We start from the raw sequence: 136,113 nt of genomic DNA on the forward strand, positions 1-136,113 counted from the left end.
GGGAAGCAAAAAGCGAACTGACAGGCCAGGGACTCAGCACAGACTCGGGAGCTGAACTGCGACAGTGAAAAGCGGGCTGACCTGCGAGGGACACAGGGCAGACTCGGGAGCTGCCACCGTGACCCCGAGCAGTCCTCAAATTGGGGTTCATAAAGGTGAAAGCATAGCACAGATGTCGGGGCTTGATGCAGGGGGTAGAGCAAACAAGAAACGAGTTAATCAAGTCATTTACAGAATGTTGGGGTCAGCTCTACCCCACCCAACATTTCCCACCATGTTTCCCTAATCAAGATGGAGTCAGCTGGACAGCAGGTCACAGGCCTGGATTGTCTTTAAAGAACTGAGTTCTACCCCTGTGTAGGGAAGACACCCCGGAGGTCACCCAGGCCTCGGCAAGCTGTGGGCAATGACTGGTCCATGCTGAGTTCCAGGACTGACCCCCCCCCCCCCCACTTCCACGGGGGAGGAGGCCGGAGGCTGGTCCAGCTTTGAAGTTCTGGCTGGGGCGGGCTGAGGCCTGTCTGCAGCCCCGTGGCAGCTTAACCCCCCCCCCCCCACGCTGCTCCTCCCAGTTATACGAGGGGTAGGAGTGAGAGCGACAGCCACCCGCTGCAGGTTTTCCACTGAAGTTCTCCCACAAAATAATGAGACGAGCAAGAGAAAACCCAGCCATTTATTAACATGCACAGCGCACAGAAGGCTGAATAACCCACCATGAAAAGTAACCCAGAGTGGGCATCGAGATCTACCTCTGGCTGACACCGTGCCCACCGTATTCATGACTTTATTACATACAGATTTGACCAAGAGCGGTTTAAAAAATTACAATAATTAAAAGACAAAGTCAAGCCAGGTCCCAAGGGCTGGTGCTTGTCTTTGGAGCTCTTTTTTTTTTTTTTTTTTTCCAGTCCTGGGCCTTGGACTCAGGGCCTGAGCACTGTCCCTGGCTTGGTGCTGAGGAATCGAACCTAGGGCTTCATGTATATGAGGCAAGCACTCTTGCCACTAGGCCATATTCCCAGCCCTCTTACCTGGCTTTTTCTTTCTTTCTTTTTTTTTTTTTTTTGGCCAGTCCTGGGGCTTGGACTCAGGGCCTGAGCACTGTCCCTGGCTTCTTTGTGCTCTACCACTTGAGTCACAGCGCCCCTTCTGGCCATTTTCTATATATGTGGTGCTGGGGAATCGAACCCAGGGCTTCATGTATACGGGGCAAGCGCTCTTGCCACTAGGCCACATCCCCAGCCCCTTTGGAGCTCTTTGTGAGGCTGAGACCGGGAGGATCACAAGACCCCACCTCAGCTGGACTGCTGGGCATCGGGTCACCTGGGAAGGGACAGGACAGAGTTTCTCCTGCACGGGCTGCTGCTTACACGCCTTCAGCAAAAAGTAGTTTTGATGCCACAGCGGCATGATGTGGATGGCATCGTTCCGCCGCGCACACCTGCAGTGTCACACCTGAGAGCACCTCCGCAAACGGCGCCTGGCCCGTCGCCATCTCGGGACGCAGGCCCCAGATTCCAGTGGGATGTGGGGAAATTAATAAAAAAATAAATAAATAGCCAGGCACAGGTAGCTCACACCTGAAACCCATCTCCTCAGGAGGCCGAGAGCTGAGGATCAATGGAACCTAGTGAACCCAGTACTGGTCGTACACCAGGCTCCAAAGCACTTTTGGTTTTTCCTGGGTATGAGGGGACAGACACGGAAGATGATGTCATCCATTGGTGTGGAGCATTTTGTATGGCCGATGAACAAGGTTATAAATAGGTGACCGCGGCTGGGGATATGGCCTAGTGGTAGAGTGTTTGCCTCGTATACATGAAGCCCTGGGTTCGATTCCTCAGCACCACATATATAGAAAAGGCCAGAAGTGGTGCTGTGGCTCAAGTGGCAGAGTGCCAGCCTTGAGCAAAAAAGAAGCCTGGGACAGTGCTCAGGCCTTGAGTTCAAGCCCCAGGACTGGCAAAAAAAAAAAATGTAGATACATAAATATGTCACTGGCCCTGGGCCACCCTCTTATTTTTGTGATGGCATTGGGGATTGAACCCAGGGCCTTGTGAGCTTTGCCCCAGCTTTCCATGTGTTGAGGTGAGTGTTGGTTGGCCGTCCAGGCTGGCTTTGTCCCGCTGCCCCTGCCGCCACCTTCTGAGCAGCCAGCACCGCCACCCCTAGCTCTGGGCTCCTCTTGTCAACTGGATTGTCTCCGTGGCTTCTGAGCCCTGTCCTCTCCCGTGAAAGGAGGCTGACACCCTTGTAAGGCCGTGAAGGTGACTGGGTGCGCCTGCGGTTAGAGAGCAGCCAGCGGGCACAAAGCCTCACCCCGCCTCAAAGCTTCCTCGCGCGTTGCTCAGTCAGGGGCCGCGCTCGGGCTCCGGAACGTCTGGAGGGCTGAAAGGGCCAATTCACGCCACTCAGGCTTCCATCGTGAATTCCGCGGGCTCGGCCCTCTCCCATGGGCTCTTTTCTTCCTGGAACAAGCTTCCTAATTTCCGTCGCCCTGCCAGCTGCTTCCTCCCTTGAAATCTGCCTTGTGGCAGGAAACCAGACAGCACTTCACGATTCTCAAGTGAATGTTAGGAAACATTCGAGGAGCTAAGCGGCTGACAGCCTGTCAGCACAAACTGGCCCACTTCGGAGCGTGCCACAAAGGAGAAAAGTCCTTAAAGGAATGAGAAAAATGCCTTTTTCTCCCTCCAGAAACGCTGACTGCAAAATGAGTTATTTCATGGAGCTCAGTGACCTTGCTAAGGCCTTTCGCCCATAGAGAACCTAAGCCACCACCAGACCCGAGGACGCCAGGCTGCTGGGGCCGGTGGTGGGCCCACCCAGGGGACGCGGCCCTCGTGGGGACCTGGCACTGCTCTGGGGGGACACCCGGGCACACATCCCCGCCACATCCTGGCTGCATCCCAGGTTTGTGCATGTGCACCTGGCTGTGTCTCTTCTGTTGACAGGAGAGGATGCTGGAGGACCGGGTGGCTGGACCCCCCCACTAGGCCTCACCCCCTAATCTCCCACCAAGGCCTCCAGCCCAGGCCCCCCATGGGCGAGACTGCCAGGCGCTGCTCCTCATTGGTTAATAATATCCCTTGTCAATCACAGAGGAAACTAGCCCTTGAGCCTGGCCCATCCAGATACAAGGCTGGCTAGAGAGGGCGATGGATGGATGGATGGATGGATGGATGGATGGATGGATGGGTAGATGGATGGATGGGTGGATGGATGCATGGATGGATGGATGGATGGGTGGATGGGTGGATGGATGGATGGATGGGTGGATGGATGGATGGGTAGATGGGTGGGTGGATGGATGGATGGATGGGTGGATGGATGGATGGATGGGTGGATGGATGGATGGATGGGTAGATGGATGGATGGATGGATGGATGGATGGGTGGGTGGATGGGTGGATGGATGGATGGATGGATGGATGGATGGGCGGATGGGTGGATGGGTGGATGGGTGGATGGATGGATGGATGGGTGGATGGATGGATGGGTAGATGGGTGGGTGGATGGATGGATGCCGTATCCAATGGTGGTTGAAGCTGTTACCTTTACGGTGGATTGGCAGATACCTGAACCACTGTGCTGATTGGACAAACCCGTGGGTAGGTTGGCTTCATTAAACACAGTTCCTTGTGGCATATAAAACAGGAGGCTAATTGAAAGGACAACCTTTGTCTTCAGGAGAATATTTTGGCTTTTGCTAAAGTTTTTGGATTTAGTAGGCTTCTTTCAGCACTATCTAGATTATTTCTATCAGGGCTGGATAAGAGTAAATGTGTACTGTTTTGGGAATCCAGAGCTAGTATTAAATAGTTGCCTGGTAGGAAATGAGATGGGAAGGGTGTGTGTGTGTGTGTGTGTGTGTGTGTGTGTGTGTGTGTGTGTGTGTGCTGATACTAGGTCTTGAATGTAGGGGCTAGGCATTGACCCTTTAACTTTTTTACTCAAGGCTGGCACTCTACCACTTGAGCCACAGCTCTACTTTGGGCTTTCGGGTGGTTAATTGGAGATGAGAGTCTCATGGACTTTCCTGCTACGAATGGCTTTGAACCAGGATCCTCAAATCTCAGCCTCCTGATCTCAGCTAGGGTTACATGCATGAGTCACTGACACCTAGCAGAGAAGATAGTATCTTCTAGACATGATCAATCTCCCCTACCTGTAACAAAAAAGAAATGCTGTGGGCGGGGGATATAGCCTAGTGGCAAGAGTGCCTGCCTCGGATACACGAGGCCCTAGGTTCGATTCCCCAGCACCACATATACAGAAAATGGCCAGAAGCGGCGCTGTGGCTCAAGTGGCAGAGTGCTAGCCTTGAGCAGGAAGAAGCCAGGGACAGTGCTCAGGCCCTGAGTCCAAGGCCCAAGACTGGCCAAAAAAAAAAAAAAAAAAAAAGAAATGCTGTAAGGATAAAGCTCAAGCTGATGCAATGGTTTGTCATGAACGACAAAGGAAGGTTGGAGCCTCAGAGGGAAAATTGGAAAAAATGAAAAAGATGGAGGTAATAATAATAAACAGTTGGGGCTGGGTAGGTGGCCTAGTGGTAGAGTGCTTGCCTTGTATACATGAAGCCCTGGGTTCAATTCCTCAGCACCACATATATAGAAAATGGCCAGAAGTGGCGCTGTGGCTCAAGTGGCAGAGTGCTAGCCTTGAGCAAAAAGAAGCCAGGGACAGTGCTCAGGCCCTGAGTTCAAGGCCCAGGACTGGCAAAAAAAAAAAAAAAGTGCTTGCCTTGTATTAGGGATGCTGGAATGATACTGGAATGTGGCAACATCTAAATGTGCAGATCGTGTGTGATTGAGCTCGCAGTGAGAGTCGACCATGGGTATTTGTGAACTCTGATGCCTCCATAAGTTGGAAGGTAAAGGAACTCAAGTCCAATTCAGTTACGGTCCTGTGGCAGCTGAGTTGCGTGTGTACTTTGAGGTTACAGGTTATGCACTGTAGGAGTTGGGATGCAGAAGTTACAGCGATGTCGGCAAGACCAGAGCCCTCCTAACATGCCAGCCATTTTCCTCATTGCTGCAAGCCTCAACCCAAGGTATCACAGGAAGCGAAAGCCCAGAAGATGCATTTATCTCTCTCTCTCTCTCTCTCTCTCTCTCTCTCTCTCTCTCTCTCTCTCTCTCTCTCTGCGCCTGTCCTGGACATGAACTTGGGGCCTGGGTGCCGTCCCTTAGCTTTTCCCCTCAAGCTTCGCACTCCCCCTCACCAGCCACAGCTCCGCTTCCGGCCTTTGGGTGGTTATTGGAGAGAAGCGTCTCAGGGGCGCTCCTGCCGGGCTGGCTTCAGACTTGAGTCCTCAGCTCGGATGACAAGCGGAGCCAGCGGAGCCCGGCCAGTTGGGTGTCTCTATTGCCAGTTCCTTCAGTTTGTTTTCCCCACAGCCATGAGGATTTTGAGCGAGTGCACCAAGCTATTTTTGTCTGGTGTGACCAGAACACAAGGACCCAGGGACTGAGGAGGGGACACAGAGATCTCTGTGAGCGGGCCAGCACAGCCCAAGGGGGGAGGGGGAGGGCAAGGCCGACACCCTGCCACTCACGCATGTCCAAGGACACGGAGGGAAGACACGCCAGTGGTTCCTGGTGCCTGAGGAGAGGAACAGACAGTTCTCAAGCCACAAGGAGGGGACGAAGCCTTCCCACCAAGAGTTAATCCCTCCCTCCCTCCTTCTTCCCTCCTTGATTCCTTCTCCCCTCCCTCTCTCCCTCCTTCCTTCCTTCCTTTCCTTCCTTCCTTCCTTCCTTCCTCTCCCCCTCTCTTTCTTCTTTCTTTCAGAAAAAAGCAACAGGAAGAGAGCAAGGGAAGGGGTGATATTGTCCAAAAAGAAATATATTCATAGCTGGACACTGGTGGCTCACACCTGTAATCCTAGCTACTCAGGAGGCTGAGATCTGAGGATCACAGTTCAAAGCCAGCCCAGGCAGGAAAGTCTGTAAGACTCTTATCTCCAATAAACTACCACCCCCCAAACAAAACAAAACAAAACAAAAAACAACCCACCCCAGAAGTGGCGCTGTGGCTCAAGTGGCAGAGTACTAGCCTTGAGCAAAATAAGCTCATGGACGATGTCCAGGCTCTGAGTTCAAGCCCCAGGATGTGAGTTTTACTTTAGCAATGAAGAGTACTTCTAAGAGCTTTCAAAGTGCCTCTCGACCCAAGGCCAAGGCACTGTGAGTCCCGGCCTGTGGGCGGCCAGCAGCAGGCCCTGCGGCCATGAAAAGCCCTGGCCAATCCCCACCGCCACCACCACCACGGCCCCCAGTCCCCTCTGGTGTCCCACACTGTCGAATGGGACCCTTTGCACACAGGCCTGACTTCTCTTTAAAGGTAGGGACCCCCCGGCCTTGTCTCCAGTACTGGGGTGGAAGGCAGGGCCTTGAGCACGCTCCCCCCAGGAGTCCCCCCACCCCGGGGGCCACGTTCCTAGCGCCTAGCACAGGTCCAGAGCACATCCGTACTCAAGCCAGCCTGTCTTCCTTTTTTTTTTTGGCCAGTCCTGGGGCTTGAACTCAGGGCCTGAGCACTGTCCCTGGCTTCCTTTTGCTCAAGGCTAGCACTCTACCTCTTGAGCCACAGCGCCACTTCTGGCCTTTTCTGTTCATTTAGTGCAGAGGAATCGAACCCAGGGCTTCATGCATGCTAGGCAAGCGCTCTACTGCTAAGCCACGTTCCCAGTTCTTCCTTCCTTCCTTCCATCCTTCCTTTCTTCCCTCCCTCCCTTCCTGTCTTTTCTGCTGGTACTGGGGCTTGAACTCAGGGCCTGGGCCCTATCGCTTAGCTTTTTCACTCAAGGCTGGTGCCACTTTCAGCTTTTGTTGTTGTTCTTGTTGTTGTAGATTTATGGGAGGTAAGAGTCTCAAGGACTTTTCTGTTCAGGCTGACTTTGAACTGTGATCCTCAGGTCTCAACCTGCCAAGTAGCTAGGACAGGTATGAGCCACCGGCGCCCTACCTTAATTATATTTAAGGCAAGTATCAGCTTCAGTGATAGAAACTCCTAGAGGATGTGAATTTTTTTTCTTTTTTTTTGGCCAGTCCTGGTGCTTGGACTCAGGGCCTGAGCACTGTCCCTGGCTTCTTTTTGCTCAAGGCTAGCACTCTGCCACTTGAGCCACAGCGCCACTTCTGGCCGTTTTCTGTATATGTGGTGCTGGGGAATCGAACCCAGGGCCTCATGTATACAAGGCAAGCACTCTTGCCACTAGGCCATATCCCCAGCCCCAAGGGGATGTGAATTCTGATACTACTTTGTGTCCTAGGGTGGAGGGTGAGTGTTTTGAAGTAAGACTCTTTAGTAAAAGAATGATACAATGTAAAATGGTATGTACAAATAGTACAAGAAATGTATCCAAAGTCTAACGTATGAAACTGTAACCTCTCTGTACATCAGTTTGATAATAAAAATTTGAAAAAAAAAAAAAGAATGATTTCTTGCTGTTTATTTCCCTGCTGGGATAGAAGCTTCCAGAAATCCTTTGAAGGCAGAATAAAAGTATAATGTAACTAGACACAGCAGTATCAAGACCTGCTAACAGCCTTCCCCAAAGCCCCCTCAACTCCCTCCACGTGCGGGGGGTCCGGCACCAAACCCTTAAGTCAGCCCTACTAGGCACCAGCCACGGGTCTGCAGAGAGACAGGGTCTGGGTCAGCTGACCTCAGCCTGCGGCCCAGCCAGAGCCTCACCAGCAAGCCCAAGCCGACCTGCCCGGCGTGGGGGGCCCAAGCGTGAGGAGCGCAGCGTGGACCCCTCTAAAATGACACATCTATTGCGCGCTGGGCGAACCCCTCTATCACACACGCCTGCATCTGTGTGGGTGAGGGGTGAGGCCCGCGGACGTCTGGGACGTCCCAAGGGCGGGGGTCGCGGGCCGTGGCGGCGTGGGGGCGGGGGCAGGGCGGCCAGTGTCCAGTCTTGCCGGGCGACGGAGCTACATGTCATAGAGCCGGAGCTGCTCCTGCACGTCACCGTCGGCCATCTCGCCGAACGTCTCCTTGTGGTCCTTCATGAGCTTGAAGATGGCAGCCAGCTGCTCCTTCTGGACTCTGTCGAGAAGAAAGGAGAAGAGGAGGAAGGTGCTTCTCACCGGGGGGCCGGGGGGGGGCTTCTCTTGTTTGCCACTGCCTTTGCTTTCCGGAATGAGAGGAACCCTAAAACCAAGCAAACCTCACCCACCATACAGGAGCAGTTTGCCCACACGCACTGGACCCTGAGGTTCCAACTCTTAGGTGGACAGTGGATCAACTCAGCGTGCCTCAGTTTCCCCCTCGGCCACACTCTATTGTTGACTGCAACTCTCACAGCTACGAGACGAGGAGGAAAAGAGCATGCTCCGTGACTGCCTTGTTGGCCTAGGGAGACCTGGATTAGAAATGGGTTCAAGGAGCCAAGGATGGAGGAAGGAAACCATCTTACTGGCTGTGGGAGGAGAGGACCGTGCAGATGTGAGCGCGTCCAGATGTGCAGGCAAGAGTGCTTGGCCAGGGTCAGGCCCGGCGGAGACCCAGCCCGAGGGAGTTCCCTGCTCAGAAAGAAGGGGCGCCTTTTCTGTTTAGCACAAAGGTGTCCTAAGGTGACGGCATTGTAGCCTCAAACCAGTGGGAAGGTCGGCTAGGCGGGAACTAGGCTTAGTTCAAGTCCAACTCCGTCATCTTTACGAGGGTCAGCCACACCATCCAACTAGCACAGGACAACACCCCTAGCAAACAGGAAGGAGCGGAGAGCAGGGGCGGGAGCAGCCAAAGCCGGCGGAGAGTATGGTTTGGCTTTGTTTGTGCCACCCTGTATGGGCCATCGAGACCGACCGCTGCATCTGGCTCTGGCCCGTGGCTCCGCTTCTTTGCTTCTGAAGTTCCTGCTCTCCACACCGTACCTCGGGGCACCTTGAGCAAACCGAAGCCGCACCGCGAGCTCCGAGCTCCCGGCAAGCTTTGGCAAAGCTGCTGGCTGCCGACATCCCCCACGCCAGGGGGGCTTTTGCTCATCCTAACACATTTCTCTGCTGTAAGCCCTCCCCTCTGGAACCCCAAATCTTCCATGCAGCAAGCAGTGGGCTTTCTGTCTGTCTGTAGGATCAAGAAGCTGAAATGCGGAGACTCTGGTGGGAAGAGGGGCTGGGGTAAAGACTTGGTCCTCGGTGTATGAGGAGAGGCACCGTGGGCCCCTCAATGGAGCCACGGTCAGGCAGGTGTCTTGGCGTCTCTTTTCGTGTGTGTTTTCTGGCTGCAGCATTGTATTTTAAACACAGCGAGCACACAGCTTCATAGTCGACTGGGGAGTAAAAGCCATCAATGAAAAAGAAGAGCTTCAGGTTAATGGTTTGCAAAGAGAATATTTTTAAACCCAAGGCAAACTGAAAAAACACACAGTAATCGAGGTCATCTACGAAAAGTTTATTGGACTGAACAGAGGCTGGAAACAGACAGCCAAGCATCAGGGGGTGTGAGGCTTGCTGTACAGGCCAAGTTCAGAAAGCTCCCGGACAAACCTACCTAACTACATTTACAGGAAGTCACTACTTTCTAGAAGGTTCCAGCCTGGATAGAGGCGTTGGTATTGCTATTCAAGAACATGTAAGTGACGTGTGTTCATCTTGTGGCTCTGTGTCAAGAGTTGGTTGCCTGCTTTTTCTAATCTCTGAACCTAAGACCTTGGGCCCAGGAGTGCTTCTTGCCCTAAGAGCTGGCCTTTCGCTGAAGGCCATTTTCTGAAAACTGACTGCTCTAGAAAATATATTTTCACCAAGGAAGTCTAAGAACTACAAGTTCATTTTTGGTATAGTATAAATACTGTCAAATACAAAATTCCAACACGCTAACCTAGAACTGATCTGCTGAAGTTCTAACGAATCTACCAATCTCTCTAGGAAAAATAAAATAATGCATAGTCTGGAAATCTATTTCTTTTACGCGAACACGGTTTTATGGCTTCTGCAAAGCAAAAGCGGAGATGTGGCTGAGCCCGTCAGAACTTCAGTTAAAAAAAAAAAAAAAAAAAGGCCTCTTTGTCATCAGAGGGCTGGACCCAAGCCGCCTCCCACGAAAGAAGAAGGCACCAGCCCCAGAACAGCACCGAGCAACCCACATGGCGCCCAACACCCCGGCCACAGAGCAAGCGGGGGACGGGGGGGCGCCAGGCCACCCTTGATAGAGCTGTGCCCACAGGCCCGCCCAACCTCAATCATCAGCCAGTCCCTAAACTCTGTGGCTTGGCCTCAGCGAGGGCCAAAGGAGGGGTGCTGGGTTCAACTCTACTGTGACTGAACGTGTTGGCGCTGATGACATGGGAGGTATCTCAGGTGTGAGGGAAGGGTGTGCGGGGGGGGGGGGGGGGTGGTGGTGGAAATCCCACTTCCAGGTCTGAGCTGGCGCGCCTTAACACGCCACGTAAGTGGAGCGACTGTCTCCAGAGAGCAGCGCCAAAGGCATCCCCAACGGTTCTGCTACCCAGGGGGGAGTCCTGACAGGGGTCCCGGGTGGGGGGGGGGTGGAGGGCTGGGCTGGTGGGGCGGGGTGGGGCGGGGGGGCTTGATGGGCTCCTCTCTCAAGCGTTTAAGATGCCCAAAGGAAAGAGCTTTCGGGAGGAGGCTAAAGACAACTTCATTATTCTTCAGTTCTGCAGAGAGAAACAGGAAGAAAAAGAGAAGGCGTTTTACTCGATCCCCAGGGTGAGGAGGGGGGCGGCGGGGAGGAGGGAGGAGGATGGTTGGGATTGCAGAAGCCTGCCCCCCGGTGCTCCCCCCGCCCCGGCCTCTGAGGCCTGGACCGTAGCTGGACGGCCCAGCGGCCCTCTGCTGTGGAGCTGCACCAGCCTGCACCAGCCTGCACCAGCCGCGCTTCCCCTGGCTGCGAGGGCGCCCGGCTCCGGGGGGCCCGGCACGCGCAGGGGACCTGGCACACGCAGGGGGCCCGGCACGCGCAGGGGACCTGGTTTTGTGCCTCCGGCGCCCTCTGCTGGACACCGCCGTCAACGCGCGTTTGCAGGCTGCCCGCAAATGGACGGGAGCACGGGAGACCCAGGCTCCGCGCGGCTCCGCAGCTGCCCCTCTCCTTCCTCGCGTCCGCGTACCCAACCCCGGGTCCACTTCTCTAGGGTCTTGCCCATTTCCAGACGAGCGGGCAGAGCCCCGTGGGCCTTCAGATGGAGGGGCGAGGGCTGCCCCCCGCCCGGCAGTGCCCGCCTCGCCTCCAAGCTGGGTTCCACTTTCTCTCTGATGGAGGGGAGCTGGCGGCTGTGCTTGTATTTCTTTCCCGGCCAGGCCAGCCCTGGGGGGGGGGGGGGAGGGGGGCCCGCTGGCCCTGGGCGCTGTCACCAGCCTGCGAGTGGGCCGTCCCAGCGGTGCTGAGCTGGAGGTGATGGGTGCCCCCCCCCCCGGAAAGGCCTGGGAGATGCGCCCCGAGGCGGTGCCAGCGTGGGGAAGCGCGGGACCCCGCACCCAGGGCGGCCGAGCCGGAGCCAAGCAGCCGTCCCACCCCTGGCCTGCAGACCCGCAAACCTCGGGCCCCTGGCCCCCCCCCCCCCAAGGTTGGGGATGTGCAGTCGAGCTCTGGGGGGCCTTCTGCTTCCGGTCCTGCCTCCCCAACCCCTGGCCCAAGCGAACGCCGCCAGAGGGCCTCCTGAACACGGCGGCGAGGGGCCGTGCAGCCACCGGGGCCGGCGTTTGACCAGGACCCTGTGCAGTTTCCAGAGGAGAGTTCTGGGGCGGCTCCCACCCGTGTCTGGCAGCCCTGAGCACACGATCATGAAAGACAGAGGCGACCCGGGCAGCCTCTGCAACCCCAAGCATCACCGTGTGGGGGACAGGAGGGGCCCCCAGGCAGCCGCGGGGGGGCCACGTGCAGGAGGGAGCAAGCAGAGGATGCAGGCATGCGCACGCAGGACGGGGGATGAACACGAACCCCGGCCCACTCCTGACCTCCCCCAACCCCTCCTCAAGTCCGGGTGCACGGGGGGGGAGGGGAGGGCTCAGGCGAGGTGTCGGGGAAGCCCTCCTCACCCCAGAGCGCCTCCCGAGGAGGCCTGTACCCCAGGGGAACGGAGCGTGCGTGGTCCTGAGAACGGCAGAGGGCAAAGGAATGGCCCAGAGACCCCCCCACCTCCCCATCCCCCACCCCAGGCCCATGGGCCATGTGGCCTGCAGTCTGCAAATGACAGCGCGGGCTCCCGCCCCCCCCCAGACTGTGTCCTGGCGCTAGCCCCCGGCTGGGGTCCGGCCTGCCGTCCACTCACTGGTCTCTCCTGGTCTAATGGCCCCTCCATGGTCACCCCGGGGAGACAGAATGAGGCCACGGCACCCACAGTCCCTGTGCACAGGGACCCCGGAGGAGGGTGGGTGTGCTGAGCCCTCTCTGTCCTCCCATCCCGGGAGCTGCGAGCCTCCCTGCATCCGCTGCCCTTTTCAGCTCTGCCACGGAGCCACGGAGCCACGGAGCCCAGGACGAGTGGAACGGCTGCGCACGGCAGCGGGGGGGGGGGGCGGGGGGCCCCTGCCTCGGGCTGCAACCCCAGTTCTGATGACCAATCCTGTCTATCCTGCCACGCGGAAGCACAGCGCAGAGCTGCCCTCCTGGGGGGCAGCGGGGGCCGCACGGTGATGCCGCCCACAGCTCTGGGGACACCCCAGCCTCACGGGGCGGGGGGGGGGGCTAGCCCCCCACCAGCTGGCCCGGTAGGCCTGCCAGGGAATGAGCGGAACCTCTGGAACCTGTCCCTTGGTGCCCAGATCTCTCATGCAGGAAAAGGAGGTGGCGATGCATTCCTCGGTTATGGAGGCGATGAAGGGGAGGCCGAGCCCATGTGGGTGGTGTTGGGGACACATCAGCGCACGTGAGGGAGGCACCGCTAGTCTAACAAACCCATCTCCTTACCAAAGGTGTGCAAGAGCGCTTGTGGCTCAGGACCTAGGGAACTTGCTAGAGGGAAGTGAGGTCAGAGGTCAGCTCAATCCTGAAATATAAAGGCAGCAGGTTGGGGGGGGGGTCATACCAAGAGGCAGCGTCCTCCGCGTGGAGAGGCCGAGGCCCCCCACAGCCCCGCCGGCCTCGCTCCGGGGTGAGGAACCCTCCCGCCAAGCCGGGGCTAGGAGCGCAGCGTGGGGGGGTTGTGCCGTGGAAGGGGTGCAGCCACAAGCGGGTGGGTGAGCTGCGCATTGCACTTGTGGGTACACTGGGGGGGTCCCCACCAACTGGTGCAGACATGGCCGGAACCAAAGGCTCCAGACCCCACTGCCCACGGGCAGCGCATGCGCACGTGGAGGGCAGTGCGTGCGTGCGTGTGTGTGCACGCGTGTGTGCCACGGAGCAGAACAGACAGAAAATAACACCCGGCCAGCACAGCGTGGGGGGGGCTGCCAGATGGGCGAGCACCGGGGATCCACGTGATGAGTCAGGGTAAGTGAACAGCTGGGTCTGTTCCTGGCATCTCATTCTAGAAACTGGCCCTAGCGCCCTCCCTCCCCGCACCTGCCCCCGCCACACGCTGCCCCTGCCCCGAAGAGCCTGGAAAGAACCCCAAACCCAGAGGGACGGACTTGCCCCCCGTGGGGGCGGGGCCTGCAGGAGCCCCGCCCCCGCCCCACCCTAGCGCTCCCAAAGCCCCGCCCACCGCCATCCGGGGTACCGGGTGGGGCGGGACCTGCCGGGCCCTGGCCCCACCCCCTCCTGGAGGGATACGTGGCAGGGCGGGGCTTGCAGGAGCCCCGCCCCCCGCCCAAGCCCCGCCTACCTCTGCTCCTCCTCCAGTTCTTCTTTGGTCATCATCTTCTTGTACTGGTTTCCTCTCAGCTGGCCCGGGCTGTACTTAAAGGAGAAGGCCTCTCCTGCGGAGGGAGGGAGACGGGGTTAGCCATGGCAATGTAGAGGTCCCCCCCTCCCCGACGACCCCCCCCACACACACACCTAATTCTCTTCACCACTTGGACTCAGCTTCTTGAAGTGCTGGGGCGCAAACTCAGGGCTATAGCAAGTGCTCTACCACCGAGCTACATCCCAGCTCTGTGACAGGGACGGGGCAGGCCGGCCCCATGCCTAGCCCCTGTGCCAGCTTGGGGACACCCCAGTCCATGAGCTCCCCTCAGTGCCTGCACCCAAGCAGGTGTCTGCGGGGCTCTCCTTCCCTCCGCTCCCCACGCTGCCATGCACCGTGCGGCTGGCTCCTTCCCCAGGGGCAATATTCTAGAAATAGCCCACACGAATTTCCTGCCGCCCCTGGAGGGTCAGGACCAGCCTGGCCACACTGGCCTCCCGCGGGTTCTCTCTGGGCTGCGAGGAAGGTTCTAGCCATCGATTCTGAACAGGTTGTTTCCCTGTCGTCCACCTCGCTCGGGAGAGGGCTGGCGGCTTCCTGCGACCCAGCCAGCTGCCCAGGGACCAGGTCCTTGGGAAGCGGTCGCTACCCCTGGCCTTTACCTCTCACCCACTCCACCACACTCGGTGAGTGCTGGGGACACAGAAGGAAGTTACTAGAGCGCCCGGAAGCGGATCCCTCCGGGCTCCGCTGTAGAAGCTCCGTTCTTCCTGGCCTGTGGCAACCGGGAGCTTCTCCTGGTTTGGACAGATAAGGCCCGGGCCCTGACAGCTACCCTGAGCAAAGTGACTGCTGGGGGAGCAGGGAGCCAGGCAGGGTGGGCTATCTCTGGGCATCCCCCCAAACTAGCGATCACACTCCTGGCCACAGCCGTTGCTCACTGAACTACAATCCCCCCTCGGTGTGGACCCGGAAACGACAACTGACAAGGGAAACCAGTGATCTCTGTCGGGGGTCACTGTGTGGCTGTGTGCCAGCACAGTGAAGCCTAAAGACTACGGGCAGCTCGGTGCCAGCCCGGCTTCCGGTGCACGGGGCAGCTCCGATGAGCCGCACGCGACAGACCCACGGGGCTTTCAGTGGACCACAGGCAGGGGACCAGGTGACTGCGGCCACATCCAATCCCGCTGGCCTGAGAGCCCCCGGGGAGCGGAGGAGGCCCCCCCTTCCAGTCTGCCACCCCGCCCCACCGCTTGGCATAGCTTAGGGAAGTCATTTTAGCGACACTAATCAATTAGCCTGGGAGGCTGAGCTGCTCCCTTCCGAGTTGGGGGGGGGCTGGGGGCCCTCAGGCTGCTTTCTGACAGCTGCACCGGCCGCCACCCTCCCTCCCTCCGCCCTGTGAGAGGCGGCAGAAGGCTGGGGGCGGGGAGCAGCTCGATGTGGGGCTGTGCATCTGTGAAGATGAGAACCCCTCAGCTAGGACGGCCGATGGGGGGGGGTCACCCCGTCTCCTCTCTTCAGCTCTGCTCAGCCTGTCTATGCGCCTGCCAGTAGCTAGCTTAGTGCCACCGTCTTGCTTTAAATCTCTGTGTGTACGTGCGCGTTGGTACTGGGGCTTGAACTCAGGGCCTGAGGGCTTGTCCCCGGAGCTTCTTTGTTCAAGGCTAGAGCTCTACCGCACCACCACTTCCAGCTGTTTTGGAGCTTAATTGGAGCTAAGAGTGTCACAGACTTGCCTGCCCAAGATGGCTGCCAACTGCGTGCCACCCTCAGATCTCAGCTTTCTGAGCAGCTAGGATGACAGGTGCCAGCCACTGGTGCCGGCTGCTAAACTTTATTTTCAATGAATTAGCTCATTTTTTGGCGGGTATGAACTCAGGATCTTGTACTTTCCGGGCAGGCATTCGGCACTTAAGTCATGCCCCCCCCCAGCCTTTTAAGGTTTATTTATGTAGAAGATAGCGCCTTGCACTTTTGCCTGGACAGTCTAAGACTGCCATCCTCCCTCACAACTGAGATGATAGATTCACGCCACACGCAGCGCTCGGGGCTTGGTTGGGACGGGCTCCATCTTTTGGCCCAGGCTAGCCTGGACGCTGGATCTTCCAGATCTCCGCCTCCTCAGTAGCTGGGACGAGGGGTGTGACCTGCCCCGCCTGGCAGGATTCTTTTTTTCTCAACTGGAAATATGTCGAACATCCCCCCCAAATACAGAAGGGAAAAGCACCTGAGCACTTGCTGTGCAGATCTAAGACGTGTGCACATGCGGCTCTTTTCTGCTCCAGTTTCTTTTGGAAGGAAATAAAACCTGACAGTTCAGTGGAAGGCCCAGCCACTGTTTTGTTCTGTCTGCCTGTCTGTCTGTCTGTCTGTCTGTCTGTCTAGGGCTACTTGCAGCCAGAAGACGGGCCTTTCACAGGCAGGGAAGGGAGGACAGGGAGGGCAGAGGAGGTGGGTGGCAGGCCAAGCCCTTGGCTTCAGCACCCCCAGTCCCCCCACAACCACCAGCTCGGGGCGGATCCAGCCGGGCCCCTCAAGAGGCCGCGAGGACAGCAGCCCGGCCCCACTCACCGTCCTCCTCCTCCGGCCCCGCGGGCGGCGGGTCCTTCTCGCTGTCCGAGTCCTGCTCCTCTTCCTGCAAGGCAACGGCAGGGTCAGCGCGGGCGGAGAGCAGAGGGGAAGCCATTGTCGGGAGATGTGAGCCGCCTTCCGGGACGGGGAAGTGGGGTGGGGTGGGCCTCGGGGGTCCACTGAGGCAGTGGCCGTCCTGCAGGAGGCTGTGGTGTCAGAGCAAACTGGGGTTGGGGGGGCTGCTAACGGAGGCTCCCCGTTCAAGAGAGATGCGGCACCACTGCTATACTCCTAGGACTTCCACCCCGGCCCTTGCCAGACAGAGCTGTCTGGGAGCCGGGGTGCGGTGGGGGGCAGGGCTGGGAGTCCCCGTGCTCTGTGATTAGTGAAGCGAGCACTGAGGGCCCCACTGTAGGCTGCCAAAGAGCAGCTTTTGTTGCTCCCCCCTTCTCTCTCCCTGGGGGTGGAGGCCTTGAACCGGAGGTCCTCCTGCCTGCCCTCTGGGAGTGCTGGAACTACAGGCAGGCGTCCGCGCGCTTGGGCCCCCACGCCCGGCTGGGGTCGTTTGCTATCGCTAACCATCTGCGTCCATTTTCCCAACACTAGAACTCCACTTGTGCAGCCCGGAGGAGCGGGCTGTCCCGGGGTGGCCCGGGCAGAGGAAGGAGTGACTTCAGCCGGCAGGAATGAGGGGGACGGGGACGGGGATGGGGAGCAGGGCAGAGGAGGACGGGCTGAAGGAAGAGACTTGGAATTCCAGCTGGCGCATGTGGACAGGAGGGCAGACTGGAGCGGGAACACACAGGGCGGAGAGCAATGCAATCGCTGCTGGGGCCTTGAGTGCCTCAAAGGGGCTTCCTGCACCCCACAAAATGTTTCCCGGAGGATCTGCACCGGTAACAGGGTGGCCCAATTTTGTACATGGCTGGCGGGGGCCAGGCAGGTGTCCCCCGGTGCTCTGTGATCAAGCCAATCCACCCCTAAGGATCTGGCTCCAGGCTGGAAAAATGTCTGTTAGGATGTACACAGGGGCCGGGCACCGGTGGCTCCCGCCTGTCATCCTAGCTGCCCGGGAGGCTGAGATCTGAGGATCGTGGTTCAAAGCCAGCCCAGGCAGGAAAGCCCGTGAGACTCTTATCTCCAGTGAACCACCAGGAACCTGGAAGTGGCTCTGCGGCAGCGGTATGCAGTGTGCTGTATGGTCTTCTTCGTGCAGGTGTGAAGACGGGAGGCAGCCATGTTTGGAAGTGCAGGCAGAAGTCTGCCCACCATGGCCACCTGTGGGGAGAGGGCATGGGGAAGGCAGATCTTGAGGAAAGCTGGCCTTTCGTTACAGTTTCTTTTTTTTTTTTTTTTGCCAGTCCTGGGGCTTGAACTCAGGGCCTGAGCACTGTCCCTGGCTTCTTTTTGCTCAAGGCTAGCACTCTGCCACTTGAGCCACAGCGCCCCTTCTGGCCATTTTCTGTATATGTGGTGCTGAGGAATCGAACCCAGGGCCTCATGTATACGAGGTGAGCACTCTTGCCACTAGGCCATATCCCCAGCCCCCCAGGGTGGGTTTGAACTATGATTCTCAGGTCTCCTGAATAGCTAGGGTTATGGGCATGAGCCCCAGCACCTGGCACTGCTGACCTCCTAAGAGGAGCTTTGGAGGTACACAGGGCCGCGGGGGGGCGGGGAGGGGGCAAAGACAAAAGGGTCCTTGAGGGCTTTGGACTTGCTGCAGGGCGTCTGGAAAATAAATGTCTGCTGTAGGAGCGGCCGGGCTGTGGTATTTTGCCACCGCAGCCCTGCCAAATGCTACAGCCTGCTTCCAGGAAAGTGAGCCATGTTCATGAAAACTGTGAATCAACCCCCGAGACACAGAGCTGCCGGCCCCCCCCAAGGCAGGCTGGGCCTGGAAAACTGTGAATCCATCCAGAGACACAGAGCTGCCCGCCCCCGTGGCGGGGGTGGGGGCGGGGAGCGAGATCCACAGTCAGTTCCTGCGCACGCCAGAGACCCAGCACTTCCTTAGGGAATGGAGACATTTTGTGTTCGTCTGGTGCTGATCGGGGGCCTGCGTGCGTGTCGTCCTTGAACTCCTTTTGGAGATAAATGCCTCGCGGGCTGGCTTGGAGCTGCAGTGCTCGGCCCCGGGGCCTCTTGAGGAGCTGGATGGCAGGCCTGAGCAGCCCAGCCATGCTGCAGTTTAACAGCACGTATTCTAGGCTGGTTTCCCGATTGCGCCTTTTCCCCCACGAGGGTAGGAGAGGCAGCGCGAAGGGCAACTCACCGCCTTCCCCTGCCAGGAGCCGGGGCCTGCGCAGAGAGCAGCGGCGGGAACGGTGGCTTCTCCCCACCACTGAGGCTGAACTCAGGCTGCCAGTGGCCGCCACGGCTGCCTGGCGGGGTGGCTGGGGTGCGGCCCATGCGGTACACAGGCTGCCTAGAAGGGTGAGGCCCCGAGTTCAACTTCGGCCGGCCGGGAGGAGGGGCAAGAATGAGGTAGAGACTGATGTCTGTCTGTCCCTGTCCGGGGTGGTTCTGTCCTGGGTCCCACCGTGTTTGGGGTTTGCCCCTTTGTCCCCGGCCTCCTGCGCCCCCGCCCGCTCGTCTCCGATTCACCCGGCTTTGGGGACACATTAAAATGCAACCTGGCCGAGGATGGAGGTTCAAAGCCAGCCCGGGCAGGAAAGTTCCTGATTATCTTATCAACAATTAACCGTCAAAAAAAAAAGCTGGAAGCAAAGCGGTTGCTCAAGTGGTAGAGTGCTAGCCTTGAACAAAGAAGCAAGCTCAGGGACAGCGCCAGGTCCCAAGGGGAGGCAGGCCCAGCACAAACCAAACAAACAAACCACCACAATAAACAACAACAACAAACCCTTCCGAAGATCTTCGAGCAATCTAGTTTCTACCTGAACACGACTAGCCCCTGGGAGTTGATTACAGTGCGGTCTCCCTCTTTGGGGCGTAACACGCAGCTCTGGAGCCGGTTTTGCAGGCGGGAGCTTTTCTTTTCTTTCCGTGGTTTTTCCACTTACTCACTTAACAAGAACATCCTGGAGCCTGGAGCCGGCCGGCAGCCCCGGAGCTGGGGATGTGGTTCGTAGGGGCAGACAATGCACGCTAAAATAAAAGATGACCTCACGCTGAATGAAGTGCACTGAAGAAAGCCAAATCGGATGAGAGGGCTGGAGAGAGAGAGGAGGAGGAGGAGGCGGCGACTAGCCATCTGATAAAGGAGCCAAGGACAGGGAGACGGGAGGTGGGGGACCAGGCGGGGAGGGACGTGCCAGACAGAGCCGGCAGACGCTTGAGGGTCCAGCCCAGGGGGCTGAGCCCCAGGAAGGCGCCGCGGCTCCAGTGGGCGTGGCCTGGCCGCCACGCTGGGCATGAGACCAGAGCAAAGAAGAGCTGGGCAGGGTGCGGGCTCCCCGGGGCCGGGGGAGGTGACAGGGAGGGAAGGAGGACGGGTTCGCCGCACAGCCACACCCAAGGAAGCCATCCTTCAAGGCGCGCTCACCAGCCTTAGCCGTGCGAGCCAGTACTGGAACTTGAATCCAGGACCTGGGCGCCGTCCCTCAGCTTTTTCCCTCAAGGCTGGCACTCTACCACCTGGGCCACAGCTTCAATTCCAGCTTTTTTGCTGGTTAGTTGGAGATAAGGGTCTTAGAACTTTCCTGAGCCAACTGGCTTTGAACTGCCGTCCTCACATCTCAGCCTCCAGGGCAGCTAGGATTCCACGCGCGCGTGTTACCGGGGCCTCAACATCATTTAAGGATTCAACCGGAGGACGAGACACTGATTTCAGATTCCTGAGGAGATTGGCCCGGAGCAGGGCTTGCGGTAGATCATTCGGTAGATACACCGAGCAGAGGTACTTTCCTAGGGTTTCTCTCAGACTCTGAGTCCTCAGCAAGTTGGGAATCTCCCTGGCGCCAGTGGCTCACGCTTGTAATTCTATCTACTCAGGAGGCTGAGATCCGAGAAGAGAGGTTCAAAGCCACTAAGCCCCCCCCCAAAAAAAAAACCAAATGTGGAGCTATCCCCCAAGTAGTAGAGTGCTAGCTTTGAGTAAAAAAGCGCAGGAGCAGCACCCAGGTCCCAAGTCCAAGCCCCAGGCTAGATGCCCCCCCCCAAAAAAAAGAATCTTTTCAAGAGAAATACTACTCTAGTAAACACCACCCCACCCCACCCCCAGCCCGGGGCGGGCCTTCCACAGTGCCAGTTACCCACAATCCCCCCTGGCATGAGAGGTTACATGAAAGAAATTTTGTGGCGCAGGGAACCACACCCAGGGCCCACGTATGCTAGGCAAGCACTCCACCACGGAGCCACATTTCTATCCCTACATGGAAAGAAATGATTCACCAGTGTTAAATACACTCTATTGTGATTATGATTATTCTATTATTAGTTCTTGTTCATCTCTTGGTGTGCCTATTAATAAATGACCCTGCATCCCAGGAGTCCTTGTGTAGGAACAAGCAGGTGTGTGTGCAAGTTTCCCTTGTGTGTGGCGGGGGGTTGGCATGTGATGCTCAAGGCCGGAGGGCACCCCTTTTTTGTGGGGGGGAGGGTGGTCCTGGGGCTTGAACTCAGGACGTGGGCACTGTCCCTGAGCTTTTTTTTTTTTTTTTTTCCCCTCAAGGCTAGCACTTTCTGTGTTCAGGGAATTCTTACTTTAAAATATTCTCCCCCCCCCCCCTTTTTTTTCAGTCATGAGACGAACTCAGGGCCTGGGCTCTGTCCTTTGAGCTCTTCTGCCTAAGGCTAGTGCCCTCCCACTTTGAGCCACAGCGCCACTTCCTAAGATATTAAACATACGCCAGGTTCCAGCAGCTCACGCCTGTAATCCTAGCTACCTAGGAGGCTGAGATCTGAGGGTCGCCGTTTGAAGTCAGCTGGAGTAGGAATGGTGGTGAGACTCATCACCGGTCACCCACCGAAAAGCAGGACACGGAGGAGTGGCTCAAGTGGGGGAGTGCCAGCCTGGAGTACAAAGCTAAGGGACAAGTACCCAGGCTCTGAGTTTAAACCCTAGTACTGGTATGCATGCATGCATACATGCACACACACACACACACACACACGCACTCAAGTTAAACAGACATACACAGACATAGGTCACAAGGCTGATGGCTGGAGAGTGGACTGGGCTGTAAGAGACTGCAAAGGTCATTTCAGTGACTTTGCAGGCGAGGAACTGTCCAGAAGTCAAATGAGCTCCTTAATCTGGTGGCTAGTCAGAAACAAACAAAAATAATAATAATAAATAATAAATTGGTGGTACTGGGGTTTGAACTCAGGGCCTCCAGCTTGCTTTGGCTCCTGTCCTGCTACTTGAACCACACCCTAGCCCTGCTTTTTGTGGGTTATTTTGGGGATGGAAGCGAGTGAACTTTTGTGCGTATGGGGGGCTTCCAATCGTGATCTTCCTGAAGAGCTGCGATTCCAGGTGTGAGCCACTGGCACCCAGTCCGTTCGTTGGTTCCTGTCTGTCCGTCCTTCTGTCTGTCTGTCCCCCTATGTTGTCCACTGTCCTTGAACTCATGGGTAAAGCGATCCTCCTGCCTCAGCCTCCGTAGCTGGGAGTCTACACACCCAGCTAGAAGCAAACTTCTCAGATACACAGGTTCCCTGGATCCCGGCACTGCCTTTCCTCTGGGGCCTTGAACTTCGCGCAGACATCTGTCAGCCACTGTCAAAGACTGGCCAGAACACGAGGGATAGTTCTACCCCTGGTACAGAAGTGCCCTCTGCCTCTGGACCAGTGGTGGGCACTAAGGACGCCCCAAAGAGCTGGGCCTCGGGTCTCGGACCGCCTTCCTGCAGAGGTGTGTGAACCTGACACCCCCTCCTCGCATCTGTCCTGAGCCGTGGCAAACCGGGGAAGGTGGTGTGGCTCGTCAGGAAGTGCTGCCTCCCATCCTCCCAAGTGTGTGAGTGAGTGTGTGTGTGTGTGTGTGTGTGTGTGTGTGGTGAGGCTACAAAAAAAGGAGGAGAAGCCATCTTAAAGGTGCACACAGGGCCAGTCTTTCAGTTCTCATTCACAAAGTGAGGCATTTTTCACTTAAGACTATGTTCTTTAAAGAATTTAATACTGGTAGCTAAGTAAAAATTCAGACTGCTAAATTCCCAGTGTCCAGTCAAGACTTTTCCTAAGCAATTGGGGAGTCCCGGGGACTTCCTGAACAACAACAGGAAAAAAAAAAAAAGAAGAAGAAAGCCGCCCTTCTGAGCGACGGGACACAGCCGCGCATGCCTGCCCCTCCCCGAGCCCTGTGAACGCACCAGCACATTCTACGTTCCGTTTTCCCTGCTTAATACCAATTCCATCATTAACACAGTGTCCTGTCACAGGCATTTTAATTATTTCCAGCCTCCTCCCCCTCCCCCTGCCGCTTCTCCGAAAACCACTGGGCCTGAGAGGGACAAACGTTCCTTTCTACGTCAGAGCACAGCCCCCAGGTGCCAGGGGCCTGGGGGAGGATTGGGGGTCACCGGAGGAGGCCCCCAAGGGATTGGTGCTCACTAGAGGCCCAGACACCAGAGCTTGCCTTTCCATGCCATGGGAGGAGGGCCCAGGAAGCAGGCAGCTGTCCAAAAGCCAACCAAAAATCGAAATCTCCTGACCCCTCGATCTTGGATCTTCCGGCCTGGAGAAACTCGAGCGATGGAGGCTGTGGCGGAAGCCCCCGCGCATGGCATTGTGTCCTGTCGTCAGTGCAAGGTGACTCAGGACAAGACTCCACCGCGATGGAAACAGCTGCCCATACAGAGTTGGCCTCTACCGTTAGGGCAGGGGAACAGGGGCGGGCCATGTTGGCATGGCAACTGTCAGGGCCACCGATGGGGAAGAACTGACCCGCTGCCTTCATTCCAGGTCCCACAGGACAGAGGACACTGTGGAGCCTAAGTAGGAGGACTTGAGAAACCAGGCTCCTGAGTAGCAAGACCAGACACACAGACAGACAGACAGACAGACGAAGGCTGCTGTCTACTATCTATCCACTACACAACCACCACCACCAAAGTATCCAGCAAGACTAAACTCTTCCTAAGAAATTCCTCACTGTTTGTTTTTTTCCAAAGTTGTTTTTTTTGGGGGGGGGGAGAGGTGGGCAGACCAGGACTCGAACTCCAAACCTGATGCTTTTGCTCATTGTCTGGTGCTCTACAACTGAGCCATACCCCCAACCCCTGTTGTTTTCCAAAGTTATATTTGTACGTTGGAAAACTTCCAAACCTATTGAAAAATACCCAAACTCGGTGTCACCGAACCGTGACATGTCATCCTTAAGTATTTCAGTGTGCATCTTCTCAGAAACAAGGACATTTTTTTCTATATAACCAGAACACTTGGCATCGCATTGAAGAAATTCAGCACAGATCCAATACAATTACCTAACACATCACTCATTTAAAACATGGCTTGGGGCTGGTAGAGCAAGACCTTGGGTCCATTCCCAAGACTGAAAAAAACAACAACAAACCGGTATCTCCCAGATGTCCTTTGTAGAGCCCCACTGCCAATCCACTCCAGAATCTACACGCGGATCAAGACTGCACTGAGGGCTGGGGATATGGCCTAGTGGCAAGAGTGCTCGCCTCGTATACATGAAGCCTTGGGTTCGATTCTCCAGCACCACATATCTAGAAAACGGCCAGAAGTGGCGCTGTGGCTCAAGTGGCAGAGTGCTAGCCTTGAGCAAAAAGAAGCCAGGGACAGTGCTCAGGCCCTGAGTCTAAGCCCCAGGACTGGCCAAAAAAAAAAGACTGCATTGATCTGTCAGTTGCTTTTTCTGTTTTTCATTGTCTCCTGTAATCTAGAAGAGTAATCCAGTCTGTGTGTGTTTAAGCCATTATCTGGCTGCCTTGTACAAAAATCCCTACTCTAGGATTTATGTCCTGCCCGCCTCCCGGCAAAGGCTGAGAGACCACAGGCTTGTGACACTGCATTGGGTTTCTAGTCTATTCTCGTTCTCTCTCTCTCTCTCTCTCTCTCTCTCTCTCTCTCTCTCTCTCTCTCTCTCTGCAGTGCTGGGGCTTGAACTCAGACCTCATGCTCTTGCTTGGCTTTTTTGCTCAAGACTGGCTAGCGCATTCCCATTTGAGCCATGCCTCCACTGCTTTTTGTTGGTTAGGTGGAGCTAGCATCTCATGGGTTTGTCTGTCCTGGACAGTATTGCCCCATGAGCCTCTGATCTCAGCCTCACAACTAGCTGGGTCTACAGGTCTGTGGCACTGCATTTGGCTCCAAGTGCATTCTCTCTCTCTTTTTTTTTTTTGGCTGGTTCTTAAACTCTGCCTGGGCTTCTCTTTGCTCAAAACAAGCTCTCTACCACTTGAGCCACAGCACCACTTCTGGCTTTTTGAGTCATTTATTGGAGATAAGTGTCTCGTGGACTTTCCTGCCTGGGCTGGCTTCAAACTTCAATTCTCAGATCTCAGCCTCCTGAGTAGCTAGGATGACAGGCGTGAGCCACCAGTGCCTGGCTTCCAACTGTATTCTTAAGTGGAGGTAGAACCTCAGTGTCAACAAGTCTTAGTTCTAGCCCTGGGATGGCCCTTAACTGACCCCCCGTTGGGGGACCAACCGTGGGCTACAAATACAGCCTGGCTGTTTCTGTAAGAGGTGTGGCAGCCCTGGCTCGGGTCCTGGGCATGGCTGGCTTCTCTGTTGGAGTTGGTGCCCTCTCCCACCGCCTCTGCCCTGGTCGCCCAGTGCTGGGAGGGGCTTTGATGACCTCATCCCCATTCCTTCAGTGGGTACTCAGGGCCTCAGCACCCCCTCCCCCCCAGGCCCCTTCCCACTGCTTCGCCCTTGGCGGCGGCCCGGAGCCTGAGCAGCAGCTGGAGGCTGCTTCTCAATAATGAGCTTTGTGAATCCGAGGCAGCAGCTGCCCCACACTGCCCAGAGTCTGCTAGGAAAGAAGAGGATCAGATTAGAAGGGAATCAGTTAATGGAAACCAAAGAGGGAGGGAGGGAGGGAGGGAGAGGCGAGTTAAGTAAATCTTGCTCTCTGGGGGCCCTGACTTCCTCTCAGGCTCCAGCCTCCATGCAGGGATAGGGAAGGAGGAGGCTGGGGGTGGGCATCCCCTTTCCCATGCCAACCTGACTGACTTATTTTCCCCAGAAGGCCTTCTTCCTGCCTCATCTCCCAGCTCTGAAAATGAGGTAGTAGGGGGAAAAAAAGCATTGTAAATTCCTGGAAAATCTTACCAATTTCTTTCTTTAAAAAAAAATTATTTTAGGGCTGGGAATATGGCCTAGTGGTAAAGTGCTCACCCTCATATGCATGAAGCCCTGGGTTCAATTCCTCAGCATCATATATGTCGAAAAAAGCCGGAAGTGAAACTGTGACTCAAGTGGCAGTGCTAGCCTTGAGCAAAAAGAAGCCAGGGACAGTGCTCAGGCTCTGAGCCCACGCCCCAGGACTGGCAACAAAAACAAAACAAATAAACAAAAAAAAACTTATTTTATAACTTTCTTATTCTAAAATTTATCTTATTTTATGCCAGTAACAGAGTTTGAACTCAGGACCTGGTGGTGCTCTACTACTTGACCACACATCCAGCCTGGCTTTTTGTTGATCACTTTGAGGATAGAGTCTCTCAAAGGCTTTTCTGCCCAGAATGTCTTCAAACTTCCATCCTCCTCTATCAGCCTCTTGAGTAGCTAGGATTACAGTCGTGAGACACCACTGTCTTTTTTTTGCCAGTCCTGGGGCTTGGACTCAGGGCCTGAGCACTGCCCCTGGCTTCTTTTTGCTCAAGGCCAGCAGCACCTTACCTCTTGAGCCACAGTGCCACTTCCGGCAGGCCTGGTAGGCAAGCACGTACCACTAGGCCACATTCCCAGTCCCACCAGTGTCTTGATTAAAATTCAATTTTTTTCCTAATTATTATTATTTTACCAAGTCTATTTCAAGAGCATGTCTAACCAGCCTTTTAAGTCTACCACTGCCCCTGACCCAGGGCCATCTGCAAGGTAGTCAAGACAGGAGTCCCAAATATAGAGGCAAAACTGACACATGAGTGGGAGGGGGGGTCCAAACCCCAAAACCCCACTTGCCCTCTGCAAGAGCAAGGTCTGGAGCCTGCCAGGCAAGGACCACAGGGAATCCCATCAGCCCTCCTCAGCACTGCTTCAAAGCCACTCTAATGACACAATTAGTCACCTAGTTGTCAAGCAAAGCGCCTGCCTGCAAGGGGGGGGGGGGCTCTGGCAGCTTTGGGAGGCCCCTCCTCCTCTGTCCTCCCCCAGGGCTCCTCTCTAACATAAATCATTGTGCTCAGCAAAGAACAGAGTGGGTACTCCAAGATGCATGGACAAGGAACCAAAGGGCATCTCCTGGGTCCCCATTGTCCTGGATGTGGTACCCCCGCAAGCTGAGATGGTGGGGAATAGGAACAAAGTGTTACCATCCCACTGAGCCCGAGGCGGTGGCCTGAACTAGTCCCTTTTTCCAATCTACGGAGAGTTGTCTAAAAGAGGATGAGTGGGTGAGGGGACCCCCCAGTGAGGGAGTGGGCTCAGGGCCTGGCTGATGGCAGAGGTGGAGAAGGTGAGCTTGGGGGAGCCATGCCGCCCAGCCACGTCCGCACCCCCGAGGAGTGGGACTCGGGGCTGGAAAGGACGAGAAAACAATCCAGGGGCTTTTCTTTCAGCCCTGCCCTAGGAAACCTCACAGAAAATATCCCATTAACTCTGGAGTGTGGATTTCAAGTTGGCCTATGGAAAGGTAACTTTCCTTCCCCTCGTCCCCCCAAAGCACCTTATGTTAAGCAGCAAGCCGATTCCATTGCAAACCTTGAAGTGAGCCACAAACCCTGAAGTGGGCAGGAGGGGTGAGAGCCGGGCGCAGGGCAAAAGGCCAAAGCCCAGCGTGGGAGGCGTGGGGCGCCCGCAGCTCAGAGCCGGGACCGGCGGGCGGGCGGGCGCAGGGGGGGGGAGGAGGCCGGGAAGCACCCACACTCTGCCCGCTCCCCACCTTCTAGGGGAGGACGGCCAGGCTGCACCATTGCAACTTCGCACGCCGGGCGGGACCCTCGTTTCCCGCTGGCCACGGGCTCTGCCCTTCCTGGGCGGCCGGGCCTGGAGACTCGGGCTTGGACTTCCCGGGCTCGGCAGGGACCGAGGGCCGCTGGGGTGGGGAGGGGCGCCGAGGCGGGGGGGGGGGGGGGGGACACCGGTGCGTACCTGCCTTGCCTCCGCCTCCAGCTCCTCCGCCTCGGCCGACGCCGCCGGGGGCTCCCCGGGCCCCGCGGGCTCCTCCGAGCCCTCGGGCTGTCCCGGTCCCGCTGGCTCCTCGGCGCAGGGGTCCGGCGGCGCGCGCGCCCCGCTGGCCTCGGCCGGGGCTGCAGGTTTGGGGGGCGCCGGCTCCGGGCCCGCGGCCCCTCCGCGTCGCACCAGCAGCCAGGCGAGCAGCAGCGCTAGCACGGTGGCCAGCGCGGGCAGCGCGGCCAGCAGCTCGGCCGGCGCCTCCATCGCGCCCCGGCCGCTGACTGCCCGCCCGCCCGCCGGCCCGCCGGGACCCCGAGGGAGCCCGCCGCCGCGCCCCGCACCGGGGCGGAGCCTGCAGCAGGCCCCGCCCCAGGCACGAGCCCCGCCCCCTCGGGGCGGAGACTTCAGCCTTGCTCCACCCCCAGGCGGAGCCCACTGTGCATCAGGCCCCGCCCCACACCCGAGCCCCGCCCCCCACTGGGCGGAGCCTGCAGCCTAGCCCTGCGGAGCCTAGTGTGTAGCCACGCCCCGACGCCGCGCCCCGGCCCCTCGTCCCGCGCGGTGACCGGAACCCGGCGGAAAGCGACCTCGCGCTGGCGCGGGCCGGCCCGAGGCTGCGGGCGCAGTGGGAGCCCAGGTCTGCACACCGTGTGAAATGCTCACAGCCCAGGGAGATGTCACGGGACTGTCATCTTCAGCATCGGTTCCCGCCCCCCTCTCCCCCCCACCCCCCCCACACACAGTGAGCTCATCTTAGAGCCCTTTGGAAACACAGGTGCCCTCTGGGGAAGGCGGGGAGAGCAGCCTCGGAGGAGGCATGGGAATTGCAGCGCTGCTTCGCCTCCAGAGGCCGGAAAACCCTTCACGAAGGCCGATTCCTGTGGACAAGTGTGCAGCTGCGTAACACCCTTAGCCTCTCCCCTCAGTGCGTTTTCCTGGAGGACCAGGCCTCAGACCTAGGCCCGTGAACGCCCCTCCTGGAAGGAGCGAGTAGCCTCCAACACCCACCTTGTTACACACACACACACACACACACACACACACCTCTTTCTGGAAATCAGTACCCGGCCCTCTGGGGTGAACACACGATTTCCCCTCCTGGAATGTATGCAGGGTGGATGGTAGCATAAGGGGAAGGCTGTTGTAGGTTCTCTAGATCCTTCCAGGGCTGCCGCTGAATGGTGTCAAGAGAAAAACTTGCTGCAACCAGACACCTATCTCCTTACCACTCCTCATGCCTCCCTTCAGTGACTGGAAATGAACACGGGGCTGGAAGTTTGTCAGCCACCAGGAGGAGGGCTCCTGTCATGAATGGTATTGCTAGTCCAGCTATTAGGGAGGATTTCTTGAGCCCAGGAATTTGAGACCAGCCTAGGCAACATAGTGAGACTTCAACCTCAAGAAATTGATTCATGAATTAAGCACCCAAAATTCATTTTGCTTAGCCTGCACTTAAAACTTTCATAGGATGCCATCCTAAAGTACTTTTTCTTTGGCATTGCTGACGATAAGATCTATGACATGCTAGGCAAGTACTCTACTGTTCCCAGGGTGAACCTTTTTCTGCCTAGGAGTCTGGTAAGAACCACTTGTGTGTGTGGTCTGTGTACACACACATGCCAGTCCTGGGGCTTGAACTGGGCCTGGGTGCTACTCCTGAGCTTCTTTTGCTCAAGGTTAGTTCTCTACCACTTAAGCCACAGCTCCACTTCTGGCTTTTTGGTAGTTTATCGGAGATAAGAGCCTCACAGACTTCCCTGTGTAGGCTGGCTTTGAACCACAATCCTCAGATCTGAGCATCCCAAGGATCTAAGATTATAGGCATGAACAACCAGTGCCCAGCCCACGTATTTCCTTCTAGTGGTGAATGACAAAGAAGGCACTGACTATACAGGGCAGGATGGGCATGTCTCTGGCCCGCTGGCTTTTGGCTCTTATGGAACTTTAGCTAGAGTTTGGCCTTTATTTGAGTCCTGGTCCCTATGTTTTATCAAAGTATACTTTTAAGAGACCTTGTTTTGCAGACAAACCACATTTTCCTGACTTTCAAATGAATAAAAGAATTAAGCAATGCAAAACACACCACGCCAAATCCAGATGCTCTATTCAAAATGAACAAGTTTTATTTACATAATAGTTAAAAATACCAACCCAAATGGCAGACCTCACAGAGGTGGGAGGGAGGGAGCAGAACTCCAAGACTGCTCAGTGGTCTGACAACTACGGGAGGCCTGGGTGCTCTGTGGTGACCAGTGCCGCCACCATGGGAAGAGAGATGAGGCTGGGAAGAGCCCCGGGGCTGGGCCCACCTTGTCTCCACTCTACTTCCATAACAGAGTGGTTGCCCACAGGGACAGTCACTCATGAGCTGGCAAAAGCCACTGGCAGCAGGGAATCTGTACCACAGACACCACAGGGCAGATGACTGAGGCCCATCAGGTGAGCCGGCCATCCAGGAAGTCCATGTGGCATCTGAGGAGGTAGCTGCTGATCTTTCAGTGTCCAATTCTTCCTCTCCCACCCAGGTCGCTGATATCAAGCCTATCACACCCCTGCAGGCAAAAAGCTCCTTAAAAAAACAAAAAAAGGGGGCTGGGGATATGGCCTAGTGGCAAGAGTGCCTGCCTCGGATACACGAGGCCCTAGGTTCGATTCACCAGCACCACATATACAGAAAATGGCCAGAAGCGGCGCTGTGGCTCAAGTGGCAGAGTGCTAGCCTTGAGCGGGAAGAAGCCAGGGACAGTGCTCAGGCCCTGAGTCCAAGGCCCACGACTGGCCAAAAAACAAAAAACAAAAACAAAAAAAGTCTATTTTAAGTTGGGGGTCTCATTATGTGTCCTAGCCACAAACTCCTGAGCTCAAGTGGTCCTCCTGCCTCAGTTTCCCAGCAGGGGTGGGCCACTGTGCCCAGCTTGTTTCTGGTTAAGCTTACAAATGGAGGTGAGGGACAGTGAGCCAGCCCAGCAGCAATACTAGGGAAGAAATGCTTTCAGATGGCAAGTCAGTTAAAAAAAAAAAAAGAAGGGGGCTAGGGATATGGCCTAGTGGCAAGAGTGCTTGCCTCGTATACATGAAGCCCTGGGTTCGATTCCTCAGCACCACATACATAGAAAAAGCCAGACAGGGCGCTGTGGCTCAAGTGGCAGAGTGCTAGCCCTGAGCAAAAAAAGAAAGAAGCCAGGGACAGTGCTCAGGCCCTGAGTTCAAGCCCCAGGACTGGCAAAAATAAAAATAAGTAAATGATGAAAAAAAAGGAGAAGGAACACAGTTCAGTCTTCCCTGAACACATCTATATCCGATCTGGCTGCAGGGGGAGGGGAGGGGAGGGGGACTGTTTCTAGGAGGCTAGATGGTGGGGCGGTGCCACCTCTGTGAAAGGGAGAGGGTCTCTACCAGCCGGCCACACAACTGGGTTGGAGTTTCATGGGGCAGAAAGCGGAGCTCCCAACACCAAGGCCCAGCTTCCTAGAGTGAGGCTGCAAGGCCAGGGCCCGGTGCCCCACCTGCCAGAGACTGAACACCCAGCAAAGAGCTGGAGCCTGCTGGACACTCCTGAGTTGGGATGGAGAAGCAGCACCATGCAGATCTAACACATCTGCAGATGTTCCTGATACCTGCAAGTGTGACCCGCCATAGGCCTCGACAGTCTCCCTCATTAGCTTCACTTTAGTGACAGATTAAGGCCAGCAGGTGCATTCAGAGGGCAAGAGAGGAAGCCTGCTGGTCAATGGGAGTCTAGCAAGGCTGTCCAGAAGCAAGCACTGGTGGCTCGAGCCTGTATCCTAAGTACTCTGGAGGCTGAGATCTGAAGATTGTAATTTGAAGCCAGCAGGAAAGTCTGTGAGACTCTTATCTCCGATGAACAACCCCCCATACCCCCCAAAAAGCCAGAAGTGGAGCTGTGGTAGAATACTAGCCCCAGGTGACAGCGGTCAGGCCCTGAATTCAAGCCCCAGTACTGGAAAAAAACAAGTAAACAACCACCAATCCACAGATCCTACAGACCCAAGGCACCATCTTTGAATTTTTCTCTGCGGTCACCTCCTGACTGCAGGTCAAATGCTTGGAGACACTAGTCACCAAGTCCCTGTGCATGAATCCTGGATGGGACAGAACAGAACAGGTCTCCTAGAACCTTCGTACAACTCAAGCTGACGTACTGAGAGATGCACTGAACATTTTTTCTCACTGTCCCACTTGGTTTTTCTCCTGGCAGTACTGGGGTTTGAACTCACAGCCTGTGGCTTGCTAGGCCCTCACTTACCATACCTATACTCCTTCCATGACTGGCCAGGCACACATCTGAGCCACGAGCCACTCTGGTCTCGACTTGGACATGGCCAGCCGATCCTTACCACCAGTGGGAATGGCTCAGAGACCCTTCCAGGCTCAAGGTCAACCTGCGCCAATGCTTCTCCAATATCGCGTGACCTTCAGCATTTCACTGAACTGGCTGAGTTTCAGGATCTAGGTCTTAGGAAGCAGCAAGAGCAACTCAGCCTCCACAGGTGTCCCTAATCCAGCATGGCCAGCACAACTGCCTGAATCAGCTGGATGGCATGAGGGCCCAGCACGGGACAGCAGCACTCAAAGCAGACCTGGGCGCCACATGGGAAGATGGTCAGGCCTTGCCCAGGCCAACCAGGGTACGCACAAGTTATAAAGCAGAGACGCCTACGCAGGGCTGTGGAACGAAAGCAAAGGCTGAACAAGGCACATCCTGGCCACAAGCTCACTCCAGGATTTCACTGTCTTCCGGCAACTTCACTCTATTTTGGAGAGGGGAGGGGAGGGGTTGGTTCACTGAGGTCGGAATCAGGGACGTGTCTTTTGGTCTAGGACTAGCCTGGACTGTGATTGTCCTACCCAGGCCCCCCTCATAGCTAGGATGACAGGTATATATCACCGCGACTGGCTTACTTTGTGGAGATGAGATCTCACTTTTTGCCCAGGCTAGCTGCACACCATGATCCTGCTGATCTTGCTTCCCCAGTAGCTAGAACCATAGGTGTGAAAGCCACCAGGCCCAGCTAGCACTCTACCACTTGAGCCGCAGCGCCACTTCTGGCCATTTTCTGTATATGTGGTGCTGAGGAATCGAACCGAGGGCTTCAATGTATACAAGGCAAGTGCTCTTGCCACTAGGCCATATCCCCAGCCCCTATAACCCATTTCTTAACATCTCTACCAGTTACTGAACAAAGACTTCCAGCTTAAAGATCTCAGCCAGCTTTGTGCTGTGAATACTTCACTGTGGGGCAGGGGCTGGCCAATACTCTTTTTATTTAGATAAAATCTAGCTTTTTTTGTTTCAAAAAGGACTATTTTAAAGATGTGATTAAGGGGCTGGGAATACGGCCTAGTGGCAAGAGTGCTTGCCTGGTGTACATGAAGCCCTGGGTTCGATTCCCCAGCACCATGTATAGAAACGGCCCGAAGTGGCGCTGTGGCTCAAGTAGTAGAGTGCTAGCCTTGAGCCAAAAGAAGCCAGGGACAGTGCTCAGGCCCTGAGTCCAAGCCCCAGGACTGGCCAAAAATAAATAAAATAAAATAAAATAAAATAAAGATGTGATTAAGATGTTATGAAAGAGCCAAGCATGGTAATACACAACTGTAATTCTACCACTGGGAGGCTGAGGCAGGAGCTTCGGCCCAGTCTGGGCCTATGTACATATGTATATGTGTATGTATCTTTTTTTTTTTTTTTTAAAGAAAGAAAAAAGACTAACAAGGCTGGGTGCCTATGACTAACGCCCACAATCCTTGCTACCCAGGAGGCTGAGATCTGAGGATTACAGTTTAAAGCTAGCCAAGACAGGAAAATCCATAGACGTATATGTGGCTCAAGTGGTGGAGCACCAACCACCCTTGAGTAAAAAAGCTGAGAGAGAAAACACCCAGGCCCAGATTTCAAGCCCTATACCAGTGCACGAGTGCAGACACACACACACACAGAGCTTTTTGCTACTGTCCAACTTGGAGGCACTCCCAAAGTAGCCAGGCCAGATGGGAGAGGGGCAAGAGGCCTTGCTCAGCATCCTCGGGTGCCCGGGGCTGTTCTGATAATCCCTTCCCGCTCTAGGTGCACCAGGGAGGCTCTGTAGTCCCAAAGGAAAACTGACCAAGACATAAAATGGATTCACTTTTATTAAATAGACAAAGGGTCTTGATGGCGCCACACACACGATCTTGCCTTTATAACAGAGAACAAACCACGGCAGCAGATGCGTGAGGCCTCCTCCTCCTCCTCGGGCTCACAGCAGCCCTCCCGAGTGGGCTGGGCTGCCTTCCCCGGGTCCTGCCCCTCTGAGCACATCCTCGTCCACTGCCGGCTGGCGTGGTCACCTGGAGGAGCTGCGCTCTTTGCTCACGCAGTCATCCTGCGAGGTGGTGTCCCCGTTCCCCACCACACTGCACGTCCTCCTCTTCTTCCTACGGTGCATCATCCCATCGCCTTCAGACCCAGTCTCACACTGGACACAGGGGAAAAGAAAGAATGCAGCTGGGTGCAGCCCCTTCCCCCACCCCGGCCCTGCCCAGCAATGTACACTTGCCAGACTCGGGTACTGTGCTCCCCTCAGTCGCCAGTGCCCCCCATTGCTCTCATAGACCCCCACCGCCACCTCAGGTTTGGCATTCCACAAGTGCCTACGGCCTCTTCACCAGCACTACAGAGCAGAGCTGATGTGGTCCAAGGAGACAGTACAGCCCCAAGTCAGCCCCGCCACAGAAGAGCAGACTGGCCTAAGGAAGAGCCAACCATTGCCTCTGCTAAGGCTGGCCACAGGGCCTGTGCTGTGTCCAAGGAACAGGCTCCGAGGTCAGACTGCTGGAGTCTCGGCTGTCACTGCCCTTTGCTAAGCCACGTGATCTCGGCCATTTGTATCATAACCTCCCCAATGACTGCACACATGTCGCTAACTCTGCAGTTCTGAACAATTCACCAATGCTAAAAGTGGCAAAAGGGGCAGAGGTCCTCTGGACAGTGATGGTGGCGCCTGCCGCCCTTGGAGGAAGGACTGCGACGAGGAGCAAGGTGCCCAAGGCACCTTGGGTTGGGCCTCACCTCTGAGTCTGAGTCGGACGAGCTGGAGGAGGAGGAGCTGGAGGAGTCACTGGAGCTGTCAGAGGCAATCCCTGTGGATTCCTGGAGGTCGACGGCGTCGGCCAGGACTGCCAGCTCAGGGTGCTCCTGTTTCAAGATCCTGTGGGGCAAGAGATGGAGTTGTTCTCAGCGCCAGGATGGGCAGAGCCATCCCACACGGGGGAGTCGACATGGAGGCCTGCATCCACTAAGAACACCAGAACCAGCTCCTATCCTATCTTGGTGGTGGAGACTTGCCCCACGCTCGACCTCATGCTGGGAACAGCCCAGCTTCCTGAGGGAAAATATAATCCATTTCCCACTGCCTGAGGCCGAAGGCAACTTCCCCTTGAGTTCATCTTCACTTTTTCCCCTTAGGAAAGCTGTTTCTTTACCCAGTTTTATCTTTTGGTGCCAGAATCTGGGCTTGAACTCAGGGCCTGAGCACTATCCCTGAATTTTTTTGCTCAAGGCTAGCACTCTACCACTTCGGCCACACCTCCACTTCTGGCTTTTTGGTGGTGACTGGAGACAAGAGTCTCATAGACTTTCCTGCCTGGGCTGGCTTCATACCTTCTTGCTTCTCAACCTTCTAAGTAGCTAGGATGATAGGTATAAGCCAACAGTGCCCAGCAGACTGTTTTAAAAAACAAAACAGAACAAAACAAAACAAGCTTTCTTTCCACACTGCAGCGCTAATGCAGGAGGGGGACTTAGATGAGATCGGGCGTGTTCAGGGTGGTATGGCCATAGACAAGGAAGGGGACTTAGGTAGATTCTACTTGTAAGAGCAGAAACAAGAGGTGGCAAACAAAAAAGACCACGCCCCTCACCTGGCAGAGGAGCTAACTAACCAGAGCAGCAGCCCTGCCTGGCCCTGCAACCAGTGGCCAAGGACCTGTGGTGGAGCAACCTCACCACAGGACACAGTGGCCTAGGGGCACAGTGAGTGGGCTTCACGTGCCCAGAATCCAGGGGAACAGAAGCCACCACCCTTGCTGGCCCTCTCAGCAGGGAGGCGGAGTACTGACAGAGCCAGGATCCCTCTCTTACCCCGAGAGCTGGTCCCTCCAGGTCAGGGTTGGGACACAGTGGCACGGGGTGGCTGGGGGTGGCTTGCACTGCCGCTGCCCGTGCTGTATCTGGTCTGTGGATAAAAGGAGGCGCTAAGTCTCCAGGGGAGTCACCTCACTCATAAGAACTGAAGGTAACAAGTTCAAATGGGGTAAGAAAATGAAATACCAAACCAAGCCTAAACAAAAGAGCTTTTTTTTTTTTGCTAGTGCTAGCTCTGAAAAACAAAAGAAAAAGAAAGCAAAACAGAAACCACCCAGCCTGGAGCCTGCTGAATGGCCTTGGGTCAAACAGGCAGAGCCTTGCCCTGCCATCTGAGGGTGCCAAACCCCAACAGCAGGTTCCTCCTAGGGACCTCTGGGCTATCCACGGGTTTAGACAGAAGACTGGCTCCCTTTCCCCAGGCCTCGCTAAACTCAATGGGCACTCAGTGTTGAGGTGGTAGACTTATTGCATCTCTAGGGTGGGGGGATCAGAACACGACAAAAGCAAGAAATAAAATGTCTCTCACCTATACCACTTCCTTGATAACTTTGGTCTCCCTCTTACCGTCTTGTGCCACACAACAGGGAAGTTGGTACTGCTGGCAAAATTCTGGGTGATGGCAATGGTAGTGTCAAGATTGAGGACAACATGCCACCAGCCCCCTGAAATCCAACAAATGCACAGTTCAGTGGGTGCTGGGCTTGGATGCCCTCGCTGTGTGATGCCCATTCCACACTGGGCGCTCAGAATCACAAGATTCAGCTTCCATATGGCTTACATGATGCCTGATCCAGGGACCACAGAAGGGAAGAGCCACGTCATCCCCTCCCACCCCTTCTAGGGCTGCTTTCTGGCTAAAAGGCATGGTTGAGCAACTGTGACAGACCATTTGGCTCACAAGCCCTAAAATGTTTAACTTCTGGCCCTTTACAGAAACAACCTGTTGACTCCTTGGTAATCCAATGCTGTGACCAAAACTGCAAAAAAAACCCAACAAAACAAAAACCCAAAAACCCTTCTGCAACTTCTAGGAGGATACCTAGAGTAATTCCCACCTAGCAAAGAAAGTGCAATCAATCGGTCAGCAAGGGATTCCCCACTCTACTGGGCCAGCAGCACATTATGCACATGGTCAAAAACCCAACTTATAGAACTAGGCACAAACTGCTACACTAGGCAATGACGCCAGGCAACTAAACTACCATGGGCACACACAGGAAGTGGAGAGAAAAGCTCCCTCTATACCTGAGATGCAGCTAGCTTCTATCCCCACCATGAGCCAGAGCTTATGTGGGCCCCACAGAAGGTTGTGGTGCAAGTGAAAGCTTGTTGCATACATGCACACTAAGTAACTCTACTCCAAAATGACAAGACAAATTACTACCATCAAAGAAAGTAGCTGGGGTGGGGGTGGGGCAAAGGAAGGATGCTGAGTTCCTTCCAGCGCATGTATACCTGGCACAAAGACAGTCTCTCCTGGTTTTTGTAAGATTTCCAGGGGTTTGAATTCAGGTGGCCAGGTTGGAAGCTGGGTCCGGGGATAAATAACATTAAACCAGGTAATTGCTTCATCTTGTTGGTTCCCTCCTTCTTCTCGAGTCACCTTGATGAGTTCTCGAGGAGTGCTGGTAGGAAACAGGCACCAACGCTTGTGGCCCTGAACTAAGGCATTCCAGGCGCTGGTTCCCAGAGGGTCAATGTGAATCCCAGTTCCAGAACGTGGTGGCCCCATCACAAACCACCTAGAGAAAGGAAAACACCCCAAGAAATTAAAGACAACTTAAAGACATATACATGGAAGTATTAATCTTAAATTACAAAAATCTCCCTTAAGGACCAAGGGTCAAGTTCCTGTTTTCTTTCCTGGTGCTGGTAGTGGGGCTGAACTCAGGGTCTCATGCTGTTTCTTAGCTTCTTCTGCTTAAGGCTGGCAGCAACTCTACCACTTGTGCCACACTTCACTTGGTTTTGTGCTGGTTAATTGCCTGAGCTGGCTTCAAACCCTGATCCTCCGATCTCAGTCTCCTGAGTGGCTAGGATTACAGGTGTGAGCCATCAGTGCACATTTAAGTTACCTGAGCACCTCAGGAATCCTGATGTACGGGTGGGCCCTATTCCAACGATAAGGACTGTAAATGTGCTCAAGGGCGGCTAGGGAGAACCACTGTGATTTTTGAACTGAGGTGTGCACAAATGCTATTCTCCATAAAACTTGTAACCTAACCACTGAGCTGTGGAACACTTTACCTGTAAGGGGGCCGGCGCTTCTCCCCTGCATACTGGAAAAGGTCATCCGTGAAAAACTTGGGCACCTTGTAGTCTTCCAAAAGTTTCCTTCTTTTGGGGTGTTCGCCATAGCTGCTGTCAAAGATGTAGAGGGGGCTGTCATCCCGCGTGCTCTCCATGTACTCGATGTAGTACTTCATCTTCATCTTCACGGAGTAGCCATCGTTATCCTCACCGCACTTGAACTTCTGGTTGCGGTATTTCCTTTTTAGGCGCTCCAAAGTCCATTTCTCCTGCGCAGACCAGCCCTCTTGGGCATTCAGCAGAACCACGGGCTTGTACGGTTTTTCGTAGCGCTCCACAAACTCTCCCACCGACAGCTGTAAAGCGTCGGCCCTTTCCACGTTATCCTAGGGGGATTAGAAAAGATCGCTGCCGTTAAAAAAAAAAAAGAGAGAAAAAGTCCGGTGGTGAGCGTGCCCGCCCTCCCTCCCTCCCCCGGAATAATTAAAATGACACGTAGTTGCGACGGACCACGACCCGGCTTCTGCTGCAGGGGGGCGGAGGAGGGCGCCCCACGTGCGCCCGAGCCCGTCGCGGCCACGGCTGCCCATCGGGGGAGGGGCGGGGTTCGCGAGCCCCACTCCGGGCTCTGACAGCCGTCCGACCTCCCGCCGGGCCCCGTGGGTCAGGGGCCTCCTTCGGGGTGGCGGGAGCCCCGGGAGGAGGCGGGCCCCGGCCTCGCCGCGCTCCCCGCTGCCCCAGGCCCGCGGCCCGCCGCGGGTGCCCCCGGCCCCCGAGCCCCGGGCCCCGGGCCTCCTCACCGCCACGGCCGCCGGGCTCAGAGGGAAGCTCTCGTAGTAGTTGTGCCGGGTCCAGTCCAGCGAGTCCTTGAGCTCCGGCCGGGCGCTGCGCTTGGCCTCGCGGATGCGCTTCTTGCTCTTGTGGTTCATCCTGGGGGGGGGGGGCGGGGGGTTCGCGGGCGCCTTCCTCCGCGGCCTAGGCGCGGCTCGCACCCCGGGGCGGCGGCCACACCGAGACGGCCCCCTCGATCCGGCCCGGCCCGGCCCGGCGCCTTCAAAGTCGCCTTCCAGAAAATTCACTCTCCGGCCACCTCCCGAGCTTCGGGTTGGGCGAGCGACCGTCGTCCTCCCCGCCCCGTCGCCTCTCGCGGCCCGCCATTGGCTTCGTCGTCTCCAGAGCCCGCCCTCACGCGCGCTGGGAGGGCGCCATGATAGGAAGGTCGCGCCCGCCCGGTGAGCGCCGCCGCCCGGCCTCTCCCCGCGGCGGCGCGCGCACCACTTCCGGCAGCACGTCGCCTCCCCGCAGCCTGCTTCCGGCCGGCCGCCATGATGGGAAGGTCGCCTCGGTCGGGTGGCGCGGCCGCGCTGCCGCGTGCCGCCGGCTGCGGCGTGCGTGCTACTTCCGGCTTTACGTCGCCTCCTCCCGCCCGCCCGCTTCCGGCTGGGCGCCCGGATGGACGGACGACGGGTCGCCGGCCTCTCCCCGCGGGGGGCGAGCGACGCGCAGCACTTCCGGTTGCGCGTCGCCTCCGCAGCATCCGCTTCCGGCCGGGCCTCTCGCTCGGCCTGGAGCCCTCAGAGTCAGGGGACGGAGAGAAGCCCGATCTCGCCCCGTGGTAGCGGCCCGGCGCGGGGCGGCGGAAGGCCGCGCGGCACGCCCAGCCTGGCAGCCCGGCACCTTCTGCCGCCGCCCCGCGGCCGGCCGGTGGGCGAGCGCGGTGTCGGAGGGCGTGCGGCCTGGGCCCAGCGCTTTCGGTTCACGGAGGAGCCGGGCCCGGGAGCCGAGGGGGCCGTGCTGGAAGTCCGCGTCCCGCAGGTGCGTGCGGCGGCACCGGCGGGGTCGGGGGGCGGGGGTCGGGGAGGCCGCCGGCCTCCCCCAGGCTCGGCCCATGTCTTTGGGATTGGGGGGTGGGCTGGGCTTCCGCTTTTGATTGGCAGGGGGAGCAAAAAGTTGGGGACCGTGCTAACGAGAGTTCAACACAGTGGCTATTCCTGCCCCAGCAGGTGGCCTTCTTGGTCCCCATGGTTTACCTTTATCTTGCCGGAAAGCTGAATTAATTCATCCTCTTGCTGATTGGTGCGTGAGCGCTGGGGATGGAACCCAGGACCGCGGGAATGCTGGGCAAAAGCTGCACTACAGTCTCGCTGCATCCCCGTCCCAAACATCTCACTCACTCCCGTGTAAGCCCTGAGACCAGACCTTCCAACCCTTTCCTGCACGAGTGGAGTTTCTCGGACCGACCGGCTTCCTCTGAGCTCAAGAGCTAGCAGCCTCAGCACTCTCAATAAAAATAAAATGGCCGTTCATGTTTTTTGCAAAGCACTTTCTCATTTTTAACAGCAGTTTGTAAGGGAGGTGTTAGTATTCCCATGTCAAAAAAAAAAAAAAGGAAGCAGCAGCTCGGGAGAAGTTAGAAGGCTGGAAGAAGATGAAGTTTGGTGGCTTAACTCCGGCAATCCTAACCACTTGGGAGACTCGAGATGAGGATAGCATTTCACGGCTAGTTTTGGCAGATATGTCTGAGACTCCTCAAAGAGTTGGGTGTGGTCTGCGTGGGAATCTGGCCTTCTGCATACTTTCATCCTGTAGAGAGGTCTTGCCTCAAAAATAACCTGCATATACTAGCGAGGGTGACTCAACGCCTGTCATCCTAGCTACTGAGAAGGCTGAGATCCAAGCATCATGGTTCAAAGCTAGCTCAGGCAGAAAATTCCTTGAGACTCTGATCTGATCTCCAATTAACTACCAAAAAAAAAAAACCTTAAGTGGAGCTGTGGCTCAAATGTTATAATGGTTAGAACACTTGCCTTGAGCAAAAATAAAGCTCCTTGAGAGCTACCCAGGCCCTGATTTCAAGCTGCAGGACTTGTCATCACAAAACAAAGAAAAAACCAGCAAGGCATGGCTTATTGATAAGAATGTTTATTTGGCAAGCTAAGTCTTGAGCCATCCCAGCCTACTTCTGCTTTACTGTTTGTAGCATTTATCACTAGTCCAAAATAATTGCTGCCTGTCTTTCTCTTGTAGAATGAATATACATACACTCCACGAGAGCTCCACTTCCTGTTATAATGGTCCAGGAGAGCTCCACTTCCCGTTATAATGGTCCCTCAAGCTCAGGCCGTTTAAATGGTTGGAGAAGCGTAGTGGTGAATGCCTGCAATCATACCGCTGTAGAGGCTGAGATCTGAGGAGCACAGTTCAAAGTCTGCCCAGGCAGGGAAACTCCATGAGACTCTTCTCTCCAATTAAACCACCAGAAAACAGGAAGTGGTGCTATGGCTCAAAGTGGTAGAGTGTTCCTCTTGAGGAGTTCAGGCCCCACAACTGATACACATACAGAAAAAAGCTCTGTAGAGGCTGGAATGCGGCTTAGCAGTAGGGTGCTTGCCAAGTATGCACAAAGCCCTGGTTTCGATTCCTCAGCACCACATACACAGAAAAAGCCAGAAGTGGTGCTGTGGTTTGAGAGATAAGAGTGCTAGGGGCTGGGAATATGGTCTAGTGGTAGAGTGCTTGCCTCTTATACATGAAGCCCTGGGTTCAATTCCTCAGCACTACATATATAGAAAAAGCAGAAGTGGTGCTGTGGCTCAAGTGGTAGAGTGCTAGCCTTGAGCAACAAGAAGCCAGGGACAGTGCTCAGGCCCTGAGCTCAAGCCCCAAGACTGGCAAAAAAAAAAAAAAAAAGCTCTATAGAGTGAGTCAAATGAGTATTGCAGTGGCTATCAAATGGTTTGTAGTTTTATATCCCCACAGGTTGTGAACCAGAAAGCAGGAAACTGATACCAGTTACTGCATAACTACCATAACCCAACTTCCAGCAGGATAGATTTTATTGGATAAAAGCACATTCTTTCCAGGTCTTGCATCTGCAGTATGGAATGTACGTCTGGCCCTGTGCTGTGGTCCTGGCCCAGTACCTATGGTTTCACAGAAGATCCCTGCCTGGCAAAGCTGTCTTAGAGGTACATGACTCCTGAAGTTTCCAAAATCTTGGGTTATATTCAGATTTCTGTCTGCTTGTTATTAGCCTTTGTGAAAGTACTTGAAAGTTGGGAGCGGTGTGGCTAGCAACTTGAAAGGTCTGAGTCACGAGAGCTTTTTTACATTTTTGGTGTTCATGTGACAGACCATTAAGTGGCCTGTAAAACCTGAAAATGCTTACTAGTTGGCCCTTTATGACTTGATTGCCCCTACTCTAACAGTATGTACAGGTCTCCCTTTGTAATCCAGGCTGACCTGGAATTTGCTGTTTTCCTGCCTCAGCCCTCTGAGTGCTAGGATTACAGGTGTATGTCACCACACCTGGCTGGCAAGAGGTCTGGGAAGCTGGGAAGTCCACGGTCAAGGTAGAAAAAGTATGGAGTCTGGTGAGGGTCCAGATTCCGTAACATGGAAGGCCATCTGTCCTCACTTGATGGGAGAAGCAAGACAGCTCCCTAGGATCTCTTTCAGAAGTGACACTAATCTCAGGACTTTGCACTCCTGTTCCACCATCTCCCAGAGACCTACACATCACAGTGATAAGTTTTCAAAGCAGGGCTGGGAATGTGTCTTAGTGGTAGAGTGCTTGCCTAGCATGCCTGAAGTCCTGGGTGTTTCCATGGTGCTGTGGCTCAAGTAGTAGAGCGCTAGCCTTGAGCAAAACCTCAAGGGGTAGTTCCCAGGCCCTGAGTTCAAGCCCCAGGACTGCCCCTCCCCCTTTAAAAAATGGTTTTCAAAGCAATTTTGAGTGGATACAAATACTGACCATAACAGGCCAATCCATTTTTTTTGAAAATGTTGAGATAAGCTTCAAAATGATTCCCTTTCTCTTAACTGCTCACCATATCCCCTGGTTTGAGACTGCGGAAGCTGGAAAGTAAACTTTGGAGATGTCTTGGCTACTTTAGCCAAGGCTGGCTTTGCACTAGTGCTCTTCTTGCCTCTGTCTACTGTTAGGGTCCTCATGCCTTGCTAAGTAAGTCTTAGCAAGTTTGTACAGAGGGCTTCATATGATGCTTGCTCAAAATAGTCTTTCAGATATCAAACTGGAAAATGGGAAAGTTGTATCAGCACCTGCCATTTATGAGCCAGTTCTTCATATTTGTCAGTATATTTACCAAGGGCGTTATTTTCTAGGCTTTACTAGAAAAGCTCCCTTAAGTTGGTGTGGCACACACCTGTAAACACAGTAGCCAGGAGGCTGAGGCCTGAAAAGAAGTTCTAGTCCAGCCTCAGCTACATAGATTGTCTCATAAAAGAAGAAACAAAAGCCTTTGAGTAGAAAGCTGAAGCATATTGACCTACAGAATAGCAATTACTGCTGGTAGTGACACCTCCAGCTGGATGTGCATGCAGGTCACCTGTTGTTTTTTTTGCTAGTCCTGGGGTTTGAACTCCAGATCTGGGTGCTGTCTGAACCTTTGTGCTTGAGGCGAGCCACAGCATCAGGTCTGGCTTTTTCTAAGTAGCTTAGTGGAGGTAAGAATCTCACAAACGGGGCTGGGGATATGGCCTAGTGGCAAGAGTGCCTACCTCGTATACATGAGGCCCTGGGTTCGATTCCCCAGCACCACATATACAGAAAATGGCCAGAAGTGGCGCTGTGGCTCAAGTGGCAGAGTGCTAGCCTTGAGCAAAAAGAAGCCAGGGACAGTATTCAGGCCCTGAGTCCAAGCCCCAGGACTGGCCAAAAAAAAAAAAAAAAAGAATCTCACAAACCCGGGCTGGGAATATGGCCAGTTGTAAGAATGCTTGCCTTGTACACATGAAGCCCTGGGTTCAATTCCTCGGCACCACATATACAGAAAAAGCAGAAGTGGTGCTGTGGCTCAAGTGGTAGAGTGCTAGCCTTGAGCAAAAAGAAGCCAGGGACAGTGCTCAGGTCCTGAGTACAAGCCCCAGAACTGGCCAATAAAAATAAAAAATAAATCTCACAGATGTTACTGCTGGGCTGGCTTTGAACCTCAATCCTCAGCTTTCATTCCTTAAGTAGCTAGGATTACAGGCTTGAGTCATTGGTGCCTTAAAGAATTCAAAACTTAAAATATGGGAAGCAAATGGATCAGAATCTTTACATCCATGTTAACAAAGTTCCCTTAGGCTGCACATTTAATGTGGAAGCAGTGCCTGATAAATTCTTAAGCAAAATGTTTATTGGCATATACTAAATTGTACAGTGAAGGGTTTCACCACGTACGTCACTTTGGCCTTCCTTGCCTTTTTTCTGTCTAGCCTTAGTTTTAAAATGTCTTGAGCCTTAGAAGTAGGGACCATGGTTGGAAATGTAAATTACTATCCAAGACTTCAAATTGACATTCCAATCTTTAAGCGCCACCTTTCTATTTTTTTTTTTTTTATCAGATTGGAGCTGGAGTAAGCCTTCCAGGAATCTTGGCTGCAAAATGTGGTGCTGAAGTAATACTATCTGACAGCTCTGAACTTCCACACTGCTTGGAGATTTGTAAGCAAAGCTGTCAGTTGAATAACCTGCCACAGGTACAGGTCGTTGGACTGACATGGGGCCACATCTCTCCAGACCTTCTAGCCTTACCATCACAGGACCTTATTCTTGCATCGGATGTATTCTTTGAGCCAGAAGGTAAAACTCTTGCTCTATTATGTGACCAGAGATGACAGAAAAGCCTAACTGGGTACTGGTGGCTCATACCCAGTCCTAGCTGTCCAGGAGACACATCTCAGGACAGTTCAAAGACAGTCCAGGTAGTAAAGTTCATCAAACTTGCCTCCAGCCAACCACTAGAAAATAAGTGGAGCTGTGTAGAACACTTGACTTGAGCAAAGAGCCCAGGGACAGTTTCTCAGCCTAGAGTTCCAGCCCTCCAACATTTCAAAAAGTGCTAAGAGGTCCTTTCTTTCAGATTTTGAAGACATCTTAACTACAGTGTACTTCTTAATGCAGAAGAACCCCAAGGTTCAACTGTGGTCAACATATCAGGTTAGAAGGTGAGTGTTGAACAGTCCTGATTAGTTCAAATCCATGGGCAGTGTTCACTAACTCCTGAATATCAGGGTGTTTGTCAAGGAAAACAGAAAGGTGTTAAGTTTTACCAACAAATTTATTTCTTTTTAGTGCTGACTGGTCACTTGAAGCTTTGCTCCACAAGTGGGATATGAAATGTGTCCATATTCCTCTGGAGTCTTTTGATGCAGACAAAGAAGAGATAGCTGAATCTGCCCTTCCAGGAAGACATACTGTAGAAATGCTGGTCATCTCCTTTGCAAAGGACAGCCTCTGAATTACATCTATGAGCTCAGCTCTCGCCTGGGACAGTGAATTCCATGACCAACAGCCTGCCATTGGGATTAGACCACTTCAGCTTCTCAAGCAAGTACAGTGAGAGAACCAGCCAAATCTGCTGGCCTTAAGACTTAAGATTGTCAGTTGTAACCTAGACCATACCCATGGCCAACGTAATTAGGAAACAAAAATAAAACACTCATAATTAAGATCTCTTCCTGTGACACTGGATATTGACCCCCGGGACAGAACATGTCTAAGTTCCCCACAAGGAACTCCATCTCCAACTCTTGACTGTACCCATTAATACATGAAAGACGGCAGCCACAACACTGGTTCTTAGGGGAACATGAGTGGCGTTTTCATGCTTTGTGCAGGACCTAAGCATCTTAACTTTTGAGCTATATAAAAAGCCAGTGGCACTCAACATTATATAGGTCTTTGAAGTGGGGGTAGAAAAGATCAAGACATTGTGAGAAAAGCTAACACCAAGAAAACATTTTAATTAAACTACAGAAACAATGGTTATAGTACAGAATATTCATAAGCAAAATGATACACCATGTCTCAAGTACGTACAAAGTTACAAACCATTTGCTTCCTTAACATTTTCCATATTTTAAGTTTACACATGTGGATGACCAGATTTACCATTTTGGGAGGGGAAGAGGGGGGAAAAATGTATTTATCATCAGCTAGATGTGCTCACTGTATGCTCCGTTATCTATATGCAAGGCCCGGGTGACTGGAAGTGCAGTTGTCAGGCATTTTAATAAACTGGACAGCCCCATTTGTTTCTGCACGACAAGGCATCTTTACACAGGAGCAATCAGGAGAAAACAGGAAACAGCCAAGCACTCTGCACTGCAACACGCCACCTTAACAGCTAACCAGCATTACTCAACTGCTACACAACTGCGCCTAGTGCACAAAAATACATAAGAGAAGAGATTAGAATTGTGTTTGGTAAACAATCCTTTAAAAAAAAAAAACTTCACCTGAAAAGTTTTAATGCCAATTTGGGTTCAGATTACCATTTAGATCTGAAGGTAAATAACACATATCAACAAATTTACACCAACTTTTGTAGGTTTTTAATTATAAGGAATGAAGGCAATGTTGAGTCAATCAGTTGCCAGCTTTAGGCTGTGTGTAATGGCTGCACAGTTTCCTTTTATAAGTCAGGAGGCCACAAATTAGGTTACCAATCTGTTTAATTTCAAACAAAAAAAGTCAGCACTATATATGAACAAAATGAAATTTTACCTCAAATATCCAATCCAATAATGAAATCTGAAGTCGTTCACCTCACTAAATTACAAGAAATTTGAATAACAGCAACAAAATGGCACATAAAATGAATTTGCCACCTGAGGCAAAGGTAAAACAAAAAGTTAGACAAATGTTACAAAATAACCTTTTCAATAGCCAGTTGCTTGTTCCTAGGACTCTTCCGTGGACCGATGGACTGAATGTGGTCCTTTTCTCCCCCAAGTCCTGTTATGCTGCTTGCCGATCCATCTAGGTTTGAAAAGAAAAAAGGCTTAGTTCACCCTCTACTACTACTGCACCGCCAAGGTACCAAAACCAGAGTGCATGTGGTTTCAGTTTCAGGCATGTACTTACTAAGGCTCTGGTGAAACAAGTAGGTATACTAAGGCTCCACCCAGCCATTATCACATTGTTAAAGGCCCAACTAGGACAATTTCAAAGGCTATATACCACCAGCACTTACAAGTTTGAATTGACTTCTTGGCCAAATAACCAAGGTGAAAAAAGTTAGGGAGGGAGAAGAGGGGGGAAAAAAAAGGATGGGGTAGTGGAGGGGGGAAGGGAGCTGTATCAAAACAAAACAAAAAATTGATATCTGAGTTATTCTATTTTTTTTCAGATGAGTCATCTGGCAATTGAGACTGTCTTTATCCGAGCTACTTAGGGCCCTTTCTTTTTTAAAAAAAAATAGGACCAAACAATTTGAGAGTTAAAGACACACTATCCTTTCCCCACCCAATGCAATACCTGTATCAACTTTCTTTTGGGGTTCCAAAAGTTTATTGCTTCCGTAATTGCAATTGGTTTGCCACATCCATTAGAGTTAGAAGTCCTAGTCAGTACAACAATAGTTGAACTGATCGTCTTTCTCTAAGAGGATAGTGCATCTTTAACGTGTAAAGACAAACCTGCTCCAATACACGCCCACAGAAACTGGTCCCTGGAGGATCAGCCATATCAGTTAAAATCTGCAATACTGGCCAATATTCTTTTATCAAACAGGAGACCGCAGCTTTAAAGGGGAAAATGCAGACGTTGGATAAAAACAGCAAGAAATAGTCATTTTCATTAAAAGGTCTCAAACAGTTCACGACACAGCCATTATCTAAGCTCTCCACATCCAGTGCAGACCCCTCTTCAGTCATCGCTCCCAAAGCCGAGTCACCTCGAGGCCTCAAGTCTCCCCACGCGGTGCGCACGCCCACTGCCGCCCCGCCCGCGGACATTACCATGTGCTCACGACGACACGGCGCCCTCTTCTTCCGGAGACTTGGGGGGGCTCTTGGACCGCGACCGCGACTTGGACTCCCTCTTGGACACGGGGGGCGGGCTCCGGGACCGGGAGCGGGAGCGCGACCGCGAGCGGGATCTGGAGACCGACGACGACTTGGACTTGGATCTTCGCGCAGATCGGGACTTGGAGGTCGAGCGGGAGCGCGACCGAGTGCGGGAGCGCGACTTGGAGCGGCTGTAGCGGGACCGGCTGCGGGACCGAGAGCGGCTCCGACTCCGGGATCGGCTGCGGCGACGCCTCCGTGGGCTGCGGGCGGACGCAAGGCGCGCTGGTGAGCTGGGTTCCCGCCGCCGCCGCCGCCCCGGCCCCGCCCGCCAACCCGCCCCGCCGCCATTATCTCGCTGCCAGGCGCCATTTCCCTGGCCGCGAGGCGGGGTCTCGCGTGGCCCCGGCCCGGCCTCCCCCCCCCACGTGCTCCGCCGACCTTTGTGCGCCCGGCCGCCCCCCCCGCTCCTCCCCGGCTCACCTGCGGCTCCGCCGTCCGTAGCCGCCGCCGCCGTACCTGCGGGGCGGAGGGCCGCGGCGGCTGTGGTGCGAGTCCGGGGGGCGGCCGTAGCGCGCCATCTGCACGCGCAGCTCGCGGCCGTCCAGCACCGCCCCGTCCATGGCGTCCATGGCGTCCTCGGCGTCGCGCTTGTCGTGGAAGCGCACGAAGGCGAAGCCGCGGGACTCCTTGGTGTAGCGGTCCCGCGGGATGTACACGTCGCCGACGCGCCCGTACTTCTCGAAGACGCGCCGCAGCGTGTCGGGCGAGGTGCGGTAGGTCAGGTTGTCCACCTTGAGGGAGGTCATCCCCTCCACGTCGGGAGGCGGCCGCCCGTAGCTCATCGTGTGGCCGCGGCCCGGGGGCCCCGCGAACTGGCGCCGAGACTAACGCCCGGGCGGGCCCGCGCGCACCCGGGGGTGGGGGGGTGGTGGGGGTCCGGGCTCGGGAGGCGCCGCCGCGCCGCCTGGGTGGCGGTTGCCGCCCGCGTGTGGCGGTGGGAAGGGCCGGGCGCCGAAGCGTGCGAGCGCACAGGCCCCGACGGCGCAGCTAGCCGAGCAGCAACTGAGCGGGGTGGCGCGCCCCACCGCGCCTTTATAGCCCTTCCCCTAAAATGGCGGCCGCGCCACCCGGAAATGAATCCTCTGATTGGCTCGGCCCGCCCCGCCTGGTAACGTCTCCGCCGCGCGCCCCGCCCCCGCCCGGCGCGCCTGCGCAGACCCCGGCGGGCGGGCCGAAAAGCGCGCAGTCACGGCGGAAGGGAGGGGGAGCGGCGGGAGCGGGCGGTTGGAAAGCCCGCGAAAGCTTTTTCCGCAGGCGAGGTCGGGCGTGACCGCTCGGGCGGGTGGAGGGGGAGGCGCTCCCCCCACCCTCCGGGTCCCGCCCTCTTCTCATACCAATACCCTGCCTCCACGCGTCCCTTCCACCCCGCGCTCAGCCCTGCCTCTGTGGAGGGGTGTCCCCGGCCACGTCAGCCCTGGACTTACCCCCCCGCCCTTCCCAGCTCCCCATTGCTCTGCGCTGGGACCTGCTCCCTAATTTTCCCCTCGCCTGGCTTCTCCCATTTCCCCTCCCCCCCCCCGCTGGGGAGATGGGGGGGAGGGGAAAAGAGGAGTGAAGTGGCGCGTGATGGCTGGGCGCATGCGCGGCCCTTAGGCCCCCGGAGACTACCTTTCCCAGCGGGCGCCGCGGCTGCCGTCAGCTGACGTGTCCCGTGACCTGCGGTGGGGGTGTGTGGGGGGGGGGGGGCTCAGGCCGGCGGGCGGGGCCGCGGGACCGCGGCTGGCCCTCAGTCCCCGCTGGCGGGCCCCTCACCCCGGCGCAGCCTCCCCGGCCCTCCCCGCCGTCCCCCTCTCCCCGCCTCGGGTCTCCGCCCGCCCTCAGCCCGGGAGTCCGGCCCCCAGGACGGGATCGCACAGGCCGGGCCGCCCCTGCGCTCACCCACCGTCTCGTTTCTTTTCCCCAGGATTGCGGGGCTCACCCAGGAAGAGCTGACTGTCCGGGGCCGCTGCTGACCCGCGGCCGAGCGGAGCCAACATGTCCCCGGAATCCAAAAAGCTCTTCAACGTCATTATCTTAGGAGTGGCCTTTATGTTTATGTTCACTGCCTTCCAAACTTGTGGGAATGTGGCGGTGAGTTGCAATCCGTACCCCCTCCTTTGAAGGGCCCACCTTACTTAGTGCACCCCCAGGACGGGAATAAGCTAACTACTTGGAACAGCAGCGCGCGCGCCTTGCACCTTCCCATCGCCCACCCGGGCTTCTTCGCTTCCTTTGATTAGGTCCGATCTCATGTGTCATTTCTCCTTTATGGGGTGTTCAGGTGACCCTTTATTTTCGGGCTTGACTCTGGGTGGTGCTGGTCCGAGTTGTCTTATTTCTTGTCTGTACTGGCTCTAAGTTAGTGCTTGGTTGGGTAAGGTAATCAGATAAAGCTGGCCTCTCTCTCCTCGGCCCCACCACTGATTTGATGTCTTCTCCCGTCCTGTTCTGTCTCCTGTCATAGTGGACCTGTAGTGTTGAATGGTGACCATTGTGAATGTTGACTTTTTTTTTTATGAGTTCTTGCAGTCAACCTTTCTAAGAGCAAGGGAAATTGCAGACGTTTTTGTTAATTGCTTGTATCTTCTACACAGCAAACTGTCATCAGGAGCTTAAATAGCACAGATTTTCATGGCAGTGGATATACCAGGTATTGTACTGTATGCTGCTTTTTTGTGTAATGATAATTATATAAATTTTGTCATAATCTCCAGTGATAGGACAATGAGACTGAGTAGTAGTGATTGCTTTTTCTCCCTCCACTTTTCAGTATTTGGAAAAAGATAATGCCGTTAGAGATGATGAGTTTAGATTTCTTATGGAATTAGACACCAGGGCGGGTTAGGTTTGAGTTCCTGGCTTCACAACCTGATTGCTTCATTACCTTGAGCAAGTTATTTCCACAAGCCCAGTTTGTTTGCTCAGATGAAGGACATAGAACAATTTTCAAAGTGGGGGACCCATGATAAGCACTCGAGTGTCACAGTTACATGTTCCCAATCCTGAACTGGTGTTCATGTGATTCTTGAAACATTTGAGTTTTTTTCATATTTGAAAGTTCATAACAGTCATAATTTAATTTGCAGCTTGGAGTTTGACCAGGCAGTTTTAGATTTCTGTTAAGATGTTTAGTGCCCGTTTTACAGCAAACTAAAAGAACTGGTAGTATAGCGCCGGAGAGCACTTGCCTTGCAAACATGAGGACCCGAGTTCAAACCCCAGTACTATGAAAAGGCCTTCACAAGTCACTTTCACCTTCTGATTGTAACTGGGAATGTAATATGTGCAGGCGTACACACATTTGTCAAATTGACATAAATTGATCAATGATATGTTTATCTCTACAACATTTGCTTTGAAATATGTAAACATTGTGGAGTGGCTAGATTTGAGCTATATAAACACTTTTCTTATCTTTTTATATAATTATAGGTACTAAGCTGTGACACCACTTGTCCTCAAACTGTTCTTATTTTGATTCTTTCTTGTTTATCTTAAGTTTTGTAGGTGACATTTAATAATAAAGGGATGCTAGTATCCAGTTTTGTAGGTGATTAATATTAATGCCACAACATTTTTGTAGTCCCCATATCCTCCAGTATATTCTAAAGAATGAATGAGAGAATACACTTGGTAGCGAGAGGTTCGTGAAAGCCAAAGAATAATGTACTATGAGTTTACAGATTCAGACACTGGCTAGTGAATGAACTCAGGACTCTCAGCATGGTGTTAGTCTGACTTTGCACACGCAAAAATATATAGTAGGGCCGTGTCAGCAGTAACTGAGAAAAGTTCAAGTGAAACCCGATTTTTAATTAAATAGGTTCTGGCTTAAGCAAGTTATAATTTTCTGTTTTGTTATTTATAGTGAAAAAATGTGTGTAGCTGTTGGGAAGGGTTGGCCAAGTGTGTGCAGCAACTGCTCAACCTCGTCCTGGAATCAGTCCCATTGCCGGGATCCTGGCCCACCCTCCACCAGCTGCCCAGCTCACCCGTGGCAGTTTGCTCTAAATGAGAATAATAGCAAAACTCCTATTGGAGCTATTGAGCTAAAAAGAAGTATCTATAAAGTCCTGGCCCTGTCATATGTTCTCATTTACCAGTTGCATTGAAAACTGATTCCAAGAAACGTCTGAGCTGTGCAGCTGTGGCTAATGCCTCTCTAGATCCTAGCTACTTAGGAGGCTGAGAGCTGAAAAATATTTGTTTAGAAACCAGCCTAGGCAAGAAAGTCAGTGAGACTCTTCTCTCTTAATTAACCAGCCAGAAGTAGAGCCATAGCTCAAGTGACAGAATTCTAGGCTTGAGCTAAAAACCTAAGAAACAGCATCTAGGCCCAGAATTGAAGCCCCAGTTATACGCACACACACACACACAGAGAAATCGTCTAATACAATTTCAATATTGTATCAAAATGAAAACCAGTATGAGAATTCTGTTTAAAGAGATAATTATAAATTCTGACAAGAGAACATGAATGTTTATTGCCGAACATTCAGACTGTGTAGAATTTTGAAGACAGTCCTCAAACCTTCTGTTCTTTTCCCCCTTTCTGTGTGTTATGTGTGCAGCATGGCTATTATTTATAGCGTGTTCTCCGCTTCAAATTTGATTACGCCGTCAGTGGTCGCTATCGTTGGCCCCCAGCTCTCCATGTTTGCCAGTGGCTTGTTCTACAGGTGAGCAGTGCAGGACTCTTTCACCTAGAACACTTCTAGCATCTTTCAAACACACACTGTAAACATTTCCTCTCCCCCCGCCACCCCCCCGTCCTCGCCCCCCCCCCCCCGCACTGTGCTGGGGATTGAACCCCCAGCTTTGTGCATGTTAGACAAGTATTCTGCTTTTTTTTTTTGGTACTTCAAGCATTAGTACTGGCACAGCAAATAAACAGTATCCTAAAAAATCTTAAGGATTGGACAAAAAGCCTTCTTTGAGCTAATCTTACTTTCTATCAAGCAGACACACAAGGGGTCAAGTGAAATACCGAAATGCGGCAGGTCCTAGAGCTAAAGGGCAGAGGCCACTGCAGTCTGGTGAAGTGTGAAGTACCAGGTGAAGAAATAAGTAGCTCCCATTGTCAAAACCAAGGCCGGGCTTTCAGGTTGCATTTACGAGGGCTCCCGGCTGACTCCTAGAAGGCATGCTTGGCGTTGTGTTTCAGGTCTTGTTTGACCATAATACATTGACCTGTTATATTTTAGCATGTACATTGCCGTTTTTATCCAGCCTTTCCCATGGTCCTTCTACACAGCGTCTGTTTTCATTGGAATCGCAGCTGCTGGTAAGCATGTTTATTTTTATCACATCTCTGTCCTGGGGCCTATAAAGGGGATCATTTATATTATTTGTGTATGTAGTACGTGAAGCCGAGTAATTTCACTCCCTTGATAAACTTTTGGTTTGAATTTTAGTACTTTGGACAGCACAAGGAAACTGCCTGACAATAAATTCAGATGAACACACTATTGGGAGAAACAGTGGAATTTTCTGGGCACTCCTGCAGTTTAGGTAATAATCCTTTTGGATCTCAATCTTACCTTTTTTTTTTTTTTTTCATTTTATTTGTCATGCCATCTGTTAGGTCTTTATTTCATTGTAAATTCAGATTGGCCATGTTGTAGTTCTTAAGTTCTAGCTTAATATGATACAGATTTTTTTGGTCATTTATGGGGCTTGAACTCGGCCTGGGCACACTGTCCCTGAGCATTTTCACTGAAGGCTAGTTAGTAGTCCTCTACCACTTTGAGCCACAGCTGCACTTCTGGTTTTCTGAGGGTTAGAGATGAGAATCTCAAGCACTTTCCTGCCTAGGCTGGCTTTGAACCATGATCTTCAGGTCTCATCCTCTTGAGTAGCTAGAATTAAAGGTGTGAGCCACTTGGATAACAGTGCATTTTTATGGAATTACTTAGTGTGTGGAAATGACTTAATTTGAACTTAAAGTTCGTTAAGTAGAAAGCATTATTAATATCTTTTTAGCATCTGCTGTTTTGAGGGATTTGAGGGTTCTTTGTTTAAGTTCACATTATCCCCACACAAACTCCCAAGGTGAGAGGTAACATCTCTGCCCTACAGATGAGGAAACAGAGACTAAAAGTCATCGTTGTCATCGTCCAGTTTAAACCATTGTTAGCCACATGAGCTATACTGCTTAATAGCTCTTGGAAGATACACTGAAATTTAGAAGTAAGGCTTAGTTACACCAATACTGAATGATTCAGCATGTTCCCTATTTCCTAAGAAACTAAGGAAAACAGTCATTGTGCTTCTATCTGTTGGGTTTCATAAATCTGACCTGAAGTTTTTTGCCTAGAATTTTGCCCTTGATAAGGCTTTTAATAAATGAGAATGACTATGTTTGTTTTGAAAACAGTCTTATTATGTTGCCCAGACTTGCCTTGAACTCTTAAACTCATGTGTTCCTCTTGCCTCAGCATTCCCCTGCAATCCTCCTACCTCAGCCTCCCAAGTAGCTGCACGTAGCCAAGATTGTAGGTATTTACCACCTCACCCTGTGTAAGTGTTGAAGCGAATGATTGCTTGCCTAGGAAAGTATGCTTGCTAAAAGAAGTGTGCTAGCTAAGCCCATAAGTCTTAGGTTCTTGAAAGATTCTTGAAAACTCAGGATTTTAAAAGTAGCCTAAGTTTCTTTCCAAGGAATCATTTCCAGGGTTCCATTAAGTCACATGTTTCCGAGTGAGTCAAGTCGTCTGAAGGGCAGCGCTGAGTCAGGTTACTGTCACATGCCTGTCACTGGAATTCTATCTGGGTCAGTTAAGTTTCTCAGAAAGAGTCAGGGTGGTTGATACTTTTAAATAGCCCAGCACAGGTATATCCCTTCAAATTCAGGTCTCTTTTCCTCTCTTCCTCTCCACCTTATCTGTCCTTTTCTCAACAAATAATGTCAACAGTTGTTTTTTAAGCATAATAAGTATTACAATAATTTCCCAGCATCCTCTTTGCCCTTTTCTCCCCAGCTTGTTCTTTGGAAATCTCTACATATATTTTGCCTGGCAAGGGAAAACTCAAATATCAGGTTTGTTTTATTCATGTTGCTTTATTTAGCTTTGTTGAAAACATAATAGCATCTCTATAGAAATACCCATTATTGTCTTACTTAAATATCATTCTAATGAACTTCAGTACCCAGGGTTCTCTCAGATGTTTGCTTTTAGTAGGCATGGATTATGTTATTAAAAAAGAATTACAGTTAGGACTGCTTTGTGGGGTATCTAAAGGACAAGAGCGATTGTGCTGTGTGCACCTTTACTGGTCAGTCCTCAGGAGGTTTTCACTACTGTTTTGTTTGTTTTTGGACTGAGGCTTGAACTCAGGGTCTAAGCACTGTCCCTGGCTTTTTTGCTCAAGGTTAGCACTCTACCACTTGAGCCACAGCCCCACTTCCAGCTTTTTCTATGTATGTGGTGCTGAGGAACTGAACCCAGGCTTCATGCATGTGAGGCAAGCACTCTACTGCTAAGCCACATTCCCAGTCTTCACTACTGTTTTATCTGTCTACTTCTTTTTCTGGTTTTCTTTTAGCTTGTTAGTGTATCTCTAACTGAAAGACAAAGGAAGAAATGCCAACTTATCTCCTCAATCTAAGTTTTTGTTTGTTTTGTTTTTGCTGAGTTGTGGGGCTTAAACTCAGTGCCTGGGCACGCACCATCCATGAGCTTTTTTGCTCAAAGCTAGTGCTCTACCACTTGAGCCATGGCACCACCAGTTTTTTGTGTGTGTTTTTTTTTGCCAGTCCTGGGGCTTAGACTCAGGCCCTGAGCACTGTCTCTGGCTTTTTTTTTTTTTTTTTTTTAATCAAGGCTAGCACTCTACCACTTGAGCCACAGCGCCATTTCTGGCTTTTTCTAGATATGTGGTGCTGAGGAATCGACCCCGGGTTTCGTGTATGCGAGGCAAGCACTCTACCGCTAGGTCATATTCCTGCCCCTATGCCACTGGATTTTAGGTGGTTAATTGGAGATGAGAGTCTCCCAGACTTTCCTGGCTGGACTGTTTGAACCTATATCCTTTGTTCTCAGCTGCCTGAGTAGCTAGCTAGGATTACTGGCGTGAGCTACCAGCACCTAGCCCTTAGTCTTGTTTTTACTAATGCGTTAAAGTAGAACATCAACAAGGAAGTATTTACAGGACACTTAATTCTAGTAAAGTATGGTCATTGCTCTCTTCTTTCTCTCTAGAGGGTGACCGGAGAACGGTATTTATCGCTTTAACTGTGATCAGTCTTGTGGGGACAGTTTTGTTCTTTCTCATTCGGAAACCAGATTCGGAAAATGTCCTTGGAGAAGATGAATCTTCTGGGGACCAGGACCTTGAAGTCAATGAGTAAGAAGTTGGAAACATTTTCCTTTTTTTTTTTTTTAATGTGAAAGTAGATTTTGAGTAAATCTAGTCTAGAGATTACTAGTCTGCTTTGCTGTAGCTGGTAACTTGGCAGAACATAGGCTACACAGAGACAGTGCTTTAATGCAGAGCTATGGGATTGGAAGAAGGGGAGGGAAGGAAAGGTTGATGATGGGGGATTTAAGTCCAGCCCTAGCTTTGCCAGTGTGTGACCCTGGACCATAGCCACAATCCCTGGATGCCTCCAGGCCTGGCTTTCCTCCCTCTCTTCAGGCCTGCCGTTTCCTTGTATAAGGATCTGCTCTTTCCTTCAGCACCTGTTCCTGTGACCCATCTCAAAAGCCGTGGTGAGAGAGGAGCAGGGCCGCCAGCAGTTGTCACCATGAGGCTCTTGGCTTAAAGTACCTGGCTCTTGCACTACCCTACTAACTTGTGGAGGTGTTTTCCCCAAAGTTGTGCAAATGGGCAAGCAAGGGTGCAGTTCTTAGCTTGTGTAAATCACCTAAGCACTCCGTTTTTGGTGCCTGTACTAGAGCTTGACTTCAGGGCCCATGTGTTCTTCCCAAGATGCTTTTGCTCAAGGCTGGCACTCTTCCACACGAGGCAAGGCTCCACTTCTGCCTTTGTGGTAGTTAGTGGGAGACAAGAGTCTCACAGACTTTCCTGGCTGGCTTTGAACCATGATCCTCAGACCTCAGCCTCCTGAGTAGCTAGGATTACAGGTGTGAGCCACCAGCACTCAGCGTCACTTGAACACCTTTCAGTTGTGACAGTGCTTAAAACTTTGCAGAATCATCTCCATTTGAGAAGAAAAAATGAGGACGTAATCCATCCATCCACCTTCATTTTTCTTGGGCTATGAGTTGATAACATTGTGAAGCTTGTCTTAACAGCTTTTTTATCTATCAGATTTTTTTCTCATTGAGACAGGGTCTTACTATGTACCCTGGCTGGACTCAAATTCAGTATCCTCCTGTCTCAGCCTCTGGCATGCTAGGATTACAAAGCAGGTGCCACGCTCTGGCTATGGTTTTTGTATGTGTGCATTATATAGATATGTATAACTGTGCATGCTCTGAATAACATGGTTTCTGTCAGTGATGGACTGCAGAGTGCAACATGGCCCCTGGGATTAGGTTGCCTGGTGAGGCCAGCCAACTAAGTTTGTGTGAGTGCCCCCTGTGGTACTGGCTCATTACAATTGCCAAATGAGGCGTTTCTCAGAATGGTGTCTGGACATTGACAATTACGTTTTAAAGCAAGAGCTAGTAGATATTGGAGAAGAAGATAATGTAAGTGTGACAAACCGCAGCTCTTGAGAACATTGCTCTGCTTATTTAGCATTTGTCTTTAGCTTTGTCTCCAGAAGGTAAAGCTTCTGTGTCTTTGTTCTGTAGATAGCACTGGAGCGTGTGCCAGCCCTCTCTGAAACCTGGCACAGTTAGATTATGCAAGAGGAGATTGGAGTTTGCATTTGAATCTTGAAACCCTTTGGAGGTTTAAGTGGGACCTGATGATAAACCTTACAGAAAATGCCAACGAGCAGTTCACATTTGTCTTTTTATCTCAAGGGCATGTAGGACCTTGAGCTGGTGATCTCTAGATACCTTTTATTTTTCCTTTCTTTTTTCCTATGCCAGTACTAGGGCCTGAACGGAGACACTGGTCCTTAGATTTTTTTTGTACTCAAGGCTGGCACTCTACCACTACTGACTTTTCACTCATTATCTTTCCTGGCTTTGAGCCATGGTCCTTAGATCTCCGCCTCCTGAGTAGCTAGGATTACAAGTGTGAGCCACCTTTTCTATCAGTAATTTGATTATTCTTAAATTCGTAGCCTCTCCCTTAGGTAGATAGGGAGATAGTAAATAAGTATATTGCTTTATTTCCTCTTTTTCCTCTCCATCTTTCCTTTCCTCCCTCGTTCCCTCTCTCCCTCCTTCCTTCCTTCCTTCCTTCCTATATTATTTAAAGATCTAGGGAAGTAAACTTGGCTGGTAGAGCAAGAATTTTAATTTTTTTCACCATAATCTTTTTATCAGTCATAGTTAAAATTGCATTCTCTCACCGTCTACCATTGGCAAAAAGTAGGTTTTTTTGTTTTTTGTTTTTGCCAGTCCTGGGGCTTGAACTCTGGGCCTGGACACGGTCTCTGAGCTTCTTTTGCCCAAGACTAGCACTCTACCACTAAGCCACATTCCCAGCCCCAGTAGAACTTTATAAACAAGGAAATGAAAGGAATTTGTCAAATCACCTGACTGATAAGTGGCCAAGTCTGGACTCTGACTCCAAACAAAGCCCATGGGTTTTGTTTTGTTTTTTTGGTGGTAGGGTGGGGCAGGAGGTGGAGTGGGGGTGGGGTGGGGCTTGAACTCAGGGTCTAGGCACTGTCCCTGAGCTCCACTCAAAGCCAACACTCTACAACTTGGAGCCACTGTGTCACTTCTGGTTTTCTGTAGGTTAGTTAAAAAGAAGTTTCTCACTGACTTTCTGCTGAGGCTTGGCTTCAAACCTCAACCCTTAGATCTCAGCCTCCTGAGTAGTAAGGATTACAGGCGTGAGCCACCAGTGCCCGACCAAAGCCCCCCCCCCCCCCCTTTTCTTTTTGCTAGTCCTGGGCTTGGACTCAGGGCCTGGGCACTGTCCCTGGCTGCTTTTGCTCAAGGCCAGCACTCTACCACTTGAGCCACAGCGCCACTTCTGGCTTTTTTGTTTAAGTGGTACCGAGGGATTGAACCTAGGGCTTCATGCATGTTAGGAAAGCTCTCTACCACTAAGCCACATTTCCAGCCCAAAGCCCATGTTTTAACCAGAAGGATGCCCTGAATATCAACCATGTTGTTCACACAGAGAGTGTTCATGCGTTTGAAGAATGTTAATACTGGAAGGTTTATTTTTATATAATACAGACAGTGGGAAATTGAGTGCCTGGGGATCATTGTAGTAAGCTAGAATGTACTTCTCTTGTACCTGCAGTGTCATTTCTGAAAAGGGAATACTCAAATATTTGTAATAAGCTTATTATGAGCCTTGTTCTTCAGTGTTCACCGTAGAGCGGTGCTGGATGGCAGGCAGGGCAGAGACCCCTGGAGCAAGGAGCATTGAGGGTCATCGGAAATGTTTGCTAGCCCACACAGAGGACAGAGCTTTTATGGACTTACATGAAATAGGAGATGACAATATAGTTGTGGATAAGGTAATGCTGTTTGTTCTCTTTTTAATTGTCAAGGGAAAAATTATTCCATTTTATTTTCCCAGGTCTGCCCAGAGCAATATGACAAAGGCAGTAGATGCATTTAGTAAGTATTGTCTGGGTCTGAATGCAAGGTCTATTCGGGAATGCCTTCAGTGTTGCCCTTTGCCCTTTGCCCTGGAATTGTGGAACTAGTGGTCCCCAGGGTTTTATTTTTCCAGGTATGCAGCTCAGGAATACATGAGTCTCTTTGTCATTGTCTGTCACGGGGTGTGGGGTTTGTGATAACCTGCGCGGGTGGGTGGGTGGGGCAGGTTGGCTGTCAGGCGAGGACAAGATGAGTTTACACAGGGCCCACGGGGAGTTGAGAGCAGATCGTTTGCCTATCCTGAGATCAAGCTGTGGCCGCCAGGAGCAGGGGTTCCTGAGAGCTGTCCTACTCGTCCCCTGCTTGAGTCTCCAGTCAGGAACTCTGCTAAACTTTCCGCTTGCTTTCCTGATTCTCACAATCGTTCTGTGACCAGTATCTCCATATTAGAGGAGACAGAACTCTTCAAGAAATTGTCAGTCACTATGGACTGGAGGGGTGGCCCAGGTAGAGCGCCTTACCTGAGCAAACACATCCAGGGAGAACACGAAGCACTGAGTTCAAGCCCCAATACCAGGGGGGAAAAAATAAAAGACATTGTCACGGAGTCTGCTGGTTCTTTTCCTCTTCAGTACTGCGCACCAGTAGTTCTGGACACAGACGGCATTTAGCCAGTGGCCAGTGGATGGAAAAGGGGAGCCATCTGTGTGGTTGGGAATGTGATAAGTTGAGGGTGGGCAGCTGGGAGCATGTGGTTATCAGTGTCCAGGCTTTAACTTTGTCAGGCAGGCAGCGTCTTGCTGATAAGACAATAGGCTCTCCCTAATTTAGGGTTTCAAGCTGGTAAAAAATAGTTTACCCAAGGTGAAAGTAGATGGCTGCGCTAGGGCTTGAGTACACACTTGGAGCCAGTGCGTCACATTGGACTAAAAGGGCCCCTCAGCCACAGGCAACCACATCTGACCTGAGGCTCCCTTGGCCCAAGGTTCAAAGCCAGTCTGGGTAGACAAATCCACGAGACCCTTGGGAGGTGCCCCAGCTCCTGTGTGGTCAGGCTCCACCTAGGCGACTGGCCTCGAGTCCAGCCTTCGGTCTGCTCTGTGATGGCTCCCCAGGAAGTGCGTGCTGCCGGTGGCCTAACTTTAATCCTGTTTTCCCAAGTCTTTTCTCATCTTGTCTGGTTCTGCTTTCCTCCACTTCACATGTTCCTGTTCTAAGAGCTGAGAAAAATGCTACCCTGGTACACGCTTAAGCACTTGAAACCAACAGTGTGTATTGGGCAGGTTTAGTTCATACCTTACGAAGTTTAATCTGAAAAATGTGTTTTGTTACTAGTGAAGACATTGTTTCAAGCTTCCACCCATAAATGAAGATGCAGCTAAGTCCTCCTAACTTGTCATTGTAGGAAAGTCTCTGAGGTTGTGTGTCACCAAGGAGATGCTGCTTCTCAGTGTCACAACTGCTTACACAGGTAACGCCTTTGCCCCCGCCTCCGTGGCCGCCACCCTCACTGCCATCCTCCCCGGTCTTCCTCACGCCTTTGCCCAGCAGCGGCCATTCCGGTGGGGTCACCAGAGCTTTCCTGGGGCTGGGCTGGAGTCTCCAAGACCATTTCTGACCTTAGAACTTGCTGGGGGATCAGATGAGAGACTGGGCCATTGCCTTGCCCCCATCTTGTCTGTCTGTCTGTCTCTCCCTGTGCCTGCCTCTTGTCTCCCCTCCCGCCATGTACTGAGTGACCTGCCCATTTGACTGACTCCTCCAGGAGGAGATCTTGGAACATGGCAGTAGAGCTACATCTCTGCCCAAATAACCAACAGAAAAAAAGCTAGCAGCGGGCTGAGGTCAGGCTGTGTCAAGCCCGGCGTTGCCTGCACTGCATTCTGCAGAGGGTGGCCAGTGCAGGGGCAGCAAGCCCAGGACTCGCGGCTCACAAGGACCAGTGGATTTAAGGCAGTTGGGAGCACTGCGGGACATAGCTGAAACTTTTTTGTTCTTTTTTTTTGCCAGTCCTGGGGCTTGAACTCAGGGCCTGAGCACTGTCCCTGGCTTCTTTTTGCTCAAGGCTAGCACTCTACCTCTTGAGCCATAGCGCCACTTGAGCCATTTTCTATATATGTGGTGCTGGGGAATTGAACCCAGGGCTTCATGTATACGAGGCAAGCGCTCTTGCCACTAGGCCATATCCCCAGCCCACATGGCTGAAACTTTATGTAGACTAAGACCATATTTCTGAGGTTAATGGGATTTTGAACTCAGATCATAGGACTTGCCAGTCAGATGCCTTACCACTTGAGCCATTCCTCCAGTATTTTTTTTTTTTGGCCAGTCCTGGGCCTTGGACTCAGGGCCTGAGCACTGTCCCTGGCTTCCTTTTGCTCAAGGCTAGCACTCTGCCACTTGAGCCACAGCACCGCTTTTGGCCGTTTTCTGTATATGTGGTGCTGGGGAATCGAACCTAGGGCCTTGTGTATCCGAGGCAGGCACTCTTGCCACTAGGCTATATCCCCAGCCCCTCTCCAGTATTTTTTTAATTATGCCCCCAAGGTTGGCTTGGAGCTCAGAATCCTCCCACCTTCTCCAGGTGCTGGGAACCCCAGGTGTGCATGGCCAGGCCCACTAAGCTCCTGTAATGATATGGAAGCAGGTGATAATGTGGTGTGCTGACAGGTGGAGCCCTGGTGTTTGAGAATGAAGAGGATGTCATTTTCTTTCCACACGTGCTGCGGTGTGCCATTCACTGCTTTGGCTTGTTTTTTTAGGAGAAATCGAAAAACAGAACATCTCTGGGACTGGGGTGTGTCTCAAGTGGTAGAACGCCAGCTTAGAAAGCATAAAGCCCTAAGTTCAAACCCCAGCACTCCCAAAAACACACCAGACGAGACCCCAAACACCCTTATGATTTTCACGGAAGATTTTTAGCACTAAGGGATTAAGGTTACTGACATTTCCTAACTTCCTTTTACTGTAACTTTAGGAGTTCTCCTTGCGGGAAGGCTTAGTGAAATCATGTGAATACTGTGAAGAGTGTGTTGGTTTTCTGTGTACTAAGAGTAGTTGAGCTGGATGTGGTGGCTCATGCCTGTAAGCCTTGGCTACTTGAGAAGTGGCAGTTAGGAATATTGCAGCTCAAGGCCAGACCATGCTGGCTGCACGGGAAGCATAAGTAGTGTAAAAAGGCGTGGGGGCATGATGTAAGCAGCAGAGCAGCACCCTAGCAAGTACAAGGTTCTAAGGTCAAACCCCCAAATAAGGTCAAAAGAAAAAGAATGGAACTATTCCTTTGGAAAACTGATCATAAGGATAATAAGCACTAAATTAGTGTTCCCTGTTACAAGTTCATGTTAATCATATCCTCTGCCCCTTGCCTTCCTGCAAGCAAAGTAAGAAGGTTCAACCTTAGGATGCCTCTTTTTTGAGTTATACGGGTTGTTTGTTTTGTTCTGTGTTGGTCCGGGGGGCTTGAACTTAGGGCTTGGGCACTGTCCCTGAGCTTTTGAGCTTGAGGCTAGCACTCTACCACTTGAGCCACAGCTCCACTTCTGGCTCTTTCATGGTTAATTGGAAATAAGAGACTTATGGCTGGCGGGTGCTGATGGCCCACACCTGTCATCCTAGCCACTCAGGAAGCTGAGATCTGAGGATCATGGTTCAGAGCCAGCCTGGGAAGGAAAGTCTGTGAGACTCTACCTCTAGTAAACTACTCAGAAAAAGCTGGAACTGGTGTTGTGGCCCAAGTGATAAAGCACTAGCTTTGAGCACAGAGAGGCTCAGCACAGGCCCTGAGTTCAAGACCCAGGACCGACAAAAAAAAAAAGTCTTATGGACTTAACTGCCCAGGCCAGTTTCAAACCACTACCCTCATATCTGTCTCCCAAGTAGCTAGGATTACAGGCATGAGTAACCGGCACTCCATGGGTTGTCTGTTTTTATCTGATCTGTAGGGCACCTGCCATCCTGTGGTGTCTTAGGTTACACTGCTAATACCAAATTGCTGTTGCCCAGTGGTTTAAGTAACAGATCTGGAGGCTGGGCCTCTTGAAACCAGACTATCAGCCTGGTCACAGTCAGGGTGAGGGACACTTCCTAGTTTAGTTTAGAAGTGTCTGCCTTCTTGTGTGCTCTCTGGTGTTCTCCAGACACTGATGGCATCATGAGGCTCCACCGTTGTTATGTAGTTGATTTCCTCTTGCACACCACGTTTGCGAATGCCATTACGTCGGGGGCGTTAGGACTTGAAGCCCTCAGTGCGTGGCGCATGGCTAGTTCCCTTCCATCAGTTCTGTGGGTAGCAGAAAGTCAGGCCGTACTCCGGAGGGGCATTTCAGCCTCTATGAGCTGTTCTGTGTCCGGAAGAAAAACAAGGGAAAGGAGAATATGGATGTAAAGTTGTAAGTTTGATTTTTTTTTCTTTTCCCCTGAAGGTCTGGAATTAACTTTCTTCTCTGGTGTATACGGAACCTGTATTGGTGCTATGAACAAGTTTGGAACAGAAGAGAAAAGCCTGATTGGACTTTCTGGAATCTTCATCGGCATTGGAGAAATTCTCGGTTGGTTGCATTAAAAATATCAGTGCAATGCTGGGCACTGGTGGCTCACACCTGTGATTCTAGCTTACCCTGGAGGCTGAGATCTGAGGATCTCAGTTCAAAGCTAGAAAGGGCTGGAAAGTCTCTGAGGCGCCTATCTCCAATTAAGTGCCAAAAAAGCAGGAAGTAGAGCTGTGGCTCAAGTGGTATAGTGCTGGCCTTGAGCACAAAAGCTCAGGGACAGCACCCTGAAAAATAAGTAAAATTAAAAAAAAAATTAGTGCAAAGCCGGGTGCCACTGGTTTATGCCAATAACCCTAGCTACTCAGGAGTCTGAGATGTGAGGATCACAGTTCAAAACCAGCCCAAGCAGGAAAATCTGTGAGATTCTTATATCTGATTAACCACCAAAAAGCTAGAAATGGAGTTTTAGCTTAAGTGGTAGAGCCTTAGCCCAAAATAGCTCAAGAACAACACTCATTCCCTGAGTTCAAGCCCTAGCACAAAAAGGAAAGAAAGAAACCATAAATGCATCCAGGCTTAGAATCCTTGAGGAGCAAATCTGGATTCCTGACTTTGTAGCTCTTTGATTTTTGGTACCATTGTGTGTCCAACACTTCAAACCTGTCTCACAGTAACTCCGTTAGAGTTAGGAGTTAGATTAAAAGGATCTCAATTGCTCTGTGTGTGTGTGTGTGTGTGTGTGTGTGTGTGTGTGTGTGTGTGTGTGTGTCTGTCCATCCTGAGGTTTGAACTGAAGACCTGGACTATCCCTGAGCTTTTGTTTTTTTGGGCCAGTCCTGAGCACTGTCCCTGGCTTCTTTTTGCTCAAGGCTAGCACTCTGCCACATCGCCACAGCACCACTGCATTTTCTGTATATGTGGTGCTGGGGAATTGAACCCAAGGGCTTCATGTATAAGAGGCAAGCACTCTTGCCACTAGGCTATATTCCCAGCCCTCTCCCTGAGCTTTTTGCTCAAGTCTACTGCTCTCTTATTACTGAGCCACAACTTCACTTCTGGCTTTTTCTGAATAGTTTATTAGAGATAAGAGTCTCACGGACTTTTCTGCCTGGGCTGGCTTCAAACCGTGATCCTCAGATCTCAGCCTCTTGAGTAGCTGGGATTACAAGTGCGAGCCTCCAGTGCCTGGCTAATTATTATTATTATTATTATTATTATTATTATTATTATTATTTTGCCAGTTCTGGGGCTTGAACTCAGCCTGGGTGCTGTCCCTAAGCCTCTTTGTGCTCAAGGCTAGTGCTCTACCACTTGGGTCCCACTTCCAGCCTTTTCTGATTAATTTATCGGGGACAGGAGTTTCACAGACTTTCATACCCGGGCTGTCTTTGAATCGTGATCCTCAGATCTCAGCCTCTTGAGCAGCTAGGATTATAGGTGTGAGCCACTGGTGCCCAACTTCTGGCTGATTTTGTTTTGTTTTGTTTTTTGCTAGTCCTGGGGCTTGAACTCAGGGCCTGGCTTCCTTTTGCTCAAGGCTAGCCCTCTACCCCTTGAGCCACAGCGCCACTTTCTGGTTTTCTGGTGGTTAATTGGAGGTAAGAGTTTCACAGACTTTCTTTCCTGGGCTGGCTTTGAACCATAATCCTGAGATCTCAGCCTCTTGAGTAGCTAGGATTACAGGCGTGAGCCACTAGCACCTGGCCCTGACTGATTTTTGATTGTGCAAGACTTCATTCCACAAAATGGAGTAAGCATTTTTGTGGGCTGAGCAGAAGATGTTGGTTTTATGGAGGAGGGCTGAAAAAGGGAAATGGCGAAAAGTTCTGGGTCATTTCAGAGTTACTTTCCTTGTAGCAGGGACAGAGCAACAAAAAATAAATGACTGGTGGACTTGAGGTTCAATACTGTAAGGATTTGGTTTGGTAACTTGAACTTAGAGCACTGGAGTGTGCCGGCACAGTGACTCCATTGTGCTTTTCACACGTGCCCATGGAGGCCCAGAGTACGAGCTTAGTCCAAAACACTAGACTTAGATGGAGTAATTTTTATTTAACACACCACAGGTTTAAGGGTTCAGTCTCAGGTCCTCAGTTTATTGCTCCCCCTCACTGTAGAGGGTACCGGTGAGTAGCCAGGGTGAGGACCAGGGTCTCTGAGGGGAGGAGTCTTTGTCTCCAGAGAGTGGGGTACACTATCCTCTCAGAAGCTCCCCAGCCTGTTTAAGGGGTTTTTGTGGACATTGGGTTCAGTCGCCATGACCGGTTAAGCCACTGACTATTGGTGGTAGAGTCCCTGGCCTCTCCCCTCCCTGGGGGAGAGGGGGAAGGCCTGGAAGTCCCAGCCCTGTCATTAAGGCATGCAGGCAGGTGAGGTGGTCAAGATGTTGCCCAAGTTCTCCACATCTAATGACTGCTTTTAGCTGCTCCCTTGCAATCAGTAGGCGCTGTGTGGGAAGCACAGGTGGCAATGCAAGTGACCTCCCCCATAGCCCCCCAGATGTAGCCTCTGTGGACGACTCTCACCTGATCCTCCCTGTGCAGGGAGAGGGGTATGTGTGTGTATATACACACAGGGCCTCCATAAGTCACCCCAGAATGCCCTCAGCTTTCTGCTGCCAGCAGAAGCCCCCTACCCTTCCTGTTTGCTTGCTTATTTACTCTTAGGATAGGCCTGTCATTTCCCATTTCCCCTGAATGGTTTATGGCTCAAACCCGCGCTGAATTGTTTTGCTGCTCCTGTGGACCTGGCTGTGGCAGGGGAACCATGCCGAGCCGGCCTCTGCCACTCAGGTGTCCCCGGCTCATCCATGCCCTTCCCTGCCCCGGCTCCTGCACTCCCCATTTCTTTTTCACACAGCCCCACTGCTTCTCACCAACAGTGGTGTCAGAGAGCAAGGCCTCGGCACCAGGGTGCTGCTGGCAGCCCTCTGCTTTCTGCAGTCTCGGTGGACGAGCTAGGGAATGAATGCATTTGGTATATTCCACTGCATCCATACACATACATTAACACAGCTTCCTGTTTCTTGTTGTCTTTCTCCGCTCCCTCTCTCCTTCCTTCTTCCCTCCTCCGTTCCCTTCCTGCCTTCTTCCCTTCATCCCTTCGGGTGGCAGGTCCTGCTAAGCACATGCTGTGCCGCGGGCGAGTGATATTCCCCAGCCCTTCCAGGGTCTTTCCAATTACCAATAGTGCCTCACTGCATGAACGCAGGCACGTGGTTTTCATGTCGTGGAGGTGTGTCTTCAGGACAGATTCCTCAGCTGAGGTTGCGAGGGGGAAGGGATGGCTCCCACTGTGCCCTCAGGTGTGTGGGCATCCTGGGCCTGGCCCTAAGGGAGGTTTGGGGTGAAAAATGGCATCTGAGCATTTTAAGCTAATATCTCTGGTCTGAACAGGTGCGTGCATGCGCATGTGTGCGTGCGTGTGTGCGTGTATGTGTGTGAATGGTGAATGAGCTATTTGTGCTTTGCCCTTTGTGTGTGTGCTAATCCTAGGGCTTGAACTCAAGGCCTGTGCTCTTGTTTGGTGTTTTTGTTCAAAGCTGGCGTTGTACCTTTTGAGCTACACCTTCACTTCCTGCTCTTTTTTGTCTGTAAGAGTTTTTCTTTTTTAGTCTTTTTTCCCCACAGTTTGAACATTTCTGTAAAATTATTAGCCGCCTCTTCTTCCTTCTCCCCCTCCTCCTCCTCCTCTTCCTCCTCCCCCTTCCTCTCCTTCTCTCTGCTAATATTTCCTGTTCACCATTTGGCTTTGGCTTTGTTTCTGGTATTCTTCTAGCCATGGAAGATTTGTTTTCTTAGTCAACTTTACTAATGTTTTAGTCTGATTTCCCTAGGCTTTGAATTACAGTTAGAGTCTCCTTCTCTACTTTGGGGTTAAAGAGGATTTACTCATGAATTTTTTTTCCTTATATGTGTACGGGTTTTTATGATTTAGATCTCTGATTTCTTTGGAATTTGCTTGTTGCCTGTCTACCCATTCGTTCCAATGCTAGATATTAAAGGCACTAGTTCTAGCCAGCTGCCTGTGACTCTCACCTGCGATCCTAGCTACTCAGGAGGGCGCGATCCTCCTGAGATCCCCTGGGCTTTTTTTCACTCAAGATCCATGGCTCAAAAACCAGTCTTAGCAGAGACATATGTGAGACTCCATCACCAGAAAAAAAGCAAGGCGGGAAGCCTGGCCCCAGAGCACCTGCTGAGCAAGCAAGCTGAGCAAGGAGGAGGCCCTGAGTTCAAGCCCTAGTATTAATTCTTGCCTCAGTTTTCTGATGCTACAGAGATAGTAATTTTGCGTGTGACTAATGTTGTTTTGGGACTTGGCATTCTGTTGCATCGCTCTGCCAATTAGTGCCTTGCTGTGTGGGTGTGGGGCTTTTTTTTTTTTTTTGCTTGGTGCTAGTCCGGGGGCTTGAACTCGGGGGCCTGGGGGCCGTCACTGAGCTTTTGTGGTAAGATGAGTGTTCTACCACTTGAGCCACAGTTACACCTGAGGTTTTTGTGGTGGTTAATTGGAGGCAAGAGTCACACACTTTCCTACTGAGGCTGGCTTTGCACGCTGATCCTCAGATCTCAGCCTCCTGGGTAGATAGGATGACAAGGTGTGAGCCGCCAGCGCCCAGTACGTTTGTTTTCCCATGTGGGCTTTAGGACCAGTTCGCCCATCTCCAAGGAAAACCTCACCGCATCTAAAATTCAGATAACATACAGTTGACGTCCCCACCTTCCCAGGGAAGAACTGTGCCCCACCCTGCGTCCTGTGAATGAAGTGTCCCCAGAGCCCAGGTGGTGAAGCACAGGGCAACTTCCCTGGCAGCTGCTAGTTCACGCCACAGTGCAGATGACGGCTCTGCTGAAGATGCACGGCGCCCCCTGCTGATAGCACGCGGGACTGCTGGGCTCTGTCACAGTCTTCAGCTCAGGACGCTGTCCTACCAGGGTTGCCGCCCGGGTCCCCTCCTCCTGTGCTGCAGATTGCTTAGAGAGGATCTGCCAAGATGTTCTGCAAGGGCTATGCCAGCCACAGGAGCGACTCGGCTCTTCAGAATCCTCACCAGCACTTGGTACCATCACTACTTATTAAAATACATTTTTAAGTTTTTGTGTGTGCTGCTACTGGGCCCAGCTTGAACTCAGCCACACACTCTCACTGGGCTTTTGTTCACTCAAGGCTGGCACTCTACCACGTGAGCTGCACCTCCGCTTCCGGTATATTTTTGGCACGTGATTGTAGACTTTTACAGTGGACAGTGTGACATTTCAGTCTTTGATCAACTTGGAATGATGAGGGGAAGGTAACCGGCATAGCCATCACTCATTTCTTTGTGTTGGGAACATTGGAAGTCCTTTCTAGTAGCTACTTTGAAATATACCGTTGGTTTCCATCAACTGCAGTTAATAGTACAGTGTGCTGTGAACCAGTTGATGTTTTCTGCTGTATCCTTCACTTTCCCCCTGTGTACTGGGTACCTGGAACCTGAGACATTCTGGACCAGTGCCATGCCACTGAGGGGGCTGCAAATGTATGTGGGTTGGTACAGAATGGATTTTTTTTTTTTTGGCCAGTCCTGGGGCTTGAACTCAGGACCTGAGCACTGTCCCTGGCTTCTTTCTGCTCAAGGCTAGCACTCTACCAACTTGAGCCACAGCGCCACTTCTGGCCTTTTCTATATATGTGGTGCTGGGGAATCGAACCCAGGGCTTCATGTTTACTAGGCCAGACGCCTTGCCACTAGGCCATATTCCCAGACCTCAGAACGAATTTTAAAATTGATACCTGTGTTCAGCCTTTCTGTTAGAATGGTATCCGCTCTCGTGCTGGTGAGACATTCTAAGCTGTTCCCACTGTGGAACCTTCATGAAGCCCTTTTCCCTGGGGGAAAGGGAGCATGGCCTCTTGCTGCTGTGGTTGAGAGGATGTACCCTTTTTAAACTTTTGTAAGTTTCTCTTATAAGCTATAAATCGAAGGGGCTGGTTTTGGGGGCACAATAATTCATTAGCAAAGAAGTGCAGGACTGTTACAGAATAGAAATAGGAATGATTCTGCTACTTCTTGTTTGGTAACTGGTCATCGTCTTTATCTGCAAGTACATTTGTGAGGAGGGTGTTGGACAGTTGAGGGCATTTATCCTTTGGGTCCTGGATTAGAATTCATCTAGTTAGGTAACTTGCTGATGACATTAGTGACGTGTCTGCCGTCTTGGTTTCTAGGTGGAAGCCTCTTTGGCCTGCTGAGCAAGGATAATCGTTTTGGTAGAAACCCAGTGGTGCTATTGGGCATCGTGGTGCACTTTATAGCTTTTTACTTAATATTTCTCAACATGCCTGGAGATGCCCCGATTGCCCCTGTGGAGGGTACCAACAGCAGTGCCTACATCAGACCCAGGTACAGTTACCACCAGCGCCCTTGACTCGAGGGCAGGCGGCTGGGAGGAACGGGTAGCTGGGTGTTGGAAAGGAGCCCTCCTCCTCCTGGGAGAGGCTCTCCTCTTTCTAAGGTCATCTGTCAGGTGTTAATGGAGCCAGAATGAGTTTAAGTAGGAATCCTTAGAGAACTCCAGGTGACTTTGCAGTGGTTGTTTTTAACCTTTTCCCCTGCCAGATCCTCCTGATGGAGGAGGGCGCATTCAAGGATCTGATCTGAATCCTCTATGTCTGCGTTTTGAGCAGTGACCGATCCCCAAGTTAGGGCTTGGAGGAACCGCAAAGGGGAGCCCGGGAGGCTGCCGGCCCGCGGCTCACAAGAGCACGGAGGGTCTTGGTCGAGTGCATTCCACTCTTAAATCCGTTACAGATGCAGATGTTTCTGTCTCTATCCATACATCTGAGTGGAGCGGACGGAGTCCAAGAACCAGTATTGGTTTCTCAAGAGAGTAGAGACCAGAGCTTGTGAAAATGTGAAGCCCTGTGCATTTGAGTCTAATTTCGGACTGTAAGTGGTCCTGCAGGGGCCTAGCCTATGCAAGGCCCTGGGCTCCAGCCCCAGCACCGAAAACAGACCTTGAGAGTCTCCGATCCTTTTATCCTCATTCCCACAGGTGTAAATGCTTTTGTGAGTGAGTTGAAGCTTTATACTTTAGGGAGCTAATTTTAATCTGTTATTTTCTTTAGCAAAGAAATCGCCATCCTCTGCAGTTTCCTGTTGGGCCTGGGAGACAGCTGCTTCAATACCCAGCTGCTCAGTATCCTGGGCTTCCTCTACTCCGAAGACAGTGCTCCAGCCTTTGCTGTCTTCAAGTTTGTGCAGGTAACCTCCAGATTGTGTCACGAGTGCTTTGCCTTCATGCTTACCTGGTTTTATATGGTCATTACTCTTGTGGGTGGGGTCTGGGGGTGGGGCTTGAACTCAGGGCCTAGGCGCTGTCCCTGAGCTTGTGCTCAAGGCTAGCGCTCTCACTTGCCCCAGCTCTTCGTTCAGCTTCCTTGGTGGTTAATCGGTGATGAGGGTGTCATGGGCTTTGCTGCCCGGGCTGCCTTTGAATGGCAGTCTTCATTTCTCAGCCTCCTGAGTAGCTAGGATTCTAGGTATGAGCCACCAGCTCGTGGTTTTCAGCTGTTGTGGTTTTCAGATGGAAGTCAGGGGAGGGATTTTGTATGGAACCAGGAAGCAGTGAGCTTCCCCTCACTTGGAGACGAGTGTACATTCCGGTCTCTGTGTTCAGGTGAGAGATTTCCCTTCACCACCTCACAGACGAGTGCTTTTCTCACCCTGCAAGTTCTCAACAGAGCGCTGCTGGAAATAGAGACTGCGCTCTGCTGTCCACGAGCCCGTGGTGCATGCCGGGGAGGCAGTGACAAGTGAGGTTCCTTGCATCTGAGGGGCAAGAGCTACGGCTGTCCTGCGGCTCAGGAGTAGAGGAGCTGGCTCTGGAGCTGGCTTCGATGCCATTCAGCCGTGGCCACTCTGATTTGTCTCCTTTTTCTGTAGTCCATCTGCGCAGCCGTTGCGTTTTTCTACAGCAACTACCTTCTCCTTCACTGGCAACTCCTGCTCATGGTGGTGTTTGGGTTCTTCGGAACAATTTCCTTCTTCACTGTGGAGTGGGATGCCGCTGCCGTCGTGGCCCGGGGCTCCGAGTACCGAAGCATTTGATGAGGCACGGGAAGGAGGCGCGCACCGTCGAGACCACGGCTGCTCCCAGAGCCGGCTGCCGAGGCCGCCTAGCATGTCCACAACACACGGGTGACGCTGAGTGTGGAAAATCAAAGACCGAGGCGCCCATCAGACAGAGTTGGTACTAAAGCTTACAGCCGCTAGCTGCTTAACAAGCGGAATAAGGGAATCCTGGTCTGTGGTCATACTTGTTCAAAGATGCTGTTTTCTGATTCACCCATCTCTAGTTCTTTATAATCATGTCAGACAGTGCAAAGGTTTCTTCCGTCTCCTGCGCGCACTGAGCGATCCCGCCATTGTCCTGCAGAGAGCCTCGCCGGGCGGGGCGAGCTTGCTGCGCCACGCCACGCAGGCACCGGGAACCGGGAGACTCCAAAGACAAGGCTTCCACTTGAAGAGCTTTGCTCCGGAGGTCTCTTAGCTTCCTCATAGCAGGACGGGCCAAATAAGTGTGAGAAAGTGAAGTACGCATTGTCTTGTCTTAAAACGTAAATGCAACATCTGTGACAAAAACATTCGAAAATTAAACCAAGGGAGGAGACTTTTGCTAGTCATTTTCCTGAAAGACACAATGCAAACAACAAAAGAACACAGCAAGTTATAGGACCAAGTTAGACCCCACTCAGTCATTGTGCTCCGGGGGTGGGCGGAACTATTTGAGAAAATGTTTAAACGCAAATGTTAACTTCCTCCATAAAATTCTAAACATTGCAATATAATTCAGAAACCATAAAATTCACCATTTTAAATAGTACAACTTCATGGGCTTTTTCTTGTTCTTCTTCTTTTTATTGTGCAGGTCCTGGGGTTTGAACTCAGGGCCTGGCATTCTTACCACTTGAGCCACACCTCCACTTCCAGCTTTATGGTGGTTAATTGGAGATAGGAACCTCAGCGAACCCTGGTAGCTCACACCTGTAATCCTAGCTACCCAGGAGACTGAGGCCTGAGGATCGCAGTTCAAAGCCTGCTGGGCAGGAAAGTCTGAGACTCTTATCTCCAATTAACCACCAGAAAACTGGAAGGGGCACTGTGGCTCAGAGTGGTAGAATGCTAGCCTTGAGCAAAAAGAGCTGGGGGGGGGTGGGCTGGGAATGTGGCCTAGTGGTAGAGTGTTTGCCTCATATACATGAAGCCCTGGGTTTGATTCCCCAGCACCACATATATAGAAAAAGCCAGAAGTGGCGCTGTGGCTCAAGTGGCAGAGTGCTAGCCTTGAGCAAAAAGAAGCCAGGGACAGTGCTCAGGCCCTGAGTCCAAGCCCCAGGACTGGCAAAAAAACAAACAAAAAAAAGCGTCAGTGGACTTTCCTGCCCAGGCTGGTTTTGAATGAACTCAGCCTCCTGAATAGCTAGAATTACAGTACTGAGCTATGGGTGCCCAGCTTCAGGGCTTTAAAACAACAACAACAACTATATTCACAGGGTTGTATAATCATCACTATTACTTAATTCCAACACAGTACCACAGTTCATTATCATACCCTGCCAAAAGTTTAGAAATGTTATCTTTGGCTTGAAAATACAGTGCAATGCAATGAGTTGATTTTTGGGTGTTTGATATCAGGAGTTGTTAGCTTAAATCCTTAGGGAAATCCCACCTGCGTGCAGCCCTAAAGTCTCCTGTTCTAGACTCAAGATTTTACTTTTCTTTTGGGGGGGGGCAGAATTGGAATTTGAACTCAGGCACTCTACTCCTTGAGCCATGCCCCCAGCCTTTGTTTTGCCTTTAGTTATTTTTCAGGTAGGGTCTTGCACCTTTGCCCGTGGCTAGCCTTGACCTGCAGTTCCCCTGCTTACACTTCTCACATAGCTTTGAATTACAGGCACGTACCACCACACTTGGTTTGTTGGCTGAAATGGGGCTTTATTAACTTTGCCCGGGCTGGCTGGCCGGCCCCAAACCTGTCCTCCTAATCGCTGCCTCCTGTATAGCTGGGATTACAGGTATGCACTGCCCTGCGATGCCTGATCTTCTCTCTTGAAGTCGAGATAACCTCAGTTCGCTTAGTTGGCCTTATAGGAACAGTTTGTAAATGCTGTGTCAGACATGGCTCGAAGGGTCTGTTGTCTTTGGAAGTGCGTTATTCTTTACCGGGGTGTTAGGCTTTGCTAAGGAAATAAATTCCCTCCAAGCTGAGCACGACCACGCATGCCACGTCCCCAGGCGTGTGGCTGAGCTGGCTGAGGCTTGCTTGTGCCGTCGTCAGCAGGTGTTTGTCACCTGTCACCGGCTGTTGGACCCAGGGTGTTGGTTTCGGGCAGTCCTGTCCTCCAGGCCACGTCCTCTCACGTGGCAGCTGCTTCACCAAAGAAAGCTGCAGGAAAGGCTGCGGAGAGCAGGGCAGAAGTCCCAGCCCACACACGCGTGAGTGGGTACCAGGGTGACCTGTCACCCCAGGGCTGTCACAATGAGACCACCCCCCCCCACACACACACAGCATCTGCACAGCCAGGTGAATGCCGGGTTTGATTCAGGAAGCTGTGTCCTGTGGTCCTCTGGGGTTCCTGGTGATTCTCATCAAAGGGACATGGGATGAAGTGGGGTGTTGGGGTGTCTGGGTTGGGAACCCAGGTTGGTCTGCCTCCCACTTTTTATTTTTAGCTTGTTTTTTTTTTTCCCCCCCCCGGCGTGGGGCTTGAACTCTGGGTGCTGTCTCTGAGTTCTTCGGCTCAAGGCTAGGGCTCTACCACGTGAGCCACGGCGACACTTCCAGTTTTCGGGTGGTTAATTGGAGAGAAGAGTCTCACAGTCTTTGCTGCCCAGGCTGGATTTGAACCTCGATCCTCAGATCTCATCCTCCTGGGTATTAAGCTTGATTTGTGTATGTGTGAATATTGGGGCCCGAATTCAGGGCCTACGCACTATTGGCTAGCTCTTTTGCTCAAGGCTGGCTTTCTATCACTTGAGCCACAGTCCACTTCTGGCTTTGTGCTGGTTAATTGGATATAAGTCACAGACTTTGCTGCCCAAGCTGGCTTTGAACCATGATCCTCAGATCGCAGCCTCTTGAGTAACTATCCGTTCTTTAAATTGGCATACATTTGTTGTTGGGGGGTTGTGACTTTTCCACACATCTATACAGTGTACCTCTGTCAGCCTCACCCATCTGTCACTCCTCCATCCTCCTTCCTTCCCTGTTGGACAAATTCAACAGGTTTCATTGTGCTATTTTCATACATAAAATAAACTACATGGAACACACCTGTCCTAATCAGCCTCTTTGTTAGCCCTCCCCCTCCGGAGATGGTGCTCACCCCCCTCAACCAAGCCTGTTTTGTTTTTCTGTTAATTATTTCTTTTTTTCCTTTTCTTTTTTTTGTGCCAGCCCCAGAGCTTGAGCACTGTTCCTGAGCTTTTTTTTGCTCAAGGCTAGTGCTCTGCCACTTGAGCTGCAGCACCACTTCTGGCTTTTTCTATATATGTGGTGCTGAGGAATCGAACTCAGGGCTTCATGCATACTAGGCAAGCACTCTACCACTAGGCCACATTCCCAGCCCTCCCCATTCTTTCTCTATGCTTTCTCCCTTTCCTCTCCCCCCCCCCCCTATAATTTTAAACTGTTATATTCTAGAAAAAAGTTTCACTGTACAAGAAGAAAGTAGAATCAAAAGAGGAAATGTCTTCAATATATGAGCCACCAGTGCCTGGCTTACGTTTTCTTTTCTTTTCTTTTTTTTGCCAGTCCTGGGCCTCAGACTCAGGGCCTGAGCACTGTCCCTGGCTTCTTTTTGCTCAAGGCTAGCACTCTGCCACTTGAGCCACAGCGCCACTTCCGGCCATTTTCTATATATGTGGTGTTGGAGAGTTGAGCCCAGGGCCTCATGTATATGAGGCAAGCACTCTTGCCACTAGGCCATATCCCCAGCCCTGTCTGTGAGCTTTTTTTTGCTCAGAGCTAGTGCTCTATAATTTGAGCCACAGCTCCACTTCCAGATTTTTATTTTTTTTGTAGTTTATTGGAGATAATGGAGATAAGAGTCTCATGGACATTTCTGCCCAGGCTGGCTTCAAACCATAATCCTCAGATCACAGCCCCCTGAGTAAGTAGGATTATAAGTATGAACCACTGGTGCCTGGCTTAATTTTCTTTATCTACAGATAATATTAAATATATTGAGTGTTTTTATGCCAACACTTTATTTTTTTTTTAGTTCTTTATTTTTTGCCGGTACTGGGGCTTGAACTCAGGATCTATGCACTTGCATGTCTCTTTTGCTTCAGATAAGTCATTCTATTCCTTGAGCCACACCTCCACGTCCAGCTTTTTGCCGGTTAATTGGAGATGTGTCTCACACACTTTTCTGCCTGTGGGTTGGCTTTGAACTGTGATCCTCAGATGTCAGTTCCCTAATTAGCTAGGATTGTAGACACAAGGCACTGGCAACATGAGCACTCTCATTACAAGCCAGATACCGTGATTATACTCATTTTATAATGAGCAAGCTAAGGCACACAGAGTCCCAGCTACATAGCGCATTTGGCCAAGCTGGTGAGGGAGGGGCCGGGTTAACCCCACGCGGCCTGTCTGAGGACCCCACGGGTGAAGAGCTGCATTCCAGCCGCGGGCCAGAGGGCGGGTCGCCACGGGGCGTCAGGATGCTGATGGCAGGTTCACTAACTTGTTTTCAAGTGACCGGGGTGGGCGTGGCAGGCAGAACAGGGGTCCACAAGGCTCCATAACCACTGAACACGGAAATGGCGTTCTTAGAGGCCGTGGAGAGCCCCAGAGATCGCTTAAAAGGCCAGTGAGAGAAAACAGCAGGAGAGGAAGAGCTGCCTTTGTAATCACCCCTGAAGCTCTCTCCCTCCCCCCCCCCCCCCCCCCCCCCCGCCCCACCGCACCATGGCCAGTCACACGGTGGGTGGGCGGATAACAGAGGAAGGTCGCTGCTATTCGTCTGCTCCTAAGGAAGGAAACGGCACACATAATCACCTGCTTGGAAAGGCCCCTCGCGGGAGATCATCTGTTTTCTGGCTGCAGCACAGAAAGAGTGGTGTGTAGCTGTCTCTGTAGCCTCCTTACCGCTGCAGAACCGACGACCGTGAAGGGACTGGGGACGCGTGTCTGTCTGAACGCAGGAAATGTGTGTAGGACACTTGTGTGTTTATCCCCGGATGAATGCTGTAGCCTGCCAGGGCGGTTGCTATCAGAGAGGATGTTCTTAGCGTGCCGGAGGGAGGCCCTCCCCACATCTTCACCACTACCCCCTCCCCCGCCCAGGCAAACCTACAGCTGTACCCATCTGGAATGGAAGAGGGTAGTGCTCATAGGACGGCTGTGTGAGGAGGATTGTGGGCTTACGTTTAGGGATGAGCAAGAAGAATAAGCATTGTGCAAGTTGGCAAAAATCATTTCTTCATGCTAAGCCCTAATGTAATGGAGTCACACACGTGCACACATACACGCATAAGCCTAGGCTAAAAATCTCTTACAAAGTAGCTGGGCACTGGTGGTTCACACTTGTGATTCTAGCTACTCAGGAGGCTGAGATCTGAGGATCATAATTCGAAGCCAGCTAGCGCAGGAAAGTCCATGTGATTCTTATCTCTAATTAACCAGCAAAAGGCTGGAAATAAAGCTGTGGTACAGTGCTAGTCTTGAGCAACAGAAGCAGAGGGACAGTACCCAGGCCTTCCATGAGTTCAAACCCCAGTACCAACACACACACACACACACACACACACACACACACACACACACACACTATAAAAGCTAGAGATGGAGGTGTCGTTTTTTTTTAACTCCCATTTCCTATATGGGAAGCAGGAAATGTTTCTTTTCTCTATTTCTCCCTACTTTAACACTATTCTACTTAAATCCTTGCTAAAACATTCACCCCAAGAAACTCCTTTTTACGAGATACCCCAAGGATCTGTGATTTTACATAGAAACCAGGATGCTTTAGACAGCCTGTCATCTATCATTCCGTGACAGAACCATTTTCCAGTGCTTTCCATGAGGTTGGTGCAACTCTGGTACCAAAGTCAAACAAACAAACTTAAAACCTACATTGAAGCCAGGCACCAGTGGCTCACGCCTGTCATCCTAGCTACTCAGGAGGCTGGGATATGAGGATCACAGTTCAAAGCCAGTCTGAGCAGGAAGGTCTGTGAGACTCTATCTTCAGCAAACTACCAAAGAAGCTGGAAGTGGCTCAAGTGGTAGGGCGCTAGCCTTGAGCGAAAAAGCTCAGAGGCAGTGCCCAAGCCCTGAGCTCAGGCCCCAGGATCAGCAAAACAAAACAAAACAAAAACCGATGAACACCTGCATACAAATATCCCTCGTGAGGGGCTGGGAAGGGGGCCTAGTGGAGGAGAGCTTGGGTAGCATGCGTGAAGCCCTGGGTTCGATTCCTCAGACTACATAAGTAGAAAAAGCTAGAAGAGGCGCTGTGGCTCAAGTGGTAGAGCGCTACCCTTGAACAAAAGAAGTTCAGGGACAGTGCCTAGGCCCTGAGTTCAAGCCATAGGACTGGCAAAAAAAAAATATATTGGGTAGCCCACTGGTCATGGAACTCCATCCCGGCCTCTATCTCCTACGTCAAAACCCATTGAGCACCCCCAAACTCCCCAACAGGTAGCCCTCTGCTTAACTTTGTGCTCAGGCAATGGCCACTGCCCCTGCCTGGAGTCATGAAAGACAATCATTGCTCATGGCAAGCCTAGGAGAAGAACCAAGTTCAAAGTGTGAAGCAGGGTCTCTGATACATGTTTTTCTTGGTGCTGGTACTGGGGCTTGAACTCAGGGCTTTGTGCTCTTGCTTGGCTTTTTCTCTCAGGGCTGGCACTCTACCACGTGAGCCACAGCTCCGCTCCCAGCTTTTTGGTGGTTCACCCTGCGGAGGCTGGCCTCAAACCTCAACCTTCAGCTCTCAACACCCTGAATAGGATTACAGGCAGGAGCCGTGACCGACCGTCTGGCCTACACGTGGTAAAGCTGGAAAACTGCTAGCTGGGCATCAGTAAAAAGGATTTGTGCCTGGATGTGGTCATTCATAATGAATGATGACATGCTCATGCATTCATAACATGAGTGACAGGTCACTCCTGGTAGGAAATTTCTAGAGCTATCCAAACTCAAAGTTCACAATGCCTATTTTTTTTTTTTAAATTATGTCACGGTAATATACCATATCAGTAGGAGAAAAGGCAAATACTTGAGGATCGTGTCACTAAATGCAAAAAATGAATTGACAAAAAGCTGACATTCATGAGGGAAGACTAGCAATCGCCTTGCCATGAAGTATGAAGAGGCAGTTCCTTCATTTTGCCATGGCCCTCTGTGGGAACCACAGCTAAGGACTTGCTTCAAGGACACGCTTTTCCCTGAGACCAGGGGCTCAGAGAATGAGCACACAGCAGTCGGCTTCCCAGATGCCCCTGAGCTGTGTGGTGCGGAGAATGACACGGGCCCGCTCGGCCCGGCCCGCCTGCCTCTTTCCAGAATTCTGCCTTTCGTGCCAAGTCCTCACCACAGGTCTCTCTGTGTTAATGGAAAATTGCAAGGTACCCAGGCAAGGCCAATTCCGACCCGGCTGAGGCTGCGAGTCTGAACACTTGTGCCTAAAGATGGGGAAAACGACAATCTGATGCAGAACAATCTCCCTGCCCTTGCCCGTGTGTCACCGGGAGTGGGAAGATGAAAAATAACCTCAGGGCTGCTGCAGAGTAAGCTTCAGTTCATGCATGCAAAGAAAAAAGGAGACTTAAAAATATTTGAAGGCACTGAAGAATTGGTACCAGCAGACAGAGGTGTTCAGGGAGAAGGTGAGGTGGAATGGGGTGTGTGGTATGGGAGACCTAAGTATCCAGGCCCTTTGACATCACCTAAGAAGAGGAGTGGGAGTCGCTGAGAGAATCCGTGTGTCCTGTGGGTAGGAGTTTCTGGCATCTGTGTGGCAGCTGTTCCTGTGGTTTTAGTCCGGAGGCACATTTTTTAAAGCCGGTTACTGGTGGCTCACGCCTGGAATCCTATCTACTCAGGAGGCTGAGATCTGAGGATTGCAGTTCAAAGCCAACCTGGGGAAGGAACGTCTGTGAGACTTTTTTTTGTGTCAGTTGTGGGGCTTGAACTCGGGGCCTTGGCACTGTCCCTGAGCTCTTGCTCAAGGCTGGCACGCCTTCGTGTTGAGCTACAGCCACCACGTCTGGTTTTGAGTGGTTAGGAGGTAAGAGTCTCACGGGGACTTTTCTGCCCAGGCTGGCTTCAAACTACTATCCTCAAATCCCAGCCTCCTGAGTAGCTAGGGTTACAGAAGTGAGCAATACTGGCGCCTGGCCCCAAATGTCTAAGAAAATGAGTGTTTGAACCTAATGGAGTCTAAATTCCCAGCCCCAAAATAATAACTGGACCCCAGCCCATCACTGTCCGTCTCCATGTTCCTGGACACTGACCACTCGGAGCTGATGGCCCTGGAGGTGTTCCCAACACCTGGACACACATTTCAGCCAAGGCTCTGCAGCCCTGGGACCCTGCATTGTTTGTGAAATTAACAAGTTTCAGGTGGAGCCAGGACCTCTTCAGCCTGTGTGGAAATCACAGGGCCTGCTATGGCAACAAAACCAGAACCACCGAGGGGCAGATCCAGGGTGCATGTCCACCCATGGCCTGCAGAGGGCGACCTGCTCTTACTTTATCCCTCCCTCCCTCCCTTCCTTCCTTCCTTCCTTCCTTCCTTCCTTCCTTCCTTCCTTCCTTCCTTCCTTCCTTCCTTCCTTCCTTCTTCCTTCTTCCTTCCTTCCCAGGATCCGGGTGGAAAGAGGAATCGAACTTACATAGTAGATTAACATGCAAAGTAAGCCTCGGCTCAGCCCTGTCAGACACGCTGACAGCAAGATGGAGAGATGGGCCCGATAGAGCCATGCAGGGGTGTGCGGGATGCCAGCCACCCCCGCAGCTAGAGAGACTGGGTAGATTCCTGCTGGGGCGATCCTCGGACCTCAGCCTCCTGAGTAGCTAGGATCTAGCTGGGCGGTCCTTGTTACGCACATCCCTTCTGGGCCCCTGAGCTTGAATCCTCCTCTTCCTCCTGACGCCCTGGCCTGGGCCTCGTTGCCCGCTGCCTTTCCTCTCCTTCCGGGCCGAGCTGCTTATATGGCGGAGGCCCCCCAGCACGTGGTAGAAGCTGAGGGCCACCGGGGAAGGCAAAGCCGCCCTCCTGTCTACCTTGTCCTGTGTCGCTGGGTTCCTGGGGCCAGACTTGACCTTTGCAGCGAATGTGCTCCCACGCCCTTAGGGGGAACGGGGAGGTGCTCCCTCCCAGGAGGGGCTGCCCGGGGCCTGGGCTGGGCTCCCGGTACACAGGGACACCACGGGCCTGTGAAGAAGGGGGCTGGGTGGCCAGCCCAGGGGCGGGGCTCTGGGGGAGCAGGTGGCCTTGCCAGCCATCTGCCACACCTCTGTCCTTGAACTCCGTCCACCCAGTTTTCTTCCCTTCCACACTGTCCAGAAGGGCCAGCCTCACTCCTGAGCTCTCCACCTTGGGGCTCCTTTTGGCTCTGGGCGGCCACCATGACCCGGCCGGCCTTCCTCAGCTCTGCACCCCTGCCCGGCTGAACGTGGTGACCAGCTTCCCTCGGAACAGGAGCGCGGGGGCTGGGGATATGGCCTAGTGGCAAGAGTGCCTGCCTCGGATACACGAGGCCCTAGGTTCGATTCCCCAGCACCACATATACAGAAAACGGCCAGAAGCGGCGCTGTGGCTCAAGTGGCAGAGTGCTAGCCTTGAGCGGGAAGAAGCCAGGGACAGTGCTCAGGCCCTGAGTCCAAGGCCCACAACTGGCCAAAAAAAAAAAAAGAACAGGAGCGCGGGTGGCGGCAGGCCAGGAGGGATGCCCTCGTACAGCTGCAGAGTTACTGTGTGTAACTCTGGGGTCTGGATCCAGCCCCCCGCATTGCAGAAGCCCTGAGCACCAGCCTACAGGTCCTATGGTGGTCTGCTCTCCCCGTGCAGGGGTGGGGGGGGAGGGCTTGGGGAGGGGAGGGCTTGGGGTTTGTGGGAACTATGGATTGTGGGCTTAGGGTCTTTCTGACTCTCTGGAAAGGCGAGACCCGTTTAAGGAGCCATTAATTTATCTGACTTGTACATTTTGCAAACAATTTGCCGCTGGGACAGCATCCTATAGAAATCCACAAATCACAGATGAGTCTGCCAGCAGGTACCAGCCTGTAGAAGGAAATGCCAGCCATAAAATGTCAGCAGGAAAAGATGTTTCGCCACCGGGTGTGGGTGGGCGGCTGGGCTTTGCCCGGCAGGGGGCAGGGCGGTACTCTGCAGGCAGCCAGGCCAGATCTGTGTCCATCAATCGCCGTCTCCCGGCTCCTCCCGGGCCACCAAGGTCGTCGGGACCACGGGCTGTAGTGTCTCCTGCTGGTGCGGACACCCCGGCCAGCCTGGGCTGTGCACGGCAGGGCTGGCCTGCCCACCGCCACGCGCAGAGCGCCGGGGGGGGGGGGGGGAATCGGATCACTGTCCTTTCCCGGACACGATCTGGCTTACAGTGGCGACTCCCTGCTCCCAGAGCACGTTCTGGGGACATCATCCCGTTCCAGTTCATCAAAGGGCCGGAACGGCCACTCCTGCCATCGGCCAGATGTTACTTCTGCTTCTTCACCGTTTCCATCTCCCCCAAATCTTCTGCCCTTTTGGGGAGGGGGAGCCCCACGCATCTCGAGGACACCCCTAGTTCTTCCAGAAGTGTGATGTGCTAGAAGATGAAGGATCTCACGGACTTTCCTGCCTAGGCTGGCTTTGAGCTGTGATCCTCAGATCTCAGCCACCTGAGGAGCTAGGATTACAGGAGTGAGCCACCAGCCTCTCCTTCCTTTCCTTTCCTTCCTTCCTTCCTTCCTTCCTTCCTTCCTTCCTTCCTTCCTTCCTTCCCTCCTTTCTGTGCCAATCCTAGGGCTTGAACTCAGGGCCTGGATATTGTCCCTTAGGCCTTTCACTCAAGGCTGGTGCTCTACCACTTGAGCCACTGCCAGCTTTTCTGCTGGTTAACTGAAGATGAGAGTCTCATGAACTTTCCTGCCTGGGCTGGCCTTGAACCTTGAACCTCAGATCTCAGCTTCCTGAATAGCTGGGATTACAGGCGCGGCACCTGGCAGGGGCATCTCTTTTTGTGTGGATAATGAGGGAGGTGCAAAGGGTGTGTGTATGTGTGCACAGGGGCTGGGTGGGGCTGGAAGGAGAGAGAGAGAGGGCAGGAGCTCCTGGGCTAGGCAGTTGGTGGCGGGCACGTGCCCACAGGGAGCATGGCATTGACTGGCAGGTCCCCTGTTGCAGGTGCAGCCGCCTCACTGGTCCAGCCTCACTCTATGACAGTGCCCATCTATCCCTCCGGCAGATGCCCAACAGCCTGGGGGGGGGGGGTTGCGCATGCGCACACCTGTGTGTGTGTGTGTGTGTGTGTAGGAGTGTGGCAGAGCACCATAGACAACGCGAGTGCCCCCCTTCCACTTCAGGGAGGACGACGGAGCTGGGCCTGTGGGACGGAGCTGGGCTGGATGGGACCGGGTTGCACGTGGCCTGTCCTGCCCTTATGGAAAGGGGCCCCGGGGAGCAGGCTGCCACGGAGGGGCCTCTGAGAGCCAGGAGGGGCAGCTTCCCTGGGACCTTCAGCCTCCGGCCTCCAGGACTGCGAGGACGGAATGTCCTGTATCTCTGCAGAGGCTGATGACGCCCCTGATTGGCGGGGAGAAGGCATCCTGGCCGCTGGTCCCTTCAGGTGGTACAGGGACCCCAAGAGGGCTGCGCCTCTGACCCCGGTTGGCCGCCTTCGGGGTCCTCTCTGCCCCGAGGGTCCAGCTGGTGCTGCCCCCAGCCCGTTCTCCCAGGCAGACCCAGCAGGCCGCGCCCCAGGGATGTTGCTCTCACCCTACAACCCCCCTTCCTCTGCTTTCTTCTTGTTTCTTTTCTTCCTTTTTTGTGATGGTGCTGGGGCTTGAACTCAGGGCCTGGCAGTTGTCCCTTAGCCTTTCTGTGCAAGGCTAGTGCCCACCCACTTGAGCCATAGCTCCACGTCTGGCTTTCGGGGTGGTTCGATGGAGATGAGAGTCTCACAGACCCTCCTGCCCACATTGGCTTTGAGTGGTGATCTCGGATCTCGGTCCCCCAAGGGGCTGGGATTACAGGTTGCGCCCCTGGCTCTGGTGTGAAACTGTGTCCTGTCGGCCCTGAACTGTGCCTATCTGCCTCTATGGCTGGCTGCCATTGTCAGGGGGGAGGGGAGAGGACCCGCCCGCCCTCTGTGTGGGCAAGGCGTGCCTTTTCTTTGTGCGTAGGCCGCGTCTAGAGCGGCCGGGCGGCCTAATTGCCCAGTCTCCATCCCTGCCTGGTGCGCGCATCTGGCTTTTCGTGGATTTGAACGGGGAGGGAGGATGCTCAAGGGGAGTCTTTGTTAACGTGTGGATATTTTTGGGGCCCATTGAAGTTGGCTATTCTGGGTCAGTTCTGTCTTCTCTCGCGGCCGCCTCCCCTGTGCCTATGATCTTGACCCTTGACCTCGCCTCTGGGCCTCGGTGTGAGGCCAGCCTGGTAGTAGCCTCAGCTGCCAGCGCTGGCCAGTGGTCCCCAGAAGGACCCCTATCAGGAGCCCTGGGGCCAGCCTCGTTCACAGGGGACGGGGCAGGGAAACACATTCCTCAAGCTCCTGCCTGAAGCGAGGGGCTTCGTGTAGGTCAGCAGTTCTCAAAGTGGGGTCCTCCAAGGCACAAGGACTTTGACACCCTCCTGTGTAAGCAAGGTGCAGCCACAGGGGGCCAAGAGACCAGCTCCCATGAAGTCACATGGAAGAGAGACACACGGAGGCCCAGCCCAGTGGCTCACGCCTGTAATCCCAGCTTCCCAAGAGGCTGAGACGTGAGCATCATGGTTCCGAGCCCAGCGGGAGCAGGGAAGTCCAAGCGACTAGCAAGAGGCCTGGTTGGAAGAATGGCCCACGTGGGAAGGCACCCACTGAGCAAGCAAGCTGAGCCAGGAGTTTGTGAGTTCAAGCCACCGTCGAGCCCACAGGAGAGGCCCCCACGCCTGATGATTGCCACCCCTACCCCTCTCTCTGGGACGGGCGTCCGTTCAGCTCCCAGCCCTTCGCGGAGGTCGCCTGAGACTTGTCTCCAGACGCCTTCGTGCGGCCTCCACGGGTGCCCGCAGACCCGGGGGTTAGAAGACGCTGGTGCCCTTTCATCCACGCCCTCCTCATCCCCGAGAAGGGCACTCCAGGCCTCTCAGGGCTCAGCCTGCCCTCCGGGGAGTTAGCTAGGTCTGCTGTCTTCCTTCCGCCCAGAGCAGAACCTCGAACTCTTCACCCATGTCCCCAAACCTCAACCGGACACTTTCACCGCCCCCACCACCCCGCTGGCCTCCCCCACTCCCGGACCCCAGTGTCCTCCCCTCCCTCCCAGCCTCCCCTCCTCCCTCCCCACCACCTGTGAACTCTGCCTGCAGCTGGGGGGCCCTGGGATCTGGCCTGCTCCCCGCTTCGCTCCTGTTTGGGGGATCCCTGCTGCTCTGACCTCTCCCTGTCCGGGGCTCCTGAGCTGGAGGCCCTGGCTGCTTGGGACCTTCCCTGGCCTTCCCGGGACTCTCCTCTCCTCACACCTGCAGAATTCGGGGTGTGGTCTCAAAGGGGTTCCTGTCAGCCACTAGCCCAGCCCTTATAGAGAACAGGCCATCCATCCGTGTGATTGGGAGAGGAATTTCAACTGCTCCTGTGTGTGTGTGTGTGTGCGTGTGTGTGTGTGCGTGTGTGTGCACGCACGCGTGTGCACCAGTCCTGGGGCCTGAACTCAGGGCTTGGGCGCTGTCCCCCGGCTTTGTCACTCAAGGTGCGCGTTATACCACTTGAGCCATGGCTCCACTTCCGGCTTTTGGTAGTTAATTGGAGATCAAACGCCCAGGTTTTCCTGCCCAGGGCTGACTTCCAAGGGCAATCCACTCGGTCTGGGAATTAACTAGGACGGGATAAAGGCCCTACCCTAAATCGGGGGGCTTCCTCCAGAGCTCCTGGGGGTTCACAATGACAGGGGGACCCTCCCCCCACTGGGAGCAAGTCCCCCAGCTTTCTAAGGGCCTCTACCCCGATCCGTCCTGAGGGAGAAGGAGAAGCCGCTCCTCCCCTTACTCCCAGGCGGGGAGCCCCAGTCCCCGAGGGGAGCCGCACCAGCCCACCCTAATTATAAGGCAGGGGAGCCCGGCTCTTTTCAGCCCTGACTATAATTTTTCTAATTACAGCAGAGGCCCAGAGCAGCCTTCTCCATAATCTTCTTAATGCAGACACTCCCCACAGCTCCCCCTAACGCTTCAGACATTAACCCTTTCGCTGCGGGGTGGCAGGTTAAGGACTGAATTCCATCCACCCCTTCCCCCAAGGTAAATCCTGCTACTTCCAAATATGACCGAGTTGGGAGACAGGGCCTGTGAAGAGGTCCTTCACAAGGACCCTAACCCAGCATACCTGCTGTCCTTAAAAGAGTGGAGATCTGCGAGTACCAAGGTTCAAAGCCAACCCGGGGTAAAACGTCTTCTATGGGACTCATCTCCAGTTAACTACCAAAAAGCCAGCAGTGGAGGCATGGTTTAAGAGACAGAGCACCAGCCTTGCGTGAACAAGCTGAGGGACGGTCTCTAGACCCTGAGTTCAAACCCTAGTACGGGGGCACGCACGATCTCGCGCTCTCCCTCGTGTGTGCATGTGCACGCACGCGCGCGTGCGCACGCACACACACACGCATCCAAAGCTAGCACTTCAACCACGTAAGCCACAGCTCCACTTCCAGCTTTGGGTGGTTCGCTGGAGATGAGAGTCTCGTGGACTTTCCTGCCCAGCCTGGCTTCAAACCTCCACCCTCAGACCTCAGCCTCCTGAGCAGCCAAGATGACAGGCGTGGGCCGCCGGCGCGGTGTCTCGTTTGTCTGGCCCACTCCCCTTCCTCCAGGGTCAGCCCACGGAGCTGGCACCTTCTCAGTGATTCCTGAACAAGCCTCGATTCATTATGAGCATCCTAAAGATTGATTTAGAAGCAAAAACGACTAAACCCTTCAGCGCAAACAAGCATCGTGATGTAAGATGACGGACGGCTTTATCAGCATGCTTCCGTTGATAGTTATCAAATGAAAGCAGCAGTCCAGGGCTACTTCATTAAGATCTTCAGTCATCCTTTGGAGACAGGAAGATGGGGACAGGAAGGGCTTCCAAGAGGAAAGTTGTTTGGGCGCCTCGGACAGCATGCCACAGGGTCAGGGCAGGCTTTGGGGTCACCGCTGGGAAGGAGGACTCTGCCCCTTTCCGGGACCCTGTGTGTGTGTTGGGTGGGTGTGTGTGTGGGGGGGGGGGGACCTGCTCTTAGCGTTTTCTCTCCTGCCAGAGAAGCAGCTTCGATTCAGTGCTGGGTCCCGAGGTGCTCTGTGCACTGGATCCTTCTATACGAGTGAGCCCAGGGTTCAAATCCCAGCTCCCCTCGGCTCCATAGCGTGTCCCATTCTGTGGCTTTAGTTTTTAGTGTATGTATGTGATTCTCTAGTTCTTGTTCTTGTTCCCCACCCCACAAGGAACCCCATACCCACTATCAGTCATTCTATGCCCGGCCCTAAACTCTGGAAACAACCAGTTTACTTTCTGGTAACATGGAACTACATATTCTGGGTGTGACATCTCTCTCTCTCTCTCTCTCACACACACACACACACACGCGCACACACACACACACACACACACACACACTCACAGCTGTTCCTTCCCCTGCAGAAGCAGCGAAGGTACAATAGTTCTGTTCGGTTCCCACAAGCTGTGTAGCAGAATGGCTTCTGGCATAAATAAAAATAAAAGCCAGACGCTGCTTTTCAATCAGAGCATTAGCCTAAATGTTGTGACGCAGCATGAGCTCGGCGTGGAAATCCGTCCTCCCCTGCCCCATTTCGGTCTCGGGGCGCCTGGCACCGTTGCGGGGCTGTTGATTTGTGTGTCGTGTCGGTAAATGCTGTTATGACATTATTAATGCTCCGAGCTCCAGCAAAGGACAATGGCCTATTGCCTGGTAATGTGCCGTTTGCTGCTGCGGCCAGAGCCCATTAAGTGGGGATTTCAAATACCATAAACTGCCATTTCCTTCTTCTGGCCCCAGGCCTCGTCTGTGAGAAGGAGCCTTGGAACCGGGAGAAGTTGGGAGCAGAGGAGGTTGGGGGGGGCAGGGAGTCCCAGGGAGCAGCTCCCAGAAGCATCCCCAGTGTCTGCTTTGGCCCCCGGGGCCCATGGGCTCCCTGCTGGCCTTCTAGAGCCTTCCACCGGGACCCGGATGGCAGGCTCTCAGGGGGCTTTTATTGTTCTTGTACAGTGTTCTAAAACATTGAGCCTCCATTTAGAAATTACGCAACTGCACACAGGCAGCCCGCATTTCTGGCTCCTCTTGAAGAATCCAGACCCATGGCCACAGAAAGCGGTGGCCGTCTCTCCAGTCCTGGGGGACCCAGCCGTGTCTCCACACCGAGGCCTCTTCCACAAGGTCCCCGTGGCGGGGGGGAGGGGGCGCAGTGTCCCCTCAAACATATCATGTCCTCCTAAAACTTCAAATGCAACTGGTGTGTGTGCGCGTGTGTCTGTCTGTCTGTCTGTCTGTCTGTCTGTGTGTACTGGGTCTTGAACTCCGGGCCTCACAATCCCATGGCTTATTTTGCTTAAGTCGGGCGCTTTACCGTGTGAGCCACACCTCCGCTCTGGCTTCTCGCTGGTTTTTTGGAGTTAACAGTCTCACGGCGTTGGACCCTGCTCCTCCCATCTCAGCCTCGTCAGTGGCTGGGACTACAGGCGTGAGCCACCGGGGCCTGGTCAAAACACAACCTGGAAGTCGGTCCCTGCCGAGGACATCAGAGGAGACGCCCCTGGAGCTCTAGGGTCACCTGGTGGGGGTTCGCATGGGAGAGGGAAGTTGGGGCACAGAGAGGCACCCACAGAAGGTGGGGCTGGCTGGGAGCTGGGAGAGGCGCCTGGGCGGTTTCTCCCGGGGCCTCAGGGGGAGCCGGCCTTGCCCACGCTCGACTCCACACTTGGGGCCTCCAGAACCCCAGCGACGGAGCCCCCCTTGCTCTGAGCCGCCTGGGACAGGGCTCCAGTGGCTCCCCGACTCGCCCGGCCCACCTTCCAGGCATGCGAGCCCCACGACCCCGGCTGGGCGGGGCCTCTTTCTCTCCCCCATCTTCCCGGGCAGACCATCTCTGCTCACCAGATCTGCCTACTCTGGGCTTCTCCTGAATCTTTGAGCCAGGCCACAGGAGGAGGGGATGGGGGGAGGGCTACATGAGGCGCCCCACATGAGGCCAGCTCTGGGCGGCCCGACGTCCATCCTTGGACGTGTCCCTCCAGTGGGGGTGCCCCAGTTCCTGCCCTCGATTCCACTTCCGCTTGCCCAGGGAGACAGCACAGAGGTTCCCCCCGCCCCCCGCCCCCCGTGCCGGCTACTTCAGCGGGGTGTGGAGGTACCTGCCTGTAACCCCAGCACTTGGGAGGCTGACGTACGAGGTCAGCTTGGACTCCATAGTGAGTTTCAGGTCTGCTTGGGTTACACACTGTGAGGCCCTGTCACAAACCAATCAACACACACACACACACACACACACCCCCGAGAAACTAGCTTCACAGAAAGCAACAAGCAAGCACAAAGCAGCCACTGCGCCCAAGCCTCCCGTCAGAGATGGAGCCATTGCGAGGTGCAGCTGAGTCTTGTGGGGTACGGCAGGCCCGGGTCTGCAGGACAAGGGTCCTGCTTTGGGTTCCTCAGTTGAGGCGGGAACACACGTGCAATCGTTTGTTTTGGGGGTGCCTCGGGAGCACCTGCCACAGATGTGGGGGGGGCAAAGCCTTCCGGGGAGGGGGCATCCCAGCGCGGCTCAGCGAGCCCCACCTGAGGTGCAGGGCGATTGGGGCTGGGCACCAGCTCCCTGGCACTCCTTTCTTGTTCCTGCATGTTCTAGTAGGTTCCTAGAGGCATCCAACAGAAGCCTTCAGGCAGAGAGCCGAAGGCGTGCTCCGAGATCGGAACGCACTGGGATGTGGCAAGACCCTCACCGTGGACCCGCGGGGCGAAAACCACGGGCGCCGCCGGCTGCAGTAGGGGCCGGGCACCGGCTGCTCCGCACAGCGCACCCAACGAGGGTGGTGCTACGAATCGCCCGCTTCCCAGGCCGAGAAACTGAGGCACAGAGGGGTTGCACCCACGGTGGCGTGCTGCTGGAATTCTCCCGACGTCCACGGCGCGGAAGGGAGGAGAACCGTTGACAGTGAACCTGGCTGCAGGCAGGAGGCTGACAAGAGGGAAGCAGACTTGGAAATGAGCAGGCGGCTGGACAATCTGGCGCACAAACTATCGCCCACAGTCCTCGCCCTGTCTCCCTGCTGGCCCCGAGCCTGCTGTTAAATGCAGACAACCCCCTCTCCCTCCTACACTCACATGGAGATACACGGCAGCAAAGCCCCGGGGGGGGGACATCCTTTCCCCCCGAATCTGCCTGAGTTAGGCCACCTCCCTAGATGGCCCACTCCAGACTCACCAAGGCCTTCTGGGAACCCCCACCCCATTCCTTTAGGTCGGCCTCTTGATCCCCCCCGAACTGGCCGGTGACAGCTACACATAGAAATGGCTGCGACTCTGCAGGCCAGGAGCTCAATGGTTACTGGCACGTGTGGCAGATGGGCAGCCAGGCACCGGGCGTGATTCAGAGGCCCAACAGAGAGCCCCTGCCCTCCAACATTTCCTCAGCCAGCCCGCCGTGGTGCCCAGACTTCCCGCCATCATCTGTCACTCCTCGCAGACCAAGGCACGGTCAGCCTGTCCTTGTTCAATGCAAATTTGTTACCTAGCTGGAGTAACACATTAATCTGCCAACACCAATTTATCACTGGCTTCACATTGGCAGGGAGCAAGACAATGAGGTAGTAGCATGGGGGGGACGACACAGGTGACTTGTGATGAAGGAGCAGGAAAAGGCAGGAGCCTGAGTCACTGCTTGTGAAAAATGGCTCCAAGGGGGCTGGGGGTGGGGGTGGGGGGGATGGTTAGGCAGAAGAGGGCGGGCTTCCCAGGCGGCTAGGGTGGAGGAGAAAAAGGGCTTTCTCCTTCCTCAGCCTGCCTTGGAGTCTCTGCCTGTGCTGAGAGAGCCCCTCAGAGACATGGTGTCTGTGTTACACACAGCACCCAGGGCTTCAGGGCCTCCCGGGGAGAGTGGGTTGCTGCGTGCCACCTTGCTGAGGGCTGAGCTTGGGTGATGGGTTCTGCAGCCTGAAGATTTCAGACTGGGTCTTGTAGGAGCCTCCCGATCGGCAACTGCAGACACCTCTGCCAAGTGTAGAAAGCAGGGAGACAGCAGGCAGGCCCTGGGGTGTTAAAAGACTCAGGCCCGTGTGTTCCGGAGTTGCAAGGAGCCTTGGCGAGCTACTTCCTGGCCGCCTCCTCGTGGACACGCTCATTCCTCACCCACCAATTAAAGGGGAACCCAGGCCCACCAGGCCCGAGGCCCACAGGCTCACCTTGTCAGAACGACAAAGATCACGTGTATTCTTTCATGTGAGGATGTTAGATCTAAAAGATAAACATATATGACACATATATACACACACAGGATTATACATACATATGTATGTATTATACACAGGCAGGCAGGCAGATAGAATTTGTTGGAGGTGACGGGAATGTCGGGGGTTGACCATACAGAAATGCACTGCATCTGGAATCGTAGCTCCTCGGGAGGCCGAGATGGGAGGATCCAGGTTTGAAGCCAGCCAGAACAGGAAAGTCCGTGAGACTCTATCTCCAATTAATCACCGACGGAAAAGCTGGAAGTGGAGCTGTGGCTGAATCGTAGATGCCAGGCTCGAGTGGAAAAGGCTGAAGGCCTGAGTGTAAGCCTGGGTATCACCAGTTCCCAGCCCCCACCCCGACCCCGACCCCGACCCCGACCCCGAGCCCAGGGGGTTCCTGACCAGGAAGGACAGGGATGGGTGGATGGGTGATCAGCCAGGACCAGGCGGTGCCAGGGGGACGGGTGGGTAAGGCGGCAGGCGCGGGGCTGGCAGGGATGCGGATCCCCACGCTCCCCGCCGCGGCCTTGGGCTCTCCGTGGAGGCCGAGGCGAGGGTTCTGGTCCCGGCGGCGCGGCCGCCCGGCCCGCCGGGCCCACCCAGCCCGCCCAGCCCGCCCGGCCCGCCCGGCCCGCCCGGCCCGCCCGGCCCGCCCAGCCCGGGAAGGGCGCGCGAGCGGGGCGCGGCCGCCAGGGGGCGCCGGCGCGCCGAGGGAACGCCGGGCCGCTCCCGGCCGCGCGGGCCGCCAGTGCGCCGCCGCCTCCTCCGAGGGAACAATGCGGCGCCGCCGGGCGTAGCGCGGCGCCGGGCCGGACGCGGAGCCGCGGAGCCTCGGCGGAGCCCCGGAGCGCGGGCCGGCGGGCGGGCGGGCGGCGCGGGGCGCCTCACCGAGAGCCATGGGCGGCGCGGCGGCGCGGCGCGGGGCCGGCGGGCGACGCGGCCGGGAGGCGCGGGGGCCGCGGCGCGGGCCCGGGGCCGCCGCTAGCCGGCACCGAGGGCGCGCGCGGGCCGGGGATGTGGGCGCCCGCCGCGGGGAGCCCCCGCCGCGCCCAGCCTCGCCGCCAGGCGGCCCGAGCAGGCATCCGCGCGGCCGGCGGTCCGGGGGCGCGCCGCCTCCCGACCCCCAAGATGTGAGGCGGGTCCCGCGGAGACGCCGCCGCCGCCGCCGCCGCGATCGCCGGGCCGGGCGCCTGCCAGGCCGCGCCCGCCGCTGCCGTCCGAGCGGCCCCGCGCCCCCCCGTCCCCCCGCGCCCCGCGCCCCGCACCCCGCACCCCGCGCCAGGCCCGGCCTCGGCCCCCCGCGGGCCCGCGGCACCGGGCGTCCGGCCTCGCCCAGACAAGTTTGCCACGATGATCGCCGTCCACCCCGACGGGAAGATCATGGTCCGGAGATGCCTGGTCACCCTGAGACCCTTCCGGTAAAGTTCCCCGCGGGCCGGCGCCGCAGGGCTTCCCCGAGGGGCGGGGGGGGGGGGGTTCGCGCCCGGCCCTCGGACAGCGCCCCGGGGCGGAGCGTCGGGTAGACCGATCGGTCCCCGGTGGGGGCGCCCTCGGGGCGCGGTGGGGGGGGAGGAGGGCGGGCCTGGGCCCGGGGAGCGGCCCGTCCAGGGCGCCCCTCTCTCCAGCTCGCGCCGGTTCCCATTGGGGCAGCAAAGTTATTTCGGGGTGGCCGGGCGGGCGTCCCCCCTGGTTCCGCCCGGCGGCCCCCTCCCCGCCGCCGAGCCCGGCCCCTTCCCCCGCCCTCGGCTCGGCCCTCCTGCCCTTGGATGGGTGCGGACTGGTCCCCCCCCCCGGGGGGACCCCGGGCCCCCCATCCCCGGGAGTGGGTGCCGATCCCCTCAGCCGGGATTCGCGCCTGACTGACTGCGGGTCCCGAAGAGGCGGGTCCGGCGCCGTGGAGGGCGGAGGGAGACGAGACGAGCCCTCCCCCCCCCCCCCCGCTCCGAGCCCCCCACCACTGTGCCCTGGGCCAGGAGGGGCTCTGGCTGCGGGGGACGCCCTGACCTGCGGGTCCCACCCAGGGTCCACCTCGAGCCCACGGAGCCCAGTCTGCACCCCAAGCTGGGGAGGGGGCCTCTGGTGTCCAGCAGGGCCGGGGATGGGGAGAGCCGGTGGGGGGGGGTCGGGGGGAACCCAGGGGCAGGGCCACAGGTGGGGTCCGGGCGCCCCAGCCGTCGGAGGGAAGGGCAGGTTTGGACCTCCACCGAGGCCATTTCTGGTGGCCTTCCCCAGTCTAGGGGAGCTAGGCTTGGGGACCCTGTGGTCCTCAGGATTGGGGGGCTGAGAAGGCAGCCCCCCCTCCAACCCCCCCAGACAGCCCGGGTCGGCCGGGCTGGTTGGGAGCGTGGGGAACCTGGAGGGCTTTGAGCAGGTGGTGGGGGTGCAGGGAACCCCGGATCCAAGCCGGACCCTCTGGAAAGGGCTTGCTCCTCCAGGAAATCCCTAGACTACCCCCCAAGCCTGCCCGGCATACTGAGGGGCAGTCCCCAGGTCCTTTCCCCCCAGCACCCCAACCCCACCCACTCTGGAGGCCGCTGGACGCCCGCCCTGGGCCGCACTTTGTCCGGCACCGTTAGAGGCGGCGGCGCGGCCTCCAGCACCGCGGACAGCGCCCGGGCCCGGCGGCCGCTTCCTCCTCCGCCTTTCTCCCCAGGCGGGATGGGGGTGAGGGGCAGTGCTCCCCTCTAGTTCACAAGCCACCAGCGCGCAGTCTTCAAGCCCCCTCCCAGGCCTCTGATGACATCACCCCAACTTGTTGCTCCTCTAGGGCGGGCTGGGGTTGCTGTCACTCTGGGTTTGCCCGGAGCTCCTGTGGCGGGGCCTTTCCCCAGGGGTGGCCTTGGGGCAACGGGTGGGCAAGAGCGTGTTCGCTCGAGTCCCCTACAGGTGAAAGGGTATTGGGCTTACGGGGAGAGGGCTCAAGGTCTACACATCCTTTCTGAGGCTGGGGAAGTCCTTCCTAGTCCCCGGCCGGGAGGACGAAAGCTTGCTTCCCAAGGACTGTGGGTGACAGCCCCCTCCTGCAGGATGCTCTGCCCGCGGCCCGGGAACCCCCCTGATTCAATTTGGGGGGTACCTCTGGGTCTGAGCCCTGTCCCCAGGCATGGAGGAACTCAGGGAGCGGGACCTCTGAGGTGAAGGGAGGTGTCCCACATTGTCTCATCTCCCCAGGGACCCGAGGGGGGAAGGTCCCCTCCCCAGGGGAGCTCGGGACACGCCGTGTTTTGGTCCTGCTGCTCCCCGTCTAACCTCTAACGGCTTCTTTTAAATTTAGGCTGGACATTTTGTTGTGCTTTTTATTTTCTTCTGCCATTATGTGTTTTCTTTAATGGGCCAAATTTTAATTAAATACTGCTCTGCCAGTTTCAAATAATGAAGATTAAAATGCCTAAAGCAAGTCTTGTATAAAGATACCTATACGTGCAGGGTTGGGGACAGTTGGGGTGGGGCTTCGGGAAATCTCTGGCATGATTTGAGGGGTTCTCACACCTGGGGGGAGTAGGGGTGTCCTTTCTCAGCTCTGCCAACTCATTGTGCCCTCCGATGGGTGTGAGGCGTGAGATCATCTGCCGCTCCTCTCGGTCCCCAGCTCTATGCTGTGGAGGGCCCCGGAACGAGCATTTAGGCTGTAGGAGCCTGGGGCTGGATTGGAGGGGGTTTCTGGGCCTGTTCCCTGCTTCCCCTCCCCCATCCCTTCAGGTACCACAGTGCTAGGTACTTGGTAGATAACTGACAGTTGTGTGTGCCAGGTGCTGTTGGCTCACACCTCTAAGCCTAGCTACTCAGAGGCTGAGATCCGAGGATCACAGTTCAAATCCAGCCCAGGCAGGGAAGTCTGGGAGACTCTTCTCTCTGATTAACCAGTAACAATCTAGACGTGGAGGTTTGTCTCAAGTCGTAGAGCCCCAGCCTTGGGTGGCAAAGCTAAGGGCAGGCGCCCAGGCCCCGAGCTCAAGCCCCAGTATTGTGTGGCAAGGAATGGAGCGAGGTCATGCTCTGGCCAGCGTGCACACCCGTGCGGCCCTCCCCGTCCAGCTGTGAGCGTGCTGGGACCCCACTGGGGGCGGGGGAGAGGGAGGGCCCAGCAGGGCTTTCCAGCAGTGATGGGGGTGGGGTGGGCCTGGCACCCCCTGAGAGCACAGGTGAGGCGGGGTAACAGTGAGCTGGTGATGGATGGCTACGGGGCCTGGGGTGGCTCCGGTGATCGATGGGGCCCAGCTGGGTCTTGGCTGGATGGGTTTCTTGTCCTCCGGCTGGCGCCAAGCCCTGCTGTGGCGCCTCTTCCTTCAGCGTGTCGCGCGATCCACGGGAGAGCTTGCTGAAACACTGCCTGCCCCTCCCGGCGCCTGGCTCCGTACGGGGTGCCAGAATCCGCCTCGCCAATCATTCTCACGGTGCCCTGGCTGCTGGGGCGGGGACCACGCTGTGGGGACCGGGCTCCATCTTGAGGCTGGGTGGTGTCCCGATTTCTCCCTGTGGCTTACTGGCTTTGTCCGATGGGGGTGGGAGCCTCCTGGGCCCGAGTTCTGCTTCCTGCTGCTCTGTCAGCCTGTCACCCATCCTTCCTTCTGTCCTCCTGTGTGTGTGTGTGTGTGTGACTGGGGCTGGAATTCAGGACCTCACACTCTGGCTTAGCTGTTTATTTCTTTTTTGCTCCATGCTGGTGCTCTACCACTTGAGCCACAGCTCCACTTCCGGCTTTTTACTAGCTAATTGGGGATACGAGTCACATGGGCTTTCCTGCCTGGGCTGGCTTTGAACTGTGGTCCTCAGATCTCCAGCTCCTCGGCAGCTAGGCTGACAGGTGTGAGCCACCAGTGCCCAGCTTCGTTAGAGAACCGCTGGGCCCCTCCGGGGTGCAGGCTGAGGGCAGGGGCGCCACGTTGCCGTCTGCCCGGCTGACCTGCCCTGTTCCCCCCGCAGGCTCTTTGTCCTGGGCATCGGCTTCTTCACTCTCTGCTTCCTGATGACGTCTCTGGGAGGCCAGTTCTCTGCTCGGCGCCTGGGAGACTCCCCCTTCACCATCCGCACGGAAGGTACTGGAAGCAGGTGTTTATAAGCTGGGGGTGGGTGTGTGTTTGAGCTCAGCCCTGTAGGGGCCTTCTGGGGCCCTGTCCCAGGCTTCCTGGTGACAGCGTGAATGGCAGACAAGGGGGACCCCTGTGTCTCTGTGGGTGCAGCCTCATGTCATCCGGCTCTCTCAGGCGTGGGAGGGGCTGCCCGTGTGTTAGGGGTTTGAACTCGGGGCATTGTCCTTGCTTGCATGCTTGCTCCGCTGGTGCCGTCTCTCTCCAGCCATGCCTCGGGTTGAGCTGCTCCTGCAGGTGGGGTGTCGGGGGTGGTGATGTCCCTGAAATGGATATATTCTGTGTCTTGGGCCCAAGCACAGCCACAGTGGGGGACAGGCCTGGCCACGGGCTTCCAGTCTTATCCCTGAGCTCAGACGCATAGATCTCTCCTTGTTCCCAGGGCACGGTGTGGGGGTTCAGCGGGGCTTTGGGGACCAGCCAGGCTGGGGTTTGCATCTCTGCTCATCCCCTACATTGGCCGAGTCACTTCCGTCAGCCACAGAGAGAAAAGCAAAAGCCCTTTCAGAGGCCTGGGTGCCAGTGGCTCCCGCCTGCAACCCCAGCCCCTCAGGAGGCTGGGATCTGAGGGTCGTGCTTTGAAGCCAGCGCCAATAAGCAACAAGATGGAAATGGAGGTGTGACTCACGCGGTAGGGCGCTTGGCCTTGAGCAAAGAAGCTAGGGTAGAGTACCCAGGCCCTGAGCTTGAGCCCCAGCACTGGCATCAAACACGAACAAACAAAAAAGAAACCCCAGACGTCTCAGAGCTGGAGTGAACGCTTGGTCTCACAGACAGACGCCCTCGCAGAGCTGCTCGGCCCTGTGAGGTGCCCCCGTCCCCCCCCCCCCACTCATTCCTCCCGCCCCGCACGCGCGGAAGCGCCCGGAGCTTCTCACACTCCGTACTCATTCAAGCCGAGTGTCAGCGAAGGGGTCCCATCTCTGACTGGCGCAGACTGCTCAGCCTTTGAGCCTTCTCCTCACATGTGGGGGGGCGGTGGTAACGGGCTCCCCCCCCCCCGCGGGGCAGAACGGGAAAATGGCACCCAGCGGGTGGAGGAGTGGGAGGGTGGGGGCTGGGAGGGATGGGGGGGATGGAGAATGGGGAGGCCAGGTGCAGATGCTCAGGCTCCCCGATGCCCCCCCGGAATGGGACATGGCTGGTTGCGGGGGGGGGGGGGCTGCAACCCCCAGGAACCTGGACTTCCGGAAAGGCCGGGGGTCTGAGAAGTGAGACACAGTGAGAGGGGAGAGTGGCCTGTGCTGGGCTCTGGTTCTGCTACCATCTCCCTGGGGTGGTTGGGGGGCAAGACATCTGCCCCCACCACGGCCCCTGGCCTGTCCTTCCTGGCAGGGCCGGGCCCGGTGGTCCTGAGTGCTTGGCAGTCAGTCAGGTTACCCTGGAGGGGCCAGGGGGGCAGCCCAAGCCCCAGAGCTTTCTGAACAGACAAGGTCATGTGGTTAGAGTGGAGGCGAGTGTGTGCGCATGCGTGTGCGCGCGTGCGTGTGCATGTGTACCCCGGTCCCCAGGCTTAAGCTCGGGGCCTGGGTGCTGTCCATTTCCTGCTCGAGGCTGGCACTCCACCCTTTGAGCCATACCTCCACTTGGGCTGTTTTGCATGGCTAATGGGAGAGATGAGTTGCATTGACTTTCCTGCCCATCCTGGCTTTGAACCTGGATCCTCAGATCTCAGTCTCTTGAGTAGCTAGGATTACTGACGTGAGCCCCCAGCCCCCAGGCTCGGGGCTGGTTTACGCTTCTTGGTAAAGTTCACCAGCTCATACCTTTTGAGAACTAGCAAAGAAGGGCTGAGCAGGAGCGATGAGAAGGTCTGGCTTCTTTCCTTCTCCCTGCTGCCCTCCCCCTTCTCCTTCCTCTCTGCCAAGTTGCTTTAGAGCTGGCCGGTGGGCGCTGGTCACCTCAGTTCCGGGCTCTGGTCTTGAAATAGCAGCCAGGAATCTCCCTGGGGAAAGGACGGAGGGCTGGAGGCCCTGGCTCCCAGCTGCCCATGTCTGCCTCGCCTTCCCTGTGGCCCGGCCCGGCCAGGGATCGAAGGGGCGCTGGCTGCTTCAGGCTTTGTGGGTGACTCTGGGCCTTCTTGATGAGCTGCTCGTGGAGGGGTGGGGGATCTGGCCTGCCCAGATCTCCTTCCTCCACTGCCCGGGGCCCCGAACTCTGCAGCCTCAGCCGGGTCTGGGCGGCTGTGGCAGCCACAGTGTGCAGAGGGCCAAGTGTGCCCTTTCCTCCAGCCGTGACAGCAGGGAGGATCGCTCAGTGTATGGTACCCGCCGTAAAGCGCAGGGCTGGAGACAAGAGGGGCCAGGAGAGCGTGGACGGGACAGAGCCACCGAGAGAAGGCTCTGTAGGGAATCAACACCCCTGGCTCACCAGGTGCTGGTGGCTCACGCCTGTCATCCTCGCTAGGCAGGTGTGGATGGCTCACACCTGTCATCTGAGCTAATCTGAGGATCACAGTTCAAAGCCAGCCTGGGCAGGAATAGCCACGAGGTTCTGAGCTCCAGTTAACCAGTAAAAAGCCTGACGTAGGGGCTGGGAAGGTGGCTTAGGGGGTAGAGTGCTTGCCTCGCATGCATGAGGCCCTGGGTTCGATTCCTGGGTACCAGCAGACACAGAAAAAGCTGGAAGTGGAGCTGTGGCTTCAGTGGTAGAGCAAAAAAACTCAGGAACAGTGCCCAGGCACTCAATTCAAGCCTCAGGACCAGCGCACCGCACGCATGCACGCATACGCACGCACACACACGCACACACACGCACGCACACACACGCAAAACACCCCTGTCTCCAAATGTGAGGATGCATTTGTTTCCCGGTCCCCGGCTTCCCTCATTTGCATGGGAGACGCGGAGGCCGGGGTGCGAGGTGCGAGCCTGGGCTCGCAGCAAAGGCCTTGCCGCGCAGCCCCCGCCGAGAGCGAGAGGTGACGTCGGCGCGCCGTGACGTCGGTGCGCCGTGAGCGCCGTGACGTCGGCGCGCCGTGAGCGCCGTGACGTCGGCGCGCCGTGACGTCCCGCTTGGCTGTTTTGCTCGAGGCCGGGGCTCTACCCCTTGAGACCCAGCTCCTCTTCCGCTGCTCGGGGGTTCGTTGGAAACGGGAGCCTGGCCGACTTTCCTGCCAGGCCTGGCTTCGAACTGCGATCCTCAGATCTCAGCTTCCCCAATAGCTGGGGTTACAGGCGTGAGCCACCATGTCTGGCAGGGGACCCATACTTTCCTTTCCTCTTCCCTTGCTCCCCAGGGCGGTTGGAAACAGGGGCTGGGGTGATAGAACCTCAGAGCTCGGTGGCTCCATGGGGGGCGGGGAGGACGGTCCAGAGGAGGGCGTCTTTCCGAAGCCCCCCTGGCACTGGGGTCCCCTTAGCTCTGGGCCGGCCTGGGCAAGGGGTCTGGGCGGGTGGGAGGAGCCTATCCCGCTGAGGTCCCCGGATGGGTGCAGGCGGGTTGGGGTGGGGGACACCGGAAGTTTGGCCTGGGCTTAGAGAGAGGCTGGAGAGAGGCTGGCGTGGGCCCAGCCCCGCCCCCCCCCCCCTCTCTCAAGTGCCATGGACCCTTTCTGCCCTGCCTGGCGGGCGGGTCACCTGATCGCACCGGAGATGGGAGGAGGGGCAGGTGGCCAGAGAGACCCCAAGTTTGCTTTATTTAAGGCAATTGCGCAACAGTGGGGTTACCTGCCCCACGGATTCAGATCCACTTGGTGTTCTGAGCAGGGAAGGTGGGAAAGAGGCTGGCCTGCTTCTGCTGCTTGGGGGTGTGGAAACAGGCCCTCCCTCCCTCCCTCCTCCCTGCCCCCCTCCTCCCTTCCTTCCTTCCTTCCTTCCTTGGGCTTGGACTCCGGGCCTCTTGATTTTTAGGCAAGTACCCTGCCGCTTGAGCCACACCCTCGGCCCTCTTTCCTTTAGTTACTTTAGTCAGGAAGGAGAGAATCTGGAACGTTCCCTCTGCTGATCGCACATTTCAATCCCCTCTGTCTTCACCTCCGGAGTAGCCGGGCTTACAGGCGTGCACCGCCATGCCTGGCCCGACATGCCCATTTTCCCCCCAACCCCCAGCTCCACCCTGTATCTCAGGGGCCTTCCTGGGCAGCGGGTCCCCCCCCGCCCCCCATCCTCTCCAGGCCACATTCACACCTGTGGTCCCCCTGTGTCTTTAAGGAGGGCCTTGCTCCCCGGCTGTTGCTGGGAGATGGCGCCCAGCTGGCATTGTGCCAGGCTCCCTCTCCCCCTCTGGCCCCCCGGAGGGCTCAGCTGTCAGGGGAATGAAGCCAGGTGGTGTCTTGTGTCCGTGTGGGTGCAGGGAAGCTGGCGGAGGGGGCCCTGGAGGGCCGGAGGGGGCCGTCCCCCTCCACCCGCCCCCACCTCTCCCCTCCCAGGACCCAGTCCCTCTCTCCTGCCACCTTGCAGGAGCTGGCCTGGGGAGGGACAGGTGTCCTGGCCTTGAGCCTGGACGACAGCCATGGCTTGAATCCCCCTGGGTCTTGTGCAGGGTTTGGTGGCAGCAGAGGCAAGGTGACAGATCAGCCGTCAACACCCCGGCCCTGCCTGTGCCCTGAAGCCCGCCAGGGGGCTCTGGCTCCTTCCTTCCCTCCCTCCCTCCCTCCCTCATCCTTCCTCCCTTCCCCACCTCCTCCCCCTCCCTCCCTCTCTCCTTCCCTTCTTTCCTTCCTTCCTACCTTTTCTTTTCTTGCACCTGCTAGGCAGGGTCTCTACCACTTGAATCGTACTACCAGACCCATTTTGCTTTAGAAGGAAGGAAGAAGGGAAGGAGGGAAGGAGGGAGGGAGGGAGGGAGCGAGGGAGAGAGGGAGGGAGGGAGGGAGGAGAGGCTTCCTGGGCCCCAGGGACCCGCAGCCATGCTGCCCACATCTCTGTTTTCAGCAGATCACACGCAGGGCGGGGAGCAGGGCCGGCCTGGTGTCCCCTGCCGCGGAGGGGGCTGGGCGGTGGGGTTTGGGGGGTCTTGGGGGGCGGGCTGGGCGGGCGGGGAGGCGCGGGCCGGGCCACGCCTGACCGCGCCGCGCTCTGCCCGCAGTGCCCGGCGGCCCCGAGTCGCGCGGCGTCCTCCGCAAGATGAGCGACCTGCTGGAGCTGATGGCGCGGCGCGTGGACGCGCTGGCCCGGCTGGAGAACGGCAGCGAGCCGCGCCGGGCCGGCCACCGCGCGTGCGCCGCCGCGGACAGGTGAGGCGGGGCTCGCGCGCGCGCGCGCACGGTGCACACTCACGCGTGCACACACGCACGTGCACACGCACATGCTCACACATGCGCGCGCTCACGCACATGCACACGCTCACGCACATGCTCACACGCACGCACATGCTCACACGCACGCACATGCTCACACGCACGCACATGCTCACGCACATGCACACACTCACGCACATGCACACTCACGCACATGCTCACACATGCATGCACGTGCATGCACACGCACACGCGTGCACACGCTCACGCACAATCACCCTTAGTACAAGTGAGAAGTGAATTACTGGATGGCAAGAGTGGAAGCAGGGGGAGGGGTGGGGTCACGGAGGGAGGGGTGGGGTCACGGAGTGGGGGGGAGGTTTGTCTTGGGTCCTCCATGGTTCCCCTGGCTCCCAGACCTACCTGCCCGCCCCAGGCTGCCCCCTCTGACCCCTGCCCCCCAGGTCGCGCCCCGCTTCCCCGAGCTGTGTTGCCAGGTGGGGCAGGGGGCCCTGCTTGCTGTCGGGACCCCGGCTTCTCCCGCCCAGGCCTGGCCCTCCCTCTGCCCTTCACCTCCAGGGGCAGCGGGGCGGGGGCTCGGAGGGGGGGCGTGGAGGGGGGGCGTCCATCGGGGGCTCGGAGGGGGGGCGTGGAGGGGGGGGCGTCCATCCGGGGGCTCAGAGGGGGAGGCGTCCATCCGGGGGCTCGGAGGGGGACGGCCCATGGAGGGTGCCAGCAGCGCCCCATGGCCACGGAGCCCACAGACCACAGGCCGAGCCCCGAGTTCCAGGGACTGGGGGGGGGCGGCGGTGTTCCACCAGCCTTGGGCTCCCATCTGTGGCTGAGGAGGAAAAACCTTCACCTCCGTCATCTGCCCTTCTGGAAGCTTCCACGCCGCTGCCTTCCAGGGCTGATGGCTCCTTGGGGAAAGCAGCTTTGCTATTTCGCCTAGGCAGAGCTCATTAGGGAGGTGGATTTGGGGGAGCAGCCCGAGGCAGTGTCATCTCAAGCCAAACAGAAATCATCCCTCAATTCTCTGGGGGGGGGGTGCTCCGGGCAGGGGCCGCCGTGCCCCCTCCCGTGCCCCCTCCCGTGCCCCCTCCCGTGTCTGCCCCTCCAGGCTGAGCCTCAGGGGCCCGCGGAGGGGACCTGGGGCAGGGCCGGGCTGGAGGGAGGCCGAGGCTCCCCGGAGGAGCGGAGGCTGGGCCGGGCCTTCAGGAAGCTAGGGGTGGAGGGTGGGAGCCGTCCATCCCTCCCAGGCCTGGCTGGGATTGAAGGAGGGACCGGCAATGCTGGGCTGGGTGACTTGAAGGGGAAGAGTGAACTCTGACAGCGCCAACTCCCTCCCCTCAGGCCTGGACCCCCCAGTTCATAGCTCAAGCCAGCACAGGGCCCCGGACTCCGAGCTGCAAGGCGGGCCTCAGACACAGAGGCCTCCTCTCCCTCCCTGCAGCCTGGGTCCCCGGTCCTTCTCACCCTTCCCTCTCACCCACCCATAACACCCCCCCCCCCCATCCCACAGCTCCATCTCCTCGAAGCTAGCAGCATCTTGTGACAACAGCAATCAGGCCAAACACCTCCTCCTCTCACCCTCCCCTTCCCGTCCAGTCAGAGCTGGAGCCCTGGTGGCCCGAACATGATTGGCCCCAGGTCTCTGGCTTTCCTGTTCCCTTCCCAGCCTCCCCGGTGTGTCTGGAGCAGCATAGTTTCTTGCTGGCCACAGGGCCTTTGCACCAACTCTTCCCTCTGCTTAGAATGAGCTTTCCCTCCATCTGCAGAGGTGAAAGAGCCAGTCCTCTCCCTTCTCCCACAGTTTTTGCTTAGGTGGCACCCACTGAGGCCTTTCCTGACCAGGACCCTACGTAAAATGCACTCTAGACCTCTCCTTAGCACCATCACTCAGGCTGTGTTTTTTGTTTTTGCCAATCCTGGGCCTTGAACTCAGTGCTTGGGCAATGTCCCCGAGGTGTTTTTTGTTTTTTTTTTTTGCTCAAGGCTAGCACTCTACCACTTGAGCCATAGCGCCACTTCTGGATTTTTATGGTAAATGGCAGATTCGTGTCTCCCAGAGCTTCTTGCCCAGGCTGGCTTTGAACCTTGATCCTTAGATCTCAGCCTCCTGAGTAGCTAGGATGACAGGGGTGAGCCACCGGCACCTGGCTCATCAGCAAGTTTTTGTCCTCTGACTTTAAAAGAAGTCCAGCCATCTCCACAGGCCTCTAGAAGATTCGTGAGTGCAACAAAACACCTGGAGAACGCATCCCCGGGTCTCTTCCTCTTGGTGACTTCCGGGCTCCGGCTGTCCCTACCCCCATCTGCTCTGGGCAGCAGTGCCTCGTCGCCCTGTCCTTCTCTCTTTCCTGGTCCATCTGGGCTCTACCACTCAAGTCACATCTCGATTCATCTGCTTTTAGTTTATTTTTCCAAGTGCATCTTGGACGAACTTTGTCCAGGCGAGCTTTGGGCCACGATCCTCCTACCTCCGCCTCCTGGGTGGTCCAGGTTACAGGTGCGCATGCTCACACCCAGCCCCGAGACAGCTACTTCTGTTGTCATTTATAGCAAGACTTCTAAGGACAAGAAGCCTAATTGTATGCTATTTGAAAATAGAAAGTGTCATGCACATGCTAAGTCCAGTATAATAACAATAATTCAGTTTAAAACTAGTTGAACTTGTTAAATCACAGATGCTGTCTGCACTATTTAAAGACTGTGCTAGCAAATGTTTTATGCAAAAAAAAAAATGCCTATTGTAGAAAAATTGCTGACTCCCTCCCCAAAGTTGGGATGACTGTTCTAAGTAGGGAGAAAAAAAAAAAGAATACCCAAGCCCCATTAAGCATTTATTGAGTGCTTGCTGTATACTGACATCTTGACATTTAATCTCATATCTAATCCTTATAGTAACTGGTTCTTTTTGTTGTTGTTAGTCATGGGGCTTGAACTCGGGGCCTGGGCACTGTCCCTGAGCTCTTTTGCTCAAAGCCGTTGCTCTATCACTCGAGCTACAGCTCTACTTCCAGTTTTCTAGTGGTTAATTGGACAGAAGCGTCTCATGGACTTTCCTGCGTGAGCCGCCAGCGCTTGGCTGAATTTCTGGTTCTTTGGGAGAACGCCGAGGTGATCGGCCCGAGGTCACGCAAGTGTGACTTAGCAACTGGCCCTCAGTCTGTCCACCCAATCTCTGCGTCGTGTGGACCGTCAGGGGCAGCCCTGAATTCTTTCACCGTGAGCACAGCTCGGCAAGACCATCCTGAAGGAGCCGGGTGCCGGAGGGTCACGCCGGCCATCCCAGCCACTCAGGGGGCTGAGACCTGAGCATCTCAGTTCCAAGCCAGCCTGGTCAGGAAAGTCTGTGGCGCTCTTCTCTCTAACTAGCCAGCAAAAAAACTGCAAGTGGAGCTATGGTTCAAGTGGCGGAGCACCCGCCTGGAGCTAAAAAGCTAAGGGAAAGTCCCTGGGCTCTGAGTGCCTACCTAGGGCTAGTGTGCGCGTGCACATGCACACACACACACGTGCACAACATCCGACGGGGATTTACTGGAGTTTTAGTGGTTTGCAAGGCTCCAGGCTGCTGTGGGTAGAATTCGTTCTGCAGTAGTGCAGGAGCCTGGGCTGTGGTGGGCGGGGCTTCCGGTGGGCGGGGCTTCCGGGGGCGGGGCTTTCCTCCGCCCGCCCTGCTCGCGGAGGCTCCAGCGCCCGGCTTCTCCCACCAGGCTGCCGGCCGGGGCGGGCCTCCTGGAGCGGATCCAGGCCATCGCCCAGAACGTCTCGGACATCGCCGTGAAGGTGGACCAGATCCTGCGCCACAGCCTGCTCCTGCACACCAAGGGTGCGGGGGGGGGGGGGGGGAGGGCCCTGGCCCCCGAGGCCTGTGCTCTGGGCGGGGCGGGCAGCGCAGGGCCCCACGGGAGCTCACTGCCTGGAGGCCGGAGGCCACTCCTGAGCCTCTGGTCCTGGAAGCTGGAGGAGGTTGGGGTGTAAAGGAGAGCGGCTCAGACCTGCGGATCCCCGGGCAGGCTTACAAGTGTGGAGGGAGCCGGGCGCTGGTGACTCCCACCGGTCATCCTAGCCACTCAGGAGACTGGGATCAAAGCCAGCTGGGGCAGGAAAGGCCTGAGACTCCTATCTCCAAAGCACAAGTGGCTCAAGCGGTAGAGCGCTGGCTCGCCTTGAGCAGAAAAGCTCAGGGACAGCAGCCGGGTCCTAAGTTCAAGCCTCACAACACCCCCCCCCCAAAGTGTGGAAGGTATTGGAGGGGCCATGGCTTCAGCACCCTGTCATTGCCCCCCCCCCTCCTGGGCCCTCCCTGGCCCTGGGTCTGACTGAGCTGCCCTCTCTACAGTGTCGGAAGGCCGGCGGGACCAGTGCGAGGCACCCAGTGACCCCAAGTTCCCTGACTGCGCTGGGAAGGTGGAGGTGAGCCCCCAGCCAGGGCAGGGGTGCTGGGGGTGGGTGGGAGGCGGCCCCTTCTCGGGGGGCTATGCTGAGGCAGTTTCTGAACTGAACCCTGGCCTGGCTGGGCCATCCTGGGCCCAGGGTCTCTGTGCCAGCCTGGACAGCCCAGCGTAGGCACTGGGAGGGAGGCTGGCCTGGCGGAGGTGGGGTCTCTTTGGGGGTGGGGGGGTGAGTTACCTTCTGGGGATCCTGAACTTCTTCCCAACCAATGACCATTTTTTCCCACAATGAGCTTAACACACATACACACACACATACACACACTCATTCACACACACGTTTATTTTGCTGCTGGGGCTTGAACTCAGAGTCGGGGTGCTGTCCCTTAGCCTTTTCGTTCAAGGCTAGCGCTACCACTTGAGCCACCACGGCTCCACTTTGGGCTTTTTTTGCTGGTTAATTGGAGACAAGAGTCTCTCCGATTTGCCAGCCCTGGCTGGTTAGGAGCCTCGATCCTCCGATCTCCGCCTCCTGTGCATCTAGGATGGTAGCACCTGGTGAATGAGTTATTCAATCTTCAATGTGCACATCGCCCCAGCCGCCCGAGTCCCCACAGACTCGGGGAAGGGGCGGGCCTCAGCCCTGACACCCAGCCCCGCCCTCCCCGGGGACCACTGTGCCCGGGGGCTGGCTTCCCGGGAGCCTGCCCCAGGACCTTGGCCTCCAAGGTGATGGGAAGGGGAATAAAAGACCAGGCAGACATTGCGCCCCGCAGAGCCCGTGCCTTCTCTGGGGTCCCCAGCGGCCAGGGTAGGGGGCTGGGTCCTTGGGCCCACTTCCTTCGTTCCTTTGTCTTCATGGCGGGGCATGCCATCCAGACCCTGGTGTGGGGTGTCAGGGTCCCTGGGGGGGGGGGGGTGCTGGCTGCCTGCCCAGGCCTGGCCCTCTCTGCAGTGGATGCGTGCCCGCTGGACCTCGGACCCCTGCTATGCCTTCTTCGGGGTGGACGGCACCGAGTGCTCCTTCCTCATCTACCTCAGTGAGGTCGAGTGGTTCTGCCCCCCGCTGCCCTGGAGGAATCAGACGGCTGCCCGGAGGGCCCCCAAGCCCCTCCCCAGAGTCCAGGTAGGTTGTGGAGGTGGGCGGAGCAGCCCACCGCCCAAGCTGGGGGGGGAAGGGGGGAGGCAGGGATGGGACCCCCAGCCCGCCTCCATCCCCACTGGGTCTGGGGTGGGGTGGGGATGGCGGCCCGGATGGACGTGGGTGGGGCCCCTGGCTCTTTCCAAGGCAGGGATGGGGCAGAATGACAGGCAGGGGGCCTGCCCAAGAGGGCTGCCCCACCTTCTTCTGGGTGCTGCACCAGGAGCCTGGCCCGAGGGTAGGATGCATTCCAAAGGTGCCCCCTTAACAGGCTGGAACAGTGATAACAGCTGTCGGGAACGGAGGGCTTTGCATGCGCTGCACGTGCCATGGATAGCTACATCTCCCAGGCGTCCTTACGGGACTGGGTTGAACAGAGGGCGCCCACCGCTAAGAGGGTCCAGGGCTATGGAGAACCTGGCACCAGGGCACGGCAGCCCTTCCCCAGCCCTGACCACTGCCCCCACCTCCCCTTGCCCTGCTTGGGGCCCCAGGCACCAAGTCAGGGCCTCCCTAGAAAGACTCGGGGTGGCTCCTGGGAGCTGGGCCGGGACGCCCCCTTGGCTGGGGTAAAAGCAGAGCTGAGGCTGTGGAGCCTGGAGCCTGGCCGGGGGCAAGTGGGGGCTGAGAGCTGAGGCCGGGGTGTCCCCACCCCAGGCAGTCTTCCGGAGCAACCTGTCCCATCTCTTGGAGCTGATGGGCAGCGGGAAGGAGTCCCTGATCTTCATGAAGAAGCGGACTAGGCGGCTCACCACGCAATGGGCCGCGGCTGCTCAGCGCCTCACGCGGAAGCTGCCCGGCATCCGGAGGGACCAGAAGCAGGTTCACTGTCCCCTCAGGGAGTCGAGGCCAGAGGGCTTCTGAGGGGATGCAGGCCCTCATTGCTCCCGCTGGGGTGGGGTTGGCAGGGTCAGGGGAGGGGTCAGTGGGACTTCAGGCCCTTTTAAGGCGGGAGGCAGTGACCAGGCCCCGACAATCCTGCATTCTCTGCACATCTTGTTTTGGCCAGGCAAAAAAGTGATGACTTTTTTCTGGAAGTTTGGGATAATTTAGCTTGTGTGGAAGAGGCCCATCCAACTATCCTCCTATCCATGTACCCTTCTAATCATCTGTCATCTGTCCATTCATCATACGTCTATCCACCCATCCATCCATCATCTGTCCATCCATTACCCATCATGTACCCACCTATCTGCCCTCTATTTATCTGCCTGTTTATCCATCCATCACCCATCCACCATCCATTATCCATCTATCCATATACCATCTATCTACCATCCATCCACCCATCCATCCTTATATTCTTCTACCTATTCATCAATCCATCCATTCATCCATCATCCATCCATCCATTCATCCATCCATTCATCCATCATCCATCCATCATCATCCATCATCCATCATCCACCCATCATCCATCTCCATCATCCATCCATCTCCATCATCCATCATCCATCCATCTCCATCATCCATCCATCTCCATCATCCATCCATCATCCATCATCCATCCACCCATCCATCCCATCCATGTAAGCAGGAATTACAGGACTCCCCTCGCCCTCCCTGTGTCTTTCAGAGCTCTTACCATCTCATGAGATGTTCTCCTGTCTGTGTTTACGGTTGCCACCTCTTCCCCCTGGAATGGAAGCTTGGGAGGTGGGCACGTGACTGCCTTTGTCACGTGTGCCCCCAGTGCTTCCTGTGGCCACTCTGGTGCCCGGAAGCTGCTGTGCAGGCTCAGCGGGAGCCCCTGTCTGCTGTGGGGTCTCCAGGCCGCAGGAGCCTGGAGGAGGCAGGGGTGGGGAGGCCTGTGAGCTGGGGTTCTTCGCCCCCTGACCCCCGGGTCCTGCTCTGCCAGATCCTGGTCCACATCGGCTTCCTGACGGAGGAGTCCGGGGATGTGTTCAGCCCGCGGGTGCTGAAAGGCGGGCCGCTGGGGGAGATGGTGCAGTGGGCCGACATCCTGGCTGCGCTCTACGTGCTGGGCCACAGCCTGCGCGTCACGGTGTCCCTGAAGGAGCTGCAGAGGTGAGTGCGGGCCTGCGGGCCGGGAGGGCGGGGACCGGTGGCCCCTGGCGGGGCTGCTCCACCTGTGGGCGTCGCGGCTCTGGGACCCCGGGAGCCTCACGGCGTTCTGTGGGGCGTGGGCACCCCCAGTTCCCGCCTCGCCTGCCCATCTGCCTCCCATCGGCACCTGGGGGATGCGGGGGCCGTGTCTCCCGGCCTTGCTCTGGGTCTGGGCCTGGGAACGGCTGGGTGCGCTGGGTGTGGTGGGTGGGGGCAACTCCACTGTGCCGTGGGAGCCCACGCGTGGTGAGAAAACGAGGCCCAAAGCCGCGAGTGGGGTGGGTATTGAGGTCCAGGAGCCTGCGTGCCAGAGATTAGGCTTTTGTTTGTTCTGTTGGATTTTTCTGGGTGCCACTAGGGCTTAGAACTAACTTAGGGACATTATGTTTTCTCAGCTTACTCGGCTGGCACTCTACCACACGAGCCACGCCTCCAGCCCAGGTTTTGGCCACTTGTTTTTGATTTAGAGTGTCACGGACTTCTGTTCAAGCTGGCTTTGAACCGTGATTCTCCAGATCAGCCTCCTGAGCAGTTAGGATTACAGACATGAGCCACTGGAGACTTACCAGACTCTTTCCCCCCCCCCCCCCCCAGTACCAGGGCTTGAATTCATTACCTTGCATTCTGGCTTAGCTTTTTTTTGTTCAAGGCTGGTACTCTGCCCCTTGAGACACGCCTCCACGTCCAGCCTTTGGGTAGTTGATTGGAGATGAGTTTTATGGGGTTTTCTTCCCTGGGCTGACTTCTGTGATTCTCAGACCTCAGCCTCCTGAGTAGCTCGGGTTACAGGTGTGAGCCACCAGCTCCTGGCTTGAGAGTTATCCTTCACCACGCTGGTCTCCAGGATATAGAACTACTTAGGATTTTTCTTCACTTATTTCTTGTATTTGTTCTGTAGTGTTTGATGAGTAGAGAAGTATATGTAACACGTGGTGATGCCCGGGTTAGGACATACGCATAAAGTAGCCATCAGCAGGGCCCCTGTGTCCACCCCGCCTGTCCCTGCCCCAGACCCCTGCTGACAATAGGTGGTTTCATTGTGCTTTGTTTTAGTTTGGTTTGGAACTTTGTAGAAATGACTTCCGCTGGTGCTGAGGTACTGGTCACCCATCCTCACTACTCGGGAGGCAGAGGGTAGGAGGATCGAGGTTCAAGGCCAATCTGGGAAAAACGTTAGCAAGATCCTGTCCTAAAATGCCAGCTAGGTATGCTGGTATAGACACGTGGTTGCAGCCAGTCTGGAGGGAGAGGTGGGAGAGCCCTGGTCTGAGTCTGTCCCCAGGAGAGCTTATCAGCAGCAAACTAAAGCACACAGCGAGCTGGGAGTTTGGCTCAAGTGGTAGAATGCTTGCGAGCTCCCGAGTCATCAACGCAAGGGGGAAAATGGCATCTGTTGTAGGTAGTCTCTGATACATGCTTTTTCCACTCATGTTTCTAAGACGCATCCATGTGATCATGTTAGATGTTTTAATTCATTTCCACTACTATATAATATCTCGTTGCATGAGTATATGATATCTGGACTATAACAGAATATATGTAATTGTTAGTGTGTCCCGTAGGTGGGCATTTTTCCCGTTTGATTATTATTTTTTCAACACTGAGTGCTGCAATGGATATTCATGTACTTGAGTTTCCGACGTGAGTCTCACAGATCAATTGTACCGTTTGTCCCCAGGCCGGGAGCTGTCTCTGAATGTTGGTGTTGAACGCACACTGTGATTTAGTGTAACTGCCCAGGGACAGATCCTTTAAAGGAATGCCTCTGAGAGACAAATGGCTCCATTGATCCCGTTTCTCTGGGGTATAGAGTTATGCGCGTACTCGCTGGGGTTTGAGCTGTGTGAAAATCCAATGTTACCGGGCAGTATTAAACGGTTTTCCAACATGACTGGGCCATTCACAACCCCAACCCTGTGGCTTCCATCGGTTGGCTGCCACATCCCCGACCGAGTTGGGACCACCCCACGCCCACCGTGGCGTCAGGGATCCCAACGTGGCCCCTGCAGATCGAAATTTGCAGCAGGGGTTAGGGGAGGAGTCTCCTAGAGTCTCACTTGGCAGCTGGATAAGCGGACAGGCCTGGTCCTTGGTCCCCTGGGCGGTGTAAGTGTGAACGAGCCTTGTGTTCCAACAGGATGGAGCAGTGTGAACAGCTCAGCCCGCTCAGGGGACGTGCCCAGAAAAGTGCTTTCTAAATCTGTTACCGGAAACAGTGAAAAAACAGCCCAGAGAGAAAAATGATGACACCGCCCTCCCTGCAGCTCCAAGCCGTGCCGGGGGTGGGGGTGGGGGATATGCTGGGGTGGGAGACTCCAGCGAGGACACAGCAAGCCCCCACCCACTTCTTCATGAGCCTCAGACTCCCCCCCAGGGCTTGAGCCCCACGTTGGGCAGCTCAGATCTAAGTGATCGGGGCAGGCCCAAGGATCAACTTCTCAACACTTCCTGGTGATTCTGGAACGCACCAAGGGTCGGGAACGGCGATCTGAGTAGCACAGCGTAAGCCGGCGCAGGCAGACAGACCCAAGGAACCCTTATCTCCAGCTAGCCACCAAAACGCAAGAAGTGCAGCTGTGGCTTATGCCCTTGAGTACCAGCCTTGAGTGTAAAAGCTAAGGGAACAGTGCCAAGGCCCTGAGTTCAAGCCCCAGTACTAGCATGAGGTCGGGGGGAGGGGGGGGTGAGGAGAAAAGAAGCTGGCAGGAGGTGAAGACTCCGACTCCTCCCTTGGCTGAGACAGGATGGGGTTTGGGGGAGGGGAAGATGGGACAAAGGCTCGGCTTGTGTGTTTGCCGTCGTCCTTGCACAGATGTTGCCAGCAGCAGGTGTCTTGGCCATGGGCTAACCACGAGGCTGGCGGGCTGAGCTGGCTTCTCTGTTCCTCGTGTTTGGGTGTTTCAATTAACCGGCCCGCTGGAGGGACGTTCGGAGCAAGTCGCAGACTCCACGCCTGGCTTGATGGTGAGGGAGGCAGGCTGCCTCGCAACAAGGCTGATGTCAGACATCCCCTCTCGCGCCCTGCCGGGCCTGCGTGGAGGAGGAGGCAGGACGCCCGGGCCCCTGGCTTCTGCCTTTCTTGCTTTGGCGTCAGCTGTGCTCATCAATTTTATTTGCATAATTTCAAGCATCATTAATGGTACATAGCATGAGGGAAAATGACTGAGCTCTCCCTCCATCCATGAGTGAAATTGGGTTGAGTAGAAAATTAGTTGACTTAAGTGCCAAGTGGCAGAAACTTGAGAGAGGAATATTTAAATAAGGAGGCCAGGAGGGAAAGCTCTTGGCTGCCAAGCATGCCAGGCTGGGATTTGATCTTACCCACTCAATAGCGTTTTCTGGGTGCTTGGGATCTCTTATTCTTGCTTTTGTTTCTTCACTACGAGGGACTGAACTCAGAGCCTGGGCGCTGTCCCTGAGCTCTTTTGCTACTACGTTTGAGCAACGATTCGAGGCTCAAGTTCAAGCCCCAGCACTGCCCCCACCCCCTTGCCAAAGACAGTTCTGTCGAATGGTGGCTGGGTCAAGGGGCCCATGGTGGCGGGGGGCGGGGGACATCAGAGTTCCAGGCTCTGCTCTGGTCTTAGGACCCGGGAACGGACTCTCAGTGCTGTTTGCCCTGCAAGGAAACAGGCAGCCGCGGGATGGCAGGACAAGGTCTCCTGCTCCTTACAGGGGCTTTGGAGACAGAGAGAGGGGCCCAGCCTGGCCCTTGGGGGTTCGGACAGCCAGGCTCAGTGTGTGCAGGAGAGAAGCCGCCGTGGGGGTGGCCGGCCTCACCAGGCCAGGGTTATGTAAAGCCTCGGGTCTGCCAGAAGATGCAGCGTTCCCTGCTTCCAGCGGCCAGGCTGGGCCCGGCCCACAGCCCTGCCCTCCTGGGGGCCCAGCCCTATTCTTAGCCCTGAGCTTGCTTACTAGGAGCGAGAACGCTGGGCACAGGAGCATCCGCCTTGGATGAGGTCCGGAGTAGAGTCGCACGGCTCCCTCCGTTTCCCTTGCTGACTCCCGGGGTCACCGTGGCTAAGAGGGGGGTGGGGTGGATGTGCTTAGAGCTGCCTTTGCCCCCCTTTTCCTCAGATCCACTTCCTTCTCCTCCTTGGGTGACCTGATCTCAGCTGTGGTCCAGGAGTCGCTCCCAGGAGAGCCTAGCTCCTTCCTCATCCGCCATCTTCACCTCGTGCTGCCCAAGAGCTCATGAATGCTCCGGGAGAGCTCCAGTCCCTTCCTCACCCCCCCCTCCCCCGCCCCGGAGCTCCGAGGAACTGACGCTCCCCTGCTCTGGCTGTGGGCAATGTTCATAGAGCTCAGGATGGGGTCAGGGGTGGCAGGGCCTGGGGGACACAGAGCCGGCAGCCCTCTCGGGCAGTGGGTTCCCAGCTCGCAGCATGGAGATACACAGGCCCAGGCTGAGGGCCCCCCGCTGGCCTGAGCACCCAGCCACAGAGCTTAGAGCACTTCCTGGGAATGTGTGGTAATTAGGTCCTTCCCACACAAAGGAGGAAGGGGCAGTGTGTGTGTGTGTGTGTGTGTGTGTGTGTGTGTGTGTGTGTGTGTGTGTGTGAGAGAGAGAGAGAGAGAGAGGGAGAGAGAGAGAGAGAATAGTTTGTTTCAGAATTTGATCACTACCTGGGGAGATTATTTCCAGCCACAAACCAAAGGCACAGAGAGGAATAAAACCGGGGAATTTGTAGCCTGGGAGAGAGGGTGGAGTAACCGCACAGAAGCCGGCAGACTCGGGTCTAGCCAGGGCCTCGGCCCCGTGGGAGGGAGCTCCTGCCCACCAGGATTATGCCTTGTCTGGGAATTCAGCCTCGTGGGGCCGAACGGAGGGAAGATTTCCTTTTTTTCCTTTTCTTTTCTCTTTGTTTATTTTTATGCCAGCACTAGGACTTGAACTCAAGGCTTGGTGCTCTCGCTTGGCTCTTTTTGTTCAAGGTTGGTGCTCTGCCATTTGAACCACAGCTCTACTTTGCGCTTTTTGGCAGTTAATTGGAGATGGGAGCCTCTCAGATTTGTCTACCAGGGCTGCCTTAGAAGCACGATCCTCAGTAGATAAGACCACAGGTGTGAGCCACTGGCGCCCTGCCAGAGCTCTGGATTTTGCCCTGGCCAGTGTGGGGTGATGGCCCTCCCACCTTTGCCTCGGTCTCCCCTGTAGCTCCTTCCGGTGGGCCAGGGAAGGGGGACAGCCTCGCAGTGAGATTCCACCCTGCTCTTCTCCTCACTGGGTCTCGGGGGGCTCTGTGGGCCTCCCTTTGGCCCAGCCCTGGTCTAGGGTCCACAGGACTGTGAGGAGCTGGTGCAGGGAGCTTGCAGTCTCTGGAGGGGTCCCGGGGTGCAATGGGCCGAGCCTCCCGGCCGGCTCTAGCTGAAGCTTGCTGGGATTGTGTTTCTTCAGCTCTTGCCAGTCACTTAGTGTAACATGGCCCATAATAGCAAACGTGGATTCCCGCAGCTAAGCGGCTCACCTCCTCCTGAGCTGACCTCTGTCCCTCCCCGCGGGCAGCGCCTTGCGCTCCGGTGACACGAGCAGTGAGACGGTGGACTGTCACGCAGAGAAGTCACCTGCAACTGAAAACCCTGTGCTCCAGGGCGGGGAGAGCCGAGCTTCTCATTAACCGCCCGGTGAGCGAGGCACAGCCGGGGCCTGGCGCTCTGCCCCCTGCCGCACGTCCCTCCAGCCCCCGCGGGCGACTATTACCAGGTCCCCTGGTGCTGATGCTTGCACAAGGAACCTCTCCGTGAGCGCGGCAGAGACTGATGAGACCACATTCTGTTCTCAACCTGGAAACTTCCAGTGTGCTGCCCTGCTCTCAGGGAGCCTGTCATTGGGGGCCAGTGACTCAGGACAGGGTCGGGTGTGTCCCAGGAGATGGAACAAAGGAGGAGGGGGGTGGGAAGGGTGCACGGAGGAAAGAGCATGCAGGGAAGGCTTCCTGGAAGAGGAGGCTGCATGTGCGAATCCAGAAGTAAGAAGAACCTTCTGGGTAGATGGCATAGCATGTGGAGGCAGGGGGCCTCCTCACGGAGGGGGCTGGAGTGGAGAGGAACTTTCCTGATGATGCCTTTGACACCCCCTGGTCTGGCAGAGCGGGAGTCTGGTTTCTTTAGTCTGGGCTCGCTCGCTCTCTTCCTCTAGCTTCCTTCTCCCCTAGATGAAGCGGTTCTGGCTTTTCTCTGAGCAGGCACATGCGTGTGGGAGGCCGTTGCTTGGCACAGCCCCCGCCCCCGCCCCCCTCCTGGCTCTAGATTGAGGTGCCAGGCGCCCTGTTGAGCTAGAGCGTCCCTGCCCACGTGGGCCTGGCACAAAACCTCATCTTAACGAGGAGTGCAAGTCCTCCAGCCCCACCTTGCCCGCCCCCTCCTCGTTCCTGCCCCACCCACACTGCATCCTGGGCCCCCCAGAGGGGTCGCTGTGGACCCTGTGAAGTGCGGGGCAGGGTGCTGGAGCTCTGGCAGGGGTCAAGTGAAGAAGGCTCTAGAAGTGAGGGTTCAGGAGGCTGTGGGGAGTCCGGGAAAGGCTCTGAACTTCAGGGGGACACTGGAAGAGTCACTGTGTGGTAGGATCAGGGGTGTCTGGAGGACCAAAGAGGGGGTGGCCCCCTCACCGGTCAGGGCCAGTGGGTAGAAACGTGTCTGTGGATTCCGGGATTCCCACATGGCGGTACTGACAGCGCCGTGGCTCACAGCTCCAGGGACCTGGGACGGAGGCATTCCTATCTGCCTGTAGCAGGAGAGATGCAACTCTACAAGTTCGAGACCAGCCCGGGTTGGCCAGTGGTGTGGGCCCTGGGACCCCACTGCCTGGGTTCTGCTCCTTCCCCGCTGTGTGAGCCCTTGTACATGACAAGCCCCTCTGTTCCCTGTGAAGGGGGCGGACGGCGGGAAGGGTCTGATCTACAGGGTGGTTGCTAAGATGGCATGAGTGGAATTACCTTGAAAGCACACAGAATGGCGTGTGGCTTCACACAGAGCCGTGGAGCCTCTGGAGATCATGGAAAACCAGCACCGTGGTCTCCCAAGACAGCACGACCTGTGGTCACCCGCCTGTCCTCCGGGGCCCGGTACTGGCCCGGGGGCAGGGGCGTGGTGGGGGAGGGGTCAGCCAAGGAAGCCGCAGGTCAGAAGGACCCAAGTCCTCACCAAAGCGCCCGCTGCCCTGGCCTGTGATCCTCACGGGGGCCTGTGGGGGGGCCTGGGCCCCCCTCCTCCAAACCCCTTCCAGCTCCGGGGAGGGGAGCCGGAGGAGGAAGCCCCGAGGGGGTGCTCTCACTCTTGGCTGACCCAGCCCTGCCGAGGAGGAGGTAGCCTGGGACCAGGTGTGGTTTGAGAGGCTAGCCCTGATGCTCTCGGAACCCTTTGCCGGTCCCAGGCCTTGAGGGTCTCGGTACCCCGCCCCTCCCTGGGGCTCTTTGTGCAGCGGAAGGCCGGCCGGGCAGAGCAGGGAGGCGGGCAGCCTCCTTGGGGCACCACCCCGGGCCCTGGGAGCTAGCCCAGGCTCTCACCCTCCACACACCGGGGGAGAGCCCAGGGGGAGGTTGGGCTTCTTGGGGCCCAGACTCTGATGGACTCTTTTCTCAGTAACTTAGGGGTACCGCCAGGCCGGGGTAACTGCCCGCTCACCATGCCGCTGCCCTTTGACCTCATCTACACGGATTACCACGGCCTGCAGCAGATGAAGCAGCACATGGGGCTCTCCTTCAAGAAGTACCGGTGAGTGGGGGCGGGGGAGGGGGGCGCACCCCTCCCCACTGCCCTCCTGCCAGCCGCCCCCCCCAGTGGAGCGCCACTACCCTGTCCCATGTGTCCTGCTCTGCCCGCCGCTCACCCCGGTTCCACCTCATCCAGGACAGCTAACCCAGAGCAGGGGGTAGGGGGCAGCGCCTCCCCCCGCCTCCCCCCCCCCCCGGGCCGGGACCTCTCCATGGAGACCGGGGTGGCCTGCGGGGGCCCCTCCCCGCCCCTGCGTCTGGAGAAAGGCAGTACCATGGCGCCCTGCGTCTGGGCGGCTGTTTAATTTAGCGCCGAGCCCTGCTATTTATTATGCGTCCTCGGGTCCCATTGACTGGCCCACATGATCTTATTAGGGGGAGGAAGTGACAGGCAGCCTTATTGCTTTGATTATTAAAGCTCCATCCCACGCGCACGCGCGCCCCCCTCCTCCCCCCCCCCGAATCTGCTGACCTCAGCACACGGGAGGCGGCGGCGAGCTAGGTTATATTATAGCAAAGGACGCTGGAGCCAGGCAGCCTCCGGGGGGGGGGGTGGGTGTCTTCATGGGCCACGCCAGGGCTGGATGGACAGAAGCGGGGGGCTCTGGGCTCTGGGGTGGCTGATCTCCCAGGAACGAGGCCCCTCTGGGCACCGAACTGGACGCCTTGGTCCTGGGACCATGGGAGGAGAGCAGGAGGCCCCCGGTCCTGCACCCTAGAAGAATCCCCCAGGGGCCCAGGGCAGCAGGGCGCCCCTGGGCAGTGCCGCCCTCACTGGCTCGTGGCTAATTCTGAGCATGGATCAGGGGCTCCCAGGAGCCTGGGCTGGGACGGACGGGTCACCGACGCAGCGAGGTTAAGGCTCTCTCTGGTCACAGTGCCCATGGCAGGGGTGCCCCACCCTCCCCCCACCCCACCCCCCCCCCACCCCCCGCTCAGGGACACACGCAGACGTGAGTGACCCGGTTCCTGCCCCGAGGACAGGTGCCGCATCCGGGTCATTGACACCTTCGGGACGGAGCCGGCGTACAACCACGAGGAGTACGCGACGCTGCACGGCTACCGGACCAACTGGGGCTACTGGAACCTGAACCCCAAGCAGTTTATGACCATGTTCCGTGAGTGCGGGGCGCGGGGTGAGGCCCCAGGGCCCCCCCGGGGCCCCGGGGCGTGGGGGGGGAGACTGAGGCTCCTGCCCCCAGGATCGGTGGGGGAATGCAACCGCCAGGCCCGGCGCCCCATCCCTTCAGCAAGCGCAGGAGGCAGGGGCTGCCCGGGCCGGGGCAGGGCGGGGTGACCGAGGCGGGGGTCACAGCCTGGCTGAACCACCTGGGGACCCACAGAGGGGCTGCCCGAGTGGACCAGGAAACGTGGGTGAGGAGTGAGGGAATGACGGCTCCCCGAGCCGAACAGGTGGCAAGGAGGACGTGGAAACATCTAGACGTTCTAGAAACTCGAGGGCTCGGCGAGGCTCCAGTCCCGGGGATGATGGGAGGGGCCGGAGTCGTGGGTAGAAATGCGCAGGCCGGGGGCTTCTGGAGAGCTGGGCGTTCCTGATTCTCAATGACACTGAAATCCACAGGCACCTTTTTCCTGTTTCCTGGTAATACTCCAATTTGAACTCAGGGCCTGCTAGGCAGGCGTTATGCTACTTGAGCCATGCCCCCCCGCCCTTTTTGCTTTCGTTATTGCTCATATGTGGAGTCTTGAGTTTTCCCCTGGCCTTGGGCTTCGCGCCGCCCGTTTGTGCTTCCCGCTTACCTGGGATCGCAGGTGTCTCCCTCCACACTCAGCTGTTGGCTGGTAACTTTGTTCCAACAGGCCTGGAGCTGTGATTCTCCTGACCTTTGGTTCCTTAGCTGCTGGGATTACAGGCATGAGCTACTGTTCCCAGCCCTGACCAACCCACCTACGTACAGTATACTGAAAACGACTTAGCCTGTGTGTGTGTGTGTGTGTGTGTGCGCGTGCGCACCGGTACTGGGGCTTGAACCCAGGACCACATGCTGTCACCCAGCTTTTGCATTCATGGCTGGTGCTCTACCACTTGAGCCACACCTCCAGTTCTGGTTTCTTGGAGACCGGAGTCCCACAGATGTGTCTGCCCAGGCTGTCCCCGAAGCCCCATCCTCAGATCGCAGCCTCCTGAGTAGCTAAGGCAACAGGTGTGGGCCGAGAGCCCGGCTCGGCTGGCCTCCTCTTGGCAACTAAGGTTGGTTCCCAAAGGAGAATGGAGATCTGCGGAGCCCCCCCCCCGTCCCCCCCCCCCCCGGGGCTGTTCACCGCGGCTCCAGCTGGAGTCTATTACCTGTCACTGCTCAGAGCTGTCAGCCCCTCCGCTTCCGTAGCAGTGTCCCGCCTGCACATCAGAGTTTCGGTTCTTTGAAGGCTCTCGGCCAGCCAGGCAGATAAACACCCTTGTTAGAACTGTATGGAAATGAAGAGCAAAGTAGGCACTCAGTGGACTCTCCAGGGACTTGCCGGCACGTAAAGCACACGAGCTTTCTTTAGCTTGGCAAATGCCCGTCCTCTCTTCAGGGTGCCAAGACCGTTCTTTTTCTTGCTCTCTGGGTTCTAGGCTGCGTTGAAGGTGTGGGGATGTGGGGGGGCGGTAGGGGTAGGGTGTGTGTGTGTATGTGATCATCGAAACACCTGAGTGGCGGCTTGATTGGCTCCCCAGAGGGGAGGAAAGGTGAGAAGGTTCACGGAGCCTCAGGAATCCAGATGAGGAAACTGCAGCTCAGAGAGGCAGAGCAACCCGCCGGAGCTCACACAGCTCTGTGGGCACCGGACTTCCTCCTCCGCGTCTGCAGCGAAGTCGCAGGAGGCTTCCCACGGCCCTGAGTGGGAGGGTGGGTCACGGGTGGCTGAGCTTGGGAAGGAAAGGTTGAGAGGGGAAAGGAGGGGGCTTCTCCAGGTGGGAGTGGAGACAGGCTAGTGTTGGAACCTCGGGTACCCAGCACACTTAGAAGGGAAGGAGTGGGGTACAAGGCCAGCCAGTAGGTCCTGGGAGATCAGGATCAGCGGGGTCTTTGTTTTTTGTTTTTTTGTTTTTTGGCCAGTCCTGGGGCTTGAACTCAGGGCCTGAGCACTGTCCCTGGCTTCTTTTTGCTCAAGGCTAGCGCTCTGCCACCTGAGCCACAGCGCCCCTTCTGGCCGTTTTTTATATATGCGGTGCTGGGGAATCGAACCCAGGGCTTCATGTATACGAGGCAAGCGCTCTACCACTAGGCTATATTCCCAGCCCAGGAGTGGGGTCTTTTAAGGAAAGTTCTGGAGTTTGTATTTGGGGTCCACTGTAGGTTTTAGTTCTAGAGAATGCCATGGAGGAGAAACAAACTTGTTTTGAGACAAGAAGTCTCCCCATGTAACCCAGGCTGGCCTCAAATCATAATCTTCCTGCCTCAGCCCTCTGAGTGCCGGGATTACAGGTGTGAACCGTGACACATGGCTTGAGATTTTTTTGTTTGTTTGTTTTTTTGCTAGTCCTAGGGCTCGGGACTCAGGGCCTGAGCATTGTCCCTGGCTTTTTTTTTAAATTAACTTCCAACATAAAAAATACTTTAATGAAGATCCACAGTACAAGAATACACTTAAACGTTAAAAGATTGTTTTACAGCCCCCATAGAAACCTGGCTTCTTTTTGCTCAAGGCTAGTGCTCTATCACTTGCGTCACAGCGCCACTTCCGGCTTTTTCTGTGTCTGTGGTGCTGAGGAATGGAACCCAGGGCTTCATGCATGCTAGGCGAGCACTCTGCCGCTAGGCCGCATTCCCAGCTCCTTGAGGAAAGTTTTTGTTGAGCCAACTGCAGCTGGCTGGGGTGGGGGCAGATCCTGCCTGGGCTGGCTCCACACAGCGGTGCTCAGGTCTCAGCCTCCTGCTTAGCTAGGATTACGGGTGTGCACCACTAGTGCTTAAACCGAACTCTATAAAGGCATATATTGACGCGTACTAGTTATTTCCTTTTGTACTTATTTCCCTAATGGATTATGAGCCACTAAAAAAAAAAAATAGACTTTTTGTCTTCATCTCTCTGGAGCCTTTGTTGGTCCTCAGAGAATGTTAATTGGTTGAATAAATCCCAAAAGGGGAGGAGGGGGCGCGAAGCTCACCAGTGTTAATGATTCAGGATCTGAGAGGGGATTTTCTTGCACACTTTTTTCCTGCCTAGCTGGCTGATTGCGCCCCAGTGAGCTAACTGGGGGGGCTGCCTGCCTTGGTCTCTCCAGGCCTTACCCTTGCCCTATCCCCAGAGCTCCTTGCTTAATGTTCCTGGTGAGATTTTAATTGGTTGCAGTCTTTCCTTGTCCCACTCCCAGTAGTTTAGCTAATTGTGTTCTAAATCTGTCGGTTCTGGTAGGGTTGGTGGAATAAAGAGGCATTTCGTGATGGATTCTTCCCTGAGCCTCTTTGTGCTCAAGGCTAGCACTCTACCACTTGAGCCACAGCGCCACTAATGGCGGTTTTTGATTAGTTAATCAGAGATAAGAGTCTCACTGACTTTCCTACCAGGGCGGGCTTTGAACCGCGACCCTCAGATCTCAGCCTCCTGAGTAGCTAGGATTATAGGTGTGAGCCACCTGCTCCGGGCTCCCCTTTTCTACTGTATCTGAGACATAGCTTAGGATTCTCTATGGGCCACTAAAACTACCAGGTGGGATTGGCAAAGTTGTCCCAATCCGAGCAGTGTTAAGATGTCGCTACTGTGCACCTGAAATGGGAGATGGGCTTGTTGTCCAGATTGTGCTGAGAGATCCAGACTGTGGGGCTGATTTCAACCCTCGCTCCCCCGACTCCTTCCACGTAGCCTGGCGGGTGCAGTGTGCTTGGATTCAATGAACACTTCATTTGGAATCTAAGCTCTTGGAGGGCCGGGACTTGGTGCCTTGCTGGCCTCATCCCCGCTGTGACCGAGGAGCTTTGGCACAGCCAGGAGGGAAGGGGACGGGTTCGGGGCACCTCAGAAGGTCCCAGTGCTGCCTGGCCATCGCAGAGGCCCCAGCACAGCGGAGGGAGCCCCAGGTCGTGGGGGAGGGAGGGCTTGCGGATCCCAGGAGGCTTCTGGGAGGCGGGGACGCGCAGCTCCGAGCGGAGTAGGAGTTCTCAGTTCATCAGGGGGGAGGAGAGCAGGGAGGAGCTGTCCAGGCACGGCAGGTGCTGAACGGGTGAAGATGCCATCTTCTTCCCCGCCCGGGGCCCCTGTGATGACGCCGGGGACCCAGGAGGCCCAGGGTGGACACCCTCCTCCCTTTCTTCTGACATTGAGACGTGAACCAATAATACAAAGTAATATAAAGCCGACAGGCAGAGCAGCCAGGAGTGCCGGGAGGGGGGCAGTGGGCAGCTGGGGTGGGGGAGGGGGCCCTCGGCAAGGCCACCTGAGCCTGGCCCTGTCTGCACAGGGCCACGCGGGGGTTGGGGGGGACCGGCGGGGCCTGGAGACTGAGGGGGACTTTGGTCCGCGGGGTGTCCTGCACAGGAGGGACCTGGTAGGATGAGTTGAAGAGAGGGTTCTGGGGGGGGAGGGGGTGTCAGGGGTACACAAGGATGGAGATGGAGGAAGGCTCACACACCTGGGGACTGAGAAAGTTGGGGGGGGGGGAATCCAAGATGGAACTACAGGTCTGGACAGAGGGACAGCATGGGGTGTGAAGTCCTGGCCGGGTCACACGCAAGGGTCGAGAAGGCCGCTTCATCTCCTGCTCCGAGCTCTAGGATGAGCTCGGGAAAGGAGGTGCCCAGGCCTCCGGCTCCACAGGGCGGAGTGGGGACAGGGCTGGCCGGGGAGGGGGGCCTGGGGGGGTTGGTGACCCCCTTCCCCTCCGCGTGGTCGGGCTGCAGCTCACACCCCGGACAACTCCTTCATGGGCTTCGTGTCGGAGGAGCTCAACGAGACGGAGAAGCAGCTCATCAAAGGCGGCAAGGCCAGCAACATGGCTGTGGTGTACGGCAAGGAGGCCAGTATCTGGAAGGTGAGCGTGGGGCGTGGCTACCACCGTGCCGGCCACGCCCATGCCGGGAGGCCACGCCCCCGCCCGTGCAGCCACTCGCACTACTGATAGGCCAATCAGACCACGCCCACACACCGAGCAGCCACGCCCCCTCACAGGCCCAGCCACTGCCACCCCTGCAGGCCCGCCCAGCATCGCCCAGTCCCCGGCAGCTCCTTCCAGAACCGGCTCCCACGAGCCACGCCCAGCCCTGGGCAGTTGACTGAAAATGTCTCCTGGGTCCCCAACTGGGACCCTCCCCCCCCCCCCCGGCTCCGAAGCCCACCCTTGCCCCTCTCTGCCCCTGGACTGTTTATAGTAAGCTCAGATGACTACTCCTGGGGGGAGGGACTGACTGGCCCTTCCCACACTACCTCCAAGAACTGATCAATACATGACAGGAGTCCCAAAAGTAGGGTGGGGGGGGTCCATGGGAGGAGAGAGAGGACGGGTTTGGGGACATGAGAACTCCATCTTTAGATGGGGTCTCTGGAAAGCCCACATGGGCTGACACCTGCTAACCAACCGGCGCTAACCAGCTCTCTCTCCTCTGTTCCCTGTGCCCCCCTGGCGATGAGGCAGCTCCAGGTATGGAAACCATTTGTCTGATGCCCTTGGCTTCTCCAGCCACAGCTGGATGTGGGGTCTCCCTTGGGGGTGCTCCTCTGTCTGGGGCTCTCGTCCTGTATGGTGGACCACGGTGGAGAGATGGGGTACAAGATGGTCCGAGGAGCAATCTTCCCTCTGTGAGGGGGGAGGCAGGTTCCGGCTGGACATGGGTCACCCGGCATAGCCACAGGGTGGCTGGCTGCTCGGGTGTGGAAGGGACACAGCAGGGCAGAGGTCAGTCATAAACACTGTTACGAGGAGACGGCTGGCAGTGTGGCTCAGTGGTGGAGCGCTCGCCTAGCATGCATGAAGCCCTGGGTTCGATTCCTCACCACCACATAGACAGGAAAAGCTGGAAATGGCTCTGTGGCTCAAGCGGTAGAGTGCTAGCCTTGAGCAAAAGCAGCTCAGGGACAGCTCCCAGGCCCTGAGTTCAAGTTCTAGGACTAGGACTCTCTCTCTCTCTCCCCTCCCATGCAAACGCGCGCGCGCGCACACACACACACGGGTTGAATATATAGTAAAGACAGATGTGGTTTGAGGAAACTTGAAGCTCAGCACAGCACCTGGTCAGCCCTTTGAATATGTGGCTTTCGCATTCACAGATTAACCAACTACAGGTGGAAGTATTTGAAAAAAAAAAAAAAAGAAGTCTGTACCGAAAAATACCCAGCATTTTCCTTGTCATTCCCTAGACTAAATATAGAAACGATTTAAAGCAGGGGGATGCGTGTCTGCTGCACACACTTTGTGTTTCCGTGGATTCTGCATGCTGGAGCCCGTGCCCCTAGATACGGAGGGGAAGTGGCCGAGAGCATGAGCCCATTGGTGTGCGTGTGTACACATGCAGAGGAGTGGGCATGTTTTAAACAAAATTCATAGCCGGGTGCCAATGGCTCATCCTTGTAATTCTAGCTACTCAGGAGGTTGAGGTCTGAGAATTGTGGTTCAAAGCAAGCCCAGGCAGGAAAGACCGTAAGACTCTTACCCCCATTGAACCACTAAAAAGCCAGAAGTGGTGCTGTGGCTGAAATGGTAGAGCATTAGCCTTGATCAAAAAAGAGCTCTGGGACAGTGTCCAGGCACTGAGTTCAAGCCCCAGGACTAGCACAACATACACACAAAAATGAATCATGGGTTGTTACACTGCATAAGGTCTGAGGCAGGTACTAGAAATTTAGCAGGTGCTACTGGGGATGGTGAGGAACATGAATAGTTTCTGCAACGTGGCCTTCACACCGTGCACACTTGATTTGACTTTATTATTTTCTTTTTTGCCGGTCCTCGGTCTTGAACTCTGGGCTTGGGCACTGTCCCTGAGCTCCTTTTTGCTCAAGGCTACCACTCTACCACTTGAGCCACAGCGCCACTTCTCTCTTTCTGTCTCACAGACTTTCCTGCCCGGGCTGTCTTTGAACCGTGATCCTCAGAGCTCAGCCTCCTGAGTGGCTAGGATGACAGCTGTGAGCCACCAGTGCCTGACTTGGGGGTTGATTTCTTTTTACTGAGTGCATAATCTAATTTTATTTCATGCTTTTTTTTTTTTTTTGTCAATTGTGGGGCTTGCACTCAGGACTTGGGTGCTGTCGCTGAGCTCTTTCGCGCAAGGCTAGCACCCTGCCACTTGAGCCGTAGCTCCATTTCTGGCTCTTTGGTGGCTTGTTGGAGGTAAGAGTCTCATGGACTTTCCCACCTGGGCTACCTTTGAGCCACGATCCTCAGATCTTAGCCTCCTGGGTCACTAAGATTACAGGCGTGAGCCCCTGGCGCCATGTCTGAACCCCTGTGTCACCTCAATGGCAGGAGCGCACTGTCTGCACCCTGGTAGAAGGGGTTGTGAGGTCAGACGTCATGTCTGCGAACTTAGTTCTTCTTTGCCATGTCCTTGGCTATTTCCCAACAACATTTAGAATGGGCGTCTACAGCAAAGCCTTCTGGGATTTTGTTTAGCATTTCATTGGTTAATTTTTTTGAGTACTGGAAAATTAATGGTTAGAGAAATAATTTGATGTTGAGGATCATGCTTTCTGTTTCCAGAAAGGATTCTTTTTTTTACTCTTGACTGGTACTCTTGACTGAGACCCTAGAAGCACATACACACACTTACACACACGTGCACGCACGCACGGGCACACGCATGTTCACTTTAACCAATTGTAGTGATGGAAGCAACCCTAAATAGGTTAAGTTCCTATGAGAGCCACTCTGGTTCTGGTCTATTTTTCTTCCAGATAATTCTGTAGGTTTTCAGTCCGAAGTGCTTTTTCAGGGATCCCCTGAAAAATGATGGAAGAAGGCGAGGGTGGATGGATGGGTGGGTGAATGGGTGTCTAGCGGGATGCGTGCATGGGTGGGTGGGGAAACGGCTGGGTGTGGGCAGATGGGTAGGTAAGCGGGTAGGTAGATGTGTGAGTGGATAGGTGGGTGGGTGGACGGATGCTGGATGCATGGGCGAGCGGATGGATAAGTAGGTGGATGGATAAAGGGATGGATAGGTGGGTGGATGGACAGATACGTGGATGGGTGGATGGACAAATGGAACTATGAGGAAGGGTACGCTGAGCTCTGGGCTCCAGAGAGACCCACAACTCCCCACAGTCCTGTGGTCGCTGAGAAGAGGCGGGGCAGCTCCCCTTGGATGTATTGAAACACTGGTGCTGTTGGGCTCTTTGGGAAAGACAACCATTCCACAGCTGAAAGTCCCCAAAGCCTCTGCTCTCATCCAGGCCTTGCAGAAGAAAAGCTTGAGGGCCAGAGGCGAGGTGTCTCCAGGGGCCGTAGAGTGGGCCGCCGCCCAGCGCCCCGTCTTCTGACCCCCAGGTCAGGGGCACCCTGCTCCCCAGGCTTTGCCTTCTGAGCCTGGCTTGAGGCTTCATCTCGCCCTCCGTCTCCTCCAGGGGAAGGAGAAATTCCTGAGCATCCTCAACAAGTACATGGAGATCCACGGCACCGTGTATTACGACAGCCAGCGGCCGCCCGAGGTCCCGGCCTTCGTGAAGAACCACGGCCTCCTGCCGCAGCCCGAGTTCCAGCAGCTGCTGCGCAAGGCCAAAGTGAGGCCCTGCGCCTGCCCCGTCCCGCCGGCCAATTTCCCCCTTCTTCCCGGGGACCCCAGGGCGGTCCCGAGGCACCTGGCAGGCAGGCGGGGGGGGGGGGTGCCCTCCCTGGGGAAGGGAAGGGCTTGCCTGGCCTGTTGGGGGGAGGGGGGCGCCATCCTCACGGTCCCCAGGGCTTCCTGTGAGCGCCCCTCCACCAGCCCTCGCTGACCACCGCCCCCCCCCCCCCCCCCGTCTCAGCTTTTCATAGGGTTCGGCTTCCCCTACGAGGGCCCAGCCCCCCTGGAGGCCATTGCCAATGGCTGTGTCTTCCTGCAGTCGCGGTTCAGCCCCCCGCACAGCTCCCTCAACCACGAGTTCTTCCGAGGCAAACCCACTTCCAGGGAGGTGAGTGCCGGGGTTCCAGCCTCGATTGTGGGGGGGGTGTCTAAGGTGGGGACCCCAAGGTGTGGGGAAGGGGGAGAAGAGACACCCAGGTGGGCGGGCCTTCCCTTAGTCTCCTCCGCCTGGCCAGGTCTTCTCCCAGCATCCCTACGCGGAGAACTTCATCGGCAAGCCCCACGTGTGGACTGTGGATTACAACAACTCGGAGGAGTTCGAGGCCGCCATCAAGGCCATCATGAAGACCCAGGTGAGCCTCAGACCCGGCCAGGGCCCCCCCGCCCGCTGCTGGTCTTCATCAGATACTAGACAAAGGAAGCCAGGCCGCTGACTCGCAGGCCGGGCTTGGTAATGGAGTTGGCCCCTCTCCTGGTCAAACAGCTCTAGGTCAGGATGTGTTTGTGGGAGGGAGGGAGGGGGCCCCCCACCTCTTCCCTGCTGGGTGGGTGTGGAGGAGCGTGCCTGAACCAAGCAACCTACACTACCTTACACAGCAGCCGTGAATCCCAACGCATCTGTTTCTGTTTGTTCCTTATCTTGAAGGAGTTGTCATTTCCACAAAGGGTTTTATGATTATAATGTGTCTCCACCAGCGTCACTGCTTTGAACAGTCTCACTACTTCCTTTCAACGCCCCCCTTCGCTCACTTTTCTTAATTTTGTAGGATATATATTGAATTTGTGTGTGTGTGTGCGCGTGTGCGTGTGTCTGTGTGTCTACGTGTGTGCTGGTCCTGGGGCTTGAACTCATGGCCTGGGCGCTGTCCCTGAACTGCTTTTTTTTTTTTTTTTTTTTTTTTTTGGCCAGTCCTGGGCCTTGGACTCAGGGCCCAAGCACCGTCCCTGGCTTCTTCCCGCTCAAGGCTAGCACTCTGCCACTTGAGCCACAGCGCCACTTCTGGCCGTTTTCTGTATATGTGGTGCTGGGGAATCGAACCTAGGGCCTCGTGTATCGGAGGCAGGCACTCTTGCCACTAGGCTATATCCCAAGCCCCTGAACTGCTTTTGTTCAGGGCTAGCGCTCTACCCCTTGAGCCACAGCGCCCCTTCTGGCCTTTTCTGAGTAGTTCACTGGCGATGAGAGTCTGCTTGTCCCAGCTTTGAACCGTGATTCCCCAGATCTCAGCCTCCTGTGTGGCTGGGAGTCCGGGTGTGAGCCGCCCGCCCTGGCTTTGGAAGCAGTGCTGTCTAAGAGTTACTCAGTCCTGTCTGACGTGGGGCGGCCCTGAGTCCCGCCGCTGATGCTCTGTGTCTTGGGCAGGATACCCGCAGGGCTGAGGATGCGGTTTTACTCCGTGATCATTTCCCGAGCTCCCGCGTGCCAGGGACTCGGTGCTGGGCAATGCCACGGCACCCGCAGGCCCCTGCAAAGAAGAGAAGCGGGCCGGGAGGCCCCGGGCGCTGGCCTGGCCCTGGGATGGGGAGTGAGCAGGCCTCTGAGACCCGTGGTCCTGTCCCAGGAAGTGGGGCCTTAGAGGGGCTGAGCCGCGGCAGGGGGCATCTCAGCCCCAGAGGGGCTGCCGGGAGCCGGGACCCGCAGAGAAGTTGCCCAGAAGCTGCACGGACAGGCGGGGCAGAGTGCAGGACCTCGGGGCTCCTGAGTCGCCCTGGAGGGGTACTGAGGAACAGCACTCTCACCTGACTAGAGCCGGGTGACCCGATCCCGGGGGCGGTGGGCACCCTAGCACCAGGCCCCCCCGCCCCATGCGTCTGCCCGTCTCCCCCACAGGTAGACCCGTACCTGCCCTATGAGTACACCTGCGAGGGGATGCTGGAGCGGATCCACGCCTACATCCAGCACCAGGTGGGCGCCTCTGCTTCCTGCCCCCGGGGCGTGGGCGTCTCTACCCCAACCTCCCCGGACACCCCCGTGGGGCCGGGTCAGTTCCAGGGTGTGCAGGCGGGCGGGCACGTGTCAGCCCGGAAAGCGCAGGGATGGGGCGGCTCCGCAGAGCCCCGGCCCCGCCACCCCGCTGCCGGGGAAACGCGGCAGGGCACAGGCTTTTCCCTTCCCACGCGTGGCGGCTTGGTAGCAAGCGGGGCACTGAGGGCCAGGCCGGCGGTCGCGGCACTCCGGAGGCCGAGGCACAAGGGTCCCAAGCTCCAGGCTGGCCTGGGTCACACAGCGGGGCTCCGTCTCAAGACGAGCCTGGCCACCGGCCGAGGGGGGCACACGCGGGTCCCCTGGCCCCCAGGCCCCGTTGCCTAGGGGTGAGCCGGTGAGCCGGGTGGGGAGTGAGGTCTTCGTCCTGGGGAAGGGTGAAAGGCGCGCGTGGCAGGCAGGCAGGCACACCGCCTCCTTCCTGGAGCCGGAGCTGGGGACACCCATCGGGGTGTCCTTCCTCCCTGACTCCACTCTCCTCCCGCCAGGACTTTTGTGCAGCCCCTGGCCCTGCCCCTCCAGGGTCCCATCCTGCACAGAGCCCCCTCGTCCTGGCCCCCAATGCCACTCACCTCGAGTGGGCCCTGAATGCCACCTCGGTCCCGGGGGCCTGGCCCCCTCCACACTCCTTACGGGCCTGGCTAGCCGCTCCCGGGAAAGCCTGCACGGACGCCTGCCTGGAGCAGGGGCTGGTCTGCGAGCCCTCCTTCTTCCCCTTCCTCAACAGCCAGGAAGCCTTCCTCAAGTGAGTGGCACCCCATCTTGCATGCCCCCCCCCCGCGGGAGCATTCCCCAGTCCTCACACCCCAGCCTCAGCCCCCCCCCCCCCCCATGCTGGAGAGTTCATGTTTTCCAGCCAGTCAGGAAGGACCCAGAAGAGGCAGATCCAGGTCGCACTGCTGCCCTCTGGGCAGAGCCCCAACTGCCAGGGGTGCCCCCCCAGCCCTGCCCTCCCCCTTCCTGCCTTCACCCCCCCCCCCCAGCAGCCACAGGCATCGCTCCTGGCTGGTGTGCAAACCCTGCCGAACGCATCTGGGCTGCGGGCTCCCGGGCGGCGCCCGCCTCCCCCGGTGCGCTCTTCCTCTCTGGAGTCTCCAGAGGCGGGGGGGGGGGGGGGGGGCCACGGGAGGGCGGGTAGTGCCGGGCCGGGGGCCGTGGTGGTGACACGGGGTGCCCCGGCAGGCTGCAGGTGCCCTGCGACAGCACGGAGTGGGAGATGCACCACCTGTACCCCGCCCTGGCCCAGCCCGGCCAGGAGTGCTACCTGCAGAAGGAGCCGCTGCTCTTCAGCTGCGCCGGGGCCAACACCAAGTACCAGCGGCTCTGCCCCTGCCGGGACTTCCTCAAGGGCCAGGTGGCCTTGTGCCGGGGCTGCCTGTGAGGCTCCGGGTCCGCCTGCCCTGTGCCCGCCTGTGGCTGGCGGGGAAAAGCACCAGCACCTTCCAAGCTCCAGCCAGGATTCCCCGGACGGACCGGGGCGCCCTTCCCGGATCAGGAAAGGGCAGAAGGGCCGAGGCTACCCGAGGGGGGGCCCTCATCCTCCCCCAGGCCCGGTGGCCGAGAAGATGCGCTGCCCAGAGGCTCCACGGCCCGGAGCAGGGGGTCAGAAGCCACTGGTGCAAGGCGAGACCTGGACCAGATGGAGAAAGGACCCTGGCGGGTCTTGAACTCAGGTGATCCTCCTGATTTTCCAGAGAAGCTGAGCGGGGACGGTTGGGGTTCAGCGATCACCCAGACCCTAGCCGGCTTGTCTTCCTCTCCTGCTTGTTCCAACTGTGCATCCGGACTGCCCCTGAACCCCACCCTGGCATGACCTGCGGCTCCGGGGCCCGAGGGGGCGGGCCTCGGCCTTGGCCCCGCCCCTCCGCCCGCCCCGGGCCCCGCCCCCTCCAGAGCAGCTTCCGCTCCAGACACCAGGCTCTGGATCCGCACTTCCTTCCTCCGGCCCCGCCCCGGAAGCCTCTGCAGGCTCAGAGTCCCCATGGCCACGCCCCCAGCGTCATGACCACGCCCCCAGCGTCTCTTGCAGGCCAGGCTGGGGACGGAGCTGCCCCCCCCAACCCCATGCACATGGCCGGCCCAGGCCCACGGAGCTTCCACTCTGTCTATAGTGCGTCTCCGCCCACCCTCCCTCCCTCCAGGGTCCTCCACCCCCCGCCCCAGGGTGCTCCACACCCCAGAGCCTGTGGGGTTCTAGTCAGACCTCCACAAACACTGCCACCCGCCCCCCTGTCGGGGCCCCACCTCCTGCCCAGGAGCGAATGGGCCTGCTAGACACCCTCCCTCCCCTCCCAGGGAGGAGGGCGCAGGGCAGAAGGAAGGCCTGGCTGGGCCCTGTAGCCCCCCAGAACGCCGCACTCATTCCCGAGGACCTGGACCTGTTGGGGGAAAGCAATAGAGATACTCTTTTCTCTCTCTTTTTTTAAAGATTTATTTCTTGAAATAATAAATATTTTATTGGGATGTGAGATGCAGAAGATAAACGGTGTCTCTTCTTTCTTCCTTGGGCCCCCCTCCCCCCCCAGGGCTAGCCCAGGGTGACCGGGGCAGAGCTGGGCCCCACATTTGGGGCTGGCTCCCGCCGGCCTGCAGCAGGCTGGGGCCCTGTGAGAGCAGAAGTGGCCCAGTGCTGACTGCTCTTGGGGGTGGGGGTGCCCTGGGCGTTGTCACTGTATGTATCGGGGTGCGTGCTGTGGTGTCTGCGTGTTCCAGTGGAGGAAGCAGAGGCACCGGGAGCTGAAGTAACTGGCCAAGGCCGCGCAGCGTAGACGCTGGGAGGTGAGAGCCGTTCGGAGCTGCTTGGCGAAGTCGTCCGCCCAGCAGAGTGACTGGCACGTGGCCCCGTGACAGAGCCTGTGTGTGTGGTTTCGGGGGGGTCCTGCATTTGAGGTACACCCACAAGGACGGGTCTCCTTCCCAGTCAAGGGCTCCCAGTGGGAAGGTGGTCAGTTGTGTGTCCCCGCCTCCTGGGACGGATGGCACTGTCCACTGGCAGCAAGGTGGTCGTGGTCAGAAGAGCCAGGAAGACGCCCTCTGGCTACACACAGTGATTGGGCCTAAATCGTCTCCGCCTAGGGTCCTGCTCGGAGTCACCTGGCTCTGCGCTGCTAAGCCCAGGCTCGGGCCCCTGTGGGGGTGGGGGCAGGGGGGCTATCCTGCTGCAGGGCCAGGGGCCCCTCCTTCCTGGGAGCCGGCTGTCCTTTGCGGGGGAGTCGGCAGTTTCCTAAAGGGCTTTCCGGTGAGCCTGCCTGAACTAGGGCTCTGCCGTCAGCCTTTCCCTGACGTGCACATGGAAAGAGCAGCTTCTCTTCTGGGCTAAGACAAGGATGGAGGGTAATGGCCTTGGGCAGGTCTGGTGTCCGTGGCTCACGCCTGCAATCTCCGCTACTCAGGAGGCTGAGATCGGAGGATTGTTACGGGGTTCGAGGGAGGGGATTCCCCATCCCTCAAGAGTCCACCACGCAGAGACAGTCTCAAGCAGAAAGATGGATTTATTGGGGAAGCAAAAAGCGAACTGACCGGCCAGGGACGTAGCACAGACTTGGGAGCTGAAACTACGCCCCTGAAAAGCGGGCTGACAGGCCAGGACGCAGGGCAGACTCGGGAGCTGCCACCGTGACCCCGAGCAGTCCTCAAATTGGGGTTCATTAAGGTAAAAGCGTAGCACAGATGTCGGGGCTTGACGCAGGGAGAAGAGCAAGCAACAAGATAAGCGAGCCATTTACAGAAGCAGAGTTTTGGGGTCAGGTTGACCTAATCTACTCCCCCCAACATTTCCTACCATGTTTCCCTAGTCAAGATGGAGCCAGCGGTACTCCGCACAGCAACAGCCAGCTCTGCATTAGGGTCCCGGCTTCCGTACCACAGAGGACATGCGGATAGAGACCTGTTCTAAGCACAGCTTTCCACCTCTATCCAGGCCCTCTCCTTGCCTCCTGCTTTCCTTTCCCTGCTGACTCTGTAGTTGCCTCTACAGGAGACCATGAGTCACTGGGGACAGTTCTAGGCCATTGGGAAAAACAATCTGCTGAAGACTCCATCTCAATTAATGGCTGGGCACAGTGGGTACATAGCTATCGGCAAGAATGGGCGGATCCAAGCCCAGGCCTCTGGGCTTAACATGGGGTCCTGTCTTAAAAATATAACCAGTGCAAAGGGGGATGACGGCGTGGCTCAAGCAATAAAGCACTTAACCTTGAGTGGAAAGTTCTCAGTTCAAGCTTCAGTAATGCCAAAAGAAAACCAACAACTACTGGTGGCTCATGCTTATAATCCTAGTTGTTTGGGAGGCTCCGTCCGGAAGGATCACTATTTGAGGCCATCCTGGACATCCATGCGGAACTGCTGCTCAATTAACAGCTGGGCACTGTGGCAACCGCCTGCCGCCCCAGCTACAAGCAGGAAGTGCAGATCAATGTCCGGATGCATGCGCAGGCAGGAAGTAACAACTTATCACAACGAAAACCAATGAGCAAAAGGGCTGGAGGCGTGCTTGCTGGCAAGCACAAGACCCCGGGTTCAACCCCATTACTACCACTTTTTTTTAAAGAAAAAAATCTCCTTCCTGGGATGGCTGGAAGCAGGGAAGGGACCTCCTGGAGGCCGTCCCCCACTTCCAGAAAGGAAAAGCCAGCCCTCTGGCCACATTCTCGGCCTCTTGGTAGGCTGAACTTAGCTTTAATTTAAATAAGCAAAGTTGGCTGCCGTCCCAAAAGGAATGGGCTCCTCCCTAATCCTGGATGCTTCCAAACCGCTATGGACCCCTCCTCACCTGTCAAACGTCCTGGAAAAAACAGACTGGAGAGAGACCAAGGGAGACACTCCAAGTGGGAAAACCCTGAACCCGTCAGTGCAGGCTCAGAGGAGTCTGCGGTTCCACACTGAGTGCGGGGGCAGGACCACAGGCTTTATAGGGCTACCTAGGGGGCGGGGCCACGAGGGCGGGGCTGTTGCTGATAGGTGAGTTTGTGCTGGGGGCGGGGCTTGCCCCGGTGGGACTAGCAGCTGGGAGACGGCTGAAGCCCCTGGTGGAGGATGGAGACCCCAGGCAGTTAGTGCTGGGGGGGCCCTTCCACGCCTCCCGGTCAGCCAGCTGCCTGACACACCCGTTAGTGGTGTGTAAGCGGGAGGTGTGGCTGTGACACTCCTGGCCCTGGAGGGGGCCGGAGGAGGGCTGGCTGCTCCCCGGGGAATTGCCATTACAGCAGCTCAGGTTTAGGATGATGAAAGTATTCATTTCCCGGCTTCAATTATTCAATAGACATTAATGAAAACGCCAGCCGCACCTCTAAGGAGCTCGGGTAACCCGCGTGGGGCGGGGCGGGGGGGGGGGGTCCGGCCCGGCCCCTCTAGACTGGAGCTTCCCCAAGGGTGGGGGTGGGGGGCCCTGCACTCCTGCACCACAGGGTTCCCGAACCCAGAGCAGGGGGCTCAGTGGGCTGGAGGTGGGGGGCGCTTGCCTCCCAGATGGCTCCTGGCCGAGTTAGAGGGGCCATTCTAGGGGGCTCAGGACACCCCTCTTCCCCCGAGAGCAATGGGGGGCAGAGGGCAGGCTCCCTTACCCCCCCACCACGCGTGATGTGAGTTGCCCTGTCAGGCGGGACACCGGCAGCCCGTGGGGTGCACTCCCCCGGGATCGGGGCTGCTCCTGGGCCTGGAACAGGACAGCCATGGCCTGCAGTGAAGCTTCCCCTGGGAAAGCCACTCTGCACCATCCAACGGAACTGTAACATGGATCCGTGTTCGAGACAGGTGACTGACAACACGCAAACCTGGAAGGGAGGTGACTTGGTGCGCCCTTCATTCGTTCCTTGCTTCTGGGTTTTCAGTCCTTTTCTGTGTGTGTGTGTGTGTGTGTGTGTGTGTGTGTGTGTGCATGCGAATGCACACACACGCACACTGGGGCTTGAACTCAAGGCCTCCAACTCTTGCTTGGCTTTTTTGCTCAGAGTTGGTGCTCTACCACTTGGTCCACAGCTCCCTTTCCAGCTTTTTTGCTGGTATAATTGGAGATGAGAGTCTCAAGGACTTTCCTGCCCTGGCTCACTTCAAATTTGGGTCCCCAGATTTCAGCCTTCTGAGTAGCGAGGATTACAGATATACACACACACACACACACACGCACACACACACACACACACACCCGGCTGGTAATATATGTGTGTATACACACACACACATATATATATAGTGTTTTGTTCCTGCAGCCCAAACTCACTGATACACTCCATCTCCATTGATTTCAACATTAGAAGAAAAGAAATGTACACAGTGCTTACAAGAACCGTGTGTAGATTTATTTTACTTGTTTCTGACCCCACGGTTGGGTGTTCTAGCACGAGCTCAGGGGCCCTTCCACTTGTCCTCCGAGCTACTTCACAGCTCGGTAAGTTGAGGAATATCGATAATAATACAAATTACTCTTGTCCATAGGAACACATAGGGAACCAGGTCTGCTGGAACCATTGATCGTTGCCTGTTGCCCTGGGGACCAGTTTGCCTGTGTTTGTAAATTCAGCTCCATCCCTGTATTCTTTATGATTTCCTGGGAAAATGTACGTCTGCGTGTCTGGCTGGGTCTCTCATGAATTAGTAAGTGGAACCAAGCCTTTCACCCATGTTGCTTTTGTGTCTGATGGAGCCGTGGTTTTGCCCCTGTGATATCCGTCCTTCAGCCACGTGTGGCCGTCCCGTGGGAACGTTTGCAACCCCCTTCTGCTTCGGAGCCAGAACGCGAGGCACAGAGAGGTCGAGGCGCTTGACCAGAGCCGCCCAGCTCGGTGGACATAGAAAGAGCTGGATGTCGGAAGCCGGCTCCACGGTCGGGCTGACGGTGCTATTCTGCACTAAGAGCGGGTGACCTCTCTGCTCCTCATCAGGTCCACGGTGACCCCCACGAAATGGGCACACTACTGACGCCTGAACAAGGGCGAGCAACGTTGCCAGCCTCGCGCGGCTAGTGGCGAGCCGGACAACAGGAGTTCCCGTGGCCGCGGCACCCGCGTGGCGCCCGGG

The 136,113-nt window shown here is 55.7% G+C and overlaps 6 protein-coding genes across 17 annotated transcripts; 3 read left to right on the forward strand and 3 right to left on the reverse strand.

Moving 5' to 3' along the window:
- Positions 1-7,440: 7,440 nt before the first annotated feature.
- Mxra7 (matrix remodeling associated 7) lies at positions 7,441-27,843 on the reverse strand. Of its 3 annotated transcripts, XM_048366325.1 has the most exons (5): positions 27,521-27,843; positions 16,333-16,396; positions 13,738-13,831; positions 12,882-12,960; positions 10,535-10,629 (listed from the first exon to the last, which is right to left on the reverse strand). In XM_048366325.1, the coding sequence occupies exons 1-4, from the start codon at positions 27,806-27,808 to the stop codon at positions 12,927-12,929; spliced, it is 480 nt and encodes a 159-aa protein (XP_048222282.1). In that variant the 5' UTR covers positions 27,809-27,843; the 3' UTR covers positions 10,535-10,629; positions 12,882-12,926. The 3 variants fall into 3 exon arrangements, with proteins under 3 accessions (XP_048222280.1, XP_048222283.1, XP_048222282.1); XM_048366323.1 differs by lacking the exons at positions 10,535-10,629; positions 12,882-12,960 and adding an exon at positions 7,441-8,060; XM_048366326.1 differs by lacking the exon at positions 12,882-12,960 and having other exon boundaries at positions 10,534-10,629.
- Positions 27,844-33,676: 5,833 nt separating this feature from the next.
- Jmjd6 (jumonji domain containing 6, arginine demethylase and lysine hydroxylase) lies at positions 33,677-39,135 on the reverse strand. 3 transcript variants are annotated; one of them, XM_048366269.1, is made up of 7 exons: positions 38,741-39,135; positions 37,938-38,326; positions 37,146-37,432; positions 36,255-36,352; positions 35,685-35,773; positions 34,614-34,752; positions 33,677-34,020 (listed from the first exon to the last, which is right to left on the reverse strand). In XM_048366269.1, the coding sequence occupies exons 1-7, from the start codon at positions 38,867-38,869 to the stop codon at positions 33,889-33,891; spliced, it is 1,263 nt and encodes a 420-aa protein (XP_048222226.1). In that variant the 5' UTR covers positions 38,870-39,135; the 3' UTR covers positions 33,677-33,888. The 3 variants fall into 3 exon arrangements, 2 of the variants coding, with proteins under 2 accessions (XP_048222226.1, XP_048222224.1); XR_007213762.1 differs by having other exon boundaries at positions 33,898-34,020; positions 35,685-35,778; positions 36,217-36,352; positions 38,741-39,129; XM_048366267.1 differs by lacking the exon at positions 35,685-35,773 and having other exon boundaries at positions 36,217-36,352; positions 38,741-39,122.
- A 357-nt stretch (positions 39,136-39,492) lies between these two features.
- Positions 39,493-45,733, forward strand: Mettl23 (methyltransferase like 23). Of its 4 annotated transcripts, none has more exons than XM_048367346.1 (6): positions 39,618-39,755; positions 40,281-40,416; positions 41,801-41,908; positions 44,289-44,526; positions 44,807-44,891; positions 45,019-45,733. In XM_048367346.1, the coding sequence occupies exons 2-6, from the start codon at positions 40,369-40,371 to the stop codon at positions 45,182-45,184; spliced, it is 645 nt and encodes a 214-aa protein (XP_048223303.1). In that variant the 5' UTR covers positions 39,618-39,755; positions 40,281-40,368; the 3' UTR covers positions 45,185-45,733. The 4 variants fall into 4 exon arrangements, with proteins under 4 accessions (XP_048223306.1, XP_048223303.1, XP_048223304.1 ...); XM_048367347.1 differs by having other exon boundaries at positions 44,289-44,388; XM_048367349.1 differs by lacking the exon at positions 40,281-40,416 and having other exon boundaries at positions 39,493-39,755; positions 41,804-41,908.
- A 941-nt stretch (positions 45,734-46,674) lies between these two features.
- Positions 46,675-48,804, reverse strand: Srsf2 (serine and arginine rich splicing factor 2). 4 transcript variants are annotated; one of them, XR_007213865.1, is made up of 4 exons: positions 48,219-48,804; positions 47,688-47,998; positions 47,367-47,470; positions 46,675-46,707 (listed from the first exon to the last, which is right to left on the reverse strand). XR_007213865.1 is itself a non-coding variant. In XM_048367345.1 (3 exons), exons 1-2 carry the CDS (start codon positions 48,578-48,580, stop codon positions 47,695-47,697), a joined length of 666 nt encoding a protein of 221 aa, XP_048223302.1. In that variant the 5' UTR covers positions 48,581-48,804; the 3' UTR covers positions 46,675-47,470; positions 47,688-47,694. The 4 variants fall into 4 exon arrangements, 2 of the variants coding, with proteins under 2 accessions (XP_048223302.1, XP_048223301.1); XR_007213864.1 differs by having other exon boundaries at positions 47,367-47,998; positions 48,219-48,803; XM_048367345.1 differs by having other exon boundaries at positions 46,675-47,470.
- Positions 48,384-72,782, forward strand: Mfsd11 (major facilitator superfamily domain containing 11). Of its 2 annotated transcripts, none has more exons than XM_048367343.1 (14): positions 48,384-48,506; positions 49,702-49,868; positions 50,372-50,427; positions 52,349-52,456; positions 52,982-53,061; positions 53,192-53,288; positions 54,758-54,816; positions 55,979-56,123; positions 59,400-59,440; positions 60,828-60,893; positions 63,847-63,972; positions 70,126-70,300; positions 71,026-71,161; positions 71,843-72,782. In XM_048367343.1, exons 2-14 carry the CDS (start codon positions 49,773-49,775, stop codon positions 72,005-72,007), a joined length of 1,350 nt encoding a protein of 449 aa, XP_048223300.1. In that variant the 5' UTR covers positions 48,384-48,506; positions 49,702-49,772; the 3' UTR covers positions 72,008-72,782. The 2 variants fall into 2 exon arrangements, with proteins under 2 accessions (XP_048223300.1, XP_048223299.1); XM_048367342.1 differs by having other exon boundaries at positions 48,390-48,511.
- A 20,165-nt stretch (positions 72,783-92,947) lies between these two features.
- Positions 92,948-130,614, forward strand: Mgat5b (alpha-1,6-mannosylglycoprotein 6-beta-N-acetylglucosaminyltransferase B). The gene is made up of 17 exons (XM_048365658.1): positions 92,948-93,015; positions 96,521-96,633; positions 101,713-101,860; positions 105,580-105,695; positions 106,209-106,282; positions 107,216-107,386; positions 108,059-108,223; positions 109,260-109,429; positions 117,050-117,181; positions 118,165-118,298; positions 123,024-123,160; positions 126,679-126,834; positions 127,078-127,224; positions 127,352-127,468; positions 128,947-129,021; positions 129,588-129,844; positions 130,282-130,614. The coding sequence occupies exons 1-17, from the start codon at positions 92,948-92,950 to the stop codon at positions 130,478-130,480; spliced, it is 2,379 nt and encodes a 792-aa protein (XP_048221615.1). The 3' UTR covers positions 130,481-130,614.
- Positions 130,615-136,113: the final 5,499 nt, after the last annotated feature.

Source organism: Perognathus longimembris, chromosome 17 (genome assembly GCF_023159225.1).
Source record: "Perognathus longimembris pacificus isolate PPM17 chromosome 17, ASM2315922v1, whole genome shotgun sequence".
In the NCBI taxonomy this organism is placed as follows: domain Eukaryota; kingdom Metazoa; phylum Chordata; class Mammalia; order Rodentia; family Heteromyidae; genus Perognathus; species Perognathus longimembris.

What these genes read in the sequence shown, in the direction of transcription:
- Jmjd6 (XM_048366269.1), bottom strand. Translation starts at nt 38,869, where the DNA reads ATGAACCACAAGAGCAAGAAGCGCATCCGCGAGGCCAAGCGCAGCGCC. An exon ending in AAGCGCCGGCCCCCTTACAG is followed by an intron (nt 37,433 to 37,937) that starts GTAAAGTGTTCC and finishes TCCTTTCTCTAG; the next exon opens with GTGGTTTGTGATGGGGCCAC. An exon ending in CGTCCGACTCAGACTCAGAG is followed by an intron (nt 34,021 to 34,613) that starts GTGAGGCCCAAC and finishes CCCTGTGTCCAG; the next exon opens with TGTGAGACTGGGTCTGAAGG.
- Mfsd11 (XM_048367343.1), top strand. Translation starts at nt 49,773, where the DNA reads ATGTCCCCGGAATCCAAAAAGCTCTTCAACGTCATTATCTTAGGAGTG. An exon ending in AGTGCCTACATCAGACCCAG is followed by an intron (nt 70,301 to 71,025) that starts GTACAGTTACCA and finishes TATTTTCTTTAG; the next exon opens with CAAAGAAATCGCCATCCTCT. An exon ending in CTGTCTTCAAGTTTGTGCAG is followed by an intron (nt 71,162 to 71,842) that starts GTAACCTCCAGA and finishes CTTTTTCTGTAG; the next exon opens with TCCATCTGCGCAGCCGTTGC.
- Srsf2 (XM_048367345.1), bottom strand. Translation starts at nt 48,580, where the DNA reads ATGAGCTACGGGCGGCCGCCTCCCGACGTGGAGGGGATGACCTCCCTC. An exon ending in TACGGACGGCGGAGCCGCAG is followed by an intron (nt 47,999 to 48,218) that starts GTGAGCCGGGGA and finishes GTCCGCCCGCAG; the next exon opens with CCCACGGAGGCGTCGCCGCA.
- Mettl23 (XM_048367346.1), top strand. Translation starts at nt 40,369, where the DNA reads ATGAAGTTTGGTGGCTTAACTCCGGCAATCCTAACCACTTGGGAGACT. An exon ending in TCCTAACCACTTGGGAGACT is followed by an intron (nt 40,417 to 41,800) that starts CGAGATGAGGAT and finishes GCACATTCTTTC; the next exon opens with CAGGTCTTGCATCTGCAGTA. An exon ending in TCAACATATCAGGTTAGAAG is followed by an intron (nt 44,892 to 45,018) that starts GTGAGTGTTGAA and finishes ATTTCTTTTTAG; the next exon opens with TGCTGACTGGTCACTTGAAG.
- Mgat5b (XM_048365658.1), top strand. Translation starts at nt 92,948, where the DNA reads ATGATCGCCGTCCACCCCGACGGGAAGATCATGGTCCGGAGATGCCTG. An exon ending in GCGTGCGCCGCCGCGGACAG is followed by an intron (nt 101,861 to 105,579) that starts GTGAGGCGGGGC and finishes TTCTCCCACCAG; the next exon opens with GCTGCCGGCCGGGGCGGGCC. An exon ending in GCAGTTTATGACCATGTTCC is followed by an intron (nt 118,299 to 123,023) that starts GTGAGTGCGGGG and finishes GTCGGGCTGCAG; the next exon opens with CTCACACCCCGGACAACTCC.
- Mxra7 (XM_048366323.1), bottom strand. Translation starts at nt 27,808, where the DNA reads ATGGAGGCGCCGGCCGAGCTGCTGGCCGCGCTGCCCGCGCTGGCCACC. An exon ending in TGGAGGCGGAGGCAAGGCAG is followed by an intron (nt 16,397 to 27,520) that starts GTACGCACCGGT and finishes GTTGCCTTGCAG; the next exon opens with GAAGAGGAGCAGGACTCGGA. An exon ending in GAACTGGAGGAGGAGCAGAG is followed by an intron (nt 8,061 to 13,737) that starts GTAGGCGGGGCT and finishes TCTTCTCGACAG; the next exon opens with AGTCCAGAAGGAGCAGCTGG.